A 121,896-nucleotide genomic window follows, 5' to 3' on the forward strand; every position below is an offset into this window, starting at 1 on the left:
CAGGGTCTGGGGAGGGGTCTCCTCCGTGGCCAGCGTGCCAGCGAGGGCTCGGGCCGAGCTGCAGGCCTGAGGCGCCAGCCCTGTTCTGTGTGCACGACTTAGAGTGCAGATGCCTGGGCCCTGCCGCCAACTCCCTGAACGGGGCCCGCAGGCTCACAAGCCCCGCGAGGCGGAGCAGAGCCCCGAGCCAGGGCTGCCCGGGCTGCGGGCCTCGCCGGCGATCCGGGGCAGGCGGACAAGCGGTTCTAAACAAAGGCTACCGGATCTGCAAGCCTTCCCCCCCAGGCTCTCGGGGGTGCTGGCTCCCGCCCCAGAGCCCTGCCCCCAGGAGGTTCCGGCGCTGGGTCCCGGCCCTGGGGGAGGCCCTGGGCCAGGCGGCCAGCCCGAGGCCTGGAATGCAGCCCTGCCAGGCCGCACCCTGCCCAAACCAGTTTGAACCAGCTGCGAGGATGGCGCCGTGGCGCGTCCCCGCGAGCTCCCTCTGGCGCCCAAGCACGGCTGCAGCGCCCGCCTCCGGCTCTGCGGGCCGCAGCTCGGTCCAGGCGAGGGGCCGGGGCTGGGGAAGCCGCGAGGGTAGCAGCGCCACGCCCCAGCAACCCCCACGCAGCCTGGTTTCGCCTCCAGCCACCCCAGGTTGCCTATCTGCGGCTTTTCAAAGCCAGCTCTGCCAAGCCCTCGAGACTCTAGGCCAGCCATGGCTCCCACACTTGGTTGCACGCTGGAAACTTCCAGAAGATACGCCCAGCCTCCACCCCAGTCACTGGCCTCACTGGTCAGGAGTGTGGCCTTGGCTCTGGGAGCTGTAAGACCCCCAGCCCAGCCCAGCCTTGCCCCAAGGCCTCTGCGGCCATGGCCGTGGCTGATGCACGATGCCCCCAGCCCTGTGCCAAGACCCTTCTGCGCTGTCCACTGCCTCCCCCAAAGCACATTCCAGCCGTCTCCCCTCCTCATTCTCCTGTGGCTCCCCAGTGCCCACTAAATGAGGTTCAGAAGCCACGCCCCGGACCCACCTTTCTGGCCCCACTGTCCAGCAGAAGCCACGCCCAGGGTGAGAACCCAGGGAGCGGGACGGGGGGGGGGGTGCAGCACTTGGGGCACACAGGTGGGGGCTCTGCCATCCTGGGGCAGCCTGTGCGCCTAGCAGGTGCTCAGTAAACCCACACCGGCCACGGGGCTTTCGTGCCTGCTCCTCACCAGGGAAACAATCCAGACGGAGCCCAGCTTCATCGCGTAGCGCAAGCCAGGTTTTTCAAAACCCTTTTCTGTGGCACAGTTTTCAAACCCAAGTGACAACAGGAAGCAGCCAGGACAATTCTCGATTCTCGCGGGAACTTGATGGGTTTCTCGCCACCCGCTCTGCTTTGCACAGTGAGGCCCCCGCAAGCCAGAACTCTGCAGGCAGGGGGCCGAGGGGCCGAGGGGCATCGGCTCCGCCGGGGTCAGCCTTGAGCTCCAGAGCTGCGGTCACCCGGCCCTGGAGGAGCGAGAGGGGAGCCCTGGGTGGGGGAGGCAGTGTCTCCTGCCCGCAACTGACATGTGTGTCTCTGCTTCTCTCCCCTGCTTCCCGCTGAACCTGGCCTCTCAGCACTACAGGCCCCTCCCCTTGCCAAACCCCCTGGGGCACCAGCCGTGTCCAAAATGGGAACCCTTGGGGGGTGGGGGCTGCTGGCACAACTTGGGACACAGCTCTGTGGCCCGCGGGGGCGGGGCAGCATCCTCTGGCCCCACCCCAGTTGCGCAGGGGAGCAGGTGAGAATGTACCTGTGTGAGTCAAGGCCCTGTACCCCCAGCCAGGTGAGCTCAGGAGGCTCGTGGTTCTAGGGGTGGCCGCGAAGGAGCTGTGGGCTGGTTTCCAGTTTTACCGCTGCACAGACAGCCCTGTGGCTGGCCCAGGCCCACAAACATACCTGTGAAGTGGAGATGTTGACCTTGAACCCAGAGGCCCCGTTCCATGGCACCGAGTGGGTCAGAACGTGTCAGAAAACAGTTCCACAGCCTAGGGGAGACCGCGTGCTGTAGACTGAGGCGCTGGACACCTGGTTGTCCCGGGGCGGGCCCTTGGGGGCCGGCGGCAGGGGGCCAGGGCCCTTCCTGGATGTAGGAAGTATAGCGCCACCCACTGGCGGGGTGTGGTCAGTGCGTGGTGAGGCGCCGCAGGCCGGGAGCAGCACTGTGAATGGTAGGTCTCACGTAGGCCACGCTGTCCTGTGTGAGCCCTGCAGCTCCAGCCCCAGCAAGCAGAAGGCTGGGAGGGGTCTCTGGGTGTAACCACGGCCAAAAGCAAATGCACTGGAATTTAGCAGGGCGATGACAACAAAAGTTCTTAATGCATTGTCTTCAAAATACATCTGTGTGAAAGGCAGAGAGAGGGAGAGAGAGAGCACCCATGCACTGGTTCACTCCCCAGATGGGTGCCATGGCCAGGGCCGAGCCAGGCCAAAGGCAGGATTCTGGAACTCCATCAGGTTCTCCATGGGGGTGGCAGGGGTCCAAGCACTGGGCCATCTTCCACTGCCTTCCCAGGCGCAGCAGCAGGGAGCTGGATCGGAAGCAGAGCAGCCGAGACTCAAACCGGCACTCACATGGGATGCCAGCATCACAGGGGACTTAACCCACTAGCCGGGACCCTGGCCCGAGTGCATTTTCCTTAATAAGGATATTGGGAGACCTTGCTTTCAACAGTTCACGCAAACAGGGGATTTTAATATTTACTTTATTATTATTGTTATTTGAAAGGGAGTGAGATTTTCCATCCATTGGGTCACCCCCCAAACGCCAGCAACAGCCAGTGCTGGGCCACAGCCAGGAGCTGGAGACTCCATCGAGGTCTCCTGTGTGGGTGGCAGGGACCCAAGCCCTTGAGCCCTCCGCTGTTGTCTCCCAGGGTGTGCATACCCAGGAAGCCGGCGTTGCACCCAGGCCCTCCAACACGGCGGGTCTCGGACAACGCCCGCTCCCACGCAGGCTCTTTAAAAATCGCCCTGGCGTGCAACTGAAGGTAATGAGATACACCTGCTGAGAAGCCGGAACTGCGCATTCACCTGTGGGCAGACACGTGTGACACACGTGTCCCCTGGCACGGGGTGGTCCCTTCTGGGCACGGAGGGTGGGAAGGGGGCTTTGGGAGTGGCTCCTGCACAGGGTCGGTCAGGCCCGGGCTCCACCTGCGAGCTGTGTGACCTGGGGGGAGTGACTTCACCTCCCTGTGCCTGGGGCGGATCGGAGCCTACAGGAGTCGCTCAGAGCAGGTGTGTGTGTGGCCGGCGGACAAGGCCCAGGGGCAGGCAGTGGCCAGCCGAGCAGGTGGGAAGCCCGGCCCTTGCCCCGCCCGCGCGTCCCGCGGCATTGGTGGAGACGAACGACAGCTCCGGCCGCGCCCCGCGACCCCGGCTTGAAGGGGCTGGAGCCGGTCTCCCCGGGAGAAAGCTCGGATTCTCCGAAGCCGGGTCCCGAGGACCGAGCGCAAGCGACCGCGGAAGACAAAGAGCCGCGAGCAGCCGGCGCACCCAGAGCGGCCCGGGCGGGGCCGTCCTCGCCGCGGCTGCTCCAGCGGCCTCGGGCTCGCCCCCTGCTGGACCCGTGCTGACCCGCACCCTCCCCGCGCCCGTGGGCTGACCCCTGCGGGTCTCCCGAGAGGAGGCGACTGATGATTTGAGCGCCGTCAGCAGTAGGAGAGCAGCCTGACCTATCAGAGGTCGGAGATGGAGCAAATGAGAAAAGCAAACAGCCACCGAGGGGCCGGCGCTGCGGCGCGGCGGGTTACGCCCCACTTGGGCCGCCGTCGGCCCACGAGGGCGCTAGTTCAAGCCCCGCTCTTGCGCTTCCAATCCAACTCTCTGCTAATCCACCTGCCTGGGGAGGCACAGAGGACGGCCCGAGGCCTTAGACCCCTGCACCGACGTGGGCGGGCCGGAAGGAAGGGACTCCAAGGGCACAGTACAGCGGCAGTGAGTCCTCCCCGCAGGAAGTCGTCAGGCAGCGACGGCAGATGAAGCCACCGCCTGCAGCGCCGGCATCCCATATGGACGCCGGTTCTAGTCCCGGCTGCTCCACTTCCGAACCAGCTCTCTGCTGTGGCCCGGGAAGGCAGTGGAGGATGGCCCACGTCCTTGGGTCCCTGCACCCGCGTGGGAGACCAGGAGAAGCACCTCGGAAAGTGACTTCACCTGGAAAGGAGAAAACAGTTTCTAGAGGGTTGGCCTGGGGGCCTCAGGGACCTGGGGCCGCGGGGGCCGGCTTCCTGCCTTGGATAAAAGGCTGCACTCTGGAGCCACCCTTCACAAACTCAGTGGACCCTGCGAATGGCCACTCACGGAGGATTTTGTTGAAGGGGACCGTTCTCTGCGCACGGCGGGTCTTCGAGCAACGCGAGTAGGGACCAGCAGACTCCCTGATGGTGTCGGAGAGACTTCCTTCCGAGGATACAGAACAGCGCTCAGCTCGCGGCTCAGGTGCCCCGGAATCCTGGATCCGGGTTTGTCCTGTCTTGGTGCTGTGCCCCACCACCTGGTAGTGAACAGACAGCGGACGTGTGGTGAACGAGTGACGCTTGTGAATCACCTTTCATTTTTTAAAAACGTTTGCATTGTTTTATTTTTTTCTGCCAGTGCACGCCCCTGGGGAAGAAGCAGGGAGCTCAAACTCAATCCGGGTCTCCCAGTACTTGAACCACCACTGCTGAGCTGGCGGGAAGCTGGAATCAGGAGCCGAACAGGGACTTGAACGCAGGCATCTGATCTGGGATACGGATGCCTCGCCAGGGTCTGAGCCGCATGCCAAATGCCGGCCCGTGTGGATTGTCTAACAGCCTGACTGAGATATTACTCACAAATTACAGACTTCGTTGATTAAGCGTACAGCTGAATGGTATGTTCAGTGCACTGGGCAGCCATCAGCACAATTTTTTAAAGATTTATTTATTAGAAAGGCATAGTGACAGAGAGAGAGGAAGAGAGAGAAAAAAGAGAAAGAAAAGAGAGAGAGGGAGAGAGAGAGAGAGAGAGAGAGAGAAAGGTCTTCCACTCACTGGATCACTCCCCAAGTGGCCGCAACAGCCAGGGCAGGAGTAGGCCAGAGCCAGGAGCCAGGAATCCGCCTGGGCCTCCCTCGTGGGTGCGGGGGCCCAAGTCCTTACACCACCTCCCGCTGCTTTCCCAGGTGCACGAGCAGGGAGCTGGATCAGAAAAGCAGAGCAGCTGGACCGGAACCCGTCCCCAAGATGGCGTGCCAGCAGCGCAAGAGGCAGCTGCGCCCACTGCGCCACAACCCTGGGCCACGTGGCAATCACACCTCGGGCACGGAGCCCCAGTGCCCCACGCTCTCCACGCCGCGGCAACCACTAACCCGCCTCCGTCCGGTAGATTCGCCTGTCTGGGTGCTCCCACGGAAGTGAAGCCCTGTGCCACGCAGCCCTGGTGCCGGCTTCCCCACGCAGCGTCTCTCCAGGACCCATCCACGAGCAGAGGCACCAGTGCTTCAGCCGAGTGACACGCTGTGGCATGGAGTGTGGCTCACGTGGCTTCCCCGTCCCTCAGCTCCCGGCCACCCGGGTGCCGCAGGTTGCTTCCATCCCCACCATGAGGTCACCTGATCCGTCTCTACCTGCCACTCATCACAAATTCAACCAATCAAAAGGGCTTTGAAAAGCAGCCTCCCAAAAACCAGCTCAGGACAGCTTTAAAGGCAGTGCTGTGGTGTAGCCGGTAAAGCTGCCTCCTGCAGTGCCGGCATCCCATATGGGCACCAGTTCGAGTCCCGGCCGCTTCAGTTCCAATCCAGCTCTCTGCTACGGCCTGGGAAAGCAGTGGAGGATGGCCCAAGTCCTTGTGCCCCTGCGACCCTCATGGGAGACCAGGAAGAAGCTCCTGGCTTTGGCCTGGCACAGACCCAGCCATTGCAGCCATCTGGGGAATGAACCAGTGGATGGAAGACCCCTCTCTGTGTGTCTTTCTCCCTCTTGCTATAACTCTGCCTTTCAAATCAATCAATCAATCTTTACAAAAAGAAAGAAGGAGACTTATTAATTTATTTGAGAGAGAGAAAGTCCCCAAGTGCCCATGACAGCTGGTGCTGGACCTGGCCAGCCGGGCATGGGGAATTCAATCCAGGCTCTCTCCCGTGGCTGGCCAGGACCGGTCCCCTGAACCATCACTGCTGTCTCCCAGATTAGCAGGAAGCTGGAGCCGGGCGCTCCCATGCGGGACACAGGTGCTAAAACACCAGGCCGAACACCCCCCCTCTTGGCATTTTTTAATAAAAAGTCGGCGTCTTCGGGAACCACGTAGGAACAGTGAGGATGCTGTTTACGGGATGACCCTCGCGACAGCAGCTGGAGAGCGCAGTGGCACGAAACCTCCTTAATGTCAGCACATTCCCTTGACACAGACTCAACAGGAAACGCGTGGGGCCCGAGGAGGACACCGGACACGCCAAGGAACAGGCATGAAGGCAGCCAGCGGGGAGGTCGCTGACCAGGAGCCCCCACAGCCGGGGCTCCCGCTCTCCCCCATACAACCTGCCAGTCTTCCAGCGGCCCGCGCGAGATGGGCCCTGGCTCTTCCTTCTGAAACTCAGCCAGGAGGTCCCATAGTCGGTGTGCTGGGATAAGCGTGCAGCACGCGGGTGAGCCGGAGATCCCCCCCCCTCCACACACACACCTGAACACTTTCGAGGTCGGCTGCATCCTGTTCCTGCTGCACTGAGCTGTCAAGATAGCCAGCGCAGGGTCGCACAGCGGTGCCTGGGACACTGCTAGTCACCCTTCTCTTCCCCGGCAGATCGGACAGGCAGAAGTGAGATGCAGACAATCAGAACCCTAAAGACAGCCTGAGTTCCAAAGCCACCACACAGGTGACAGTCTGTCCTCGGGGCCAGCGGGACATCACGGACACGGACCCATGGCAGCGATGAGGACATGGCACAAAGGGAAAGCCGTACAGACGACAACCTCCCATCCCCAGGAGATGAAACTACTGTGTATTTTTGTTGTTGTTGTTGTTGTTTTTGAAAGGGAGGGAGAAGGGAGAGAGGGAGAGATCTTCCATCTACTGGTTCACTCTCCAAAATGCCCACAACAGCTGAGACTGGGCCAAGCCAAAGCCAGGAGCTGGAAACTCCAGCTGGGTCTTCCCGTGTCAGGGACAGGGACCCCAGCACTTGAGCCGTCATCGCTGCCTCCCAGGGCGTGCACTAGCGGGAAGCTGGAATCGGAGGTGGAGCCAGGACCGCAGCCAGGGGCTCCCAGGATGCAGTGGGCCCCAGCAGCGCCTTCGTGACTGAGCCATACACCTGCCCTGGGAGATTCACAATGAGACTTTCTTCACCAGCTCCCGGGGCTCAGAGGAAGCGCAAGGCATGATGGGAGGATGTCTTCTAAAGGAGAATGATGGGAACACAGCGCATCTCATCCCCGGGTGAGCTCGGACGCCCTCCCACACCCTCCGTGAACAAGACCAAGAAGCAGGAAATGTCCAGGAATTCAAAAAGAACCCGTGACATAAATCAAGGGGAAATGGAGGGGGGGATTTTGAAGCATACAAATGGACAGCAGCAAGATAGAAAGTAGCCGGCGAGCAGAGCGACTGAATGAACCCAGAGGTGCCCCTTCAGCAAAGGAAGCCAACCCCGAGCAGGAAGGAGGCGTGGCCAGCACACCGCTGCGGGTGATGCGGGTGATGCGGGGGCACAGGCACCGGCAGGCACCAGGGGACTGTGCCACTTGCAGACCTGGCCACGGCGGACCACTTCCTGGGAAAACACATTGTGGAAAGAGACAGCAAATCCAAACAGATGATTCTCTGGGAAAACTAAGAAAGCTGCCCAAAGTGTGTGTTCCAAAAGCACCAGTAGAAATGGTTTCAGCGGGGAATGTGGTGAGGCCCTTAAAGAACAGATCGTTCGGTGGCGCCGCGGCTCAGTAGGCTAATCCTCCGCCTGCAGCACCGGCACACCAGGTTCTAGTCCCGGTCGGGGCGCCGGATTCTGTCCCGGTTGCCCCTCTTCCAGGCCAGCTCTCTGCTGTGGCCCGGGAGTGCAGTGGAGGATGGCCCAAGTGCTTGGGCCCTGCACCCCATGGGAGACCAGGAGAAGTACCTGGCTCCTGCCTTCGGATCAGCGCGATGCACCGGCTGCGGCGGCCATTGAAGGGTGAACCAACGGCAAAAAGGAAGACCTTTCTCTCTGTCTCTCTCTCTCACTGTCCACTCTGCCTGTCAAAAAAAAAAAAAAAATCACTCTACCACCACTTAAGCTGTGCCTGTAAAGACTTCCCAGTTAGCTTTAAAAGTCAGCATAACATCAATACCAACGCCAGACGTAAATGAGACAGGGGCAGGTGGCTGAGACCGGACCCCGGAGAGCCACATCCCAAACTGCAGCACCTGGCTCGAATCCTCGCCTTCTGCTCCAGACGCGGCTCCTGCACCCCGGGGGGCAGCAGGTGACGGCTCAAGTGCTCGGGTCGCTGTCACTCACCTGGGAGACACAGTTGGAGTTCCCGGCTCTTGGTTTCAGCCTGGCCCGAGCCGCAACTGTGGCAGGCGTTTGGAGAGTGAATCAGTGGATAGAAGATCTCTGTCAGTCTCTTTCTTGGCCTTTCAAATAAACTAATTAAAAATACATATTTTAAAAATTACAGATAACTGTTTTTGGCCCACTAATTCCTCTACTAGGAATTGATACATGTTTCCACCTGTGCAAACTGACTTATTGCTTGACACATGGCTACAACCAGAAAAGAACTGATATAAAAACTAAAGCTCCAACAATAGGGAACTGTTAAGTAAATTGGTTACACAGTATGGAGCTGTGAAAATGCATGTAGGGGAGGGGTAAGGAGGGCATTGTGGCCACGTGAGCTAAACCACTGCATTCCATGTTGGAACAGCAGCTGGAGTCCTGTCCCAGCAGCTCCACTTCCAATCCCGCTCCCTGCAAATGCACCTGGGCGGGCAGCAGAGGCTGGCCCAGTGCGTGGGCCCCTGCACTCATGTGGTGGACCTGGATGGAGCTGCTGGCTCCTGGTTTTGGAATTTAGGGAGTGAATCAGTGGGCAGAAGATCTCCGCCTCACCCATTCTCTCTGTCGCTCTGCCTTTCAAATAAGTAAATAAGCAAATAGATAAACAAATCAATCTTCAAAGGCATAAAATGAAAAGGAATGAGGACTCACTCCAGCGCGATGTCCTGCTTGCATCTTGGGGCCGAGAGGGGCGCCAGTGGGAAGCTGGTGAAATCCAAACACCATCTCAAGTTCAAGTAGTGGTGGCGCACTGTAAGGACTGAGTGTTTCCGTCCTTCCAAAATCCGGGTGTTGAAGCCCACAGCCCAGTGCGGCTGCAGGTGGAGATGGGGCCTTTGAGGACGCAAAGGTCGAAGGTCATGTCTGATCACACAGGGTTGGTACCTTTATAAGAAGGGAATCTAAAGCGTTCTCTCTCTCTCTCTCTCTCTCTCTCTCTCTCTCTCTCTCTCTCTCTCTCCTGTGCCCCCCGCCAGCGCAGGCGCAGAGGAGAGGCCAGGTGAGCAGTGATGGCCCACAGTAGAGGAAGACCTGCCCCGAGACTCACCGTGTGGCCCCTTGACCTTGGACGTCCAGGCTTTGGAACTGTGAGAAGATGGACCTCTGTAGTTCACTCGGACGGATGTACGGTGGTTATGCAAGATGCCAAGGGGAGCAGAAGCTGGGCGGAGCTGTGTTCTCTGCACAATTTGCCTGTGCACCTGAACTAATCCCGTAAAATCCCATTTTAATCCCATTCAAAATAGGAATGGGAAGCAATGAATTGGGAAGGGCTTTATATTCTGACATGGAAAGATTACCAAGACAGATTAAGTGAGGAAAGCGACAAGTAGAATAGCGCTATTCTGATATAGTAAGGGGGGGGGGGGTGGCACTGTGGCACAGCAGGTTAAAACCCCAGCCTGTGGCACCGGCATCTCATATGGGCGCTGGTTTGGTTCCCGGCTGTTCCACTTCTGATCCAGCTCTCTGCAATGGCCTGGGAAAGCAGTAGAAGATGACCCAAGTCTTTAGGCCCCTGTGCCCAGTTGGGAGACCCGGAAGAGGCTCCTGGCTTCAGATCAGCTCAGCTCTGGCCGTTATGGTCATTTGGGGAGTGAACCAGCGGAATGGAAGACCTCTCTCTCTCTCTCTGGCTCTACTTCTCTGTGTAACTCTGTCTTTCAAATAAATAAAATAAATCTTTAAAAAAAAGGGGGGGGAACACTACGTTCATATTCTCGTATTGGCACTACAAAAATCCATGACAAGACAAGCAACATGGCCACTGTTACCTGCTAGAAGTGAGTGACAGCTGGCTGAACTGGGGACAAAGCAGGAGGAAGCATTTTCAACATATACTTTTGTCTTTTTAAGATTTATTTATTTATTTGAAAATCAGAGTTACACAGAGAGAGGAGAGGCAGAGAGAGAGAGAGAGAGAGAGAGAGAGAGGTCTTCCATTCGCTGGTTCACTCCCCAAATGGCCCCAACGGCCGGAGCTAGGAGCCAGGAGCTTCTTCCGGGTCTCCCACATGGGTGCAGGGGCCAAGGACCCGGGCCACCTTCCACTGCTTTCCCAGGCCATAGCAGAGAGCTGGATCAGAAGTGGAGAAGCTGGGACTCGAACCAGTGCCCATATGGGATGCTGGCACTGCAGGTGGTGGCCTTACCCACTAGACCACAGCACCAGCCCCTCAACATATACTTTTTAGGAACCATTCTGCTGTGTGACCCATGTGAATTTATGAACCATCTGAATAGCTAATTTTATTTAAAAATTGAAGGGCCATTGTGGGAGGAACTTGGGCTGGAGCTACTAAAATGCAAAGCTCACAATGCAGACATTAGGGGATGGATCCCAAGTACATCAATGGATAAGGAGGATTTGGTCCAACAAACATGCATTTTTATTTACTTGAAAGGCAGAGTGACAGAGAAATAGAGAGAGAGCGCGCGCGCGCGCAAGAGAGAGAGAGAGAGAGAGGGAGAGAGAGATCCTTCTTCATCCATTGGCTCATTCTCCAATGTCAGCAATAGCCAAGGCTGGACCAGGCAGAAGCCAGGAGCCAGGAACTGCACCCGGGTCTCCTCCATGATGGCAGGGGCCAAGCATCCGAGCCATCGTCCACTGCTCTCCGGGGACATGCGTTCGCAGGGAGCTGGATCGGAGGCAGAGGAGCCGGAGGTCCAAACCCAGGCTCTCCAGTCTGGGATACAGGCAAACCCAACAGCGGCTTAACCTGGGGGCCACCATGCCTGCCCTGATAATTCTATAACATTGAGGGGAGAAACGTTTACGGAAAAGAATTTAAGGGCCCAGCCCTGTGGCACAGCAGGGTAAGCAGCTGCCTGCATCATGGATGCCGGTTCAAATCCCGGCAGCTCCACTTCCAATCCAGCGCTGGCCAATGCACCTGGGAAAGCAGCAGAGGATGGCCTAAGTGCTTGGGCCCCTGCACCCACGCAGGAGACCCAGAAGAAGCTCCTGGCTCCTGGCTTTGGCCTGGCCCAGTCCCAGCCTTTGTGGCCATTTGAAGAGTGAACCAGCAGATGGAAGACCTCCCTCCTTAACTGTATCTTTCAAATAAATAAAACAAATCTTTAAGAAAATACATTTTTGATGTGCATCTGTGCTGTCACCGATTGGTGGTTTTGTTACAGTAGTTTTTTCTCTGTTTTTTGTTTTGTTTTGTTTTGTTTTTTTGAGTTCCCTCCGGGAGCACGCAGGCTCCGTGGCGAGATTACTCTTTATAAGCACTTCGGGCGTCTGAATCCAGGCGGCGCCGCTGGACCGCAGCCCACGCAAACGACACCCAGGAATGAGATCAGCGAGGGGGGTGGGGGAGGAGCAACCAGCGGGAAAGTCGGTCTGCGGGGGCGCGAGCAGGGCTGGAGCGCGCACCCACACGCGAGCGAATTCCGGCTGCGGGCGTCACCGCACGGGTTTCACCGCAATCGGCGAGCGCAGGGGCACGGGAGGAAAGCAGCGCCCGCCTGCCACCCTCCCTGCGCCCCGGCGGGCAGGCACGGCCGCGGCGGAGGCCGGGGACGAGCGGCAGCAGCCGGAGTCCCGCGGCCAGGGCAGGGGCGCGTGGGGAGCCGGCAGCTGGGCAGGGGTCCTGGGAGGGCGAGCCCGGCCCGCCCGGGGGCCGCCGCCAGGTCGCCGGCGTTCCGCGTGGCTGTCCCCCGACCCACCTGGGGTTTAAAGTTCGGAGCGCAGGGCCGTGTTCAGGTGGCGCCCACAGGTGTTGGTTGCACGTGCAGGTGCGGCAGAAGCGCGCGTGCGTGCGTGGACCCGGGTGAAGACCCGCGGGCCAGCAGTGGGCGTTGTGTGTGCGGCCAGACGGTTGTAGCGGACGTCGCCCTCAGAGGGCGGACTTGAGCGCCTTTGTGGTTCCAGGAGGTGCTGGGCGCCCGGCTGTCCCCGCGCGCATTCCAAAGGCGCCCTGAGCCCTCTTCACTCGGCTCGCAGGTGTTTACCAAGTTAATGATTTAGAATCTGAATCACTGAGCATACATATTTTTGCCTGAGTGCATTCGGGTACATACCCGGGACAGCAGCTGACCGCCTCTGGGAACTCTGGAGAGCCCGAGACTGACAGCAGAGACCCGGGTGCGTGCCCTGAAGGCCCCGCGCAGAGGTCTGGGGGCCCAGCTGGTCTCCTGCAGGAGTCCTGCCTCTCAGCTGCGTGCAGCCTGCTCTAGGTCTTAGAAAGGACGACGGGAATGCTGTTTCCTCGTCTTTCAGGCATTGCTAGGAGACGGGCGGAGAGGAATGCTGCCCTGATACCATCTGTGGGCACCCTGGCAGCCGGAGTCTAGCCAGCCCCAAGTTCTCAGAGGTGCACCAGCGGTGACTGGTGTGGGCAGTTACTGGGACCCGACCCCACGCCTTCAGGAAGTGGCTTACACGGCGGGGGGGCTGCAGGGGAAGCCCACTCTTGCCGAGTGAATTAATACAAAAGCACACGCAGGAGGAGTTGGTGAAGGTGTTTCCTACATCTCCGGGAATCTGGAAAGTAATTCTAAGCCTGCCTTGTTAAAGAGTTTTGCTGGGGGTGGCTGGCGCTGTGGTGTAGCCGGTCAAGCCGCCGCATGCAGTGCCAGCATCCCATATGGGTGCTGGTTCAAGTCCCGGCTGCTCCACTTCCAATCCAGCTCTCTGCTATGGTCTGGGAAAGCAGTGGAAGATGGCCTAAGTGCTTGGGCCCCTGCACCCGCGTGGGAGACCCAGGGGAGGCTCCTGGCTTTGGATTGGCGCAGCTCTGGCTGTTGCAGCCAATTGAGGATGGAAGACTTCTCTCTCTCTCTCTCTCCCTCCCTCCCTCCCTCCCTCCCTCCCTCCACCTCTCCTAACTCTTTCAAGTAAATGAATAAATCTTTAAAAAACAGTTTTGCTGGGGATGAAGGCGAGAGGAGAGGGCTGGACTTGGGAGCCTCCCCCACTCACGTGCACAGGAACCCCAGGGCGACCACTCAGGCTGCAGCGGGGGAACTGGGCAGGCCCAAGTGTTAGTGGAGAGGAGTAGTGGGGTCCTTGTCTTTGTGAAAGAAAGAATTCAGGCGTGAGACAAAGTAGCAAGGTTTCCCGGGGTAGGGCATCCACCAGAAAGGAAGGGGCAGAACCCAGTCCAGTCGCTCAGACTGGGGAAAGCAAGGTCGCAGGGTCAAACAGAGGACACCTGCCCAGCCAGGCCGAGGGGGCCAGAGCTCGGTCTTGGTCTGGGGCTGATAAGGGAAAAGGGGTCCTGGTTTCTCCTCTCCCCCTCCTCCTCCAGGACAAAGGGTTTGCTGAGTGTAAATTAGGAAAAATTGCTCCCCAGGTTTTCCTGCTCAGTGCTGTCAGCCTGGGGAGCCCACCTGGCCCCCGGCCGCCTTGGAGGATGAGAAGGTTTTGGGCCGGCGCTGCGGCTAACTTGGCTAATCCTCTGCCTGTGGCGCCAACACCCCAGGTTCTAGTCCCGGTTGCTCCTCTTCCAGTCCAGCTCTCTGCTGTAGCCCAGGAGTGCAGTGGGGGGATGGGCCAAGTGCTTGGGCCCTGCACCCCATGGGAGACCAGGAGGAAGCACTTGGCTCCCGGCTTTGGATTGCACAGCGCTGGCCATAGTGGCCATTTGGGGGGTGAAACAATGGAAGGAAGACCTTTCTCTCTGTCTCTGTCAAAAAAAAAAAAAAAAAAAAAAAGAGAGAGAGAAGGTTTTGTTGCTCAGCGTTCTCCGGCCAGGGAGACCACGTGGTGCTGAGGAGAAAGGACTGTCCTGGGAGCTCCCCGGGGGAGGGGCTGAGACCACCTGGAAAGCCAGCCCCGCACAGCTCTCCGTAACACCCGCGTCCGGGAACTTTCTGGAGACTCCTCAGAGAATTTCCTGTTCACAGGACCTGAAGTCCAAGTGGGCAAAGGGCAACTCGGACAGCTCAGGAGGCAGCAACACAGGCACAGCGAGTGTGGGTGTCGCCTGGCAGTGACACAGGCACAGCGAGTGTGGGTGTCGCCCGGCAGTGACACAGGCACAGCGAGTGTGGGTGTCACCCGGCAGTGACACAGGCACAGCGAGTGTGTCACCCGGCAGTGACAGGCACAGCGAGTGTGGGTGTCGCCCGGCAGTGACACAGGCACAGCGAGTGTGTCACCCGGCAGTGACACAGGCACAGCGAGTGTGGGTGTCGCCCGGCAGTGACACAGGCACAGCGAGCGCGGGTGTCACCCGGCAGTGACAGGCACAGCGAGTGTGGGTGTCGCCCGGCAGTGACACAGGTAGAGTGTGGGTGTCACCCGGCAGTGACACAGGCACAGCGAGTGTGGGTGTCACCCGGCAGTGACACGGGCACAGCGAGTGTGGGTGTCACCCGGCAGTGACAGGCACAGCGAGTGTGGGTGTCGCCCGGCAGTGACACAGGTAGAGTGTGGGTGTCACCCGGCAGTGACACAGGCACAGTGAGTGTGGGTGTCACCGGGCAGTGACACAGGTAGAATGTGGGTGTCACCCGGCAGTGACACAGGCACAGCGAGCGTGGGTGTCGCCCGGCAGTGACACAGGCACAGCGAGCGTGGGTGTCACCCGGCAGTGACACAGGCACAGCGAGTGTGGGTGTCAGCAGAGGGGCAGCTCTGCTCCAGGCTGGATGTGACATCCGAGTTTAAAAGGCGAGCGAGCAGTAAGTGCTGGCTTCTCCCCTCGAGGGACAATCGACTCGTCTCTGCCAGGCAGATGTCTCAAGTGGAAAGTAAGCGCTTCACAGCTTTGCAAACGGTGCATCCTGAAATCATTTTTTTCTTTTTTAATTTGCGAGCCGGAGGGAGCGCTCCCATCTGCTGATTCACCCCCTCAAATGCCTGCGCCGGGCAGAGCTGGGCGGGGGCCAAGGCCAGGAGCCAGGAACTCAGTGCAGCGCTCCCAGGCGCGTGGCAGGGACCCAGCTATCCGGTCCTCCTCTGTTGCCTTCCAGGTTTGCCCTAGCAGACGGCTGGCGTCAGGAGACGGAGCCAAACTCTGAGCGTCTCCAAAGGCCCACCCCAGACTGAAGACGAGTCCCCCCGATAGCCAGGGATCCTCCCCAGAAGTCAGGCACAGGTCCCTGTCATCAGTATGCAATTTTGGCTTTTTAAAAAGATTTATTTAAAGTCAGTATTGACGACTTTTTCTAACAATCTCGAACAATGTTAGCAGCGTTGGTTGGGTAGGTATCACAGTCTTGCACAACCACACTGTGACCATTTTATAAAATGCCGGTCTGCATCTACTTAGCACAGTGAGACGGATCTTCCATCCGCTGGCTCAGCCCCCAACGCCTGCAACAGCCAGGACTGGGTCCGGCCGGAGCCAGGAGCAGGGAACTCCATCTGGGTCTCCCATGGGGTGGCAGGAACCCAAGGACTGGAGCCAGCATGGGCTGCGTCCCAGGAAGCAGTAGGGGGAAGCTGGACCCTAGGTGGCATAGCCAGGGCTTGAACCAGCACTGCTGTGGGCGTCCCGAGCTGTGGCTTAAACCACTGGGCCTCAGTGCCCCGACAATTAAGGCGTCGTGAGCGTCACCTTCCAGTAACGCAAACTTGCTGTGCAGCTTTTAACAATGAGAAGTGAAGGAGCCATCGTGTTACACCCGAGCGCTCTCCTGCCTGCACGGCTTATACGGTGGGTGCTTCCCGAGGTCTGCTGGGCTGGCTCGTCATAGAATTTTTTTTTTTTTTTTGACAGGCAGAGTGGACAGTGAGAGAGAGACAGAGAGAAAGGTCTTCCTTTTGCCGTTGGTTCACCCTCCAATGGCCGCCACGGCCGGCGCGCTGCGGCCGGCGCACCGCGCTGATCCGATGGCAGGAGCCAGGTGCTTCCTCCTGGTCTCCCATGGGGTGCAGGGCCCAAGCACCTGGGCCATCCTCCACTGCACTCCCTGGCCACAGCAGAGAGCTGGCCTGGAAGAGGGGCAACCGGGACAGAATCCGGCGCCCCGACCGGGACTAGAACCCGGGGTGCCAGCGCCGCAGGCGGAGGATTAGCCCAGTGAGCTGTGGCGCCGGCCAACTTTTGATATAATTTCAAACAAGAGAGTAGCCTTTATACAAGTCTATCTTTATTTGTAAAAAATAATACACAACTAAAGCTAATTTGATTTTTTAAATCAAAGTTCATTTAGTGGTAATGTACATTTTATAATAAAATTGTAGTAAAATACTGACATTTGATAGTTTAAAGTATCATTCATGTAAAAATCATGTTATAGCATGTAAAATTTAATTAGAAAATTCATAGTTCACAAAAGTACATATATTTTGTTGACGGTTTGAGAACATTATCATAAACTTAAGAAACAGAACAGAATTCACAGTTAGGCTTGACATTTAGAACTATAACTTATACACTGGACCCACTGACACTTTTGTTAATAAGGTGCATTTGAAATAATTGATTCAGACTACCGATACATTGTTGTTTTACCATTTAACCGAGGTCTACCGGCTTCACAATAAGTCTAATAATCAATTATTTCACCAACGATTAGACTGACAAAGATCTGGGTGACAAGAGCAGACACGGCCAACAGGGTCCTCACGGGAACGAGCAGGCGGGGCTGCTGTCCACTCCCGGGAGGGAGCACACGCAGGGAAATCGTGTTGTACAGATAAAATTGGTACAGAAGTCAAGCCCTGAAGTACTGTTCCCCAAAAGAAAGGCTCTGATGTTAAAACTTTGTTTAAAAAAAGAGAGAAAGAGGTAGTGTGTAAAAGGATTTTACTTAACGTGCCGAACCCCTGCACCACTTAAATTATAAATGAAATTCAGCCTCCTGCATCGAACGCGATTCACCGTTCGAGAGTCAAGTTCACGGGGCTCCTCCGACGTCCGGGCCGGAACGCCGCTGGGAGCCCCGGGACCCGCGCGCGGTGCAGGGTTCGCGAGAACACGCGCGGGCGTCGTCGAGACCTCGCTTCCTCACAGCTTCACCGAGGACAGCATCCTTCACAGCGGAGTCATTGGAACCTTCGTCTCACAGCGCACCCGTGAGAAGGGACTCGTAGCAGTCCTATCGTAAGAGCAATAAATAACCGCACAAGCCGCCAGGAGCCCACGGCCGCCAGCACACTCGGCGCCCCCGCTCGTGTGCGTGGACGCGCCGGACGGTGATGCCAGCCTGAGTCAACGCGGCAAACCCTGCCTGCCGCAGGCGAGCAACGCGACTTCCCTAAGCACCGGCAGCGTTCCCGGGAAGCTCGTGAAGAAAAACCTACATTTTGTACAAAAAGTGCACAAGTTTGTCCGGTGTGTAAGAGAGTCTCATCTGGGTGCGTTTTTTAATCCGAAACAATTCATACCACTCGAATACATTAAGAGGACAAATGCATGACAGCAACACGCACACACACACTGAGACGGGCGTGAGGACGAGAACGGGTGACAAAGCAGAGCCCCGTGCTGCTGCGGCCAAGGGCGCTGCCTTTGAGAACACAGACCCCACGTGGAGGGGCCACTGTGTAGACATGGAAGCCACGGGACAGCCCCGACCCCACAACTGCTATCTCAGCTCAGGAGCGTGGCTTCGAAGCTCCTCTGCGGGCCGACTGCTCGGACGTTTCTTTAAATCAGGAAAAACAACGCACGTGGGACACAGCGTCGCAACACGAAGGAAGAGCACGGTGCAGAGTCGGGGCACCAGCGCGGAGGCCGTCGTGTGCTGAGACGCAGTCGGACTTCACGAGGGGGGAGGATGGGACTCCACACAGCAGGTTAGACACGCAACCACGCCAGACAGACGACCCAGCCCCCAGCCCCCAGCGTACCCTCCCCAGGAGCTGACCCCTCTCCCCCAGCCCCCAGTGTGCTCTCCCCAGGAGCTGACCCCCAGCCCCCAGTGTGCTCTCCCAGGAGCTGACCCAGGCCCCCAGCTCCCAGAGAGCTCCCTCCAGGAGCTGACCCCCCCAGCTCCCAGAGAGCTCCCTCCAGGAGCTGACCCCCAGCCCCAGTGTCCTCTCCCCAGGAGCTGACCCCCAGCCCCTGTGTGCTCTCCCCAGGAGCTGACCCCCAGCCCCAGTGTGCTCTCCCAGGAGCTGACCCAGGCCCCCAGTGTGCTCTCCCAGGAGCTGACCCCCAGCCCCAGTGTGCTCTCTCTAGCTCCCGTACACAGAACAGCAAACGTGTCCCTGCCCCAGCAAAGGCCCCTCTGACTTGCATTCCCCTCTGCGGAGTCCGCCTAACAGTCAGCAGGCCGCCACTTCAGTGACGTCCCAGCTGCAGCCTCTCTTCCGGCTATGGCTAGTCTGTCCGTCCGCGCCGGTCCGGCGGTACAGCGCGCAGGTGCTCACCCCAGCGGCCGGCCGCGCAGCCCCACATGGCCCACTCGGCTTCACAACGTGATGATCGTGCCGTCCTCCTCCAGGAGTCTCTGCCCCGGGGCGCGCGGCTCCGTGCAGGTGCCGCTGGCTACGGACGCGGAGCCCACCTCGGCAGGAGGAAGGAACCCGTTCTGCGCGGAATCGAAGCTGAGCTCGATCTGCGTGAGCGACTCGAGGCTGCCGGCCGCGCGCGGGGCGGCTCTGGGGATCTGGCGCGGCACCCCGTTGTCCTCGATGACGATGTCGTCTTCGTCGCTGTCTTCGTCCTCCGGCTCGAAGCTGGGCTCGGCCTGCTGCGGGCAGCCGGCGAGGCTGTTGTCGGTGGACTGGCCCGAGCTGCCGGAAGTCCGACTGTTCCTGACCACGTTGTTCCGCTGGTTCGCCGGCCTCACGGTGATGATGAGGTTGCGGCTGTTGGCGATCATCATGTCTGTCACCTGGTCCAGACTCTTCCCCGAAACCTCTATGCCGTTGACCTCTAGGACTTCGTCGTTGACCGCCAGAAGCCCTGTGCTCTGGGCCAGCCCCCCGGGGACGAGCCGGGAGATGAAGATGCCCGGGACCTTCTCCAGGCCGTGCGGCGTCACCCTGACGCTGGAGCCGTCCCGGATGTAGAAGCCCAGGGGTTTCTCGGTGCCGTACTTGTACAGGCGCACCCGCCGGTGCGTCTCTGGCAGGATGTCCACGTCTATGATGGACGACACGGGCCTGAAGTCTTGGGGCATGCTGATGACGATGTGCGGCTTCTTCCTGTGGTTGTCAGGCCGCAACACGTTGGTGAGAACGTTCTTCTTCTTCATTAGCGTGTCTGTCCCGAAGGCACTGTAGTCTGCTTCTTCTGTTCAAAGACAAGACAGCATTACACAAAGGCTGCAAAGATACTCACCGGTCTGAGCTGATCCTGGACAGAGGGACAGCCCAAACGCACCTGACACACACCCCACCCGGCCCCATGCAGGTGCTCTCCTACTGAGATCCCGCTGTAGCCCAGAAGACTGCCATACCACCAAATGCCACAAGGTGGCGCTCTCCAGCCCACGTCCCAGCATTACCAAACATTGACTTTAAATGGGATAAAGCCCATTTATGGAAAATTAAATTGATTTTACAAACACGTTGCCGAACATCATTTTCTACCAGCCACTAAAAACGTTCTTGTTCCACAAGCCCCCAGTGTGCATGTTCGTCAGCTTCGGAACCTGCTTCCCAAGTCAGGAGACCAGAATCCCACGGGTGTGGGGCGGGGCGGGGGCGGGGCGGGGACCCGCGGGGGAGGGGGGGATTCAGCAGGGCGGGGCATGGGGACAACGAGGGGCTTCATTTTCCGCAAACAGACCCTCTCCCTCCCCTCGGTTTCCTGGGGAATGGTCCTAACCTCTGGTTTCCCACTTCTGAAAGAGGCAGAGGTGTAGGACTCGAACCGTTTTCTTCTTCACAAGCGAGGGGTGAGGGCTCTGGCGACCTGGAGCCCCAGCACCTCCCTGAGGGGGGCACGGCCGCCGCCCAGCAGGCCCCGCTCCTGGGAGAAATCTCCCCATTCCGCACCGGCAACACCACCACCAGGGCTGAATCCAGCGGGAAGCAGCCGCCGACCCCGGTGCTGCTAGATCATGAACACTTCAGCAGAGCGCGAGAAGGGAACAAGGAGGCACAACTCGCAGCGGAAGTAAATGCTGGAGCCGTATTTTCAGAAATAACTGGCCTAACGAACGGAAGTGTGGCATTTCCAAGGATAACAGGGCGGCGCTGCGGCCTGCAGCACTGGCATCGCAGACGGGCGCCTGTTCGAGTCCCAGCAGCTCCACTTCTGATCCAGCTCCCTGTTACTGGCCTAGGAAAGCAGCAGAGGGAGGCCCAGGTACAACAGGCACCCACGTGGGAGACCCGGATGAAGCGCCTGGTTCCTGGGTTCAGCCTGGCCCAGCCGTGGCCACTGCAGCCATTTGAAGAAGAATCAGTGGACAAACAAACAGCAGCAGCCAGACTTCCAGAAGAGGGGATGCAAGGTCCCCCGAAGCCCCGCCCTGAGGTCCCTGTCTCGGCCCCGCCCATGACAGCGCCAGCTCCGTTCCTGCCACGCCTGGTCAGTGGTCATCACCTCACTTCACAGAGCAGGAAGCTGAGGGGACAGAGGGAGGCACGAGAAAGGGCTGGAACCCAGCTTTCCCTACGCGGTGGGCGCCCCGACGCGCACGAACACCGAGCTCAGATAGATGCACACGGCACGGTCACCTCGGCTGCTGCCACTTCGGCTCTGGGGACGCTCTGTCCTCAGACTTGGAGTATTTACACTGCGTCCACACACAGAACACTGACCCATCATTGTCCACGGATGTCAGATTCTTCTGGGGAAATTTTCCCAAAGCCTATCAGGAATGTGTCTTTTCACAATCACATACATTTCTATTTTAAAACAATCAATAGAGCAAGCCTGTGTCGCGTTTGTAAAGGAAATCCCACACCATACAAACTGAGAACAAATGCAGCTGCCCACATACCTACTCATGGGAAACCTGACCAGAAAACCCCAAATCTGCGTAAGCTGGCACCGCGCCGCGCTCGCTCCGCAGGCTCCCGCTGAATTCCCCAGAGCTGCGCGCTCAGCACAAAGGCACCTTGTTCTCCCGTCCAGCTAATCAGCTCCCAGCCACTGGGAAAAGACACGCGCTGGCAGGGAGCCAGGGTGCAGGGTGTTAAAGTGCAAAGGTCAGCGCCCCCAGGAGCGGGAGCCGACCGCCCACCTGCGCACGGACACGGGCGGCCTGCTCCCCAGAGCCTTCCGCAGGTGCGAACTCAGGCCTGGCCCACAGCTCGCCGAGGCGGGCCCTGCCCTGTGCCCACCCTCAGCTGACCGGAGCAGACAGGGTCCACGCCGAGGGCCTGCGGCGGCCTCTCCAACACGAACACCGGCTGTGCTGTCCTCCCTCCCAGCCCCTGACTTCAGACAGTAATTCTGGAAAACACTCGTCTCCTTCCCGAGCTCACGGCGCGACACTAAGTGGCACCTTCCGAGCGGAGGCTGAGGGTGGACCTGCGGGGAACAGAACGCCGGCCTGGAAGAACGCGGAGCCCTCCAGGAACCCCGCTGGGTCCCCGCGAGGTGACACGGCGGGGAGAGCTCACGGCGCCCGGGAGGGCCAAGGTCACGCTCCCCCTGAAGCCCAGGAGGCCAGCAAAGAACGCGGTGTTTCCCGAAGCGCCCTAATCCAGGGGCTGACCACCCTCCCATCACGAGGCAGAGGCCGCACGACTGCGCGTCAGGGAATGGCCTGGGTACGCGCCAAGAAAACTCCGCTTACAGAAACAGCCAGCGAGCCCTGGGCTGCCAGCACTTGTTCTAACCCCAAACAGTTAAATGAAACAGATCTGGCAACTTTAAAAGGATTAGCGACCACTCACGGCAACACTCCGTTCTCCAATGCAGAAAATCCATCACCAGCTACTTAATAAACACCCACTGCGTGCTGGGTGCACTCGGCCTGCTTCCCCGCAGGGCACAGAGAGCGCAGCAGGGACGCCGGCGTCCCGTAGCACAGAGCTCACTCGAGGCCCAGCCACTCCACTTCCGATCCAGCTTCCTGCTAACGTCCCTGGGAAGGCAGCAAGGCCAGGAGTCCCAGGCCGCTGGTTTGGGCCTGGCCCAGCCCCGGCTATTATAGCTATCTGGGGAGTGAACCAGTGGATGGCAGGTCTGTGGCCTGTGTGTGTGACTGTGCCTTTCAAATAAATCAATCTTTAAAAATAAGGAAGAGGGCAGCTAACAATGTCAAATAATCAAATCACTGTAAAGGTGCCAAGAACTACCCAGACAGACCCCGGTGGGGGACGTGTGCGGACGGGGACCCCGCCTGGCTGGCAGGGTAAGGTGGGGCTCCTCCAGCTACGCCAGGTTCCAGGCACAGAAGAGCCAGGGTGGGGCAGATGAAGGCCGGGGCCTGCAGCTAGAGCGGAGGAGGGTGGAAGGGAGAGGCAGCCGGCGAGAACTGGACAAACAGGGCCTCCCGGGAAGTGTGAGGGTTCAAGGACTTTAGCCTAAGGGCAAAGGGAAAGAAAACCAAGGGTTTGAAGGGAGCGGGTGACGGTGACGATCATCTCACCGGGCTTTCCTGTAAAGTTCACGCTGGCTGCAGGCCGGACATGACTCGAGGGGATGGCGCAGGACCCTGGAGACGGACAAGCACGGGAAGTGGTGACAGCAGAGCTGTGAGAGGCTTCGTGACTGACGGGAAAACGGGTGTCACAGGTGACAACCGGTGTCATCTTCTGACATGTCATCCCATAGTATCTTTTTATTTAAAGATTTTATTTGCTAGAGGCAGAGTGGCAGAGGGAAAGGAGACAGAGACAGAGACAGAAAGAGAGAGGTCTTCCATCTGCTGGGTCACACATCTGGGGACAGGCCAGGCTGAAGCCAGGAGCTCCATCTGGGTCTCCCATGTGGGTGCAGGGGCCCAAGGACTTGGGCCACCTTCCACAGGTGCATGGGTGGGGAGCTGGACTGGAGGCAGAGCAGCTGGGACCTGAATTGCCACACGGATATGGGACACTGGTGTCACCTAACACTGCGACATAATAGCAGCCCCAGCTTCTTATTTTTTTTATTTCTTTTTAAGATTATTAATTTGAAAGGTAGAGCTATAGAGAAGTAGAGGCAGAAAGAGAGAGAGAGCGAGAAAGGGAGAGAGGGGTCTTCCATCTGCTGGTTCACTCCCCAAATGGCTACAACGGTTGGAGGAGAGCCAATCAGAAGCCAGGGACTTCTTCCAGATCTCCTGTGTTGGTGCAGGGGCCCAAGGACACAGGCCATCCTCTACTGCTTTCCCAGGCCACAGCAGCGAGCTGGATTGGAAGTGGAGCAGTCAGGACTCAAACCAGCGCCCACATGGGATGCTGGCACTGCAGTTGGCAGCTTTACCCACTATGCCACAGCGCCGGCCCCTTCTTATTTTTGTATTTCTGAGCAGTACCTTTTGTTAAACTGTATTTTATAACTTACCACTAAATGCATATTCCTCAGACTATTTAAAATTAAATCATGATTCCTTAAACTACATTGACAAAATAATATCGAAGGCACAGTCAAGACCAACAAGGTGACCTGACTGGCCCAGTGCAGGTGTGCGGGTCTCCTGGGGCACAGCCTCAGGGAGGCGTGGCAGAGAGCAGGCTGTTACTGAGGGCTTCCAACCAATGCCTCCAAACAGATGCAAGACGCAGACACATCTGTCCCAGGCAGGGCACGGCGACCGTGGCAAGGCCGGTGCAGGGACTCTGCCGAGAGCTGCTGGCTTCTGAGCGAGATCACCCGACTTCAAAGAATTTACATCTCCCCGCTGTGTGCAAACCCGCAGGAATGACCGGGTTTTTTTTTAAGGTACAAGCTTTAAATATTTTCTCGAACTGTGTAGTGCACAGGAATAATCCAAACAGTGAACCACCATGCTCTGCGCCTTATCCCTGTCCCAGGGGAGCCAGGGTCAATTCTAGCAACTCAGAGGCTGGGCTGCCCAGAGACCTGGGCATCCTCTTGGTGAAAATCACTTGTGAGAGATCAGGTGTTGGGGCCGGCGCTGTGGCGTAGCAGGTAAAGCTGCCGCCTGCAGTGCCAGCATCCCATATGGGCGTCGGTTCGGGTCCCGGCTGCTCCATTTCTGATCAGCTCTCTGCTATGGCCTGGGAAAGCAGTAGAGGATGGCCTGAGTCCTTGGGCCCCTGCACCCGCGTGGGGGACCCGGAAGAAGCTCCTGGCTTCGGATTAGTGCAGCTCTGACCGTTTTGGCCAACTGGGGAGTGAACCAGTGGATGGAAGACCTCTCTCTCTGTGTAACTCTGACTTTCAAATAAAAAAATAAATCTTGGCCGGCGCCGCGGCTCACTAGGCTAATCCTCCGCCTAGCGGCGCCAGCACACCGGGTTCTAGTCCCGGTCGGGGTGCCGGATTCTGTCCCGGTTGCCCCTCTTCCAGGCCAGCTCTCTGCTGTGGCCAGGGAGTGCAGTGGAGGATGGCCCAAGTGCTTGGGCCCTGCACCCCATGGGAGACCAGGATAAGTACCTGGCTCCTGCCATCGGATCAGCGCGGTGCGCCGGCCGCAGCGCGCCGGCCGCAGCGGCCATTGGAGGGTGAACCAACGGCAAAGGAAGACCTTTCTCTCTGTCTCTCTCTCTCACTGTCCACTCTGCCTGTCCAAAAAAAAAAAAAAAAAAAAAAAAAAAAACTTAAAAAGAGAGATCAGGTGTTTTTGTTTTGCTTTTGCTCCCATGACCACAGCCCAAGAAGGAAGAGTATGGAGTTTTTCTAACAATAAATTGTTATAAAACATGACTTTTCAAGGTACGCAGGGACACCATCTTGGAGCTCAGCCGTCGTAAACTGTTTACCTATTTAATCTTTTGTCTCTAGTTTAAGGAAACGTTGCTGGGCAGTATCTCAGATTTGGAAAGACTGCATAGTTTTGAAGTTTAGAATGGCTTTGAAATTTGTTTTTTAGAAAATTCCCTTGGTACCATATCAGGTTTAACTGCCGCCCTGTTGATTCCAGTTGGAAAACAGAAAATGCATTGTGACTAAGCAGCAAAATCTAACAATATCAATGTCGTGCTTCCTATTAGTTTCCTGAATTTGCTGTCCACCAAGGTTTACATAAAATCAGGGCTCAGCTTTGTTTGAAAGAACTGAAGTACCAACAGGAATGGTCCAGGCAGCCAAGTCTGCCAGAGTGAGCTGCAGGGACCCCCACACACTTCCCTGGGCGAACCCCAGGCCTTCCCGGTGGAATCTGGTAGAGGTGGGGGGGGCCCTTTAGCCAGGGAACGCAGACCCCTGTGACAAAGGGATCTGAGCTGAGAGGAGGCAGCCAAGGGTAAGTCTTAGAAAAAGCAAGTGCATGGGGCTGGTGTGGGCATCCCATATGGGCGTCGGGTCTGTCCCAACTGCTCCTCTTCCAGGCCAGCTCTCTGCTGTGGCCCGGGAGGGCAGTGGAGGCTGGCCCAGGGGCTTGGGCCCTGCACCCCATGGGAGACCAGGAGGAAGCACCTGGCTCCTGGCTTCAGATCGGTGCAGTTCCAGCCACAGTGGCCATTTGGGGAGTGAACCAACGGAAGGAAGACCTTTCTCTGTCTCTCTCTCTCACTGTCTAACTCTATTTGTCAAATTAAAAAAAAAGAAAGAAAGAAAGAAAGAAAAGAAAAAGCAAGCCAAGCGCAGAGTGCAGAAAGAGCAACAAGTCACCCAGTCTGAGGGGGGGAGGGGAGGGGTGGGGCATGGAGGAAGGCGCCGGCCGGCCGACCAGAGAGGACTCCATTCTGCCTGCAACGGGAAGTCACGAGAGCTTGCAATTTTTTCCTCTCTGTTGAAAGATTTATTTGAAAGGCAGCATCAAAGGACAGAGAAACAGGCCTTCTGCCTGCTGGTTCACCACCCAGTTGGTTACTGTAACGGCAGGGGCTGGGCCAGGCCGGGTGGGCGCAGGAACCCCGGCTCTTGGGCCATCTCTGCCTTCCCAGCCACAGTCGCAGGGAGCTGGATCGGAGTGGAGAGGCTGGGCCTCACATCGGCACCAGCACAGGCTGCTGGCCTCCTAGCCGCGGCCGAATCGACTGAGCCACAACACCAGCCCCAGCAGGACTGAGCCGGCTGACAAACCCTGTGTCCGGCCGCAGTCACATGTGTACCTGTCCTGAGACTTTATCTTCGCCACAGGGAATGAAAGCATCTGTTCTCACAGAAACATCAGAGGTCCATGGAAATGCCATTACGGAAAACCGCACAGATCTCAAAAACCTCCTGCAGCAAAATAGTTCTCTCTCATTCCATTTTTGCACAGACTTTTTCAAGGACCCTCACGAAAGCATCCAGAAGTCTAGGGCCGGTACAGGCTGCCATCTGCAGCACCGGCTTCCCATATGGGTGCTGGTTCGAGTCCCAGCTGCTCCACTTCTGATCCCGCTCCCTGCTGATGCACCTGGGAAAGCAGTGGGAGACGGCCCAGGAGCTTGGGACCCTGCATCCATGTGGGCGGCCCGGAGGAAGCTCCTGGCTTCAGCCTGGCCCCGCCCCGCCCATTGCAACCATCTGGGGAGTAAACCAGCGGATGGAAGACCTCTCTCTCTCTCTCTCTTTCTCTCTCTCTCTAATTCTGACTTACAAATACATAGATAAATCTTTTAAAAAAATTGAAAATTCAATAAAAATTATACCACACAGTAAAGAAAAACCCTAACAGGAAACAGCAGAAGATCATTACCCTTGTAAGAGGCCAGGGTTAACCCCGCGAGCACACACGTGTCACCATTCCAGTAAGAAAACACTGGTGGCCAAACCCACTCTCACCATCTCTCTAACAAAGGGAGTACCCAACAACATTGCGTCAGGTGCTTGTAGTTTGAAAAGCGAGCCACGCAGCAGCCCCACGTGGAACAGAGCTACAGCCATCACACAAAGGCAGCTGTCCCCCACGGCCACCTCAGACTCCCCTTCTGGGCCTGCCCCTCCCCAGCATTCCACACATAGCTGCCCTGCTGCCCGCTTGCCCGCTCGGAACTGCAGGAGTGCTGGTGGCCAGGTTCCCACCGAGTCCCAGGCCCCTGCACACGGGGCTCAGCGCCCCAGCCTGAGAAGATGGCTCGTCCCGGGACTGAACCTGCACTCTTCTTTCCCAATTCCCCTGCTCTCGTCCGCGCTCTGCTCCCGACGCCAACCCCGCCACGGGGCTCAGAACCACGAAGCCGGGCTCCGCTGGATGCCCGCAGGCAGCCGGCTGGTGCTCGCTCCCGCCCTCCCTCCCCTCTTCCCACCACTGCTCCCTTGACCTCTGCCCCCCCCACCCCTCCTGAACAGACAAATCAACCTTCCTACAATTATACTCTGGCTCCACCACACCCCTGTTAAATGCCAGGTATGTCCTTCCCAGGGGTCTCGGGGAAATTAATTGTGTGTGTGTGAGAGCGTGTTTTCTATAAACAGGCCAGGGACACAGAGAGCCACTCTGAGAGGTCTGCTTTGTTGGTGGGCTTGTTTCTGCAAATCCAGAAAAGCAGACACCCAGTCGGCCAGTGGCAAAGCCCTGGGCGTGGCACAAGCTTATCAAGGACGAGAAAGAAGGTCTCAGCGTCAAGGATAATCCCCACGCGATCCCCGGGTCGGTTTACAAACACTGCCAGACTGCAGTGGTCTCATCACGGGCGCAGTGCCCTCGGGCTGGCTGCCCACCCCTCACCCTTGACCCCAGTGCCAAGATTCTCCCCCGCCCGTCTGCAGGCAGCACACACAGGGCCAGGGAACACGCCTGCCGGGCCCCGCCAGGGACTAAGGTCAGCGTTTACACCCTCCGGAGCCGGGCCACCTCATTTCGGGTAGGCAGCTAATTCCGCGCCACGTCTAGGAGGAACGCCCTGGCCGAGAGAGAGGAGGAACCGCTGCAGAGCTGACGACGCGGACGTGCACGAGACGCAGCGATTGCGCGCTAGGCGCACAGAGCTCGCCCGGCGCCGGCCTCCCAACCCCGGTGCTGCCAGCCCCAGCTCTCCTCCCCCAGGCTCCCTACAGGCAACGAAGTGAAGAAGTGATAAAGCCCTAATCCCCGCGCGCGCACACACACGCATGCACACACAGACACACACGCACACACACACACACATGGGCGGAGGACACCCGGGGAAGCGTAGACACTTAGTGAACCAGCAGTGTCACAAACGCCTGGACCTGCTTGCCGGCCACCGCAGGAAATGTTCTCTCCGCCACCGGGAAGACCTCAGCAGCGCACTCACCCTTCTTCTGGATGAAAATCCTCAGCAGGGGGTTGGCCGTGGACACGGCTTTGTGGTAGTTGTCGTCGTTGTTGATGGGCAGTAAGTCCCCGTGCACGTCCGCGTAGCCCACCAGGACATCGACGTTGGGGATCTTGTGAACGTGCTGCAGCAACCCGTAAAACTCCTCAAACTTCCCGGGTTTCGATCTTTCCAGTGAAAATCGACGAAATTCGGCTCCAAACTAAAAGTGTAACACGCAAGGCATGAAGTGTTAATTCTGAGTAAACATAAGACGACAATGCACACCACAGAAAAATCAGCAGGCATAACCGTATCTCCTTCACCAGGACGGTGTCTGACACACGACAGGGAGGGGGAGGGGCGGGGAAATACCACCGGGAGATAAACCCTGCAGGGGCGCCTCCCCACTGCACTCCCCCCAGAGACCCAGCTCCACCCCTGAGCTACCCAGGCCCCCCTAGGGACGTCCTGCCCCGGGCATGACTCAGCTCAAGCAAACCCTGCGTGCAGCCCGGACTCCCCCCACTCAGGTCAGAGGGCACGAAAGGAGGGCTCAAGTCTGCCTCCCGCCCTCCAGCCACGGCCTCCAAGTCCATCAGAGGACCTAATCTCCCGGGATGGGGCAGGAATCAGCAGACGCACAGGAACAAGGCCACTGAGCGCGTGCTTGTGGACAGAGGCCCAGCAGGACGCAGCGCCCTCTCTATGACGACGCAGACAGCGCCACTGGGCCCACGGGCCCTGGAGAGGGAGGCCTCGGCCCGCTACAAAGCTTCCCAGTCCCACAACACAACACAAAACAAAAGGCCCGTGTGGATCAGTCTTGCTGCAAATACACTGTCCAACTTCGTTTAAGTTGTTGCCAAACTGACAGCAATGATGCTGCTATAGTTTCAATGATGTTGTGACTTAAAACCCGGATGCGTGAGGCTCCGCGTCTTCTCATCCACTGTGTACAGCCCTGCCGCTTCTCCTGCTGGACTGCGCTACCGTCTCTCCACTTCTTATCTGTCACACTCTCTATAGAGCTATTAGGGCTTCGACTACAGTGAAAACTAAAAATCTTATCTCAAAAAAATTTTAGGGGCTAGAGTGGCGGTGCAACAGGTTGAGACACCAGTATCCTATATGGGCACCAGTTTGAGCCCTGGCTGCTCCACTTCTGATCCAGCGCCTTGCTAATGCGCCGGGGAAGGCACTGGAGGACGGCCCAAGTGCTTGGACTCCTGCACCCACGCGGGAGACCCAGATGGAGCTCCTGGCTCCTGGCTTTGGTCTGGCCCAGCCCCAGCCATTACAGCCATTCAGAGAGTGACCCACGGATGGAGGACCTCTCTGCGGCTCCCTCGCTCTGCTCTCCCTTTCACATAGATAAGTCTTTAAAAAGGAAATGAATTAAGACCACGTTCTTGTCTACAAAGCATGATTACTGGAGGGAGGCAGCGAGGACCACACACGCCAGCTCTGGGGCTCAGCTCTGCTTCCCTCCACTCCGGCCCCGGTCCTGCAGTGGCTCCTGGTCAGCAGCCAGTAGCGGCCTCCTCACAGCCACCAGACGCAGGGTTCACAGCTCTGTGGGCCTCACAGGGCACTTCCTCAGGGGTGGGAGCCTAAGGTAGCGGAACCAGCTTCCCACACGACGGGGAGTGGAGCTGAGTGAGGGGCTCCCACAGGACGGCCACCGCTGCCGGGGCTTGCACAGGACGGCCACCACCGCCGGGGCTCCCAGGACGGCCACCGCTACTGGGGCTCACAGGACGGCCACCACCGCCGGGGCTCCCACAGGACAGCCACCGCTGCCGGGGCTCGCACAGGACGGCCACCGCTGCTCTCCGGATGCAGCCCAGCACACCTGTGACTCTACAGTCTACAAGGTTTCAACACCATAGTCACCGGCGCTGCAGCTCACTAGGCTAATCCTCCGCCTAGCGGCGCCGGCACACTGGGTTCTAGTCCCGGTCGGGGTGCCGGATTCTGTCCCGGTTGCCCCTCTTCCAGGCCAGCTCTCTGCTGTGGCCAGGGAGTGCAGTGGAGGATGGCCCAAGTGCTTGGGCCCTGCACCCCTTGGGAGACCAGGAGAAGCACCTGGCTCCTGACATCGGATCAGCGCGGTGCGCCAGCCGCAGCGCACCGGCCGCGGCGGCTATTGGAGGGTGAACCAACGGCAAAGGAAGACCTTTCTCTCTGTCTCTCTCTCTCACTGTCCACTCTGCCTGTCAAAAAAAAAAAATTAAAAAAAAAAACACCATAGTCACCTGTCAGTCTACAATCTATGTTTCAATACCACAGTCACCTGTCACTCTATAATCTACAACGTTTCAACACACTGACACCTGTCAGCTCTATAGTCTACAAGGTTTGAACACCACTGACACCTGTCACTCTACAGTGTACAAGGTTTCAACACCACTGTTACCTGTTACTCTACAGCCTACAAGGTGTCAATACCACGGTCATCTGTCACTCTACAGTCTACAAGGTTTCAACACCAGACACCTGTCACTCTAGAGTCTACAAGGTGTCAATACCACTGACACCTGTCACTCTGTCTACAAGGTGTCAACACCAGATACCTGTCACTCTACAGTCTACAAGGTGTCAACACCATGGTCAGCTATCACCCTACAGTCTATAAGGTGTCAACACCAGACACCTGTCACTCTACAGTCTACAAGGTGTCAACACCAGACACCTATCACTCTACAGTCTACAAGGTGCCAACACCATGGTCACCTGTCACTCTACAGTCTACAAGATGTCAACACCATGGTCAGCTATCACCCTACAGTCTACAAGGTGTCAACACCATGGTCACCTGTCACTCTACAGTCTACAAGGTGTCAACACCAGACACCTGTCACTCTACAGTCTACATAGGTGTCAACACCACTGTCACCTGTCACTACAGTCTACAAGGTGTCAACACCACGGTCAGGTGTTTGACCGCAGGACTCGTTTTCCTTGGAAACATCTGATATTGTTAGCAAGAAATACATAGTAGGAGCTCAACCTCAGTAGCATCAGGCAGAGAAAGCCCCAATCCTAGCCATTTTGGAAGTGCATAAACATGCTGAATCAGCTCCCCAGAGGCCTGACTGGGTATCTGGATGCACTGTCTGCTTTACAGAAAAGCCCATCAGCTCTGCTTATGCCCTACACACCACTCACCAGGTTTACGTTGAAATTAGAACTCACCCAAACCACCTCTTGCTGCTGATAAATAAAAGTTTACAAAACACATTCCTGAAATATAAACACTAATATTCATCAAGAAAATAAGGTGACTCATATCCAAAGCTCTCAAAAAGTTCGGTCACACCTTCATGTTTCAAAGCAAATAAAAACTCAGGGAACACCCTTCCTATCAGGCAGTCTATGATGTTATCAGAAGTCACAGTTTCTCCCCATTCCCTGGCTGGCATCACAGCACAGGCGGCCGCTGCGTCCTGATTCGTCTCCGGGTTATCACTCAGCCTGACTCACCACCTGGAACGACAGCTGAGAGGTTAACGTTTCGGGGGCTTCACTGCTTCGGCTCGAGTGTGTGGATGAGAATTCTTTGCTCAACAACCTTTTTCTCTTGCTTAACTCATTTGATAAAAATAGTGGGAAACCCTATGGCTTCAAAGTCAGATATGCCCTCTGTAAATGCTGGCAGGGGAAACACACTAGAGAAACTGTCACGCTTCCTGCAGCAGAACAAGAGGGTAGAGAACTTTTTACCACACGAAGAGAGCTGCCAAGAGACAGACTCAAGACTCAAGCAACCATTCCCCACTCCAGGACCCATTCACAGCTTTGTTTAACCGGCCTGGTTCCTCCCAGCCATTCACAATGTGTCAGACTCCCGCCCCCCACTATCTGCTGGCACATTTTAGAAATGACAACTTAATTTTAATGTCCTATTCGCCTGTGAGTAATTAGGAACTGTTCCGGCTCCAAGACTGTCCCAAGGTTACTAAAGGGCACCTCCATCAGTACTGAGAACTTCCCCAACTCTAGAGAAACAATTAGGGAGATAAATCAGTTACCAAAGAAAAGCCACGTGGTTTCTGGTATCACGAATTCAACCAGCTTGTTGACACTGTCCACTATGTTGATTACCTGTAACCATTCTTCCCTTCCCAGGCCAAGATAATCCGGCTGACACTACTGATGTCCAGGCAGGGGCCGAGGACCCTGAGACGGCTCCGCCTGCTCTCCAGTGCTGGCTCCAAGCCCGCAGCCACGGCTGCCCCAGGAGCCCAGAAAGCCGAAGCAGCACCAAAGCAAAATGTGCTTCAAAAATCTCCCGCAGCAGAGGTTTTTAAGAGGACAAACAGCTTATTCAACCCATTCAGAAGTAAACACATCAACAACAGACATCGAGAAGCAGGGGCACGGGTGGCCGGGGCCCTCACTGCTCTGCCCATCCTCGCGGGACCACAGTTCCCGGCGCGTGGTCTCAGGCCGCCCCGATTCCACCTCGTGGCCGGCGCAGGCCTCGGGACACCGGCAGGCCAACACCTAACACCAGGTTTGGGCCTCAGGTATGTGGGAGATTCTCAAGTCAGCTGACAGGAGGCGGCGAGAGCCTGGCACGCCAGCCCGCGCCGGGAGGAAATGTTTGCTTTCTTTCAGCAGCGCACCTACTAGCTCCACTCATTTTTTCCCTGCCACTTGCTACCAAGGTCGGCCTGGAAGCGGAATTTTGAGTGATGCAATATCACAAGTGCCTTTTCTTGACCTCAACTCCCACAAACCCGAGATGTGAATCCCTGCCCTGCTCCGCCGGGGCCCACGGAGGCCGCGCCGCGATCACAACCGCACTCCGCCGACAGGACGGTGGCCGAGACCAGCAGCCACCCCGGCCCGGCCCAAACACCATCGTCCCGCCGCGTCCCGGCTGCAGAGCCGCGGGACGGGACCGCCGGGCGCCCCCCGGCCCGTGCCCCCTTCCATCGGGACCGCCGCGCGCCCCGGCCCCTTCCGTCAGGACCGCCGGGCGCCCCCCGGCCCCGCGCCCCCGTCCCGCTTCCATCGGGACCACCGGGCGCCCCCCAGCCCCGTGCCCCCGGCCCCCTTCCATCGGGACCGCCGGGCGCCCCCCGGCCCCGTGCCCCCGGCCCCCTCCGTCCACGCGGCTTCGCGACTGTGGAAGCCGATCCGCTGTTCTCCTCTAACGCGCTCCGGCCTCGCCGGGTCTCTCCGAGCCGCCGCGGCTGGCACGGCCCAGGGCCTGGATTATTCTCGCTCAGGAGCGCCGAGCCGCGGCAGGCGCAGCCCGCGGAGCCCACCTGCTCACCTGCCGCCCGCCTCCGGGACCGGGGCCTGCGAGACTCCCGGGCCGCCAGCAGGGCCCAGCTCGGAACCCGGGCAGCGGACGGCGGCGCGGAGACCCCAGCGCACGCGCTGCGGGTGCCGGTGCCGATCCGCAGACGAAACGCGCTCCAGGGCTCCCCAGGAATCCGCCCGGCCGGGAGCAAAGCAATCCAAAGGGCGCTCGCCCCCTCGAACCCGAACGGGGGACCGGGCGCCTCCGGCCCTGCCCCGGACAGGGCGCCCCACGGCTCCCACCTCGGAAACCAGAAGCCGGCGCCCCCACCCCGCCCTCGCGGGCCCCCGAGGCTCGGCCCGCGGCCTCCCCCGGCGCCCGGCCTCCCGACCGCCGCTCCGCCCAGGCCGGCCCCGCGCACCTTGCTCTTCACCTCCATGGTGCCCAGGCAGCCGCTGCCCGCCCCGTGCCGGTGGCTGCGGTTCATGTCGAGCGCCGGGCCCCGCGGCGGCCTCGTCGGCACCGGCCGCCCCTCGGGCGCGCGGGGAGCGAGTGCGCGGCGGGGCGCGCGGGTTCGGAGGGCGGCCGCGGCCCGGGCGCTCCGCGCAGGCACCTGCAGAGGGGCGGGCTGCTCACGCGGCGGGACGGAGGGGCGCACTGGCGGCGCGGCGGGCGCGGACGCTGCTCCCTGCCTGCGGGCCCGCGGCGGCGGCGGCGGCGGCGGAGGAGGAGAGGGCGGAGCGCAGGCTCCCAGCGCCGCAGCCTCGCTCTCGGCCACCTCCCCCGCGGGCCCGCGCGCGCGCGCCCGAGCCGGGCCAGAGCCGCGGCGCGTGCGCGCGCTCACCTGCAGCCTCCGGAGCAGCCTCGGCCGCTCGCGCTCCGCCCACACCCAATAGGAAGCGCGCACCTGCGCCCGCGGCGCCAACCAATCGAAACACGACTCGCGGGGCGCATGGGCGGGCCTCCCTCGACAAAGTCCCGCCCGCCGCCGCACGATTGGTCCCGCGCGGCGGGGGAGGGGCGGGATTACCTGAAGCCCGGGGCCGCCTCTCTGGACCCCGCCAGAGAGCTGGAGAGCGCATGCGCAGGAGCTCGAGTTTCCGCCCAGAGAAGGCCGGCCGGAAGCGCAAGCGCACCTGAGGAGGGAGTCCGGCGGGTGTGCCTTCTGCGCACGCGCGGGCGCGCCCCGCGGGACTTGGTGCCGCTTGGGCTGGCGCAGCTCGGCGCGCGCTGGTCACTCGCTCGGTGCGGGGGACTGGGCGCGCGGCCGTAACGGTGGCCGAGGCACCGAGTGGCTTGCTCGGCCCCCGCCCTGCTGTGACTTTGGGTTGTGTCGCCCTTCACAACGCCCCCTTCCCCACCCTTTCGCGTTTTTAGGGTCCCGCCGCAACTCTCGTGCGCAAAATTCAGCTTTTTCGCCTCTGCGCGGTTATCTGAGGGAGCGCCTCGGCTCCGTGGGCTGGGCTCTACGGGAGGCGGCTGCAGCCCGCCCCCACCCGTCCGTCGGGTCCCCAGGGGTCGGTGGGCGCCGTGGGGGGAGCGAGGGGGCCTGAGGCGCCGGGGGGGGTCCATGCAGGGTTTCCGGATCCCGCTTAGCCTGGGCCCTGGGGGGGGGGCGCGGACGGGAGCCCCGGGCCCTGCCGCCCTGCGAAGGGGCTCCCTGCATGCCGTGGAGACCTCCTCCTGTGCGAGCAGATGCCTGGGGTGCTGCTGCTCCCTGCGTCCTCGGGACCTCCGCCCCTAGACCCCAGCCCCCTCCCGGGCCGCGCCCTGGCGGGTGCCCAGCTGACAGGGAAGTGTCTGCTGGCCAGCCGGGTCCAAAGGTGAGGAATTCCTCTCCCCGGAGCCGTGGGTCCGCCCGGGCGGAAGCGCAGGTGGAAACCACCCCACGCTGAGCAGGGCCGCCCTCTTCACCCCGCGGGAAAACACCTGTGCCGCTCCGCGCCCGCGTGGCCAGGGGCAGCTGCAGGCGAAACTCGCCCTTCGCCTTCGTTCGGGGGCTCTGCTCTCGGCTTGTTTGGTCTCAGGAGCCCCCTAGACTACTGCAGAGGGGCCCAAAGCGTGTTGTTCGTGCGTGTCAGGTCTGTCCGTGCTCACAGCATTGAGAGAGACGCGTCTGCAGCACGCGCTCCAGCTGCCATCCGTGATGTCATCACGTGCCGCGTTCCTTCTGGAAAACCCCACGGTGGGCTGGGAAGCAAGGAGCAACACCTGGGCGTCGTGAGCATGTGGCGTGGCGACCCCCCAGGACGGCCTGGGGGCGCCCAGGCGTGCACTGTGATGGCCGCTGGACCAGGCTCCGTGGCCTGGGATTCTGCGTTCTCAGCTCTGGCCCTCCCTGCCCTGGGAGCAGGGCCGCAGCGCTGAGCCACCGCGGGGTGACGGAGCTTTATTGCTAGCAGTGCTGATTTATCAGGGCTTTTGAGAAGGAAGTTCCCGGGTGCCAACGCACCTGCGTGGGCCCGCATTCCTGGAGGTGGCGTCACATCCCCCTCCCCCGGGCGTGGCCTCCCTCTTCTCTTGGACTTTCCTTTCTGGATCCCGAGAGGAGCTGGCTCTGGAGGCCTGCATCACCCATCACCCCGGCGCCTGGATTGTGCAAGGAAGGAATGAGGGAAGAGGTTCCAAAGTGATAGAGGGGCCGGCGGCTTCTCACAGCTGTGGGGCCTGAGGCTCACCAGGCCTGTGTTTCAGCCTCCGCTGAGAAGCACGAAGCCCAGAGGCGTGGCTCAGCGAGGGATTTCTGTCCCTGCTCTGCTGTTTGAAGACTGGCCCTAATCTTCTTTCTCCCCGCCCCCAAATCCTCCCGTTAAAGCTGATCCAGACCTCCCCGTGTGCAAAGGAAAGCCAGCTCCATGCCTGGGAGGGTGACCGGGGCTCCAGTAAGGCAGGTGGTGGACAGGTCCACACCATCCTTGGGCAGGACCAGGCTCCGGAGATGCTCACGCCCCAGTCAAGCTTCTTACCCTCCCGAGGTCTGAAGGAATCGGGGCTGGGCTCTGCCTTACTCTTTCCCAGAGTTCTCTAAGTTCCGCACCCCCCCCCCCCCCCGCAACATCTAGCTCGCCAGGTGGAGAAAGTTTGTCATCTTCCACCGCCAGCTTTCTCAGCTGACATCCTGCATGGCGATGCCTTGCTCTCTCTCGCGCTCTCTCTCTTTCTCTTTCTCTCTCTCCCTCCTCTCCTTCCTCCAAACATCAGGAGAGCGGCAAGACGTCCCAGACGATGCTCAGAGACATTTTTCCAAGGAATCACTCTCGCCAGCTCTTTTTCTCCTTGAACGCCCAAGCTCCAGTTTTGAGGGAGCTGGTTAATAATTCTTCGAGAAAGCGCCGAAGTGGATATTTATGAATCTCGGGCTATTCACCCAAGCATTTTAAGCCCTTTAGCAGAGGTGGAATGAAGTCACATGACCTGCTTTCTGGTTAATAGCTTATCATACTTGATTGCTTTGTGGCGGGGCCGGAGCCGTGGCGCCCACACCAGGGAAACATGGGGAGGATTTCCTGCAGCCTTTCAGTCAAAGGCTGCCCTCCTGGGGGGCTGCATGTGCCAGGCACTGTGCCTAACCTTGCCCTTGGCTTGGTCCGGCCATGAGTTTGCTGTCTGACCTTTTTCCTCTCTGGGACTCGATTCCGCATCTAAAAATGCAGGCAGGGATGAGATCATCGCCGCGGTTCCTTCCAGCTGTGAGTGGTCTACGGTTCCCCAGGGGAAGTGCAGATCGATCGTTAGCCCAGCGTTCCCGGCCGCGGGCTGCGGTGGAGAGAGTGGTCTTCCGGTCGGAGTCTGCAGCCCGGGAGGCACTGGTGGAGTCAGTGATGGACACGCAGGCCTCGCAGGTGCCAGGAACGGTGCTCGGTGCTTTTCCATGGACTAACTTACTTGATGTTTTTAGAAACTTTTTTTTAAAACTTTTTTTTTTTAAAGGCTGAGTTTCAGTAAGAAAGGGAGAGATAGAGATTGGAATCTTCCATCCACTGGTTCATCCCTCAAATGGCCACAATGGCCAGGCCTGGGCCGGGGTAAAACCAAGAAACCAGACTCCATCTGAAGCTCCCACATGGGTGGCAGGGGCCCTAGTGCTGGACCTTCCCAGGCACATCAGCAGGGAGCTGGCTCGGAAGTGGAGCAGCTGGACACGAACCAGCGCTCCTATGGGCCAACAGCTGCTCAATCTGCTGTACCACAGTGCCGGCCCCTAAACGCTTTTTTTTTTTTTTTTCATTTTTTGGATTTATTTGTTTATTTACTTGAAAGGCAGAATAACAGATCTTCCGTCTGCTGGTTCACTCCACAAATGCCCACAAGCCAGGGCTGGATCAGGCCAAAGCCACGAGCCAGAAATTCCATCCGGGTCTTGCACGTGGGTGGCAGAAACTCCAAGTACCTGGGCCAGCATCTGCTGCCTCCCACACACTTTAGCAGGAAGGTGGATTGGAAGCTGGAGTCACAGGAACTAGCCGCTCGGATATGGGATGTGGACCTGCTGTGCCACAACGCCTACCCTTAGCTCATTAAATTTTCAGTTGCATGAAGGAGCTTTGAGCTTTATTTCTGGAGGCACTATTTTTTTTACTTTTTTTTTTAAATGCAAAGTAATAGAAAGAGAAGGAGAGATATAGAGATTTTTCCATCTGTTGGTTCACTCCCCAAATGGCTGTGACAGCCAGGGGTGGGCCAGGCTAAAGCCAGGAGCCAGAAACTCCACCTGGTTTCCATTGTGGGTGTCAGGGGCCCAAGCCTGGACCACCTTCTGCCTTCCTGGGCACATTAGCAGGGAGCTGGATCAGAAACCAACAGCTGGGACTACAACTGGCACTCATATAGGATGCCAGTTTTGCCACAATGCTGGCTGGCCCCCAGATTTTTTTTTTCTTTTGATGATTGTTCTTTTTTTTTTTTTTTCATGTTTATTTTAATTGCATTTGAAAGGCAGAGAGTCCCAGAGAGAGACAAAGAAAACAGAGATCATCCATCCACTGGTTAGCTCCCCAAATGGCTGCAACAGCCAGGGGTGGGCCAGGCTGAAGCCAGGAGCCCCAGAACTCAATCTAGGTCTCCCACGTGGGCGGCAGGGACCCGGGTGCTCCTGGGCCGTCACCTGCTGCCTCCCAGGACGTGTGTTAGCAGGAAGTCGGATAGGAAGTAGAGCAGCTGGGACTTGCAGCGGGCGCTCTGACTGGGACGCAGGTGACCCAAGCAGTGACCTACCCTCCGTGCCAGAGCACCCGCTCCGGGTCGTGCCTTGTCAGCTGATGGATGTTCGTGTGGGTCCTTGCTCTGCTCCTTGATGGCTGAGTGGCCTCGAGCCTGTTCCCTGACTACTCAGAGCCTTGGAGTTCTCTCCGTAAAAGCAGACAGACTGCCGTGTCTGGCTCAGGTTGAACCCATGGGCTCAGCCCACAGAATGCCAGGGACCTCTCAGTACTTACTCCTTACAAACACGGTGGTCTACCAAGGCTTGGGAAGGAATTCCTTGACATAAAATGCAAACATGCAATGAGCCATTCTTCCTGTTTTCACACACCTCTCAGAGGAGCCGGGAGGCAGCCTAGAGTGGTCGTTAGGGGCAGACTCAGGCCACATACCCACAGCCAAGTCCTGCCTCTGCTGCTTCCTGGCCGTGTGACCTCAGGCAAGCTCTTGGCTCCTCTGTTTCGTCTGTAAAATAAAGATAATTAATTGTCTTAATTCACATACAGAGTGCTTAGGGTGGGGCCCAGCCCAGAGTAAGGACTCCATAAATGTCCCATTATTGCTGTCTAATGATTTTTATCACTTATTGCCATAGTAGAATTCTTGAATGTGCCGGGTATTTATTAAGTGCCAACTGTATGTGGTTGGCGTGAGTTAGAGGACAGGATAGTAACCAAAGAGTGAGGCTGTGGGCGCTGCCAGCCGGTCCCTCGGAGTCCACAGATGGAAGGGGTCAGCCGGCCCTCAGCACCTGGTGGACGAACGTGGACACAGCAGAGTTCTTGCCGCCAGTCCGGCTGAGCAGTCAGGCCCCCGGGACAGAGCTGCAGCTGTCCCAGAGGGGGCGCTGCAGCTGGCATCTGGTCCCAGCGGCCTGTGGATCTCGGGCTGCAGACCGCATGGTGCCTGCCTGGGGTGGGAATTGAGGAGAGCAATCCTGTCCACTGCCTGTGACTTGACTGTGCTCACTGAGGGCCTGTTATGTGCCAGGCAGTGAAGGAAACACTGATTTAAAAAGACAAAAGCCAGGGCCCGCGTTTGGCCGGGTGGTTAAAACATGAGTTGGGACTCTCGCATCCCATATTGGAATACCTGGGTTCAAATCCCAGCTTTGCTCCCCATTCAAGCTTCTGGCGAATTACCATCCCTGGGAGGCAGCGGGCAAGTACACGGGCTCCTGCCACTCACGTGGGTGCCCCGGTTGGAGTTCTTGGCTCCTGGCCTCAGCCTGGCCCAGCCCGGGCTGTTGCAAACATTTGAGATCAAGCTAATAGGCAGCTCTGACTGCCTCTTTGCCTCTCAAATACATAAAATATTTTTAAACATACAAAGTCTGGGGCCAGCGTTGTAGCACAGCGGCTTAAACGGCCACCTGCGACACTGGCATCCCACGCGGCTTCCAGTTTGAGCCCCAGCTGCCACACTGCGGGTTCAGCTCTCTGCTGATGAGCAGAGGACGGCTCAAGTGCTGGGCCTGCACCCGCGTGGGAGACCCGGAAGAAGCTCCTGGCTTCAGGCAGGCCCAGCTCGGGCCATTGCGGCCACTTGGGAAGTGAGCCAGCAGATGAAGACATCTCTCTCCTCTCTCTCTCTCTCTCTCTTTCTCTCTCTCTCTCTGGCTTTCAAATAAAGAAATAAATCTTTAGGAAAAAAATACAAAGTCCTTGCCCTCTTGGAGCTGCGATTCCACGAAGGAGGGACAATTGCCTTAATTCATTACAATAAATGGTTTGTGAGTGAGAACAGCCACCGGCCTGGGGGCAGGTGGAGGTGAGAGAGCAGCCGCCCTGGCCCGCGTTGGTGGGCGGAGGGCTGAACCCAGGGCGCCCCGGCGCCTGGCGCGGTGCAGGGCGCGGGGGCATGACGCTGTTTTCAGCTCTTACTCAGGGCTCTGCGGCTGGGGGCGGAGCGGGAACGCTGAGGCCTCGGGGGAGGCCCGCAAGCTTCGGTGCTGAGGAATGAGGGGGAGTGTGCGGGCAGGGGCATTCCAGACCGCGGAGCAGGGCAGGCGCGGGGCGGGGGCGCAGCGAGTGCTGGTGAGGCGAGGGGCGAGGGGCGAGGCCTCCGGAGGCCGGGCTACACCGGGGAGGAGACGTGCTCCAGGGGCCACGGAGCCGGGAGCCAGGGTAGGGAAGTTGGGGGGTGGGCCCGCAGGGGACATGGCCGGGGACGCGCCCCTCAGGCTGTGAGTGTGGGCAGGAATTCTGGTGCTGTGGGAGAGGCTGGAGGTTTTCACACCGAATGGCGTCGGCAGCTGATGGAAGAGGGTGCATGGCTGAAATGAAGGGGGCGGGGGTGTTCTGCCCTGCGTGGGAAGGGGCTGCCGCGGTGAAATTTAAGTACAGCAAGGTGTGTGTATGTGGACCGGGCCTTTCCAAGCATGAGGGGGGGGGGGGGGGACGCGCCAAAGATCACTGCAAGTACAGAAAGAAGTGTAGCTGGAGATTAAACGCCACCAGAACCCTGCATTCCATGCCGGGGGAGGCGGCCCAAGGTTGCCGCCTACCTACCCCTGGATGAAGGTCCTGGGTCCTGGTGTCAGCCTGGCCCAGCCCTGGCCTGTGCCACCATCTGTGGGAGTGAGCCAGTGGTTGTGTCTCTGTAACACTTTCAAATAAATAAATTTTTAAAGATTTATTTATTTATTTGAAAGTCCGAGTTACACAGAGAGAGGGGGAGAGAGGGAGAGAGGTCTTCCATCCTCTGGTTCACTCCCCAGTTGGCTGCAATGGCCGGGGCTGCGCCAATCCAAAGCCAAGTGCTTCTTCCGGGTCTCCCACGCAGGTGCAGGGACCCAAGCACTTGGGCCATCTTCTACTGTTTTCCCAGGCCATAGCAGAGAGCTGGATCGGAAGCGGAGCAGCTGGGACCAGCACCCACATGGGATGCCGGCACTGCAGGCAGCAGCTTTACCCACTACGCCACAGCTCCGGTCCCCAGTAAAACTGTTTTTTAAAAGAAAGAAACCCTGGGGAGCAGGCAGTGGCCCAGCAGTTAAGACGCCTGCATCGTTTATCCGGGCACCTGGCTTTGAAGCTGGCTCTGGTGCGTGATACCAGCTTCCTGGGAGGCAGTGGTGATGTTTCAGGAAGGCTGGGGGAAATGAAGAGGTGTTGTGGTAAGAACAAAGGCTTGCACAGAGGAAGGTCAAGTTCAAGGTCAGGCAGGGATTCTAAGGTGTTAGAAAACCTTGGGGACGACATGGGAGCAGAGGCTGTGCCATATTAGGGAGGTCACTGCAGAGATCTTTGGTCTCTTCTGGATTTTCTGTTAGGAGCCATAGCAGAGAGCTGGATCAGAAGTGGAGCAGCCAGGACTCGAACCAGTGCCCATATGGGATGCCGGCACTGCAGGTGGCAGCTTTACCTGCTACGCCACAGCGCCGACCCCGTGGGTGCTTATTAACCATGCAGATTCCAGGCCCCTTCTGTGGTCCCACTCCTGGGGATTGGGTGGGGTCCCAGGGCTGTAATTTTTTTTTTTTTTTTTGACAGGCAGAGTGGACAGTGAGAGAGAGACAGAGAGAAAGGTCTTCCTTTGCCGTTGGTTCACCCTCCAATGGCCGCCGCGGCCAGCGCGCTGCAGCCGGCGCACCGCGATGATCCGATGGCAGGAGCCAGGAGCCAGGTGCTTTTCCTGGTCTGCCATGGGGTGCAGGGCCCAAGCACCTGGGCCAGCCTCCACTGCACTCCCTGGCCACAGCAGAGAGCTGGCCTGGAAGAGGGGCAACCAGGACAGAATCCGGCGCCCCGACCGGGACTAGAACCTGGTGTGCCGGCGCCACTAGGCGGAGGATTAGCCTAGTGAGCCGCGGCACCGGCCCCAGGGCTGTAATTTTAACTCTCGCCCAGGTACTTCTGGGCGGCTGATGCGGGAGTCAGAAACTGGTGTTCCGGGGTCAGCTCGAGGACGGAGGGCTGGCAGGCAGGCCTGCCTGGAGGAGGCCCTTGTGGGGCCATCGGAGATGCTTGTGACACCGAAGTCCCAGAGGAGTCCTGGCTGCTCTGCTTCCAGTGTGGCCACCTGCTCATGCACCTGGGGCAGCAGCGGAAGGTGGCCCAGGGATCTGAGGAGACCGGGATGGAATTCCTACTTCCTGCTTCAGCCTGGTCTAGACTTGGCTGTTGTGGCCATTTGGGGAGTGAGCCAGCTAAAACAAGATCTCTCTCTCTCTCTCTGTCCTATTCTCTGTCACTCTGCTTTTCAAATAAAGAAAACAATTTTTTAAAAAAGATAAAAAGAGGCCCTTGCACCCACGTGGACCCGAGGCCTGGGACGTCCGGGCTTAGGTTGTATCAGGGACTGTGTTAGTCTGATGGGACTGCCACCGCCTTCACCGGTCCTGTATCCCAGAAGCCTACTTGTAGCTGAAAATCCCAAGTCAAAAATGCATTGCATCTGCCTAACCTGGCAGGCATCACAGCTCAGCAACACAAGGCGCTGTAGCCTAGAGCTTTGGTTGTTCCCCTGGGGGCCACGAGGGTCAGGGGGAGGCTCCAGTGCACGCCCGTAGCCTGGGGACAGACCCACGTTCGAAATGGAAGAGCGGTTTCTATTTGGTGCTGGTCACGGGCCAGCTGTGCCACCAGCTGGGGGCTTAGACGACAGAAGTGCATCCTCTCATGGCGCTGGAGGCTGAGGTCGGAAATCAAGGTGTTGGTGGTCCTACGGGGTGGGGGGCTGGGGGACAGACTGGCCTGGGCCTGTCTCCTGCCGTGGGTGGTGTTCCTTGGCTGGCCGCTGAATCACTCCAGTCTCTGCCGCTATCATCACTCGGTGTTTTCCCTGTGTGTCTGTATCTTTGTCTCTGTATCTGTTTGTATAAGGGCACCAGTGGTTGGATTAGGGCCCACCCAGATGCGTCCATCTTACGTGATTAGATCTGCGAAATCCCGGCCTCCAACTAAGGTTGAAGTCACAGGCAGAGGGGGTTAAGACTCTAGTGTGTGTTTCCTGTGTATCCATCTGTAAATGGGACATCCTAGTGGCAGAGAAATTCTTTTTTTTTTTTTTTTTTTTTTTTTTTTTTTTTTTTTTTTGACAGGCAGAGTGGACAGAGAGAGAGAGACAGAGAGAAAGGTCTTCCTTTCGCCGTTGGTTCACCCTCCAATGGCTGCCGCGGCCGGCACACTGCACTGATCTGAAGCCAGGAGCCAGGTGCTTCTCCTGGTCTCCCATGGGGTGCAGGGCCCAAGCACTTGGGCCATCCTCCACTGCACTCCCGGGCCACAGCAGAGAGAAATTCTACTAATCGTGTGATAACAATGCCGGGAGCTGTTACCACGGGGCTGTGTGTTTCACAGACATTCCATTCAGTAGCGACTTGATGTGAAATACAATGTTCCTGTTCTTGGAGGAGCAGCCCAGGGTTGGAAGAGGCGGGGAGGCATGGAGGTGAGGCCCAAAGCCACGTGGCTGGTCTCAGGGCAGGGCCGTGGTGAGGAAGCTTACGTGGGGCAGAGGGAGAGGGAGCAGAGAATGGTAGCCAGGTGCTCAGAGCAGGGCCTTGGGGGTCACCTTGGTTGGGTTCCAGGCCTGGTTCTGCCGCGAGAGGAAGTGAGCTAGCTTCTGACTCAGTGTTCTGATCTACAAAATGGGAATAATTAACAGTGCCCGCTCCTAGGGTTTGTTGTGAGGGTGCAGTGAGAGTTTTGTAAGGAGTGTGACAGAGGCGTAGTGCGTACTCATCTCTCGGAAAATCGTCGCTGTTGGCTGGGCATCGGGGTGCAGTGCGTTAAGCTGCTGCTTGGGGTCACGTTCCACTTGTGATCCAGGTGCTACTCCTGGGCACCCTGGGAGGCAGCAGATGAGGGCTCAGGTACTTGGGTCGCTGCCGCCTGGGTGGAGGCCCTGGCTCCCGGCGTCACCGGCAGCTGCAGCTCTGTTGTGTGCCTTTCAAACCAATAACAATAAGTAAACTCACAAAAATTCACTATAATTCTTATTTTTCAGCCATTAAGAGACACAGGGGGAGTGGTTAAAATAGCAAGAAATTGGCCTGCGGTCAACCCAGGGCCCGAGGGGCTGTTATCATCCCCATTTCAACCTTTGACCTACGTGTTGCCTGGCTGTCGAGGAAGAGGGGTGAGGGCTACGGGGTTTGCTGGAAGGCTCCTTGCCTGGCGCCCGTCTCTTCTCTTAGTGCGCATCCCATGCTTGGCCGGAAGCATCCGTCGGCAGGGACTTCAGTGACGTAGCAGCAACGAAAGTGCACTGAGACCCCCACGGAGTGGGCGTTGAGGGAAGGAACGCGTGGCAGCCCCCAGCAAGACGCGAGCGGCGCTGGAGCAGCTGCAGACAGGACGAGCCGAGGCCATGGCATCCACGAGTGCAGGGGCTGGCCCTAGAAGTTACACAGGTGCCCTTCCTTCACCTTAAAGGGGTCAGCTGGTCCAGGGCACCTGCAGCTTCCCCAGGGCTAGCCTTGACCGTCCCGGGAAACCCCTCCGGCCCTGGTAAGCCCTGTTTCATCTTCGTGAAGCCTGGTGGACTTGGGTGTAGGTGGCTTGCCCAGCCTCACGCCGGTCAGCGGCAGGGCTGCTCTGCAGACCTAAGGAGCTGGATCCCGGATCCCTGTCCCGGCTCTGTTTCCCAGGGTGAGGAGGATGTCACCGAGCGGTGTCCAGTGCTCCGTTCCTCTGTTCCTCTTTGGGTGGAGCAGGGCTCGGCAGTGTCCGTGCCCTTCCTTGGGACAGAGGTGGGCGAGGGTGAGGTTGCAAGGCTGGAAACAGGGTACCCTCCGGGAGACCTGCCCCACTGTCCCAGCGCCTGATCAGAATTCCTTACGGGATTTTTTATTTTTAAGGAGGAGGGAGAGCAGTTAACGATGGAGAAGAGTTTCCAAAATGCAAATAAACCAACAACCCCACTTTGTTCAGGGAGATCCAGTGCCTTGGCCCGATTCAGGAAGGGAGAGTAGAACCATTTGGAGAAATCCTTTTCTCCCTCAGGAGATGTTCAAGAAGTGAACGTACTTTTAAAAATTGAAAGCAATGCCAAGTTTATGCAAGACGACACCAATGATGACAGAGGCCTGGGGACAACAGCAGAGCCAGCCAAGGTTGATGCCCACGGCGCTGTGCTCTTGGGAAACATGGACGAGAACAAGAATGAGGAAATCGTGGGCGTGAAAGCGCGGTGTGCAGAGCCCAGCCGGGGCGCCTGCGCCTGCCTGGCTGCCCGGGGCTCACCCCCTGCCTCAGCCTCCACCTGGGACGCTGGGAGAACGCCACCAGCCCTGTTGCTGGCCTGTGCTGCACCAAGGCCACCTGTGATTGGCTACAACCCCTTTTGGTTTCCACTAGGATTTGAAAGAACTGTGCCCTCCCCGACGGGGGTCAAGAGGTCCCTTATGAGGTTGGAAGCCCTCCACCCAGCTGCATCCCACAGGGGGTGCGGGGGGGGGGGAACGGTGGCCCGGTGGTCCGTCCCCACAGCCACAAACCCTGCAGTCTGAAAGACAGACCGGGCTCGGGTCTTTCCCGAGATGCTCACCTGGCCAGCCGGGCGTTTCTCCTCCTTACCCTTGGCTAACCATGCTTACTGCTGGAAAGAGAGCCAGCCCCGGGCGAGGGCTGGGAATGTGGTGCTGTGGGCCAGATGCCGCCTGGGAAACCTGCGTCCCGCACTGGAGTGAATGCTGCAGTCCCGGCTCTCTGGCTTCCTGCGATCGGTATCCGGGGAAGGAAGTAGGGGTGATGGCACAAGTTCTCGGTCCCTGGCTCTGCCCCAGCCCTGGCTGCTGTGGGCATTTTGGGGAGTGACCCAGTGGATGGAAGATCGGTCTCTCTCCGTGTCTTCTCTCTAACTGTTTTAAATAGATAAACAAATCTTAAACACACCATAGCATACAAGTTTGCGGAGAGACACACAGAGGAAGCAGAGCAGCCGGATCCGCCCTGACTCTGCCCTCTGCTGCAGAGCCTTGCAGGGGCATTGAGGGGAAGCCGCGTGTCTTTAAGGATAAAGATGTTTCTGGAAAGTGCCTTGGGAATTGTCAAAACGGAGCAGGGTGTGTCTGCAACCTTCTGCACTGGGGAGGTTTGCTCAGGTGTCTGTGCCTCGGCCGAGTGCTGGCCTCCCCTTGGTTCCTGCTGGAGCCAGCCTCTGCTTACCCAGCAGTCCCTGGGGCATGTCCGGGGGATGTCGCGGTGGGCTGTGTCCCCTGTGTGCTCAGGGTGGGAAGGGGGCTTTATCTTGGCCTACTCGCCTGAGAGTTTTGATCAGGAGCAATACATATTGCTTTTTATTTGCATGTGGTCCCTGTCCATACCATTTTTTCTTTTCTCTTTAAAAAGATTTATTTATTTATTTGAAAGGCAGAGTTACAGAGAAAGAGAGAGAGAGAGAGAGAGGTCTTCTGTCCGCTGGTTCACCTGCCAAGTGGCTGCAATGACTGGTTCTGGGCCAGGCCAAAGCCAGGCCTGAAGCTCCTGCAGCGTCTTGCACATGGGTGCAGGGGCCGGAGCACGTGGGCCACCTCCCGCTGCTTTCCCGGGTGCATTAGCAGGAAGTGGATCGGAAGTGGAGCAGCCGGGACTTGAACTGGTGCTCATCTGGGATGCTGGCGACTCAGGCAGCAGCTTTACTCACTATGCCACAGCGCCAGCCCCAATACCCTGTTCATATTTTATGAATAACTACAGGGGAGGAGCTCAAAGCTCCAAAAGCAGGGTAATGACCATGAGGAGGATTGTATGTACCGAACCTAATTCACTGATCCGTCTCACAGCACCTCACAGATTTGTGCAGTTTTCAGTGTTAATTAAAAATCAGAAAGATGGTTAAGGAGATGGAAATTCTAACTCACCTGATTTGATCATCACTCACTGAATACATGAACCGTAGCTATGTACGATTAAAACAAGAAAGACAGAGACGGGCGCTGTGGCGTAGCGGGTAAAGCCGCCGCCTGCAGCGTCTGCATCCCATATGGGCACTGGGTCAAGCCTCAGCTGCTCCACTTCTGATCCAGCTCTCTGCTATGGCCTGGGAAAGCAGAGGAAGATGGACCAAGTCCTTGGGCCCCTGCACCCGCGCGGGAGACCGGAAGAAGTTCCTGGCTCCGGCTGTTGCGGCCATCTGGGGAATGAACCAGCGGATGGAAGATACCTCTCTCTCTTTCTCTCTCTGCCTCTCCTCTCTCTGTGTACCTCTCCCTTCCAAATAAATAAATAAATAAATAAATATTTTTAAAAAATATTTATTTAGTTATTTGAAAGGCAGAGTTAGAGGGAGAGAGAGAGAGAGAGAGAGGTCTTCCATCTGCTGGTTCACTCCCCAATTGACCGCAACAGCCGGAGCTGTGCCAATCCGAAGCCAGGAGCCAGGAGCTTCTTCTGGGTCTCCCATGCGGGTGCAGGGGCCCAAGGACTTGGGCCATCTTCTACTGCTTTCCCAGGCCATAGCAGAGAGCTGGATCAGAAGTGGAGCAGCTGGGGCTTGAACCGGCGCCCATATAGGATGCCAGCACTGCAGGCGGCGGCTTTACCTGCTATACCACAGTGCCAGCCCCAGCTATGTACTTTCTTTAAATGTTTATCTTTTGTCATCTACTTGAAAGAGCAACAGAGAGAGAGGTAGAGAGAGAAAAAGAGAGATCTTCATCTATTGTTTACCCCCCCAAATGTCCAAGATAGCCAGGACTGGGCCAGGCGCTGCAGGCAGAGGCTTAGCCCACTATCCGTGGCGCCAGCCCCATGCATAATTTCTTGGTCAATCTTGCTCGTCACCCTCAGCGCTGTGTCATGTGATGCCTACACTGCCCCACCCACATGCCTTCCTCCTCCTCCTTCCTGGCTGCATAGCTTTCCAAAGTCTGGGTGTGTCGTGTAGGCGCTCTTGTGATGGTCAGCTTTGGGTCACTGTTGCACACAGTGTCACAGGGAACACCCTGTGCGTGTGTCCTGTGCGCATTTCTCTAGGCCAAGCTCCAAGCAGCCAGTGGGCGTGAACATTCCAAATTTCGCATGTATTGCCAGGATCATCCTGAAAGGTAGCACCGATCACAACCAGATTTCACTTGTTTATTTTTTAAGATTAATTTTACTTATTTGAAAGGCAGAGTGACAGGAGGAGGGGAGAGAGGGAAGGGGAGAGAGAGAGAGAGAGAGAGAGGAATCTTCCATCTGCTGGTTCCCTCTCCAAATGCCTGCCATAACCAGGGCTGGGCCAGGCCCAAGCAGGAACCCAGAATCCCCCTGGTTTCTCATGTGCGTGGCAGGGGCCCAGGTGCTTGACTCGCTGCTACCTGCTGCCTTCAGGGCGCACCTCGGCGGGGAGCTGGATCGGCAGTTGCACAGCAGGACTCAAACCTGGCACTCGGCACGCAGCGTGGGATGAGCCTCGGGCCTACCCCTGCACCTCCATCCTTAGAACTGTGTCTTCCGGGGCCAGCACTTTGGCATGGCCAGCGTCCCAGATGGGAAAACTGGTTCAAACCCCGGCTGCTCGGCTGGCAATCGCGCTCCCTGCAAGGGTGCCTGAAAAGGCAGCAGACGGTGGCTGAGTGCTTGGGCCCCTACTGCCCATGCGGGAGACCCAGACGGAATTCTGGACTCCTGGTTTGGCCTGGCCCAGTCCTGGCTATTGTGGACATTTGGGGAGTGAAACAGCAGATGGAGGTCTCTCTCCCCTCTCCCGGTCACTCTGTCTTTCAGATGAATGAGTGAATGAATGAATGAATGAATCTCTAAAAAATGGTGCCTTATGTGCCTTGCCAGTCACCTTGCTGTCCGCGGTGCAGCTGGCTACGGTGAGTGAGGCACAAGTTCAGGAGGAGCCGACTCGAATTTCTGTCTTTGCCCTGTCGCTGGGACCTGGGCTGTGAGTCTCAGCTTCTGCGGCTCAGCTGGCCTCTCCTGAAAAACACAGAGTTACCACCTCACAGAGCAGTGGGAGGATGAGAGGACACTAATGGGAGGAGCTTCCAGAAGCTCCTGGAAAATGCAACTTACAGATACATTTATTTTCGTGCCAGAGTTTGAAATCCATGCAAAGGAAAAGTCTTTAAAATTGCACGGAAAATGTGTATTTTAAAAAAAAATGCACAGATCTCAGAAAATGCACCAAAATCAAGTTGCTGTTGGATTGCGTGTCCTGCAAACTTCTGGAAGTGGGTGTCTGGGGAAGGCGGGAAGCCTGTCTCCCTCCCTGTCGTCCCGGGCTGCAGGAGAGGAGCCCGACAGAGGGCAGTGTCTGAGCTGGCCAGCGCTAGGAGGAGCTTCGATGGGGCGAGCGTGCTCCGTGCCCTCGGACCTCACCGAGGTCAGCCTTGCTTTTAATTTTCAGGGCTGCAGTCGGTGAGACAAGTGATGGAGAACGAGAGTGGCTCCCACGTTCAGAGGTTATTTGAGGACAAGAAGTGGCCACAAACCAACATTCCACAGACACTCCCCACCCTCCACTCCCTCCTGAAGATCTCCCTTTGTCTTCTTTCTTTATCTCCCACGTAATCCACTTCTGTCGCTGGCGTCACCGCTCTCTGCTCACCCGGGACCAGCAGTCTCTCTGGAACCCCCTCCTTCTCGCTCGGTTTCCACGGAGCTGCCTGACTTAAAACATCTGACGACGGGCCCTCCTGTCACCGTATGGCACAGCTCCCACAGCGACCAAATACATTTACTAGGCAAATAAGAAAAATGAATCTTTTTAAAAAGATTTAGTTATCTACTTGAAAGGCAGAGTGAGAGAGAGGAGAGACAGAGACAGAGACAGAGACAGAGGGAGAGAGAGAGAGAGAGAGGTTTTCCATCCCCAGGCTTACTCCCCAAATGGCCGCAGTGGCCAGAGTCAAAGCCAAGAGCTGGGAGCTTCCTCCAGGTCTCCCACGTGAGTGGCAGGGGCCCACGTCCTTGGGCCGTCCTCCACTGCTTTCCCAGGTGCGTTAGCAGGGAGCTGGATGGGAAGTGGAGCAGCCGGGACTTGAACAGGCGCCCGTATGGGATGCCGGTGCTGCTGTGCCGCAGCGCAGGCCCCTAATTATGGATATTTAGGGGGTATTGTCTATGACTGGATATGCTTACACAATGTGTAATGATCAAATCAGGGTGATGAGCATTTCCCAGACTGGAAGCCTCTATCATTTCCTTCTGTTGGGAACTTTTGAACTCTTTGGTGAGGTTCTTTATCAGACAGATAATGAATTGTAAAGGCCACCACTCACTCTCCCACGTGTCGCTCCCCCTCTTCATGGAGGAACGACACTAAACCCTGCCTAGGCTTCATATCCGAGTCACGGCACCATTATGTCGCTCCCCGTCTTCGTGGAGGAACGACACAGGACCCTGCGTTGTTCTTTTGTCTGCTCGGCCCTCCCCGGGTTTGCTGCTGGTTCTTCCCGGGTTGGCTACCGTCCCTTCCACCTCCGTGGAAGGGCGGTTCCCCCTGCCACTTTCCCCACTTCCGCGGGGGAGCGGCACACCGCCGGCCGGCTCTCTCGGGGGCTGCACAGGCGTTCCTTCAGATAGATGTTCCCTTTAGATGTTCCTGGTGCATGGTCTCTCTCTCCTCCTTTATAGTCCTCCTCCGCCAATCCCAACTTGGCTGCCCACACGCCGAGTACGCTGCCCTCCTCCAATCAGGAGCAGGATCAGCTCCTGGAGGTCATCACTCAAGTTGGCAAGAGGCAGCTGCGTAGAAGCTGTTTTCTCCTCTCCCAGCGCCATATTGTGGGAGAGCAGATGCATAGAATAAGTCTTAATTCCAGTAACTTAGTCTAGTCCAAGTTGCTCCCCACACCCGCGTTCCCACCGCTCCTGTCTGCTTTGCTACTCTCTCTACCCCTCCCCCACCAAGCCAGCCGCTAGTGATCACTTTTTTTTTTTAAGACTTATTTATTTATTTGAAAGGCAGAGTTACAGAGAGGCAGAGAGAGAGAGAGAGAGAGAGAGAGAGAGAGGTCTTCCATCTGCTGGTTCACTCCCCAGATGGCTGCAACTGCTGGAGCTGGGCCGATCCGAAGCCAGGAACGAGGAGTTCCTCCAGTGTCTCCCAGCGGGTGCAGGGGCCCAAGCACTTGAGCCATCTTCCACTGCTTTCTCAGGCCACAGCAGAGAGCTGGATCAGAAGTGGAGCAGCTGGGATTCGAACCGGAGCCCATGTGGGATGCCGGCACTGCAGGAGGTGGTCTCACCCGCTCAGCCACAGCGCCGACCCCTCCACCACCTTCGTAACTTTACGTGTGCACGAGATCAGGATGTGTTTGTCCTTGTGTGCCTGGCTCATTCCTCCGATCATGCTGTCCTTCGGTTCCATCCATGTTTCTGCAAACGACAGGGTTGTGTGGTTTTTCGAGGCTGGGTAATATTCTCTGTGATCCATATACCAGTGGTGTGGCTTTGCGGACTTGGTCCCTCCAGGGGGAACAGAACGGCAGCCAGAGGCTCCTGCTGCTGTGGCTTCTGGCCTCTCTCTGGCCTGGTCTCATCTGACCCATACGCTCTTTCTGTGCCACGGCTGGAGGAAGTGGCGTCCCCACTTCCCAGTCACAGGCGGGGGAAGGACCCTCGTGTCGGCCATGGCGTATACCAGGAGGCCTCACAGGGTTACACCTGGTGACACAGTGTTGCAACGCATTCCTCACGTGTCTGTGCTGACGCTGCTGTAAACAAACCGCCTGCCCTGCCAGTCCCACATGGGCAGGGCTCGGGCCGGGCTGTGGCGCGGCAGGTTAAGCCGCTGCTTGCGACACCGGCATCCCACAAGTCAAGTCCCGGCTGTTCTGCTGCTCATCCAGCTTCCTGCTAACTAACGTGCCTGGGAGGTCAGCAGAAGATGCCCAGGTGCTTGGGCCTGCACCCATAGACCCTCAGACTCCTGGCTTTGCTCAGAGCAGGGGCGCTCCCGGCTCCCGGCTCCCGGCTCCCGGCTCCCGGCTCCTGGCTCCTGGCTCCCGGCTTCTGGCTTCGGCCTGGCCTAGCTCCGGCTATTGTGGCCATTTGGGAGGGAACTAGCAGGCAGGAGCGCGCGCTCTCTCTCTGTGTTTCTCTTTGTGTTTCCCACTCTCTGTTGCTATGCCTTTAAAGTAAGTAAGTAAAGAAAGTAAATCTTGTTTATAAAAATCCAAATACAGCTGTACAGTTGGGTTCTGTGGTTAACACTGGATAAGGATAATAAACCAACTATATTTCTATACACGTATATTTCTATACTATCCTTTTCATTGCCACTTTACACTCTATTCCTTCTACTTAGTAAAAAAAATACAAACAATTATTTATTTTCATTTTATTTGTAAGGCAGAGAAACAGAGGTCTTCCATCCGCTGGTTCACTCTCCAAATGTCTGCAACAGCCAGGCTGGGCCAGGCTGGAACCAGGAGCCGGGAGCTCCATCCGGGTATCCCACGTGGGGAGCAGGGGCCCAAGCACTCGCGCCATCCTTTGGCGCCTTCCCGGGCTCCTAGGCCGGGGCTGGCCCTCTGGTTTGGGATGCCACCGCAGTGCCAACAGCGGCCTCCCCGCTGTGCCACAATGATTCTCTGGGCGTGCAGTGGTCCCCCCTCCAGCTAGCTGGGAAAGGCAGCGCCGCCGCGGAGAGGGGTGGGGAGACCGAGGGCCTGCCTGCGCACAGCGATTCTGTGTTCTTAGGGCTGTCACCCCCGTCCACCAACAGCCTCCCGAGCCGTTGGGTCACTCCTGGGGACAAACTGGTGGCTCCAGGCCGTTCCCTGCACTTTCTGGAGCCTGGCTGTCCCCGATAGGTTCGTTTGCAATGGATCTTAAGGTTTGGTGACTCCACCCTGTATCCCCTCCTGCGCTATCCATGTCCTTTCAAAATTTCTCTGTCTACTCTAAGACTTTTTCCACGGCTGCTAAAACCATAAGGTAAAGGTTCAAGTACATTTGAAAAAAAAAATGCATCACATAAGAGAAACGATTCTATCTCGACAATGGAATCCAAACAGAGCCAAAGAAGAACTCAACAAACAGCCGTTGTTTGTGGCGTGCCCACTGCTCTGAGCAAAGCCGAGAGTCTGAGTGGCAGGAAGAAGCCCTGTTTTGTGTCTGATGTCTGGCAGCTGTCGTCACCCTGAGTGATGGGCGTCCACTCTGCCTCCCTCCGCAGAAGGGTCAGGAATCCGTCATGTCCTAAACTGCGGTAGATAACATTTCCCAAGCAACACACGCCATTTCTCCCCCAGGACACTCATTATCCAGATTCCAGGGGTAGGAGCTGGTAACGCAGAACAGCGGGAGATGAGGGGACACTTTCTGGCTCATGAAGAGTAGGTCTCTAACTCAGGAAGCCAGGGGCCGGCGCTGTGCCGGGGCCGGCTGGTTCCATCGGCTGCTTCACTCCCCAAGTCCCAGCTCCTTGCCAATGCCCCTGGGAAAGCAGTGCAGGATGGCCCAGGTGCTCGGGCCCCTCCCACCCACGTGGGACCCAGATGGAGTTCCGGGCTCCTGGCATTTGCCTGGCCCAGCCCCACCGCTGTTGTGGCCATCTGGGAAGTGAACCAGGAGATGGAAGCTCTGTCTGTCTCTAACTCTGCCTTTCACAGAAATCGGTGAATCTTTAAAGAAAAGTGTAGCTGTGAGTTGGCCCCGTGGGCCCCTTTAGTTCACACAGACCTGGGATTAACATCCAGCCGTGTGACGTCAGAGTCGGCCACCTGGACATCTGGGAAGCTCCGCCCCTGATGGCCGGGGCTGCCCCGGGGCTTTGCTGGCCAGGGTCAGGAGCGGCATCGCTCTTTCCCTTCTTGCCCGGCTGTGCGCGCCCCCAGCCACCTGGGCACACGCTGGCCGGTGCTGAGGGTGGCTGTCCTTTCCGAGAGAGTGAGATCCACACTGATGGAGCGAAAGAGAGCAGAGCCCGGGGGCAGCCAGCCCCTCAGAAGTGAACCAAGGACGCAGCCGTGTGGAGCTGGAGTGGAGCTGGGCCACAGGGGACTTCTCTCCCAGCTGTGCTCTCAGTAGAGGACCTCGGCCGCAGGACGGCCCCCAGTGCACTGAGCTCCCACACAAGGCCATGTTCTAGAACCTTCACTGATGGAGAGTGCTCTGGGGCCCCGAGTCTCCCCTCTGCACTCAGCGTCCTGTCTGGGCCTGGTGGGGGAAGCGGAGAAGGCAGAGAGCAGGCGGGATCTGTTCTCCAGATTCTGTTTGGTTTAATTGGAGGAGAGGGGGCCGTGCCTGCGCTGGTGACCCATGAGGTCATTGTCTGCGTGCCACGAGCCTCGCTTCTCTTCCAACTGGACCGCAGTAAAACGTCGAGGTAGTGGCGCATGCCAGCTGATTCTGCTGTAGCGCTTGCTAGAAAAGTACCCTGGGGCTGAGAGCATCGATTCGAGAGCCAGACTTTCGGAGCAAGACTCCTAGCTCCGACGAGCCAGGGGATTCTGGGAAAGTGGCCTGTCTCCCAGAGCCTTGGTTTCCTCTCACAAAACCAGGGACCTCCGTGCCCAGGAGGGTGTGGGGATGGAGGGAGGTGGCTCCTGCCAGTCGTGCTGAGCAGCGCCCGGCACCTGCCGTGCCCCATGAGTATGGGGTCTGTGTTCCAAGCAGGCACAGCCACGAGACAGCTAAGGAAAGAGCCGGTTTGGAGTGTTTGCCCGGAGGCCAGGTGGGCAAGGTACCGCTCCTGCCTCAGCTGTTTCTCTGGGGAGGAGAGAAGGCGTCGTCACCAAGGCTCGGCTTCGCTCTTCCAGCACACGCACCAAAGCAAGATCTGCACGGCCGGCGGTGCCCTGCCCCTTGGAGCCTTATTACCAGGCATTAGCGCTTTGGATGTCGATTGCAAATCTAAACACATGCAGAGTTTGTCTTGCCCCCCGCCCCGAGCAGATTCCAGCCAGGCCGAAAGCGGCCAACCCAAATAAAATGTGCCCTTGAGTCTGTTGTTGCCAGCAACACTGCTGAGCTGCTTTGAAGACGGGGCCCAGGCGCGCCCCCAGCATCAGGGTCCGATGGAGGCCGTGCATATTTGAAGAGTTTATTGGGCATCTGCGGCAAAGAGAGGTGCGCTCGGGGACTGGGCCGAGTGCTCTCATCAATCAAGTTGTACGGGGTGCGTCAGGGGCCCGGGTCCCAAAAGCACAAAAAGAGAGCGGGCGGCCTGAACTCCAGGGGAGCTGTGGAATCCCTCAGTCATTCTGGGAATGCGAAGCTCGCTCCCCTCCGCTGCGTAGGGAGGAAGTGACGGTCCCCAGGCTCCGCATTGGGTTCCTGCAAACCTCGTGACGGTCCCCAGGCTCCGCATTGGGTTCCTGCAAACCTCTGAGCCTGGGGCGGCCTGAGGCGGTGAGCCGGGTGCCTGGGGCTCCCCCCTGGGCCTTGGCTTTTCCTGATCCCCCAGCTGATAAGGCTGCAGATGGAAGGACACAGGTTTATGGTCCCCACGGTGGCCTGGCTGCTATCTGATGGCTCGGCCGTTTGTCATGGGGGCTCAGGAGCGCCTGGAATGAGGCTCAAGATGAGAGCCGAGGAGGCGCCTGGGAACAATGCCTGGGGGTCTTATCTCTGGGAAGATTCCAGCAACCTGACCCTGCTGGAGGGGGACGGGGTCCATACCGGGGCCCCTGGGTTTGGAGAAAGGCGGATGGCACACAGCAGCATGGGCTGGGAGATAGCTCCCCCGTGGGGCGCCCTGTCCCGGCTCCCACCTGGCACGAGAGACCCCTTTGCCACCCCAGACTTTGTCCCTGGTGTCTGCAGGGTGCTGGGCCATCGCAGAGTGACGAGCCCAGGAGTGTTCAGTGCGAGGGAGGCCACCTGGGTTCCAGGCGGGCTTTTCCCTGTGAATTAGCCAGAGGGCCGCTTGTCCTTGTCAGGCTGCTGCTCTGCTCCGGCCCGAGGATCCACACGCGGGGGGCAGGGGCGGGAAAGCAGGCGGTGCTGCGGGATGGCCGCCCCGACTCGCCACGTGGGTCTCAGGGCTTCAGATCAGTTAGGGAGCTTGATAAAATGGAGTCTGGCTCTGAGGGCGCCGCCCTCACAGGCTCCCAGAAGGCACCCCACCTGTGGGTCTACAGTCTGCCCACGGAGTAGCAGGTCGTCACTTCCCCCACCGCTCACCCGGTGCAAGGAGGCACTAGTTTTATACCCATTTTACAGATGAGGAAATGGCGGCCCACAGAGGTCAAGTTACTTGCTCAAGGTCACCCCAGTTTGGAAGCAGAGAAGCCAGGGTAGGACTCCAGGGCCTGTGTGCTTAGCTAGTGCTGTCATGGTGAGAGAGAGGGGCACCCTGCCCAGAGGGAGGCTTGGAGAAAGCTCTGGACGCTTGAGATGTCTTTGTTGGGTTCCAGCAGGTTAAGGGTTAAGGCGTTCATAGAGGTGAGCAGGGAGGAAGGAGAACTCCAAGCCTGCATGGGGCGCAGGGCTGCAGCGTGGCCTCCCAGGGCCAGGCCAGACCTGCACCTGCTGCAATCAGACTTGCAACGCAGAAAGCCCCGGGGACTTGGGGCAGGCGTTCGCAGCAGCAGTTAAGACCATGCTGCTTGGACGCGGTGCTGCTGGGAGCGCCAGCTCAGCGGCTGATGGCAGCTTCCTGCTAACGCACAGCCTGGGAGTGGCAGGTGCGGGCTCAGGCTTTTGGGCTCCGGCCACCCACATGGGAGACCCACATGGAGTTCCTGGCTCCTGACTCCAGCTTGGCCCAGCCCCGGCTGTTGTGGGCATTTGGGGAGGGAGCCAGTGGGAGGCAGATCTCTCTCTCTCTCTCAGTAAAATAAAAAATTAATAAAAAGTTAAAAGAGGAAAGAAAGCCCCAGTGGTGGTTCCGTATTCTCAGCACCCTCAGCCTTCCAGGCCCCGAAGGCCCTGCTCCCAGCCGACTGCCGGCTGCCCCACCCCCGCTCGCAGCTCTTGGCCTTGGAGGCTGTGTTTATGGTCTGTCTCCCACGTTTCCTCCTCGTCCTGGCATCGGGGATGCAGTCCCTGCCCACTGACATCACAGGGATGCTGGAGGGGACAGGGACGGAGATGTGGCAATTGCATGACGATGTGAGAGGCGCTGCGGCGTGTGGAGGGGGTGCACTCCCTCTCCTGAGCCCCTCTGGCCCGTGGCCATCGGGGTAGCCAGCAGGTGCTTTCTGCCCCACGTGATGCCGCTCCCCTGGGGGACACCGGGCATGGGTGTGGGGGCTCAGGGACTTGGACGGTCATTTGGAGGGGGCATCAGCTGTGACTGCCCTCGTGTCCCCAAATGCCAGCAACTCGGGCCCTCCTGGACAACCTTCATTTGCCTCCTGGGCTTTTGTGTACACAAGATTCCTGTTTAAGTTGATTCGCTTCCCCTCTCCAGACTTTATTTTAACAAGTTTCAAACCTGTGGGAAAGTTGAAAGAACTGTGAAAAAAGCAAAACAAAGCAGAGTCCAGATTCCTGCTCACCCAGGCTTCCCGGATGTTAGCATTGCTGCCGCGTTTGCTCCTCTCTCTACTTCTCTCCACGCGGATATTATCCAGGAGCTCCCTGCTAATGCACCTCGGGGGGCAGGTGACGGCCCAAGTCCTGGGGTCCCTGCCACCCACGTGGGAGACCTGGCCTTGGCCTGGCCCAGCCCTGGCTGTTGCAGACATTTTGGGAGTGAACTAGAGTATGGAAGATCTCTCTCTCTCTCTCTCTCTCTCTCTCTCTCTCTCCCCCCGTTTCTGTCTCTGTCTCTCTGTCACTCAGCACTTTGAATAAATAAATATATTTTTAAAAGATTTATTTATATATTTGAAAGGCAGAGTTACAGAGAGGCAGGGCAGGGAGAGAGAGAGAGAGAGAGAGAGAGAGAGAGAGGTCTTCCATCCGCTGGTTCACTCCCTAAATGTCCACAATGGCCAGAACTGCGCCAATCCAAAGCCAGGAGCCAGAAGCTTCTTCCAGGTCTCCCACGCAGTGCAGGGGCCCAAGCACTTGGGTCATCTTCTACTGCTTTCCCAGGCCACAGCAGAGAGCTGGATCGGAAGTGGAGCAGCCGGGACTCTAACTGGCACCCATATGGGATGCCGGCACTGCAGGTGGTGGCTTTACCCACTCTGCCACAGCGCCAGCCCCAATAACTATTTTAATGGACTTTCTTTTTGGCCCATTAAAGACATTTAAATAAGTTTTTAATTTGAGAATTATTTTAGACATACAGAAAAGTTGCAAAAAGAGCAGAAAGTCCCTGTGTGCCCTGCACTGATGTCCCATGGGTGTCTTCGCTTGCATTTGTCCCAACTAAGGACTTTGTTCGTTAAACTCCGTGCTTTCTTAGGACTTCTCTTAGTCCTAAGACCACTGCAGCCGGTGGTCTCCCTCTGAAACTTTTCAAAAGTGGGCCTGGGAAAGCGTCCCTGGAAAGCCACGCTCACTGGCCCAGCGCAGTGCCAGACAGATGCTGCTGGCAGCGAGCGGCCGTGGGGCTGGCGCTGCCTCTGTGACACAGGCAGATTGGCCCGAGCTGGAGAGGCGTGGAAGACAGCCCGGCACCAGCTGAGGCTTCTTTTCTGCCTAATGGGACCGAGAGAGCTGGCGCGGGAGCCAAGTGATTCTCCGGCAGGGGAGTGGCACTGAGTGCCCAGCCGGCTGGTGTGGGCAGCACCCCGCGGGAGCCGCACCTGGCACCCCGCACCGCCCAGAGGCCCGGTGTTCCCCGAGGGCCGGGCCCCGGGGCCCCACGTGCCGGGCTGCCAAGCCACTGTGGACGAGTCTTTGGTCTTCTCTGCACAGCCTCCCCCAGCCTCCTTCCCAAAGTCGCAGGCGTCACGCAGAAGAACTGCGCCTCGCCAGGGACCCAGCGCCGCCCAGGGGCGGGAAGGCGGAAACCGGTACCCGGGCTGACTCCACGGGTTCCTTGAAAACGCTTCCCGGTAGCTGTCACGTGTCCTAGGCTGGGGCAGGTGACAGCGCTGCCGGAAACAAGCCGTCGCTTTGCAGTCCTCTCCTGGGGGACTCGCACCTGTGGTCCTCATTTCCACGAGACCTCGCCCCACCCATGGCAGCTGGGCCACTCCGTGACCGGTCAGCGCTGGCTCAGGGGCTCAGCCGCATGCGGGAGGCGATGGCAGAATTTCTGAGTTCACCCCTATTGCAGACCTGACGCTTGCACAGTCCTGTGGCTGCGTGCAAAGGGGCAAACGTTCCCACGCACTTTTCTCCCTGTGCAGGTGTTTATGTCCCTAACACCGGGAGCTGGCGGGGACACAGGTCGTGGACGGCTTCATTGCAGGTGAGGGCACCGCCCCAGCCCGTTCTCCGGAGGTGCCGTCACAGATCGGGTGGCATCCAGATCAGGACGTTCCCACGGCAACCGTCCGCCTTCGGGATGCGTCCAGAGGCATCGATTTGACCTCTTCAGACTCAGTGACGTGGCCTGGAAGTCCTGCCTGTTGTCATAGTTACAGCTCCTTCTAAGATTTTCTTAAAACTGGTTTATTATGCATTTGAAAGGCAGAGCGCCAGAGAGAAAGAGCAGTAAGAGGGAGTCGCCCAGTGACATCTTCTGGTGCTGGTTCATCTCCCAGATGCCCGCAACAGCTGGGGCTGGGCCAACGCCAGGAGCCCAGAACTCAGTCTGGGTCTCCCACATGGGTGGCAGGGACTCGGGGCCATCGCCTGCTGCCTCCCAAGGTGTGCATTAGCAGGAAGCAGAGGGGGGCCTCGAACCCGGGCACTTCGGTGACGGGCTGTGGGGTCCCAAGTGGCGTCCGGCCATTGCACCAACAGCCCCCGCAGACAAAACTCCTACGCTGCCGCCGGGGGCCAAGCCCGGCACGGGGGCCAAGCCCGGCTCTCAGGGTGTACTCGGCGCCCCCCCCCCCCCCCCCCCCCCCCCCGCCTCCCAGGCCACGTGCGAGGTGCGCCCTGGCCGGCTGGAGATGGCCAGGTCCGGTTCTCTATGGTTTTGTCAACGTGCCCTTCACGTGTGCCTCAGGGGCGACAGCTGCCAGTGTCTGCTCTTGGGGGGCTGCTTCCTCCTGGCTCCTTCACTGCTCTGGGCGCAGGTGGACATGGCCGAGGCGTGGGAAAGAGACATCCTCTCCAGGTCCCAGCTCTGGGTGCCCTGCCCGCCGGCCCTCCTCCCGTGCTCTGTCCCTGAGCCAGGTCAGAAAGCGGAGTTGACCAAAGGAGCCCTGCGCCACCAAGGCGGGGGTCCCCCCCGTGTTAAGGCTGTACGAACTGTCCACACGCGGGACAGGGCAGAGGCCAACCCAAGCCCAGAGATCACGAGCTCATAAAAAGGGAGCCGGGCCCCTCCCTCCATGATGTAAAGTGGGGGTGCAGGGATGGGGCCGGGGGAAACCCGCCAGTAGAGGCAGGGGTGGGGGGGGGAGGGGGCAAGGTAAGGAGAGGAGGCGAGGCTGGGGGCGGGGGCGGGGGCGGGGGCGGGGGCGGGGGCGCCCAGGCGGGAGGGGGAGGCTGCCCCTGCCTGTCTGTGATTAGCACGTAAACAGAAACCTCCAGGCGTCCCCTCCGCCCCCTCCGCCCCCTCCGCCCCCTCGAGGCAGAGCAGGAATCAGATGCTCTGTGATTAATTGCGGAGGATTCAGGACACGACCACAAACGCGGCGCGGACTAGAAATTAGCTGCCTTTTCCCAGTCCCCTTGCCAAGATGGGAGTGGGGGGTGGGCCACGAAGGGGCGGGGGCCCCGCCTGCTGGGGGCCAGCATGGAATTCTCCCTGGCAGAGCTGGGAGTGACACTGACGGGGCCGCTGGCCGCGTCCAGAGCAGCGGGCGGCATCGGGGGGAGCAGGGCCGGCTTCCTGGAACCCCGGCTCACGGCCGCCTGCACCCTGACACGGGGCAGATAAGAGCCCAGGCTGCGCTATCAGAGGCGGACAGAGCGCTGCCCCCTGCGCCCGCAGGAAGCCGGGGGGATCTTCTCGGGGTGGGCTTCTCCCAGCGCCAGCTGCAGTCCGGAGGACGGGAGCTGAGGCTGCCTTGCTGGGTCAGAGACGGCAAGGCAGTGGTGGCGCGGACGACAGCGCGCCTCGCCCCGATGTCCAGACCCGCCCCATGGTGAGTGCAGAGCGGCTGCTCCGGGCGGTTCCAGGCAGGGAGGGGAACTGGGGTGCGGTGAGGTGGGATTGGTCACTGTAGCTTGCTGTGTGGCCTTGGGCAGGTTCTTTCCCTCTCTGGACCTCCCTGTGTCTGCCTCTGGAACGGAGCAGTTGAATGAGGTGATCTTTAGCAGATGCCGAGTGACGGCCGGGCACAGTGCTGGGCACAGTACTGGACACGGAGCCCCGGCTGTCCCCCCACGGGGCACTTGTAATCCTCGCTGCTCGCCAAGAGGAGGGAGGTTCTGAGGACCACGCAGCCCCTCGGCGGCAGACGTGAGACCCGGACCTGGGTCCTCCTGACTCCTCTTGGGCTAAACCCACTGCGAGCCGTGGTCGTCCACGCTCTGTGTTCTCCGTGTCTGGGACGAGCCCGGGTGGGGGCGAGAAGTGTCGCTGGAGGGAGGCGGCGAGGCTGGGCTGAACCCGGACACGCTGCCTGCAGCTCCGTGGATGCTACCCCAGCCCGGGCGGGGGGATCTGTGTCCTGGGGCAGGACAGGAGCTCCGGGCTGTGAAGCAAGAGGGTTAACGTGGGGGTGGAGAGAGGGGGCGGGGAGAGTGGCACGTGCCTCTCCTAGGTTTTGTTCCAATTTTATTCTGCCTTCTCAAAAATCTGTTTCAAATCATTCTTGGGCCTGCGTAGCCCCTTTGGACGAAACAGAATTGTGAAACAGACAGAGCTTTCCACGTGCCTCCCCTGCGGGACTCACATATTAATCCTGTCCCGGGCTATTTGCATATACACCCCTGCAGCTGGGCTGGCAGCAGCCAAGAGATACGAGGCAGATAAAGTCCAAGATGTCTCCCTGGCACCGACCCGGAGGAGCCAGCTTCCATCCAGGGGCCTGGAAGTCCACAGGCCGGGCTGCGGCAGGTGGGAAAGCCCTGGGGTGCCAGGCACTGGGCCAGGGTGAAAGGCCCCAACACCCAGATGTGGCCTCCTTTCGCTTCCCTTGGAAAATTCCATCCTGCAGCAGCTCCGGGCTGGCGCGGGCCTCCTTGAAGGGGGCTGCTGCAGACCCCCATCCTGCCTTAGGGATGAGTCGAGACCCAGCTCTGCAGTGGCAAGTATCCCCGAAGCACCCCCAGCCCGCGGTAGACGGGGCACCGGTCACCACGCCCAGTGCTGCCCTTCTGTCCGTGTGGGGCATAAAGCAAAGGCATGGTTCTCGTCTGTCTCTCGGGTCTCGTGGCAACGCGAAGGCCCTGGTTGGAGGGCCCGTAGGTTCCACACCAGGTGGGGGTCAGACGGGAGCCGGGTGAAGGGGCAACGCTCCCTGGCGTGGTCAGAGAAGGAGCCGCACGAGGCTGCAGCGGCTTCGTCACCCCAGGGCCGGTGACAACCTGGGGCCCTTCGGCTTCTGAGAAGCCCTGGTGAGGTGTGGAAGCACAGCTTGGTCTGGCGCAGCGGGATCTGAGCCAGGTGTCTTCCGGCCCCACCCATGTCTGGCCGAACCTCGGCGGACCCCAGCTCTCTCCAGGGAGCTCCAAGCGGCCATCTCACGTGTGCCGGACTCACCTCCGCTCCTGCTGGCTCTCTGCATGTCCTCCGAGGCCATCAGGGAGACTCCTGCCTGCCTCGGGGTGCCAGTGGCCACGCTGCTGTCTCCTGGCTGGGGTCCGGGCAGATGTGGAGATGGCACTGGTCTCTCAGGTTGGCGACATCCTGGCCAGTGTGGCCACGGTGGTGCGCTGGAGCCGGCCTGTACCGATGGGAAGTGGTGGCTTATTACAAATTGAATGACATAGACTTACAAGGAAATTAGCCGTGCTTAAAGCAAGGTGGCAAGTGTTCCAAGCTCATCACTTCCTGTCCCTTTATTTGTTTATTTTTTTATTCTTATAAAGACAGAGTTACAGAGGGAGAGAGAAGGAGAAATAGAGGCAGAGAGAGATTTTTCCATCCGCTGGTTCCCTCCCCAAATGGCCGCAATGGCCGAGGATGGGCCGGACTGAAGCCAGGAGCTTCTTCAGGGTCTCCCACGTGGATGCAGGGACCCAAGCACTTGGGCCATCCTCTGCTGCTTTCCCAGGCCATTAGCAGGGAGCTGGATCGGAAGTGGAGCAGCTGGGACTTGAACCGGCGTCCACGGGGGATGCCGGTGTTGCAGGTGGCAGCTCACCCCCTTGCGCCACAACACCAGCCTCGCCTCCTGTCTGTGAGACCACATTAGCTCTTCTTTCCACTGCCAAGTTGGTTTGTGTCTGTCGGTCGCCACCGTGGCCGATGCAGGTTTCTCTTAGGTCCGTGACCAGTGACTCCAACTCGAAAGCTTGAAATTGGCCACGTTGGGAGAATTTGTCGATGGAAACTGGCAAACGGCACAGTTCGGGACTTGATTTATTGCTTTGTTGATGGTCTCAGTTTGAGAGAGAGGAAGCAAGTTAACACAGCTGATGAAAGAGAGAGGAAGCAAGTTAACGCAGCCGATGGAGCCACCGGGTGCTGGCTCCGTGGCTGTCAGGCTGTGATCGCCCCGAAGGCCGAGGCCGCCGCTTGTGTCAGCACCGACGTGCGCAGTTCCCGTGTGCTCTCTGTTGTCTGACTTCTGTCAAATTTTGAGGCATGTCAACCGATTTTCCCGGAGAAGCAAGCTCCTTCCTCAGTTGTAACCTCAGGGCAGCTACAGGTACAGAGTCGCAGGGGATGGGGTGGGGTGGGGGTGATCCAGAAGAACGTTCTGTGCCTGTGAGTTGCTTCTATGAAATTTACAAGAAAAAAAACTGGGACTGGCGCTGGTGTCACATATGGTCGCCGGTTCAAGTCCCAGCTACTCCATTTTCGATCCAGTTCCCTGCTAACGTGCCAGGGAAAGCAGTAGAAGATGGCCTGAGTCCTTGGGCCCTTGCACCCACCTGGGAGACCTGGAAGAAGCTCCTGGCTCCTGGCTTCGGATCGGCTCAGCTCCGGCTGTTGTGGCCATTTGGGGAGTGACCCAGCAGATGGAAGACCTCTCTCTCGTCTCCTCCTCTGTTTGTAACTCTACCTCTCAAATACACAAATAGATCTTTTAAAATTTCACAAAAAAAGAGAGTTGTAAGTTTTCTCTTTAGCTGTAAATGTGCACTAGGCGTCCTTTACCTCCGTGCGATGTCTAAGAAGTCTGAGTGCGGTGGTGCCTTGGCGGCCGAGGGGGATGAGCGGCAGGGCGTCCTGGGGATAATACAATGCACAGTCGCTCAGGGGCCTTGGCTGAGACGGGTGGTGCTGCAAAGACCCTGTGCGACCCTCCCAGATGCCTGAAGCCGCCTCTGGATGCCTCCTCACACCCCACATCCCAGGGTGCAGATGCTGCGTAGCCAGTTGTTACCACGGTGCCATTTAGGCGTAATGGCAAGGAAAAAAAGCCCTGCGTGTTGAGTACAAATGCAGGGGGTTTTTTTTGGAATATTTTCCATCCACGGTTGATTGAATGTGTGGATTCAGACCCCAGAGGTAGGGAGGGCTGGCTTCTGATCGTGCGTGCCTGTGAACACACACACACACACACACACACACACCTACCCCCTGGCCAGCAAATACACGTGGCACTGGGCCCTCCCCCACTCAGGGGGTCAGGCCCTAGGATGGAGCCCGGGACACAAATCTATCAACTTCCTCCTCTTGGTGAGAAGGCACCAGCAAGCAGCCCCGTGCCTCTGTCCTGCCCCCAGCGCGCGAATGGATGCAGAGATGGGGCGCAGCGTCCTGGCCCAGCCCTGCTGGCTGCAGGGAGGGGGACACACTCCTCACGGCCCCCACCGTCTGCGCTCTCCGGGCACTGCTGGCTCCCGTGGGCGACGGCTTCCATTCCGCCGCAGGGCTTGCTCCCGCCACCCTGGCTTCTGCTGTGCTGTGAAGGATGCTCTCATAGTAACGGCATCTTGGAACGCATGGAGGCAGCAGGCCGGCCAAGGCTGGGGGGAGCTCAGGCAACTTTCTAGTTTTAGAAACAAGAGCAGCCAGGTGGGCCCTTTCCAGTTCTCCCCGGCCAGCCAGCACGAGAGGAAAATATTTCTCCTGCTTGAGTTCACCTCGCTCCTGGTCCAGGCCAAAGAGAGGCCCGGGTCGGGGCGTCAGCCGGGAGAGGCGCCACCGTGATGCAGCATGGGGCTGTGCCCGCGGCGCCGACCCAAAGAAAGACAGACTTGCCGGCTCCGTTGCTTTGCGCATTGCCGGGGGCGCTGCTGGGTTTAAATGTCATTGGCTCCTGTGCTTGCCCTGGGGAACCCCGCTTAAAAGTCAAATGCCAGGGCCGGCGCTGTGGCGCAGCAGGTAAAGCTGCCGCCTGCAGTGCCGGCATCCCATGTGGGCAGTGGTTCAAGTCCCGGCTGCTCCACTTCAGATCCAGCTCTCTGCTGTGGCCTGGGAAGGCAGCAGAGGATGGCCCAAGTGCTTGGGCCCCTGAACCCATGTGGGAGACCTGGAAGAAGCTCCTGGCTCCTGGCTTTGGATTGGTGCAGCTCCGATCGTGGTGGCCAATTGGGGAGTGAACCAGCGGATGGAAGACCTCTTTGCTTTGCTTTGCTTTGCTTTGCTTTGCTTTGCTTTGCTTTGCTTTTCTTTTCTTTTCTTTTCTTTCTCTCTCTCTCTCTCTCTCTCTCTCTCTCTCTCTCTTTCTTTCTTTCTCTTTCTTTCTTTCTTTCTTTCTTTCTTTCTTTCTTTCTTTCTTTCTTTCTTTCTTTCTTTCTTTCTTTCTTTCTTTCTTTCTTTCTTTCTTTCTTTCTTTCTTCTTTCTCTCTCTCTCTCTCTCCCTGCCTCTCCTCTCTCTGTAACTCTGACTTTCAAATAAATAAATATACCTTTAAAAAAAAAAAGGTCAAGTGCCTAAGAGTGCTGTTGTTAGACGCTGCTTGGGACACGTGCGCCCTGTGTCGGAGGGCCTGGTTTTTGTCCCTCTCTCCACTTCTGACCTGGCGTCCTGCTGATGGGCACCTTGGGCGACAGCTGGCTCAAGCACTTGGGTCCCTGTCACCCACGTGCGAGACCTGGATGGAGCTCCAGGCTGCCAGCTTCAGCTTGGCCCAGCCTTGGCTGTGGTGGGCCCTTGTGGGTATGAACCAGCAGGGGGAAGGTCTCTCCTCATGGCTCTCTGTGTGTCTCTGCCTTTCAAATAAAATTAACTAAAAAGAAATCAAGTGTCTCTTAATTCACACCGTTCATTCACTCCTGGTCGTGTGTGTGTGTGTGTGTGTTTAAAATGTTATATATAAACATTTACTCATTTGAGAGGCAGAGAGACAGAGCCCGTCCATCTACTGGTTCACTTCCCGGACGCCTGCAACAGAGCTGGGCCCGGCTGGAGCCAGGAGCCAGGGGATCTATCTGGGTCTCTCATGGGGGTGGCAGGGACCCAGGGACTTGAGCGTCATCATTGCTTTCCCGGGTGGGTCAGCAGGGGGCTGGATCGGAAGTGTAGCTGCCAGGACTTGAAGCAGCCCTGTGACATGGGACGCCGGCGTCACAAGTGGTGGCTTTAACAGGGCCACGGTGCGGGCCCCGAGTGAGGTCATCGCGTTGATTTCCCCCACCTTTCCTGCACTGACAGCGTGTCCTGTGCCTGTGTGTGCTAGCCCGTGAGGACGTTCCCTTCACCGCCCGCAAGGCACAGGCCCTAGAAGGCTGCTGGGGGTGGGGGGAGCAGCTGGAAGGCCACGTCTCTGCCTTCTAAGCCATTCTAACAGCCCTGGCCCCCAGGGCACTCGAGGAGAACCCAGCTGCTCTCACTTTCCTGCCCTGAGGAAATCCTATCAGGCCTCATTGTCCAGAACCTGAGCCCCTCCGGCCACCCGCACCACCCCGGCTGGTGGGAGTGGCCATTGCCTCTCTGGCCTGCTCGTCGTCCTGCCCCTCCTCTCCCCTGCCCGCTGGTTAGCTAGCCCCGTGCAGCCAGCAGGTGCTGGGAGAAGGGAAAACCTGACCCCGGAGCCTCTCTGTTCAGGACAGCCTGGTTCCCCAGCTCTGGCTCCCACCGTGACCAGAGTACAAAGCAAAAATCTCGCCCCGGCCCACAAGGCCCTGCAGGAACTGGGCCTCTGCCACCTCATCAGCTGTGCCAGGCACGGCCCTGCCTCAGGACCCTTGCACTTGCTGGGCCTCTGCCGGGGCACTCACTCTGCTGATACATGCGTGGATCACCCATGCCCTCAGGTCTTTACAGAAATGCCACCTGCCCAGAGGAACTTCCAGACTGCCCCCTTAAAGCTTAGCCCCACCCCATACACTCCACCCCCACCCCACCCCAGTCGGTTTCTGGTTACTTTTTCTCCTTGTCACTTACCACAAATGTTACCATAAATGTTAGCAGACACCTGCTACAATGTGGATTTCCCAAGGTGGGCAGTTGCTTTATTTATTTATTTTTAAAGATTTTTTACTTGAGAGTCAGAGTTACACAGAGAGAGGAGAGGCAGAGAGAGAGGTCTTCCATCCGATGGTTCACTCCCCAATTGGCCACAATGGCCGGAACTTGCCGATCCAAAGCCAGGAGCCAGGAGCCTCCTCTGGGTCTTCCACGCGGGTGCAGGGGCCCAAGGACTTGAGCCATCTTCTACTGCTTTCCCAGGCCACAGCAGAGAGCTGGATCAGAAGAGGAGCAGCCGGGCCTCGAACCGGCGCCCACATGGGATGCCGGTGCTTCAGGCCAGGGCGTTAACCCGCTGCGCCACAGCGCCGGCCCCCAGTTGCTTTATTTTCTCCAGTTTTGTTCAGTGCTGTATCCCAGTAGGCCCTTAATAGATGCTTGTTGGTGCACAGTAGGAACTCAGTAAAGACATTGAAAAACTTGCCTTGCCGTGTTGCTGGGCGCAACAGGGCAGCTGAAATTCCAGGGAGAGCCCTGGCTCAGTGCCCTGGTGGCACGCGGTGGCATTTCACACGCGTTGCCACATTTCTGCACCTGCGCCAGCTCGCTGCCTGCGGCCGGCGCTTCGCCAGCTCCCAGACCCAGGGAGGGGCCGGCCTGCCTGCCAAGCCAGGGACTCCCCTGTGCTCACTTTCCTTGCAACCCCCTTCTTTTCTTTCTTAAGATTTAATTGTGTTTCAGTGACAGGCAGAGTTAGAGAGAGAGAGAGAGAATCTTCTATCTCCAGTTTACTCCCCAAATCCCAAATGGCTGCAGCAGCCAGGGCTGGGCCAGACCAAAGCCGGGGACCTGGAACTTCCTCCGGCCTCCCACATGTGTGGCAGGGACCCAAGCACTTGGGCCGGCATGCGCTGCCTCCCAGGCACATTGGCAGGAAGCTGGATTGGAAGCAGAGGTGGGACTGACCCCGGGCACTGCGGTGTGGGTTGCAGGTGCCCCGAGCCACGTGTTGGCCTGCGGAGCAGCCACACCCACCCCTGGAATCACTTGTAGACTCCCGCCCCAAGGCAGCAGTGAGAAATCAGCAGGAGTCAGGAGCAACACCTGAGCTCACGCCCCCTTCAGGGTGTCAGAGCCTTGACCGTCCAGGTGAACCCGGAAGTCAAGCAGATGGAGGGCTCGGGTTCCGCGATGGCCGGGTGGTTGCTGCCAGGTTGCACCCCCCACACACACACACAACAGGACAGCCCCGGGCTGCTGCCCACAGCGGCCCACGGCGTCCCACGGCTCCACGGGCTGCTGCTCCTGGCGGGCTCAGCCAGATAGCTGGGGCTGTGCAGGGAGGAGACTCAGGCCCTGAGGCCATCGCGCCTCCCTCCCTCCCCGCCACCTGCGTTGGCTCAGCCTGCTTCTCACCACGTGTGGCGCGTGCTCACTCCGTGGCAGGTGCAGTTCCCCAGCCCACACGTGTTGCCGACTTATTTGCCAGCGAGAGCCCTCAGGGGGAGGCACTCGGATCGGCCGGCACGGGTCCGGAGCCGGAAACGGAAGCACAGAGTGGTGAGCGAGCTGCCCGAAGGCCGGCAGCAGCAGCACCGGGTTCGCCCCCGGCTCGTGTGGTTTCCTCGCCCGGCAAGGCCTTGCACACGGCTCAGTCCTGCAGATGTGGGTTCGAGTCTGGGCCCAGCCCAAGTAACGTCGCCTCTCTGTTTGTCCCTCAATTTCTCTGGGATGGCAAGCGCGCTCTTCTCCGGAAGCCTCGTTGACTATTTGTTCTTGGGCCCCGTTGTTTGTGGCTGGGCTTGTGCGGAAAAGCCCTAGACGTGCACCGTGGCCTAACCCGGCAGGGCCAAGGCCTAGAAGCCAGGGGTGGGCAGTTCCACGGCAGATCCGGGCCTGGGGCTCCCCAGGAACGCAAATGTCCACTCCGGGTCATTGGCCTTTGTCACCGACCGTGTTCTTGGCTGAGTTGTCCCCAGGCTGCTTTTTGGCCACACACAGCCGCTGCGCACAGCGAGTCTGCAATACCCATTACGAGGGGCAGTTCTCTGGATAAAGTGTGTTTATGGGTTTTGGGGGGAAAAATTCCATTTCTGTTGCCAATTAGTTCTGCTTGAGAGCCGTGCTCTCAGCACGAGTTCTGTGAGCGGCCCCGAGTCGGGGAGAAGTGATTTCTTTTCCTCCTCGCCGCCATCACTGGTGGCCACCGCCTGCTCGGGGTGCAGGGGGTCCCGGGGGGGGCAGCGCTTCATCCCCCTGGTCGTGGCTCCAGCGCAGGCTATAGCAGCCCCTCCCCCCGCCCCCCCGCCCTGGGTCTTTGCTGGCTGTCATGGCCGGGGGGAGAAGCTGGCCCCGGCGGCCAAGTGGACCGGGGTCTCAGCTGAGCCTGCTCTGGTTGCACCTGCTGCCGGCAGCCGGGGCTGGGCGGGCCGTGCCGTGTCATGTCGTGCCGTGTCGTGCCGTGCCGTGCCCTGCCGTGCCTGAGCCTTCCCCTTGTGTCCTGGGTTCCAGGGAGTCCGGCTGGAGGGACCCTGGGAGAACTGGAGAGGCTGGAAGAGCAGTTCTGAGCGTGGTCTCGGCTGCCTGCGGGAGACCCAGCTCCACGCTGCCGCGGACGAGGGATTCGCCCCCTCATGGACTCTGCCCCCCGCTAAGGGTGATGAGGGGTTACAGGGGCAGCCCTGACACGGTGCCAGGCCCCTTCTGCCGTCAGCTCTCGTCACTTAGTCACCACCCAGGTTTGGGCCACAGTGTCTGACCCAGTGCCCCGTTGGTGGACGAGAGCATCTGTTCTCCGTGAGTGGCCTGTGGCATTGTGTGCAAACCCCTCCACCCTGTGCCCCAGGTCTAGGAGCCCCGTGGTGACCTGACGTTGCTTCCTGGGGCCTGCAGAATGAAGCGAGGTCTGTGGGCACGTGACCGGCCCTGGCCCAGCACGTGGACAGGCCTCTGGGTGGGGCAGCCAGGCCAGACGCCCCCTGAGTCCCGGAGGGGAGCAGGTCGGGTCATGCAGTCCCCAGGTTTCTGGCCGATGCCCTCGGTGGTCAGGACAGAGGAAATCCGTGCCACAAAGCTTCTCCATTGTGATCCGCTTCCTCCAGGAAGTCCCCCGGGGTCTCGGCTCCAGTCGCCCTCCCTGTACCTATCGTTGGCTTACACTACGGTACCTGCTCCCTTTGAAGGCAAAGCACAGGAGTTTGTGACCCTGGGTACAGAGCCAGGAAGGCCGTCTTTGGTCCTTGGTGCGTCTCAGAGCCGGCAGGTATGTGGGGTGCGGATCCTGTGTCGTGAGAGAAATCCAAGCCCGGGGTGGACAGTGCCCCACGGACGGGAGCGTCTGGGCCGCAGGAAGCTGCAGGCGGCAGCACCGGGCATGGAGGACTGAGACCCGCCGTGGGGCCTTGGCAAGCCGTGCGCCCACGGAACTGAGTTTTCCCTGAGGAACTCGGAGACTCGCAGAATGAGCTCTGGGAGACGATGGACCGCGGGTCATCGCCCCCATCCTGCAGATAAGAACGCCAAGGCCCCGAGCTGGAGCCAGACCCGTGTCCCCCACTCAGTGGGGGTCTTCACCCTGACCCTCGGGCCAGGCAGGAAGCAGGCGGGGGAGGGGTGGGACGCAGTGCGGGACGCAGTGTCCCTCTGTGGCCACAACCGTGCACATTTCTGACATTTTTGCTCTGGGACAAAGGGTGAAGAAACTCGGATGAACTGTTCTGTTTCCTGGTGGAAAAACCCTCGTGAGCTGAGGGTGGGGGATGGGGCTTGGCTGTGGCGCGGCTTTGCCCCTCCCTGCTTCCCCCACTGCCCTGAAGGCCAGGCGGCACCGGGGATGACGACAGGGACTCTGGGGGTTTCTGATGGGCCGGGGGCTGCCCCTACCGCTGACGCTGGCCCCCTGCGGGCCCCTCACGGCGTCCACACTGAGAACCCGGCCCAGCAGGGGGTGGTGACAGCACTGATGTTGGCTTTGGGGTCCCAGGGACCTGGCTCTGTTGGCCCCGAGCAGTGTGGCTCAGGCCCCCCTGAACCTGCCTCGCCGTCCGGATGCTGCGGCGAAGGTAGTGCTGGGCGGTGAGGGTGGAGCCGGCCCTTGGAGGTGGGCTTCGCACAGGGGAAACCAGATGCAAGCCCAGTCCTGGCCCCTTACCCTCTGCAAGCCCCTCTGTGATATGGGGTAATGGCGACGGTGGTACTCACTGCGTCCAGCACTGGTCCAAGTGAACTCGTGCATCGGAGCGGGGTTTAGGGGTGCGTGGTGCCCACAGACCCCCCACTCCTCTCCTAGGCCACTGCAGCAAACCCTGCAAACTGGGCGGCTAAAGATGACAACAACTACTCCTTTACGATGTCAGGTGGCTGGAGGTCGGAGGTCAGGGGTCAGAGGGTCATGTTCACTCTCAGGACTCCGGGGCAGAATCCCTGCTGGCCTCTTAGTTCCAGGTGTGGCCAGGAGTCCTGGTCCTTCCTGGGTCTGTACCGCTCCCAGCTCTGCCTCCGCCTCCATCTGGCTGCCCCTGCTCTGAGGACACCTGCCGTGGCGCCCAGAGCCTGCCTGGTGCCAGTGTGGTCCCAGCTGTGTGACCACTGCAAAGACCCTGTCTCCAAACAAGGGCGCAGTCTGTGTCCCTGGGTGGACGTGGACGTGGGGGGGACAGTGTCCCATGCAGGGCACCCCCTAACCAGTGTGGCTGCCGTTAGCACGCCTCTTGCCGCAGGGTCTACTGGACGCGTACTACGTGCCAGGCACGTTCTGACTTCCCTGCCCTGTGTGTTCCTGAGCAGTGGGGACCGTGATTCTCTGTTCGGGGCCTCGCCCAGGGTCACAGGGCTGGCAAAGGCAAGTTCGCGCTTGGGGCTTCTCTTTCGCACTCAGGCTGCCCGGGTTCTGAGACCCTCCAGCCCCGTCCCCTCGGCCCTGTCTCTGCCCCGGACCCCGGGCATGTCCGAGATGCCCTTCCCCAGCCCACACCTCCTCGCACACACAACCTCCCCCACCCAGGCTATAATAAAGGGGGAAAAGACATCTCGATTTTATAGCGACCCACACGGAGCCGTGTCTCGCCTGGGGACCCCGCCCACAGAAACCCCGAGAAAATCACGTGTCCTTTTAAGCTGCTAAGCTTTGTGGCCATTGGTCACTCGACAATAGATGTGGACGCAGCCTCTTGTCTCGGGCCAGTTTCTTACCTGCGTTCCCATCTAAAGGCTTTAAGATGCCACTCGGGATACCTGCACCCCTTACCAGAGCGCCTGGTGCCAGCCCTGGCTCTGCTTCCAATCCAGCTCCCTGCAGATGCACACTCTGGGGTGATGGCTCAGGTCCCCTGGTCCCTGACCCCCACAGGGGAGACCTGGAGAAGCTCCTGGCTCCTGGCTCAAGCCTGGCCCAGCCCTGGCTGTTGCAGGCATTTGGGGAGTGAACCAGAGGATAGGTCAATCAATCTCTGTCCTTTGAACAAAATAAAAATAAATTAAAAATAAAAATGGGCAGAATAGCAGCCCTTCCAACTTACAGGTTCGTTGTGAGGACCAAGAAAATGAACGAATGAATGACTGAATGAATGAGAAAGGCGAGGAATGAAACTGGGAGGAGTGGTGGTGGGGTGCAAAGGCTCATGGGAGCGGCCCCCAGCCCAAGCTGGGCTGTGCCCCTCACAGGCCCCTCCCCAGTGGTAAGTTGAGGCCTCAGCTCTGTCCCCACTCGAGAGCTGCCCCTGGGGCAGGAGGGCCACGAGCCCCTGCTGAACTCGCTCCTGAGGGAGGGCGGGCCAGGGCTAGCCTCGGCCACGACTGGCAGAGGGGCAGAGCGAGCAGTCTCACCGCTGACTGACACGGCTCCACCCTGGGGGTGGGGGCGGGAGACTGGGGTGCGGAGGGTCCCTGGCTCTGTCCCTGTCACAAAGGCTCAGGTTTGTGCCTGGGCCTGTTGGCCCCCGCCCACCCTGTGACCCCGCCCGGGTTCCTGGAGTGGGCACGAGCGGCCATCTGCAGAGCCCAGGGCTGTAGGTTAGGCATCTCCGTCCGCGCCCTTCCCTGGCTGCGCGGGAGCCTGGACTGGAAGCGGAGCTGCAAGAGCGGAGAGGCAGGAACTCAAGTGTTGAATGTCAAGGTCAAGGCCGGGAAATCCCTTCTGGGGACATGGTTGGAGCTTCCAGTCCATTCGATGCAGGAGACCAGCGGGGGCGGGGGACATCACTGGTGCAGCCGATGGCGAATCTTCCCTCGTGGGGTCTTCATGATTCAGGCCCTGGTTTGCACACAAGATCCGACCAAGCCGGCTCAGGGTCCCCAGAAGCCTGCATGGAAACAATGGGGTGCACAGGATGCTGGGCTCTACCCACCTGCAGCCAGGGTGGTCTTATTCATGACAGCATACGATGGCCGTGGTGGGGGTCTCCCTCCCGAGAGGTTTTCCCCTCCCCTGGAGGAGACACGCGTCTTCTCTCTGCAGTCCAGGCCTCCTGTCTGGGCTGGAGTGCGGACGCTTTCCCAGGCACGGCCACAGGGAGCCGGATCAAAACGGGGGCAGCTGGGACATGAAACAGTGCCCATGCGGGACGTCTGCGGGGCAGGCAGTGACCAACCCAGGGGCCACCACACCGTCCTCCCCCCACCCGCCCCGTGTCTACTATCGTATCCGCCAAACCTGCCCTGGTCGCACTCCGGGGCCTGACTAGCGAAAAGCAAAGCCTAGAATCTGTGCATTAGGACCTTGGGCCCTGTAAGGGACCAAACACAGATTCATAATCCACACTGGCAAAAAAAAAAAAAAAAAAATACGCCATACTGGCTCACAACATGTAGAAGCTTAGGGTTAGATTGGCGTCAGGAACGGCTGGATCCAGCTGGGTGTGTGTGGTTAGCGGAGTCTGAGGACTGGCGTTTCCCAGACCTGGCTGGGGGAGCTTTCCTTTGCTGAAGTGGTCACGGTGGCTGTAGGGACGGCGCTCAGATTGGGCCACGTTCTCTGCCTCGCTGTGTGCCACAGGAAGTGCGTGGGGCTGTTAGGAGAAAGGTCAGGTCAGCGGTCAGCGGAGGTCTTCGCTCCTCCGACCCCCGTGACGTCGCTAACTGAACCCGGAGCTGTTGCCCCACAAGCCCAGATGCCTCTGAATCCCCCTTAACACTGCACCCAAGCAACAGGAGCCCCTGTCCGTGCTGGCCCGCGAGCTGACACCCAGGTGCCGTCCCGGCTCTGAGAGCTGAGCGACCGTCCTGGAGCCACATGGGAGCCCCCAGACTCCTGGGGTCCCGGGGGAGGGTCCGTGCCACAGCGTGGATTCACACCCTCGACAGCTGCCACGCACAGCAGAGAAATCGACTGCAGGTGCCAGGGCGTCAGGTGGCGCTGGGGGAGGGGGCGTGGCGCTGGGGGAGGGGGCGTCAGGCGGCGCTGGGGGAGGGGGCGTGGCGCTGGGGGAGGGGGCGTGGCGCTGGGTGCCACGTGGGAGTCCTCGCTGTCCAGCCACGTGCCCGCGTGGGGATGTCAGACCCTGTCACGTGCTCCCCCCCACGGCATCCTCGGCTGGTGCCGACGTTGCTCCCTGTGGGGCGGGCTCAGGGCCATCTCGGAACGGGACAGACGCCAGGCAGCCAGTCAGGGGAGCTCCCAGCACAGTCTGTGTTTTCCTGCTCAGCCTCCTCCAATCGGAGGGAGGGAGAGGTGGGTGCCCGGTGCCCTGCTGAAGTGTCCGCAGGCAGGCGCTGGAAGGGTGCGAGGAGCGCCGAGCCCATGGTGACGTCTGTGACGTGAACGCAGTCGTTTCTAGGGGAAGACGGCGGGCTGTCTGCGTGCCCCTCACAAGGCCAGGAGCCCCGCACGCACGACCCTGCCTACGACGCAGAGTGACCCTGCAAAGCAGGCGGAGCTGGTCCCCATGAGTGGGACACAGGTGCACAGAGGTGGAGCGGCGCCGCTGGCCCTGGCTCCTGGCCACTGTGCCGTGACCCGCGGGCTGGCACCCATGGCGAGGGGGAATCGGGTGGGAGACGAGCACCGCTGGGGACCGCTGAGCACCGTGTGCCTGGCAGCAGCTCACAAGCTCCCATCAGAGAAGTGATCGGGTTGTCCCGGGAGGCGCGGGGGTGGGGCATGACTCAGCCCGAGCCTGGTGACATCAGTGCCTGCCCGGTCAGCTGAGCCCGCGGCTCCCACGCAGGTGGAGTCAGCAGTGTGAAGCTTCCTGGCTGGCACACGTACCCATTGTACAGATGAGAAAGCTGAGGCTCAGAAAGGAGAACTGTTTCCCCCTGAGGCACACACAGACCCAGTAGGACACAGCGGGAGGTGGTGTGGGTGGGTAGGTGGGGGACACCCAGGTCGTGGGGGCAGAGGAACAACCGGGGGTGCCCTGCCTCGCTGCCTGGGCTCAGCCCATGGGCTGCCGTGTGTGTGGTTCCCCGTCCAAGTCCAGCCTGTGTTCAAATCCAGCCCTGCTGCTCGTCACTGGTGACCGTGGGCGCGGCCTGACGCCTCCCAGAGCCTCGGCACCGCCGAACACCTGAGGTGGACTCGCAAGGCCCAGTGGTGGCACCCTCGCGCCCGCTCCCCTCCACGTGGCCGGTTACGGCTGCTGATGGCTTCCGTGTGGAGACCCGCTTTCACTCTCCTGCACTCCCTCCTCTTTCCCTGCGAGCGCCTGCCTCAGGGCACCGGGCCCCTGGCGACCAAAGCAGAGGCTCCCTGGTCCGCTGGGACGTGCCCACGCCTCCCTGTGTGGCTCTTCCTCCTCCGGCAGCGGCTCCTGGGGACGGAAGCGGCCAGAAGGGAAATGAGGGGGCAGACGCAGCCCCCAGGGAGGGTCTGCGGCTGGGGACCCCACAGACCCAGGCTCAGATCTTGCAGCCGCCACTCATCCTCCAGTAGCGGCCAGAGCACCGGTGCCACTCGTCCCCCTTGTCGGCTGGCGCCACCAGCTGTCCCGCAGGAGCGCGAGGGACGGGGGAGACGTCCCCAGCCCTGCAGCCCCCGGCGAGTCCCTGGCTCCCCCTTTGTCCAAGGCCTCGGAAGACCACAGCCAGGCCCGGAGGAGAGCGAGTTCCTGCGGCCGGGTCCTAACTCAGGGGAGAGGAGCTTGTCACTCAGGAAGGGGGGGGGGGGGGCGGGCACTACCTTGAACCTAAACTCTCCCAGGGCTTGCCGCCTGGGTCCTTTGGATCAGAAACCTTCTCTGACGGCTTCAGGTGAAAAGGGGTGCGTTGCACTGTTACTGAGATGTTCCCTGTGGTTATAAATTTGTTTTTCAAACTCGGGAAACCCAGTGAAATGAACTTGAAAGAATACTTGCTGGCTCCTGTCTCTGAGAGGTCTGGCAGCTGCGTGGGTGTCAGGTGAAGTGTGATCCAGCCACCTGACGTCCTCAAGGGTCCCAGGGTCCACAGCACCTTCCCCCTCCCCCCCAGGTCTGCGTGCTGCGCCTGCAGATGGCCACCTAACCCCAGCACACCGTTCAGCCCAGCATCTGCACCAGCTGGAATGTTCTCTGTCTCCTGATTTCCGCCCTCCGGGGAAGGGAGTCTGGTATCTGGGACCGTCCTGTGCTGAGACCCGAGGGCATGCAGGTGTGGCCGGCTGTGGGCTGTGGATGGTCCTGCTGGCTCCAGCGTCTAGAACTAGCCCAGGGCCAGGCACCTGCGCCGGCTCAGTGGAGGCGGGATGTCTGAGAAGCGGCTGTGGGCAGATCGGAGACCCCAGAACCTTCCTTGCAAAGTTGGGACTCGGCCACTAAGTCCTCCCTGGCCTAGAGACCCCCGACAAGGCCGTTTTTTGTTCTTAATTTGTCATTTTAGGAAAACGTGGAGATCAGTTCTGGTCAGAATTCTTATGCCTGGATATTTCTTGTTCGCTCAGGAGGAGAAATTCAGACGTGGGCTCAGGAAGTGGCTGTGAGCCCTGCCCGAGAAAGCAGAGGACAAGCTGGGGGGGTTGGGGGCGGGGGGGGGCTTCCAGGCGGTGGCCGGCAGCGGGAGTGCTCTCCCAGCGGGCTCAGCCTTCTCCTCTTCAACACAATGCACCCGTGCCACCCGTGGGGCTGGAAGAACTTGTTTGGCCAAATTTAGAACCCACGGGGCGGTCAGAGGATAAATATAGAGCTGAACTCCCAGCCTCCAGGGCCGACGGTTCCGCTTGGCACCGTGCACTTGCTAATTATGCCTCCACCTTGACGTTGGCTGAATTTGCACCCGGGTCTGCCAGAACCCCAGCCTGGAAGAGTCAGACCCGGAGCCGAAACCTGTGCTCACCACCCAGTAAACCGCACAGCCCAGGAATGCGTGCGGCCTCTGAGCCAGGCGTCGTCATCTTTTCAAGAAGTGGGGGTTGGGGGGGTGGAGCCAGTCTTGTGGTGCAGCAGGTTAAGCCGCCTCATGACGCCAGTGTCCCATGTCCGTTCTGGTGGCAGGCCCGGCTGCTCCACTTCCCATCCGGCTCCCTGCTGAGGCACCTGGGAGGGTGGTAGGAGGGGCCCAAACGCGTGGGCCCTGCACCCACGTGGGAGACCTGGATGGAATTTTGGGCCCCCGTCGGGGAGGCTGGGTTGCTTCCCTCTTTGCGCTGCCGTGGACACAGCCGTGCGGACGTCTGGCGTCGCTGCCTTCCCTCCTGTCGGGGGAGCCCCTCAGTGTGGTGGTGTGGGGTCTTATGGGAAGCACTTAGTCCACGCTTGGCGTGCTTGGCGCTCACGCGGGATGCCAGCATTGCACGGAGGCTTAATCCTCTGCCCTGCAGCGCCAGCCCCGCAGCTTCTACCCCCGGGGGCGCTTCGAACACTGCAGGGAATGTTTTCAGGTCATTAAAAGTGCTTCTGATAACAGCAACGTGGGAACATGTATACGCTATACTGTGTTCCAGGAAAAAGAAGGTATAAAGATTACACATGCACACATTCACACACACGCACTCACACAACACTCACACACACATACACACTCAAACACACATGCACACACATACATGCACACACATACGCACACACATACATGCACATACATACACACGCGCACACACCACACACACATAGCACACACTCACACATGCACACATATGCGCACACACACATGTGCATACACACACACATGCACACACGCGCACACACATGCACACACACATACATACACAGACACATGTGCGCACACACACGCACATGCACTCACATACACACATGCACACAATCACATGCATACATGCACACTCAGACACACTCACATGCACACACATACACACACATACATATACACACACACGCACACTCACACACACGCACACACACATGCTGTAAAACTCGGACTGTGTGGGGCCGGCGCTGTGGCACAGCAGGTTCAGCTGCTGCCTGGGACGCTGGCATCCCGTCTGAGCACCAGTCTGAGTCCTGGCTGCTCGTCTTCCAACCCAGCTCCGCCAAGGTCCCCGAGAAGGCCGTGAACGATGCCCTAAGTGTCTGGATCCCTGTCACCGGCATGGGAGACCTGGGTGGAGTTCCGGCTCCTGGCTTCCGCCTGGCCGGACCTGGGTGTTGCAGACACTGGGGGAGTGCACCAGCGGATGGCGGGTCGCTGTCTCCCCCTCTCTTGTAAAACATCCCATTTGTTGAGAATGTTGACTGTGCTGAACCTCTTCCCAGCTCTGCAAATCCTTTCTTGTTTATTCTTTGTTAAGAAGAGGTGGGCAGCGCTGTGGAACCATTGTACAGATGGGAAAACAGATCCCGGGTGGTGATGCGACTCGGGGTCACGTGGGCAGCAAGTGGCAGAGCTGGGATCAAACCCAGACCCCTGGCTACAGGGGGCGTGGAGGGATGGGAGGACCCCTGGAGCACTGGGGGCTCGCGTGGACCCTTGGCAGAGCAGGCGTGATACGCATTTCCTCCTCCTGCTCGTCTGCGTTGTTTCCACAGCAGCACACACTGGGAGACGGGAAGGGACGCGGCAGCCTCGAGAGCTGGCGTCTTCCAAGATCCACATCTTGTGTCTCTTGCCACGAACACAGTTCTCATCATTGTTTTTTTTTTTTTTTTTTTTTTCTGGCTGAAGATGAGCAGTGTCCTGGCGCTGTCTTTTGGCAGATTTCTTCATAATGGGAGCGTGTGCTGTGCACACACGCACGCACACACACACACGCCCCACGCCTGCAGAGACAGGAGGGAGGCAGAACCCAGCAGTAGCCAAGGCTCTGCTAGATCCATGCAGACGGCCACGGGCGCAGCTTTCCAGAACACAGAGCTCATTGAAAGAAATATTTGTCCTGGGAGGAGAGGCTCGGGCTGATGATCTTAACGAGCCCCAATTCCTTCCAGACCCACTCGGAAGGCCTGGCGTCAGCACGCCCGGCTGGGTGAGCTCGGAGCGGCTCGGGGACTGCCGTGTGCCGGGGCCTCTGGCCACCCTCGCCCTCGGCGCTGTGCCAGGGCCGCTGAGCCGGAGCGCAGGAAGGAGCCTGTCCCTGGACGAGCCTCCTGCGTTGCCTCCGGGCTGCCCGGGACTTCTTGGGGTCTCTGCCTCTCTCTCCCTGCGCTGCAGCCCCGAGAATTCGACCTCTTGGCAAAAGGCACAGCCCTGCTCGTCCTGGAGACGCTGTGCCGGAGGAGCTGAGTGTGCGGGACTCGGCACATGCATGTGTGAAGTCTGGGCTCCCTCAGCCCAGGATGCCTCACAGTCCAGGAAAAAACCCCACGGATTGATGAGCGCACGCGCACCCGGCCACGAGCACTGCAGCTGTCTGTGAAGGGTGAGGTTGGGTTCAGAGCTGGTAACAGATGGCGCAAACGCGGCCAGCGGCGACACAGCAGGCAGATGCGACCACCTCCGGCGTGTCAGCCGGAGAGCACTGGGCAGACGGTGCAGGGAGGTGACGTGGGAGTCACAACCTGGGCCCCCGAGGAGGTGACGTGGGAGTCACTGACGACAGCTCATTAATGACAGCCACGCGGGGATGGCGCTGGCACCTGCATGATTATCGTCCAGCCCTGACCACACCGTGGACAAACCTCGAGGCTGCACGGGGACTGGTTCGTGTCTCCTGGCCGGGCACGTGGGCGCCAAGCGTGCTGGTCAGCCTCCCCAGCTGGGATGCAGGTTTGTGGATGGTCGGCGCGGGGTTTATCCGTTCATCAGTTAATGACCGTTTGGTTGTTTTTGCGTCTTGGCTTCTATGAATAATGCTAGGTTTGTGTGGATGTCTGTTTGTGGTTCTCTTAAGTGCATCCCTGGGGGTGGAATTGCTGGGTGCAGTGTAGCTCCGTGTTTAACCCTCCGAGGGACTGCCAGGCTGTCCCTACGGAAGCTGCACCATGTCATGTCACTGCTCCGTAGCCGCTCCCACGCTGGTTACTGTCTGTTCTGTTCTGAGCCCCAGAGGCAGACAGGCCCCCTCTCCTCCGCTGGGTCACTCCTCCGATGCCTACAGCGGCCAGGGCTGGGCCAGACCAAGGTCAGGAGCTGGGACCTCACTCTGGGTCCCTCATGCGGATGGCAGGGAACCCAACTCCTTGAACCGTCGCCCTCTGCCTCCCACTGTGTGCCTTCGTGGGAAGTTGGAGGCAGGGGCTGGAGCGGGCACTTGGAGCCAGGTTCTCTGCTGTGGGTTGCGGGCGTCTCAACTGCTAGGCCCGTGCCGCCTCCTGCTGTCTGTCTGAGTGCGGCTGTCCCCGGGCCGGGGTTGTGATTTGCATGCTTGGGGACTTGCCTTGAGGTTGTGCGCATGGGTGTCTCCTCCATGGCTGGGGGGTGGGGGTGGGGGACAGGAAGGGCCATCAGCGGAACTCTGGGTGTGGAGCCTGGGAGATCTGGGGTGGGCACTTGGCAGGGACAGAACTGGGAGACCAGACCCTCCTCTGTCTGTGCCGCCCCAGAATCCCAGGGTTGAGATCCCACTGGGCCTTGGAGAGGTAATCAGGTCTGGAGGGCGGCGCACTTGGGAGCAGGGGTAGCGCCTTACGGGAGCCACCCCGGAGAGGGTCTCTCCTCCACGTGAGGGCACAATGAGACCACGTTCTGCAGCCCAGGAGACCTCCCTGTGCCCCTGCTGGCCCCCCGACCTTGGGTGAGGGGTACCTGTGTGCTGGTTACAAACCTGCCCGCGATCGGCACGAATGTGGCTCGAGCTGCCGGGACAGAGACAGAGCAGGTGGGGAGACGGTGCCCTTCCCGCCCCAGGGCTGTGAGGCAGGTTCACTGGCCGGACTCAGCTCCTTGCCCAGGGTCTTGGTGCCACAGCACCCCCTGCCTCCCATTAGAGGGTTGTGGGAAGGTGCAGGTGCCTGCTTCCAGCCGGCCGGTTCTCCGCAGAGCTCAGTGAGACTGGCTTTGAGAGGGAGCCTGGCCTCCTTACACAGGGCAGGGCCGGGGTGGGGCAGCCCAGGAGAGGGCTCTGTCTTTCAGAGAGCAGTATCCACAGCAGAGTCCCCTGGGCCCGCCCCCTTGAGATGGCCGAGACCCCAGTGGGAAGCACAAGACCCCGCCTCCCTTGCTTCTCTTCTAGGGACTGATTGGTTCGTGTGTTCAAACCTGCTTTCTCCCCTCTCTCTCAGAGAGGCCAGCCCAGCAGGGAAGCCAGGCTGAGGGGTTTCGACTCCTGTTAGGAGGGGCCCCTGGACGAGTGCTGGGTGCTCACTGAATTGCAGGGAGGCAGGCCCGGAAATGGGCTCGGGCTAGGGTCTGCGCAGACCCAGAAGAATGGAAGCCAGCACCTTCCACCTCCCTGGCCTGCTCGGGCTTCCTGTTCCAGGGAGCGCCATCCCATCAGCCCCACTCGGGCCTCGCCTTGGTGAGGGGGCGGTGGGGCTCGGGGCCAGTGCCCCCATGCCAACAGCAGGGCAAGAGCTCAATCATTAGGGACAGCAGGGAAGGGGGGCACGACGTGGGCGTAGTGGGAACCCGGGGATCATCCTGGGCGCAGAGATCTGGAACCCTGCCCTGGACTCCTGTTGTCCCCGCCCCTCTGGCTGCCAGTCATCCCCGTGGGCACTCTGTGCCCCTCTGTAGGAAACCGTCTCTTCTCCCGCTCTGCCGGCGCATGGGTGCCTCCCAGAAACCTCATTAAATGGCTTCGCGTGGCCCTCACTCATGGACCTGCCGCCTGGCCAGGGGCCTTCTGTCCACTCAGGGTTGAATCATCCGGATTCCTCCCAAAAGATTCACGGACGCCCCAACCTCTGGGGTCTTTGTGGGTGGTGTTAAGATGGGGTCATTGGGTGGGGCCTCAGAAGCCAGGGTGACCTTGGGAAGACAGAGGCGGGAGAGCTGGGGGGGGGGGGCAACAGGAGCAGAGGGCGGAGCCCTGCAGCTCCCAGCCGCAGGCGCTGGAGCGCCCAGGGCCACAACCTGGCTGGAAGAGGTGAGCAGGTTCTTTCCGGCGCCTCTAGGAGGGGCGTGGCCCTGTGACACCTTGGCTTTGCTCTCCTGAGCTCTGCAGCCGTGAGTCCGCATTTCCAGAGGGGTAACCCCACCCCCACCCCCCACGCACTAGCGCTGGTCTTTGTTTGTACATAAAGATTTTATTCATTCGGAAGGCAGCGCTACAGAAAGGGAGAGGCAAAGGCACAGACGGCTCTTCCATCGGCTGGGTCACTCTTCCAGTGGCATCAGTGGCCACGGCTGGGCCAACCCGAAGCCAGGAGATGCTTCTGGGTCTGCCATGTGGGCGCAGGGGCCCAAGCACTCGGGCCATCCTCTGCTGCTTTCCCGGGCACATTAGCAGGAGCTGGGTCAGAAATGGAGCAGCCAGGACTTGAACTGGAGCCCGTGTGGGATGGGGGCGCTGCAGGCCGTGGCTTTAACCTGCCGTGCCACAGCCCGCCCCAGCCGGGTCTTTAACCTCTGCAGCTCACCTGCTGCTCTGGGAAGTTGTAACTGATACATTGTATTTCCTTTTAATGAGGAGAGAAAAGCAGGACTCAGAGCTGCCAGGCCAGAGACCGCAGTGAGAACCTGGGGCTGGGGGAGGAGGAGCCACTCATCCAGGTTAACCAAGGCCTGATGGGGTGACCCTGGACTTGAGCTGTGGTCTTCTGACCTCGGGGCCCACACTCACCCTGCGTGAGATCCCGTGTGTGCACCTCACAAGTTGCTGTTTGCGAAGACTGCCTGCATCTCACAGGTTACTGTCTGCAGACTCCCCAAACCTCAGTCCCTGCCTATCACCCATATATGCTCAGAATTTAGTTCTTTCCCCGTTCTTGTGGGAGCTGCCTGCTGCAGCCACATTTCCTGTACCAAGTCTGTGGAGCAAGTCTGGTGATCCTCCTTGCAAAACCGGAGATGTGTTCCCACCACAAGCAGCTCCCAGTAGACCCACGGAAGAACGCTTGGCAAGGGAGTGATTAATTGATAAACAGCTTGTAGTACACAGACTCCAGACTCTTCCTAGAATGTTTTGCAACAGTTTCGGAAACTCCAGGATGACCATGCCAGCGCAAGCTGTGGGTCTCAGCCTGCGAAGCCACATGCCCGGCTCCCGTGCCTGAGGGTGCTCCAGACCCTGCACTCGGTGAGCAGCCTCCCGGCCTGGCCCTCCCTGGGGTGGGGGTGGGGCGCTTGGAGTGGCTGCAGTACCTGGGAGACCAGTAGGGGGCATCTTCCAACAGATGGATTGGAGGTATTTATTTGAAAGGTAAAGTTACAGAGAGAGGTAGAGAGGGAGAGAGAGGTCTTCCAACTGCTGGTTCACTCCCCAAATGTCTGCTATGACCAGGGCTGGACAGATCCAAAGCCAGGAGCCTCTTCTGGGCCTCCTACGTGGGTGCAGGGGCCCAAGGACTTGGGCCATCCTCTGCTGCTTTCCCAGGCCGTAGCAGAGAGCTGGGTCCGTAGCAGAGAGCTGGGTCATAAGTGAAGAAGCTGGGACTTGAACCGGTGCCCATATGGGATGCTGGTGCTGCAGGCCAGGGCTTTAACCCACTGCGTCACAGCGTAGGCCCCTGTTGAAGTCTTGAAAATCGAGGCACTTGGTTAAGTCCGTGCCTTAGGGAGGAACACACGGGCCTTATGCTGGGTGGTTCATCCACATCTGAAAGCTGCTCAGGCCCAAGCGTGGATGCAAAGATGGAGAAACCGGACTCTTCTGCATCTGTGCGGACACCGCCCACGCCAGGGAGGCCCTCGAGCCGGCCCGGTGCCTGCACAGCCACCAGGAGGAAGAGGAAGCGACCCCTCCCCCCATGGAAGGGAAAACCAGAGCTGTGGCCTGGCTCCGGTTGTCTCGTGTTTACCTCGGGAGACCAGATGGCTTCTCTCTCGGCGAACCCTGGACCACTTCCCGTGCTCACAGCCTGCGCCGCCCACGTGCCTGTGAGAGTCCCGAGGGTGCGGGGGAAGGGGAGAAGCCCTGGGCAAGCCAGGGGCCTGGCGCAGCCCCTCAGGGCTCCGGCATCTCCAGGAAACGCGGGGTAGGCAGGGCCCCTGTGCGACAGGAGGGCAGGGATGGAGAGCGACAGCCTGGGTGGGCGGGGACCTCCCGGGTGGGTGGGGGAGACCCCGAGAGGATGGCACCCCGAAGCTGGAGCTGGGGGGGAGGCGAGTGCCTGTGTTCCCCAGACGCACAGGGCACAGGAACAGTGTGGCCACGTAAGTGTGTAAAGCTCTGGCAACACACACATCCATGCATGCATAGGTGTGCACGGGTGCAGGAGGAGCCGGTGTTGCGTGGGGGCAGCCGGGGCTTCGTCGGGGGAGCCGCCCGGCCTCCTGACGACCTCCACGGGCACCCAGCACTTTGGCCTTCATGAGACTCTTCCTCCATGAAAAATATTAACTAACGTGCGAACGTGCGAGAGGACTTCAGAAAGTTTGTGCGAAAAAGGGGGTGTGGCTGGGGTGCAGCGGTTGAGAGGCCACCTGGGATGCCCACGTCCAAGGGGCAGGGTTCAAGTCCCGGCTCCACTTCTGACCCAGCTTCCTGCAACTGCCCGCTTGGGGGGCAGCAGGTGGTGGCCCGAGTGCTTGGGTCTCTGCCGCCCACGTGAGAGGCCAGGTCTGAGTTCTGGGCTCGTGGCTTTGGCCTGGCCCAGCCCCAACTGCTGTGAGAACTTGGGGAGTGAACTAGAAGATGAAGATCTGTCTCTTTCAAGCAGATGGAAAAAAAAAGTTAAACTTCAAAAAAAAAAAAAAGCGACTTGTGGAAATGGAATTAAAAGATAAATTTATTTTAGTGTCAAAAATTTTTGAAATCATGCAGATGTGTTTTCCAAAATGATCATGAAAAAAGCAATTATGAAAAGTATGCATGGATTTCAAACTTTTTGCACCCAAATGAACTTTTTTTTTTTTCCTAAAAGATTTATTGATTTGTTTAAAAGGCAGGGTTACAGACAGAGGGGGAAACAGAAAGGGAGGGGTGGGAGAGAGAGAGGAGAGAGAATTTCCAGTCACTGGTTCAGTACCCACATGGCTGTGATGGACAGGGCAGGGCCAGACCGGAAGCCAGGGAGCTGGAGTCCATCCAGGGCTCCCACGTGGGTGCAGGGGCCCAAGCACTTGGACCATCTGCTGCTGCCTTCCCAGGCCGTAGCAGGGAGCTGGACGGGAAGTGGGCACCGCAAGCCGCAGGCTAACCCACCGCACCACAGCGGCCCCTACTTACCCTTGAATTCTACTTTTCCGTGACCTGGTGCTTCTGTATGTTACAGCCTCTGTGCGTGACGCCTGTGTTATGCACATATTGCTAGGAGATGACAACACACTATCTTTGAGCTGAAAGCTGGTTTTTTGGCTTCTGGTTTTAAAAGTGAGTCCACCATCTCCACGAGGTCTGTGTGCCACGTCTCATGGAGAGGTCACCCCGGGACAGGGCCCTGTGGGAGGGGAGGGTCTGTGTCCTCAGGTGGCAGAGTCGGGGGCGAGCCCCTGCCGTGAGGAGTGGATGGATTTGAATCCGAAGTCTGCCTGTGCGGTGCTGACCCGGAGCAGGGTGTGGCCAGCCATGGTCAAGTTCATTTGGATGAGCGGGGTGGGTGGGAAGCGCTTGGGCTGGCCGGGGCTCGTGCAGGGCTTTGCTGTTCCAGAACAGCCTGAGAGGCTGCAGGATCCCAGCTGTCCCCCACGGTCAAGTGTCAAGGCCGCGAGCTCCTGTCTGCGTCCCAGGCCAGCAGGTGACTGTTGTCAGTGTGTGTGAGAGAGACAGACAGAGGGACACCCAGGGCCCTCCAGGAGGGATCAGCGCTGGCCGTTGCGCCCTGTTCGGGAGCGAGGACCCCGCACAGTGTCAGAGCCATGTGGTCGTGTCCCTAACACGGCCGTGGTAAGTTAGAGTGACCCCTCCGGCCCAGGCTCAGAGAGCTGCCTGCATTGCAGTGCCCTGGGGACGCAGGGCATTCTGGGACATTCTTTGCCCCGTCTCAAAGAATGATCCGGCCCAAACGGTCAGGGTGCTGAGGTTGCGAGATGCCCCCCCGCCGCCCCGTAACCAGCTCCAGGGGGCGGCTTCTGCTCAGGGAGGCTGGGGGTCCTGCCCCTTCCAGTGCCTGCGACGTAGAAAGGCGATGCGGTTCCTGAGCACACACTTGCTGGGTGCCAGGAGCTGAAGGGTTAACTCCGAGGCCAGCGCTGGGTGCACAGTCAGCGCTATCGATGTATTGGTCAGTATCTGCATTATATTGTTCTCGGGGTTTAAACGTTATTGGGACCACACTCTGGAGTAATGGATTAAGCTGCCACCTGCGGCACTGACATCCCATATGAGCACTGGTTCAAGTCCTGGCTGCTCCACTTCTGATCCAGCTCTCTGCTCTGGCCTGGGAGAGCAGTAGAAGATGGCCCAGGTCCTTGGGCCCCTGCACCCACATGGGAGACCCAGAAGAAGCTCCTGGCTTCAGCCGATCATTGTGGCCATTTGGGGAGTGAATTGGTGGACTGGAGACCTCCCTCTCTCTCTCCCTCTCCCCCCTCCCTCCCTCTCTCCCTCCCCCCCTCTCCCTCCCCCCTCTCTCCCTCTCTCTCCCCCTCTCTCCCCCTCTCTCCCCCCTCCCTCCCTCTCTCCCTCCCCCCCTCTCCCTCCCCCCTCTCTCCCTCTCTCTCCCCCTCTCTCCCCCTCCCCCCTCCCTCCCTCTCTCCCTCCCCCCTCCCTCCCCCCTCTCTCCCTCTCTCTCCCTCCCTCCCTCTCCCTCCCCCCTCTCTCCCTCTCTCTCCCTCCCTCTCCCTCCCTCTCCCTCCCTCTCCCTCCCTCTCCCTCCCTCTCCCTCTCTCTCTCTGTTGCCTTTCAAATAAATCTTTTTTTTTTTTTTTAAAGAAAGTAGAAGAAGTTTAGGGCCGGCATAATCTATGCAACTTCAGTATCACGCAGCAGTTGTTTTAAATGCTTATTTGAGAGAGAGGCTGCAGTCATGGGTTTGGTCCCCAGGGGTCCACAGCAGCCCCTGGCCAGGCTGAAGCTGGGAGCCACAAAGACAATCCACGGCTCCCACGCGGGCGGCAGGGATGCTGGCACGCGAGCCGTGACCTCCACTGGCCGAGATCTGCGTGGCAGGGAGCTGGAGTCGCGAGCCAGGGCTGGGACTTGGACCCGGCACTCTGACCGGGGTGTGGATGTCCCGAGTCGGGGAGTAACCACTGCGCCAGGTGCTGGCCCTTTGCTCCACCCCGTCCCCGTCTTAACCACTGGCTTTGCAGTTGGCGGCCAGGGTGGGGCTCGGAAGCCCTCTCCCCTGCCCCAGACCCTGCCCTACCTCTTCCCTACCAGGGCGAGACCCCGGCTGCCTCCCCCCAGCCCCAGCTCCCAGAGGCGCGGCCCCTCCTCGCCAAGCCTCGCCTGTCTTCCAGGTGACCCCTGGCCGACCCGAGCGGGCTGGTGGGAGGGGATCGGTGGTGACCGGGGCAGGGATGGGGCCGTCTCATTAAAGTGTCCGGACGGACGTTGCACAGAAAACGTGACTCACGCTCGCTCGTGGAGCCTCGGGGGGGGGGGGGGGCTGGGTCTCCTGCGCCTTTCAAACCCAGGTTTTTACAAGGCCGCGTTCTCCCCCCGAGCCAGGCTCTCCCTGAAGAGCGAGGGTCTGTCTCGGCCCTTGCGGCCTGGGCTCAGTTCCTGTGTGACTGGGGGCAGCTGAATCAGCCTCGCTGCTCTCTTCTCTTAACTTTGTTTCTTATTTTATTTTTTATTTTTTGACAGAGTGGACAGTGAGAGACAGAGACAGAGAGAAAGGTCTTCCTTTGCTGTTGGTTCACCCTCCAATGGCCACCGCGGCCAGCGCGCTGTGGCTGGCGCACCGTGCTGATCCGAAGGCAGGAGCCAGGTGCTTCTCCTGGTCTCCCATGGGGTGCACTGTGAAGGGCGCACACGTAGGCTCTGGACTCGCCAGCCTGTGGTTTCACCCAGCTGCTCCTCGGTCCACGTGAGCTTGAGCACACGGGCCGCTGTCATGACTCTTCCTCCTGCCGTATTCTCTGCACAGCGGAGCCGTGGGTTCTTCAACCTTTCTCTTGCACGCGGCCATGCCTCAGTGTTCCCTTCTGTGAAATGGGCACGGCTGTGCAGTGCTGTTGAGAATGAAAGGCCGGGCTTGGGTCTAAGCAGGCACGGATGGCTCCCAGGCTGCTGCCCTGGGCTGGAAGGAGGCAGGGACGGCGGGCCCTCTGGGTCCCTGACCTGGTGCTGAGCCATCTGGCTGCCAGGGAGTGTCCGTCTGTCCTGCAGTCCTGAGAGGTGGACCCCGGGGGAGGGTTGGGGCTAACTGCTGCTTCTAGTAAACCGGAAATCAGGGCCCCAGGCTCTCTGGCCACCAGCTGTCTGCAGGTCAGGGCCCCTCCCAGCTTCCGGGCTTAACTCCAGGTGGTTCCGGGTGGCAGAGCCAGGGCTGCGGCTGGCACGAGGGCACGTTGCCACTGCTCCGCCCAGGCCGGAGCCCTCTCTGCCCACCATCCCCGCCGAGTGTGTGCTGGCCCAGGCTGAGGCTGCCTTGAAATTCCAGCGCGTGAAGTGAGCTGATTCAGGTCTGCTCTCCTGGACTCTGCCTGCGCCTGTGGCCAGCTCCGTGCTCAGCTGCACCGGGCGAGGGGTCGTGCAGGGAGCAGGGGCAGCAAGGAGCCGGAAGCAAGGGAGAGCTCACCCGGGTGTGCTCCTCACGTGGCCTGAGCGTGGGGGAAGCCTGAGTGCTCGCCCAAGCCTCCCATTGTACAGATGGGAAAACAGAGGCTCGGAGGATCGGGAACTTGTCCAGGCTCACGGGTCTGGAACGACACCTGGTGATTTCCTGGGCAGTCCTTCCCAGCCAGAATCAAACCTGGTTCCAGAGGCGTTGAACACCCCTTCCACCGGCTGGTTTGCTCCCCAAATGCCCCCCGTAGGCAGGGCTGGGCATGGCTGAAGCCAGGAGCCCAGGACTTCACACGGGTCGCGTGCGTGGGCGGCAGGAACCCGAGTATTAGAGCCCCCACCTGCTGCCTCCCAGAGGGCGCATTCGCAGGAAGCTGGGGTCGGGAGCGGAGCTGGGACTCGAACCCGGGCCCTCTGAAGTGAGATGTGGGGGTCCCAAGGCACAGGTCAACCCCTGCACCACGCCCCTCCCTGCATCTCCCTGCAGACGGCGACGAGCAGCCCCCTCGGGGGTCTGCGCAGCCCCTCGCTCCCCCGGGGTCCCTGGCTGCTCCCCAGGGCAGTCGCTCCTCACCTTGCATCCTGATCTGCCTGGCTCACATTTGTCACAACTGTATACCGGGGCCTGTATCCAGTGGGCACTTACTGTACGTGTGCCGAGTGGACAGTCGAGCGCAGAACTCCAGCCACCGCTCGGGAGAGGCAGCCTTCAGTCAGCCGTGTGTCCTGCCGGTCACATGTCAGTCACGGCAGCACACAGCCGTGAACCCGCGGGGAAGCCCCACCCTGGAGCTGAGGGTCTTGAACAGGGTGAGGGGCGAGGCTGCTTTAGCCAGGGCTTCAGGGAGGGCCTCTAGGAGGAGGTGACCTTGGAGCAGGGGCCTGAAGGCTGGGAGGGAGCAGCACGGGAAGGTGCCGGCGGCAGGCACGCCTGTGCAAAGGCCCTGGGGTGGCTGCAGCAGGGAGTGAGGAGGGGAGTTGCGTTGGCGGGAAGGCGAGGTTAGGATGTCTCCCGCGCTTCTATTTGCCTGAGTCCGGTGACGCCCCTGGCCATGCCCTGAGAAGGCGAGAGCCTTGGGCTCGGGGCTGCCCCGGGCCCCTGCTGGAGCAGCCCGCTGGCTTCAGGCAGCCGCCGCGGGACACCCATGCCAGCCCTGTGCAGACGCACGTTCTGCGTCCTGGGCTATTTTGCTGTTTCCTTTCACGCTGACCCGAGGGAGCTATTTTGGAAACTCGCGGAAGCAAACCAAGCCCTAGCTGGCATTAGAGAGGGCAGCAGAGCCCCAAGTAAGGGACGCGGGCACAGGAGCCACCCAGCCCCCAGGTCCCGCGGCGTTAAATTTAGAAGCCTCACCTCCAAATGAGGTGAAATTGCAGGTTCCTCCCGCGGGCGGGCGGAGGCGCAGGGCGGCGCTGGCCAGCAGTGAGCAGGACAGATTTAGTGGGAGTGGGCTCCGCACCCTGCAGCTGCGCCCGGAGCAGCCGCCCGTGCGGGAAGCCCCCTTGCCAGCCCGGGGGTCTGACTGGCATCGTTCGAGTGTGCACTGCCCAGGGTGCCATCCAGAGCGAGGCAGCGGGGGACGCGGGAGTGGAAGAGGCCGTCCCGTCTGCCACCAAAGGTTTGGGACCTGCGCGCTGCTGGGTGCCGGCTGCCTGCGGCTTCCCCTGTGTCCCGGGCAGCCCAGCCCCCCATCCAGCGGCTGAAGGAGGGGGGTGGCAGGAGGGCAGGGGTCTTCAAGGCCGGGCCAGGGCTCAGGCGGTGGGGACATCGCCCTCTGCGGCAGGAGATCAGTGTTGGTCAACCCTTGTCTGCGACTGCCTGGCCCAGCAGGGAGGGACTGCAGCCGGCGGCCACAGGGGGCCTGCCCCACCAGACCCGGCCAGGAGGGGGCGCTGCTGGCCTTGCCTCACCGCCGAGCTGCCTGCAGACCCCGAGGGGCCGCAGGGACCCGGGCCTCCCAGTGCTGGCGCCTGCAGGGGTTGGGCTGGGTTTTCCTGGGCCACCCTCTGGCACCCTTCCCCGTCTAGCCTGGCACGTCCCCTTCAGCTGCTTCCACTCTGGGTCGCTGCCCTCTGCCGCCGCTGGGGCCTGGCCCCCGGGAAGGGTGGATGTGTCCTCGGCGTCGCCGGGGGAGCAGGAGCAGCCCCGCCCTACGTGGCCGGGCGCAGGGGCCAGCTCTGGTGGCTCTTGGGGGAGTCATTCCTTTCCCCTCCCTCTGAGCCTCAGTTTCTTTATCTGCGAAATGGGCTAACAGTGCCTGCCCCTGGGTGCTGGGAGAGCAGAGAGCAGGCAGAGCGCTGGTTCCCCAGGGCTCAGGCCGGGGCCGGCCCATCCCCCCTCAGCAGCCGCTGCTGTTGGAAATAAGTGTCTGGGGGCCGCAGCCCTCCCCACGTGCTCCTGTGTTGCCCACGGCTGTCTGTGCTCCGGAGAGGCCAGGGGAGTCGTGGTGACCACAGCTCTCTGGCTGTGTGACCGGCGCCGGGCTGCCCAGCGCCCCAGCCCTTGCCCTCTGGCTCCTCGGAGATGCCCCGGAGGAGAGCGCCCTGGGCCCTGCTGGCACTCCAGGGCACGGGTCAGGGGCGAGGAGGGGCAGGCGGCCGGCGTGGCGGTTAAGCCCGGCCCGGGACGCCAACCCCATCTCGGAGCACCGAGTCTGTGTCTCGGCTCCGCCTCCTGTCCAGCTCCCTGCTGGCAGCGCCCTGGGAGGCAGCAGGTGACGGCTCAGGTCGCCGAGCCCCCGAGCCCCATGTCGGGGACCTGCAAAGAATTCTGGGCTCTCAGCTTCAGTGTGGCCTGGTCCTGGCCGTTGTGGGCATCTGGGCAGTAAACCAGCGGCCAGGTGGTTCGCTCTCTCCCTCTCCTCCCCTCCTCCCTCCCCCTCTTCCTCTCCCCTCTCCTCTCTTCCCCATCTTCTTCTCCCTCTCCCCTCTCCTCTCTCTCCCCTCTCCCCTCCCCCTCCCCCTCCCTCTCCCATCTCCTCTCTCCCCTCCCCCCCCCCCCAATAAACAAGCACATTTATTTGAAAGGGCAGGGAGGTGTCCAGGAAGGCTCTCTGGGGGAGGTGACATCCAGGCTGGAAGACAAGGGTGGTTCACCAGGAGCCAACACACTCGGGGCAGCTGGTGGGGGGGGGCAGACTTCAGCGTGAAAATGTGGGTCCCTGAGCCGCCGCCTCACCCGCAGAGCCGCGCTTTCCTCTTCCGAGAAACGGGGGCACCGCAGCACTGCCGGGCTGCCGTGTGCAGTGGCCCCGGGGTCCCGGCCTGGCGCAGGGCGCTGTGTCCCATCCGCCGCCTTCCCGTCTCGCACCGAGCGGGGGGACGCCGGGCTTGGTTTTCAGGGTTTGCTGTGGAGGGAGCCGCTGCCTCCCGGTTCGCCTGCCCTGCCCGGCACGGCTGTGGCCAGGGTGGCCGTGACCGCCTCAACCACAGGGCCGGGGGCTCCGTCAGCCTGCGCTGACCCCAAGCTCTGCCGTGTGCGTCCCGCGTGCCAGGGGCTCTGGGGACCTCGTTCCCTCTCCCGTTGTGACCACTGAAGCCCAGAGCCAGGGAGCAGAGCTCCGAGCCAGGGCTGGGCTCTCTGCTGTGCACGGTGCCTGGGGGTGGAGGAGGGGAAGGCTTGGGAGGGGCCGAGGGGGAACCAGGGCTGACTCGCAGTGAGGGGCGAGACGGAATCCCTCGCGGGGTTCCAGGCAGATGCCCAGAGGTGCACAGGAGTGTGGGCGACAGGGGGGCCGGAGATGAGGGTCTCGGAGGTGGTGACCTGGTAGGTTTGGGCCCTGGAACCCTCGGGTCCACGCCACCCTGGCTGTGGACACAGCAGCAGAGATTTAGGCTAGATATAAAGGAGAACTTTCCAACTGCTCCTGCTGGACATGCCGGCCTTCAATTCCCAAGGGAGGCGGTGGCAGGTTTCCAATCCTGAGACGGAAAAAAGAGAAGGCAGCCCGGGCTCTGGGCTGGCCTCCCTGGAGCCTGGGTCAGAGACTGGGGGACAGACTGAGGGTGGCGGCAGCCCCCGGGGACAGCAGTCTGGCCTCATGTCAATCACGCTTTGTCACCCTCTGCTCAAAAGCCCCCCATGTCTCCCAGCTCCCCTGGCCTGAGTGCGAGGCCAAAGCTCTCCCGAGGGTCACCAAGGCCCCTGGGGCCCCACCCTCTGCCGGCCCCTCCAGCCTCACCTGGGGCCGTGGTCCAGCCCACCGAGCTCTGTGTATTACATGGCCTTCGCTGTGCTGTTCCCGCTGCCTCTCACACCCTTCCCGCCCCACCCCTCCCCTCTACCCCTGCCCCGGGCACCTCCTCCATAGCTGGGTCACACCCCAGTCCAGGATCCCGTCACTTCTCGGCAGACCCCACACTGTGGGGCCCCCGTGGTGCTCTGGTCTCCTCACAGACCCAGACCTGGGCCCCGAGGGCCGGCCGCTGCCTGCCTGCACGGTGCGTGTCCCCAGCACGCTGTTTCGCACCCAGGAGGTGTGGGTGGGGGTTTGTGGGGGCCTCTGGAGAGGAGCCCTGCAGGGAGGTGAGGGAGGTGCAGTTCCCCCACTCCTCCACAAGGTGGCGCTGCTCGGCATCAAGCGCCAGGCTGGAGACCTGGGTTCGAGACTTGCTCTGGTCCCTCTCCCCAAGCAGGGCCGCTAACCCCCAGAGCCCCAGTCTGCCCATCTGGGAGCCGGGGATGACTCTTCTGCCCTGTCCCTGCAGGTGACGGCCATGTCGGTGAGGGTGCGGTTCCTGTCCCCCGGGGACGCGGCGGCCGTGGGGGCCGTGGGCCGCAGCGCCTCCTTCGCGGGCCTCAGCAGTGCGCAGCGCCGGCGGATCGCGTAAGTCCTGGGGCGGGCAGGGCGCCGCCTCCTGCTCTGGGTGACCCTGAGGGTTGTCCTGGAGCCTGGCGGCGGTGCGGGACAGAGTGGGCATGCGTGGAGAGACCTCTGCTTTCCTTGAGACGCGGGCAGTGATTCTCACAAAGGCTCTGCAAGTTGATCTGAAAACAGAAGCTCAGAGAGCTTGAGCCACTCACCCAAGGTCACACAGCAGAACCGGTCCAGGGTTGGGACATTGCCTCCCAGGGCCGGGCTGGGAAGGAATGTGCCTTCTGTTTGGTGCACCGGGCAACGGGGCCGCCTACCCTGGCTCTGTGGCCTGGGGTGGGTGACTGCGTCTCTCCAAGCCTTGGTTTCCTCATCCGAAAAACGGGACCCAGGAGGGCGCCCCCCTCACAGGGAGGTTCAACGGGACACCATGCAAAAGGCAAGCGTCGTGACGGTGCAGCGTGGTGGCCGCTGGCCGGCAGCTGCACACGGCTGGGCTGTGGGGAGCTCTCGCCGGGGATGCACGCCGGTGCAGGGCGGGCCTGGCTGTCAGCGCCAACCCTCTGGCCGTGACTTCACTGGGGACGGCCAGGGCTGGGCCATGCGTGCCGTGGCCCTGGCAAGTCCCTGGCAGGTGCAGTTCTGCTCCTGGGACCCCAGCCCGAGGAGCCCCACCTGCCTGCCCCCGGCTCCGGGGCCTCAAGTCTGGTTTCAGGCACCGTGCAAGCCCCCAGGGTCCCCCCCCCCGCCCCGGCAGGGCAGGCCTGGAGGGCGGGGCAGCTTTTCAAGCATCTGACAGCCCCCAGCCCCTGCTTGTTTCAGCAAGTAGGCGGGCGCGTGGGGGTCCCCAGCCAGGGCAAGCTTGGTCAGTGAGTCGGTCAATAATCAAATCTCCCCGCCCACTCGCCTCTCTCTGGCCGGCTCCCTCCCGAGGTGAGCACCCCAGAGTTGAAATCCGGGGGCGTCTCAGCAGGACGCGCCCCTGAATCCCTGCTGACTCAGCAAGTATTCATAGGGCGCCTCCTTGGGCCAGGCCCGGCCTGGGCTCTGGGAACAAATCCAAGCCCCACCCTCCTGGCCCTGCTGTCCTCAGTGGGCAACAGAGACTAAGCCAACAGTACTCAAGACAGAGGCGCAGGTGACAAGTGTGGTGGAGACACCGGGGGGGGGGGGCAGCCAGGCTCTCCAGGGGCCCGTTTCAGTGAGGAGGAGGGGGAAGTGCAGAGGGGGTGTGGGTGGGGCAGCCTGGGTAGCCGTGGACACCCGGGCACCCTCCTGGGCGCCCCCATGGAGCCTGGGCTCATTCTGTGTCCCAGAGCTGCTGTCACCTGGCCTCAGCTCCTCTGCACCCTGGGGAGACAGGAAGGAGCATGCTGGTCCTCACTTCCTGTCTCTGCCCACTCCCCCGGGGGTCTGGACAGGGCTGTTTGAAAAACTCATTATTTGCTTAAGACAGAGCAGAGACAGAGACAGGGCTCTTCCGTCTACTGGTTCACTTCCCAGACGCCCACCGCGGCCGAACCCAAACCAGGGGCTGGGAACTCAGCCCGGGGTTCCCACGGAGGTGACGGGGGCCGGGCGCCGGGGGCCTGAGCCGCTGCCTGCTGCCTTGAGGGGTGCACCCCAGCAGGAAGCTGGAGTCTGAGAGGAGCTGGGGCTGAAACCCAGGCCCTGTGACACGGGCGGGGGCGTGCGCGGCGGTGTCAGCTCGCCCCTAGAGAGCGCCTCTCAGTCCTCTGTCGGTGAGGTGGGGCATTTTATACTAAGGTGTCAGTGACTGCTATAATAAGTCATGTCCATTTGGGGGCGCTGGAGCACAGAAGGAATGAGGGAGACTGAGGGCTGAGCCCTGACCCTGTGCTGACCCCTCCCCAGCCAGGCAGGTACCCCCGGGGCCAGGAGCCACTGCCGTGGGGCTGAGTGGGGATGGCTGGGAAGCGTGGATCTGAAAACTGAGTGGTGTTGCCTGGCTTCCAGGGAGGAGGCGGCTCACACCCGGCGTGGAGCAGCTCGGGGCACAGCCTTGGGCCGGCGGGACCCAGGAGGCCAGGCTCGGGCTTTAAAGCCCCAGGGGCAGAACCTGAACAGTGCGGCGCTGTGTGCGGCGCTGTGTGTGTACCTGTCGCTGTCACCCAGTGCCACCTGACGCCGCGCTGAGGCTGTCAGTCGGTCCTGCCCCTGCCTTCCTGGCCCAGCCCCCTCCGCCTCTCATGCTTGCACCTGTAGCAGCCACACCCGCCGGCCAGCTCACGTGGGGGCCTGGGGCCGCGGGTCGCACGTGCCCGTCCGCATTTCCGAATGGCAGGCCGGGGGCTGTTTAATATTTACTGAGTGCTCCCTCCTCCCAGAGCTGGTGAGATATCCACCCCCGGCAGCTGCTCCCGGCCCCTGCGTGTGTGACACCCAGGCCAGACACGCAGCCTGGTTTCACCATCCGCAGGCCACATGGGAGTGGCCAACGCGCTGGTCCTGACGCACCCTGGACAAGGAGCGTGGGGCTCAGGGCTCCCGTGGGAGCTGGTGCCTCCTGGTGCGGCGGCGGCAGCGAGGAGGAGGGAGGTTTCCAGGCGCATGGGAGGGGGCCCAGGCGGGGGCCAGTGCACCCCGGGAGCTGACAGTGCGTGGGCTCCCCAGTGCCGTCTCTGAGCTGCCTGTGCGCCTGGTGCGCGCTGAGCCTGTGCCCCGGCCACAGCCCTGCCCTCTGCCTGTTTGCCGGCCTGGACATGGCAGCCTTGTGGAGGACCTGTTCCAAGAGGTGGGTGATGTGATGGGGGGGCCCAGACCCGGGGGGCTCAGCCCCTCGGGCTTCAAGGAGGGCACTGGACCTGTGAACTGGGTGAAGAGCAGCCACGGCCGACACGGCCCGAGCACCAAGGCTGCGACGGCTTTGCCGGGGCTCCGAGCCCGTGACGCCACTGCCGCCTGACTGTGGACCCTCCTCTGCACCTGCCTCCGCTATATTGTTGCTCCCTCCTGCTCCGCGCTCGGGCCTTGCACAGGGTGCCGGCTGATGGATAACTTTCAAAGCCCAGGGCAGGTTCACCGAGCCACACGGCGCCCCCCCCCCCCCGCCAGGTGTCGCGGGGAGCCCTCTGCCTAAGCCTCCCGGCAGCTTTGCCCTGCTCTGGGTGCCGCAGATGAGAAAGCAGAGGCACAGAGAGGTTCGGCGACTTCCCTGAGGTCGCACAGCTCCGTAGGGGGCAGGGCTGGCTGCAGACCTCAGTGTGTGGCTCTTGTTCTAACCGCTTGCTGCCTGCCAGCTCCCGGGTGGGTGCCTGGAACAGTGTGCCCAGCAGGTGCTTGGTGTGTGTCTGCTGACAGCCGTTGCTAAGGAGAATGGGGCTGCGGGCGGGGTTAAGTGCCAGGGGCCGCTGGGGCTGGATGTGTGGCCCGGCCACCAGGCCAACAGGATCCCCAGCTTGGGGAGTCCCCTGGGGTCCCGGGCAGGCTGCCAGCCAGTCGGGCATGCTGGCGTACAACCGGGCCGAGGCTAGGGGACGCTCGGGCGTGGGGCTCGGTCCTCTGGGCCGGGTACACAGTGGTGTCTCATGTGTGTGTGGCACGTGCAGCATCTTGCCCTGCTGGAAAAGCAGCCTGCCACAGCTGAGCGTGCCGGGGCCAGGCGGGGCAGCAGCCTCTCGGAGCTGGCCAGGGCGCTGGACTGGCCCTGCGTGTCCCCTGCCTGTTTCCCCGGGGCCTGCCCCTCCCCCCAGCCCCAGGACCCTGGGGGAGGAGCCAGGCCCCGCTCCCCTGTGCACACCCCTGTGAGGGGATCCTATGCCCTGGATCTTCAACCTTGGACGTCAGCAGACTTGGAAGAGCTCTGGGAAGACTCGGAGCTGCGTCTCCTTAGCTTAAGGAGATCTCCCGGGTGGAGCAGAAATGGGGGCTCCCGAAGGCCGAGGCTGAGGCCACCGGGACAGGTTAGAAATGCAGATTCCCGGGCCCCACCCCTGGCCTGCTGAATTCCACGCCCTGGGCCCACACTGCCTCCTCCCTCCTGGTGTTTCCTGGCCCCGCCCCCAGGTGGGGGCCGGAGATCCCAGGCTGAAGGATTGGATCCCTCTGGGTCCGGGTGTCTGCTCTGCTGCCTGGGAGCTGCACAGTCCCGGGCGCCTCAGTTTCCCCGCTCTGCAATGGGTTAAGATTAGCACCTGCCTCACAGGGCGAGGGTGGAAGGAAACGGTTCCGAGGAGCCCTGGGCAAGCATCTGCCGCAGCAGTGCCGTGTGGCTGAGTGACGCGCTCAGGACCCGGGGCTCAGGGTGTGGCCGGCCTGCGTCCAGGTCGTCTGCTCTGGGGACTCCTGGTTGTCACTGCCAAGTGCCGGGAACTGGACCTCCTCTGGAGCTCACCTCCCCCGTCCCCTGCCCGGCCTGGTCCCCTCCTTCCTCTCCGGCCCCCACAGGCCACGCCCCTTTCTCCCTCTGCCTCATTCACTCTGTCCCCGACCAGGAACACCCCATGGGCTGTGCCCACGGCCCATTTCTCCTCTCGAGGTCCAGCTGCGAGTTGTGAGTCTGGGTCTCTGTTCTCCGGTGCAGAGCTGGGTGGTCACTGAGCACCTGCTGTTTTCCAGGCTGTGGGAGTGGGGGGGAGACAGACAGGATGCGATGACCACGCCGCTGGCTGACCTGCAGAAAGCACCAGCATTGCGCCAGCGGGGCGCCTGGGGTCCAGTGGAACCCCCAGGGCGATCTCTGATGGAGCGTCTGTTACCCCATTTTACAGCTGGGAAACCGAGGCTTGGGGCGGGAGCTGGGTGGGAAAAGGAGCCCCAGCTTGCAGGCGCTGGAGTGGAGCAGGTGCCGGGTCTGCTCCCCGAGGCTGCTCAGCCCTCAGAGGGGCCTGGGCTGGAGCTGCTTCCGGGGCACCCGGGGCAAGGGAGTCGGAGAGAGGGCTGGCTGCTCCACTTTAAGGATTGGCATGGAAGTTATCTTTTTCCTTTAAACTTTATTTATTTGAGGTGGGTGGGAGGGAGAGAGGAAGAGGTGTCTTCCATCTGCTGGTTCACTCCCCAGATGGTCCCAATAGCAGCCAGAGCTGGGCCAGGCCAAAGCCGGGAGCCACCTGGGTCTCCCACACGGGCGGGTGCCGCAGCCCAAGCACTCGCGCCGTGTTGCACTGCTCTCCCAGGTGCGTTAGCAGGGAGCCGGCTCAGAACCTGTGCTCACAGGCGGGGGCTAACCCACGGCAGCACAGCGCCGGCCCTGGGTGGCGGCCGTTCTGAGTCATTTCCGCCCACAGCCCTTCTGTGATACGTGGGCATCTGGGAGATGTCTGCAGGATGTGGAGTGGACTCCAACACAGCTGGTGCTGAGCGCAGGCTGCGCCAACCGGCCTGGCCCCCGCCAACCAGCCTCGTCCCCCACCAACCAGCCTGGCCCCCGCCAACCAGCCTGGCCCCACCAACCAGCCTCGTCCCCCCGCCAACCAGCCTCGTCCCCCGGCCAACCAGCCTCGTCCCCCCTGTCAACCAGCCTCGTCCCCTTGCCAACCAGTCTGGCCCCCGCCAACCAGCTGGTCCCCCACCTGTTGGGTGAGCCCCAGGAGCTTAGAGAGGGCCCCACACCAGGGCAGCCAGCTCTGCGCTGGGTTGAGGTGCCCTGACCCTGCACGACTTAGTCCCCAGATCCTGCTTTGTCTCTGAAGGGCAGGGAGACCCAGCTAGGAGGCCTGCATTCCTAGGGCTCACCCACTCCTAGGTGAAAAGGAGCCAGCAGGCTCATGTTGCAAGGCCATGGGCAGCTGCAGGCAAAGCTGGATCCAGGAACACTGTCGTGGATTTGGTCTGATCTCTGTTGGCTCCAGTGGCAGAGGGAGGCTGGGAATCCCAGCGTGTGTTTGCCGGCTTAGCCATGCCGGTGGGAAAAGCCTGCTGCGTCTGAGTTCTCACTGAACTCTTCGCTGGTTCCTGACCAGACTAGCGACCCGTGCTGCTTCCTGGGCCAGGGGAGTGGGGTTTGTTGACTGACCCAGGCCCGGGGTGTGGTTGGCCTCAGGGTCCCCGTGTGTACAAGTGTGCTGGCTTGGTGAGAGGTCAGGCTATCATACCCCCAGAACCACTCATGTCAAAAGCAGAGCTGGGGCGATGCCCCAGAGGGAGATCGGATGCGAGGAGTGGAGGCTGCTGGCAGGCCAGGCCCACAGGTGCCAGGCAAACCGCAGGGCTACGGCTCGGCCTCCCTCCCAGCTTTGCCTGCACACACAGCGGGCTGATGCGAGAGCTTGGCGTCTGGTTGTCCTGTGTCTAAGCGCCTTCCTGGTACCAGGCTTCTGTTCTTTAAATCCATAAATCCAGGTCCCTTATTTAAATATGGGGAAACTGAGGCCCAGAGAGTCCCAACTTTCTTGAGAACCGCCCCACCCCCCCCAGCTTGGAGGGCTGGGGCTGGGACCCAGCAGGGTCTCCCGACCCCCTGGGCCTTCCCTGGGGGAGCCCCGTCCCTTGCCCTGCCCTGACCCCCCCGCTCTCCTCCCCTCCTCGCAGGAAGGGCAGCAGCAGGAGCTCCATGAGGTCACGGACGCCCGTCCGCGCGTCCAGGGCGTACGGCACGCTGCGCAAGGGCTCTGTCTGCCTGGACCCCAAGCCTCAGCAGGTGAAGCGGATCTTCGAGGCGCTGAAGAGAGGCCTCAAGTAAGGACGCCGGTGCCTTGGGGAGCGGGGGACCGAGGCTGGGCCGTGTCTGGGAGCGGCCCCTGGGTTTTAGCTCAGGCTCGGGGCTTGCGAGGCGCTGGGTGCAAGGGGGACAACGTGGAGAAGTCCTTGACCTCGTGGCACCTGGTGGGGGAGCGGGGCCACGTGGAACGCATAGTGTACCTGACGGCGGAGGTTTGGGGAGATAGGGGTCAGAGCGAGAGGTGCAGGGGTCGTGCAGGTGCAGGTGCTGCCTGGGGGCTCCGGGTTCCACAGTCGTAGAAGCCTGAGTGGGTGACAGAGTGAGCCGTGCAGAAGTGGGAGAATGCCGCTGGCCCAAGGAGCTGTGAGTGCAAAGGCCCTGGGGCACGGCTAGAGTGGGAGGTCAGAGGGCAGGGCCAGGTGCTTGGGGCCCTGTAGGCTGTGGTGAGGCCCCCGGTGCTGGGTCTGGGTGAGCCACCGAAGGCAGGCAAGGACCCACACTCTGTCTCCTGGTGCCAGGGAAGAGGGGTTTCTGGGGTGATTTCTCCCCCACCCCCAGTGCTGGGGACTCCACTGCTCCACGTGCCCCCGTGTTGCGTGCCCACAGACCGTGGAGTGGCTCCCGGATTCCAGGTTGTGGCCCCTGCCTCCATAGTGCCACCCCTGCCCCTGCCCCCGTCTCCGCCATGGCTCCCTGCTGCCCTGGGAGGGTGCTCAGGGTCCGTCCAGCCCTCTGCTCCCCGGACCTCCTCTCATTGCTCCCCCCTGCTCCTCTCGCCAGCCACACGCTCGGCACCTGTCACTCACTCTCAGCAGCAGCCCTGCTCTGCCCTGCGTCCCTGAGCCCTTCCGAGAGCCGTGCGGGACCCCTGCACCTGCCTTCCAGGGGAGGGAAGTGTGGCTGGTGGGGGAAGTGGCCGTCTGCCACCCCAGACCGGGAAGCAGGAAGTGCTAGAAGCTGCCAGAACCATTTCTCAGCCTGCCCCTCCCCCACGCACCTGCTGGGCCTGCCCCCCGAGCCCAACCCTCACCTTCTCCTGCCACCCACACTGCCCCTCGGTGCTGCCACAGCTGGTGGGGGTCTCCCCCCTACACGGGGGCTCCCCTCCCAGGGTGGCTTGCAGGGTCCCCTTCCAAGGGCTGGTTTGAGATCCAGCGTGCAGCAGCTGCCCCTTCTTCCTGGGGGGCCTCCCCTGGGGGAGGTGTAAGCGGCCCTCTGGGGCGACCCAGCCGCTTCCTGGTGGAGCCACCATGGCTGCCTCGGTGCTGTCACAGGGCCTGGCTCAGCGGCACGGGCTCCCTGGGGCTCGCGGTACGCAGAGGGGGGCACTGGCTGCTCTCAGGCCTGGCCCAGCCCCCTCCTCGCGTGTGGCCCAGTTTGCAATAACAATGCAGGGGGTGGGGGCAGGGAGGAGAACATGCTGGCCTCCGGCCTCCACTGGGGTTGATGTCTCTGTCCCGGGGCCGCCGTCCCTCTCTCTCTGTCCTGGGGCCACTGTCTCTCTCTCTCTGTCCCAGGGCTGCTGTCCCTCTCTCTCTCTGTCCCGGGGCCGGGGCCGCCGTCTCTCTCTCTCTCTCTCTGTCCCGGGGCCGCCGTTCCTCTCGTCCCTCTCTCTCTGTCCCGGGGCCGGGGCCGCCGTCTCTCTCTCTCTCTGTCCCGGGGCTGCCATCCCTCTCTCTCTCTGTCCCGGGGCTGCCGTCCCTCTCTCTCTCTGTCCTGGGGCCGCCGTCCCTCTCTCTCTGTCCCGGGGCCGCCGTCCCTCTCTCTGTCCCCGGCTGTTTCTCCACCTTCGGCTCCTCCTGCTCTCCCGCAGGGAGCACCTGTGCCTGCAGCAGGCCGAGCTGGATTACCTGTGTGGCCGTCACACAGACACGCGGAGGAACTCCAGGCTGGTGAGAACCACCCCCCCACCTTCTCCTGGCTGCCAAGATGGACCCCCCCTACCCCCGGCCTCAGTCAGGGGTCTGGGGACTCAGAGACACGGGGAGCAGACTCCTGAGATGCGTGATCCTCACCTTGACCCCGACGGGTCTGACCCTGCACTTAGACACAGGTCAACCAGATGCCAAGCTCTCACTTCCCCCCTCTGGCCTAGAGGTGCCTGGGAGGGGGCAGGGGCCTGGAGTCCTGGCCGGGGCACCCTGGAACAGGCTGGCCTGTGTGGTGCCTGGTGGGGAGTCTTGGCTGCATCCCAGTGGCCCTGCTGCTGTGCTGGACCGAGCCTGGTGCCCCGTGGCAGGCTGCCGGCAGCTAAGCGCCACCGTGGGGCAGTATCTTTGAGACTGGCCTTGGCCGTGTGTAGCCAGAGGCTTACCGGTCTGGAGCTTTTGCCTCCGCCATGAGCAAAGCCAAATCCAAAGCCAAGACTGAAAAACTGAGGCGTCCTGTTGACTTGAGTTTCAGCAAAACCAATGTTTAAGTACAAGCAGATCCTGTGTGATCTTGGGGACACACAGCGAATTGTTCCTGCTTACGGGGGACGTGAACTTGGACTGGGTGTCCTGTGCCTTCCTGGGCGGCACCGCCAGGCCTCCCCCACCCAGGGTTGCTCCTCCCTCCTCCCCTGCGCTGCTCTGTGGCCTTGCGAAACCCCACCCGCCCCTAATAGATTCCTCCTTGGAAGCCTGAGCTGTGGGCCTGGTGCCTGTGGGGTTCTCCCCCCGAGGTGCCCAGTGTAGAGCGGCCACCGGGCACGGGAGCACGGGGCGGGGGAGACGACACGCAGAGCCTGCTTGAGGGCTGGAGAGGGGTGCGGGGGGGCCTGAAGCTTTCTCTCCTTGTAGCCCCAGCCCCATCTGGATCTAGGCAGGGTGGGGGAAGGGAGGGCCCCCAGCCCATGTGTGGGAGGCGAGCTCTGGCACACTCTGCCTCGCCAGGCCCCGGGGCGGGGCAGCTGGCCTATGGCCAGTGCATATGGGGGGAGGAGGTCCTTCCGAGACCCCAGCTCCACCCCACGTCCCAGCAGTCACCCTGCCCGGGCTCCCCCACCCCCGGGACCGCAATTCCCACACCGGAGCCCCTCCCCTCCCCCTCTGGTTCTGTTCTAAGGGAGGCAGGTTCGTTTGTGTTAAGGCCCCATTTCACAGACGGGCACACTGAGGGCAGGGCTCTGCTTCCCTGCACCGACCGCACCCTCGCCCCTGAACGAGGGCCGGAGCACCCCGCCATCCCCACAGCCACGACCTCTGCCCTCCAGCCACCCACCTACGCGTCCTGGCCTTGGCCGAAGCCGCCCCTTACCGCAGGGCAGGGGGGGGGAGTCTTGTCTCTGCCGAGGGCCCTGTGGGTCTTTTTGACATCTGTCCCAGGCCACACAAAATGATCAACGTTAACCTGCTAGAGATTTATTGAATTTATTTTTTTTTTAAGATTTATTTATTTATCTGAAAGGCAGAGTTAACAGAAAGAGGAGAGAGACAGAGAGAAGTGTTCTATCTGCTGGTTACTCCCCAAATGGGCACAATGGCTTCTTCCAGGTCTCCCACACAGGTATAGGGGCCCAAGCACTTGGGTCATCTTCCACTACCTTGCCCAGGTCATTAGCAGGGAGCTGGATCAGAAGTGGAATAGGGGCCAGCACTGTGGCATAGCAGGTAAAGCCACCACCTGCAGTACCGGCATCCCATATGGGCACCGGTTCGAGTCCCAGCTGTTCCACTTCCAATCCAGCTCTCTGTTGCAGCCTGGGAAAGCAGTGGAAGATGACCCAAGTCCTTTGGCCCCTGCACCTACGTGGGAGTTCTAGAGGAAGCTCCTGGCTTCAGATTGACCCACCTCTGACCATGGCAGCCATCTGGGGAGTGAACCAGCAGATGGAAGACCTCTCTCTCTCTCTCTCTCTCTCTGCCTCTGCCTCTCCGTAACGCTGCCTTTCAAATAAATAAATCTTAAAAAAAAAAAAAAAAAAAAAAAGTGGGGCAGCCGGGACTCGAACCTGCATCCCAGTGGCCCTACCTGCTCTGCCACAGCGCTGGCCCTGATTAGTTGAATTTCGAGTCCCACCTGCAGCTGCCCTGGCAGGGCCGGACCCGGAGATTCCGCGGTGTTCCACGGCCAGGCGGGCAGACCCTTCCCACCCTGCCTCACACCGTCGGTCACAAGGGTGCCACCTGGCTGGGTGCTGCCCAGGCCCTGTTCTACACCCGAGGCCCAGAGAGGTTGAGTAACTTGCCTGGGACACGCAGCTGGGGACAGATGGAGTGGGACCCAGGGCTGCCGCCCCCAGCACGCGCGTGTCTGCTCGCTCCCAGTGGCCTGGGAGGGGCAGGGCGGGCGGGGACCTGGGCTCCGCCTCCGCAGACCCTGGGCTCCCAGGCCTCGGAGAAGCGCGGGGCCCCAACGCCGCTCCCTTCCCGTTCGCCCTCACAGGCCTTCTACTACGACCTGGACAAGGTGAGCGAGACCCCGAGGGGGCGGGGCCTGGGCACTCAGTCCTCTGGGCTGCCCCGCGGGGGGCCCCCTGCGCCTCCTCTCCAGCTTTCAAGTGGGCTCAGCTGTCTGGGGGTGGCGAGGGCTGCCTGGCACCGAGCCCGGAGGGGGCAGGGCGCCGCGGCTTCCTCTAAATGCACTTTCCTCGCTGTGCGTGGGGAAGCACACGCGCTCCGTGGAGAGGCACATTCGGAAGGTGGAGTTTCACATCAGCAAGGTCAGGCGCGGGGGCGGGGCCGCTGGGGCGGGGCCGTCGGGCGCTGGGGGTGGGGCTGCTGGGGGCGGGGCCTCCGGGCGCTGGGGGCGGGGCGGGAGGCCGCTCCCGACTGCAAGCGACCCCCAGCCTCGGGCCAGGCGGGACTGAGAGTTGGTCCAGAGAGACCTCATGCTTAATTCTAGAAGGCTGGAGAGGCTGAGTCCACCCACCCCATTATACAGACAGGAAAGTAGAGGCCGAATAAGGATTTTCCAGGGCCACATGCCAAGTCCCTTTAGCCTGGTGGTGCACAAAGCCTTGCACCCCCTTGCTTTACCCCAGTCCCCTTAGGCGGCCCCGTTGGCACAGCCCCACCCCCTGCCTTACGGTTGAAAAGCCAGGCTGAGAGGGAAGGAGCCCGCCCCGCCCGTTTGCTTAGTGCCCGCTGTGCACCTGCTGCGGGCGGGCTGCCGGGTGCTGGGGGACAGAGCGGCCCTGCCCCCATGCCACGCGGGCGCAGCCAGGGCTGGGCCGGGGCGGCTGCGCGGGCGGTGGTGCCCACGGGCTGCGTGCGGCGCAGGTGGACGAGCTCTACGAGGGCTACTGCATCCAGTGCCGCCTGCGCGAGGGCGCCTCCGCCATGCAGCGGGCCTTCTCCCGGTGCCCACCGAGCCGCGCCTCCCGCGAGAGCCTGCAGGAGCTGGGCCGCAGCCTGCACCAGTGCACCGAGGTGGGCGGGGGCCGGGCCTGGCCCGGGGGCTCCTGGGACCCGAGGAGGCTGATGTGGGGGGGGGGCTCCTGGGACCCTAGGAGGCAGACGCGGGGATGGTGCACCCCCAGCGCATAGCCCCTCCCCCCACTGCACGCAAGGACGTGTGACCCCCAGTGTGCGCCCCTCCCCCAGCGTATGCATGACCGCCCTCCTCCAGTGTGTGCCCCCCAGTCTGTGCGGGGTGCGTGCACCCCCAGCGCGTGCCCTACCCCTGCGCGCCGGCCTGGCTGATCCGCCTGCTGGGGCTTCGCAGGACATGTGGGTCATCGAGGGCGCCCTGGAGCTCCACCTGGGCGACTTCCACGTCAGGATGAAGGGTAAGGCCCTGGCGAGCGTGCGTGGGGCTGGGGGCTCTGAGCCTGCTGCGGGGGTAGGGAGAGCTGGCCGGGACCCCAGAGTCCAGGGCAGCCCTGGCCTTCACGCTGGGTGGCCTGTGGCCTCCAGGAAGCCGCGGTCTCTGAGCCGGAAGCCGAGTGAGCCTCGCTTTGGGGCACCCGTGGGGACCTGTGACCCCCACACAGGGGCAGAGCGGCTGTGTTTGTGTTCCAGGCTTGGTGGGCTACGCACGCCTCTGTCCCGGAGACCAGTACGAGGTAGGGCCGCCCTCGGTGGGGAGGAGGGGTCTGACCTCAGGGTCAGGGGCCGACCTGGCAGGTGGGGGGTGGCTGATGCAGCCCCTGGCCCGCAGGTGCTCATGCGCCTGGGCCGCCAGCGCTGGAAGCTGAAGGGCCGGATCGAGTCGGACGACAGCCAGACCTGGGACGAGGAGGAGAAGACGTTTGTGCCCACCCTGCACGAGAACTTGGAGATCAAGGTCAGGGGTGGGGCCTGGGCGGAGCCAGAGCCCCCCCCCCGGGGGTGCTTGCCTCAGGGTCACCTCTGACCTCTGACCCCCACCGCCCAGGTGACCGAGCTGCGGGGCCTGAGCTCGCTGACGGTGGGCGCTGTGACGTGTGACATCGTTGACTTCTTCTGCACGCGGCCGCAGCTCGTGGTGGTGGACGTCACAGAGCTGGGCACCATCAAGCTGCAGCTGGAGGTGCAGTGGAGGTGAGGGCGGCGCCGGCCACGCTGGGGCCCTGGTCGCCTGCCACTGCCGCTGCCACCTGGCTTTGTGGCTCTGCGTCCGTGCCCACCTTGGAGCCCCCCCCACCATGCCAGCTGCCCAGGGGGAGGGTGGAGGGCCTGACCACACCCTGGGCCTGGCCCGAAGTGGGGACCTGGGGTCCCTGCCATCAGCCATCTTGGGCTCTCCTCAGCTCCCAGCCCACACGCCCACGCCCTCCGAGTTGTGATTTTTTTTTTTTTGGACAGGCAGAGTTAGACAGAGAGAGAGAGAGACAGAAAGGTCTTCCTTCCGTTGGTTCACCCTCCTCTGGGCCCGCCAGTCGCAGTCCCTCCCTCCCTTGGGGTCTCCGGAGCAGCCGCTGTCTCCCCCGTGAGCTGGGTGGGTTTGGGCGCCAGAGCCGGAAGCTGCGGGGCCGAGCCAGCCTCTTGCCCGAGGTCGTCTATTGACTTGGGAGCCCCATGCGTGTGCAGGGCCGTGGGCCACGCAGCAGCCTCCGCCCCGGGGTCAGGCCACTCCAAGGACCCGTGCTCCTGCTGGCCTGCAGAGCGCCCCCTCCCCCCCCCCCCCCGCAGGCAGGACGGTGTCCGGAGGAGGTGCCCCGGAGTGCTGCTCCTCGGGCCCTTGTGGTCAGGCTGGACCAGGTCACTTCGCGCCAGGCCTCCGTGCAGATGTGTGCCCGCACTGGGGGAGGCCCTGAGGGCGCCCTGGGACCGTGGTGGCCCCGTCCCCGCCTGTGCCCTCGGGGTCAGTGGGGTCAGTGGCATTTGCAGAGTGGGCTGGGGGCTGACAGTGACGTAGGGCTGAGTGCCTGCTGTCCCCACTGGGGGACCCCGCGGTGGCTTGAGCCAGCTGCTCGGTGCTGGGCACCTTCCCGTCCTCCCGGGAGCCACCCCTGCCAAAGCGCTTACCCTCAGGGCACCTGTGGGCACCCGGTCAGGTGGAGGCACACGCTCCCCGCCCATAGGTGCCCCCGTGCCCACGGTCCCCAACACCACTGCCTGCTCTCCCCTCCAGCCCACTGGACTCCGAGAGCCTCCTGGTGTCGCCCAGCCTCCCGGCCAAGGCTTCTGTGGGCAGCAGGAAGGGTTCCTTGTACACCTGGACCCCCCCGAGCACCCCCAGCTTCCGGGAGAGGTACTGCCTGGTGAGTGAGCGGGCGGGGACGCGATGGGGGTCTGGGGTGGCTGAGCCGCCAGCCGGGCGCTCATGCTGGGCGTGTGCCGGGCGCTTTTCTGTATGCTTTCCCTCCTGTGCTGCTTCCTCCTGGGGGCCTCCAGGATTACCATTGGCTGTTCCTCTGAGCGCCTGGAACCGTGCTCCTCGATGACCACACCCCCACGGCCGGCCATGGCCTTGGCCTCTTTCCCTGTTCCAGATTCACTGTGTCCCCAGTGGCGCTTGCCATGGTGTGCACGACACACCTCTTTCCAAGGTCCCCTCAGAGCCGCGAACGCTCCGTGCCAGCTGCGGGCCCACGCGTGTCCCCTCCGTCCTCCATGCCACGGTGGCCTTTTGCGCCCGGCCGCATGTTTGCAGGGGGAGGGGCCTTGGGCTCCTGCTCCCGCCCATGGTGGCCCGCGTGCGGCCGCGCCAGGCTGTGTTCACTGTGTGAGCGAGAAAGCTGCCTGCCCGCGTGCTCACAGCAGGTGCCCCAGCGGGGTCCTGGCACTCCGGGGAGCTCGGGGAGCGGCGGCGCTCGGATCCCAAACCCAGGGTGCTCGCGGAGCCCCACCCGGAAAAAGCTGCAGTCGGGCCTCCACACCCCGCCCACTCCCCACCCCCAGGCATTCTGGGTTCAGAGTGGCAGGGGCGCGGGCAGCAGGTGGCTGTGACCGGGGCCTACGCCGGGTTGACAATCACATGAAACGTGTGACATCAGCACCTCCCGGCGCCGCCTCACCTGAGAACCCAGCCTGTCCACGTGGGTGGCGCGGGCCCTGCTGGGGCTGGGAGCCCTGGGCGCCGCGTCCCCAGCCTGCGGGGCCTTCCCGCCCTCACCCTCGGCTGCGCGCTGCCAAAGGGGCTGGGATTCTTTCCCCTCCGCTGACGTTTCCACTACGCTCGGCCCCTCTGAGCTGGGACTGGGAATCGGCACGTGGAGGCGCCCGTGTGGGTGGGGAGGAGCCCCAGGAGCAGGGACGAAACCAAGGTCCTCCCGTGCAGTCCGGGAGCGGGGTGACACGGCTCCTGTCACCTGGGGGGAGGGTGGCTTCCGTGAGCTGGCGCCTTGGAGGGAGAGGACGTCTGTGCGATAATCCACTCTTGCTGCCCTGCATCATTCATTCACTTCACTCATTCAAACTGCAAGCCAGGCTCTGCTCTGTGCGCAGTGAGGGCTGTGCAAATCAGACCCACACAGCCGGCCTGCGGGGCGCAAGGAAGGAGAGTGGGAGGCGAGGGGCTTGGGGAAGGACCCAAGGAGGGGAAGGCACAGGCCACTGAGGCACACGGGACTCGGGGTTGTCGGCAGAGAGCAGCCAGTGCAAAGGTCCTGAGGCAGGAATGTGTGAGCGAGCCCCGAGGGAGTGGGAAGGGGCACGCAGCCACTGAGGCCGGGCAGGGGTGAGCTGGGCTGACGGGGTCCTCTCGGCACCCCTGGGGTGCTGGTTGCCTGAGCAGAGCTGAGAAGGTGGGCGTCTGGGAGAGCAGCCCTCCTGGGTCTCGCCGTGGTCCCTGGGGCGGCTGGCGAGGCCCTCGCGCTCCCTCTCTCCAGTCTGTGCTACAGCCCTCGCTGTCGGCCCGGCCGAGGCCGCCATCCATCCTCAGCTTCCCGTCCGACAGCGACCTGCGGGGCCCCGGCTCGTGGGGCCGGAGCCAGGAGCTGCCCGAGATGGACTCTTTCAGCTCCGAGGACCCCCGGGACACCGAGACCAGCACATCGGCGTCCACCTCGGACGTGGGCTTCCTGCCCTTGGCCATCGGCACCCCCGCCTCGGTGCAGGAGGAGGGCCCCCCGCCCCCGGGTCTCCACCTGGAGCAGCTGGACTGGAGGAACTTGGGCGGGGACAGCCCTGACCTGCCCTGGGGCTCCCCGGACCACCCTGGCACAGCCCCGTGTCGCCAGGAAGGCCGGGCCGAAGGGGAAGCCGGGGTCGGAGACGAGGGGCCCGGCCTGGCCCTGGCCGAGCCGCTGCAGGAGGTCCTGGCCTTGCTGAGCGCCGTGGGCCCCGCCCAGCCGCAGCTCCGGGAGCTGGAGCGCCAGGTCCTTGGCTTCCAGGACCGGCTGAAGGTACGAGCAGCCCCGCTGCGCCCAGCTGATGGAGGGGGGCTGGGGCTGGCGTCCGCGCCTCAGCCCTGTGTCTCCTTACCTGTCCAGTGGGGGTGACACGGGGCTCATCGGGCTGGGAGGAGGAGGGGCCGAGGCAGCCTGGGCTCGCGGTGACAACTCGCTCCGCCTCCAGCCCCAGCCCGGCTCCATCTCACTCACAGCGCCGGCCCCAGGGAAGGGGTGGCGGCAGCGCTCAGATCCCTAACCCAGGGTGCTCGCGGAGCCCCACCCGGAAAAAGCTGCAGTCGGGCCTCCACACCCCGCCCACTCCCCACCCCCAGGCATTCTGGGTCCACAGAGTAGCAGGGGCGTGGGCAGCAGGTGGCTGTGACCGGGGCCTACGCCGGGTTGACGATCACATGAAACGTGTGACATCGGCACCTCCCGGCGCCGCCTCACCTGAGAACCCAGCCTGGTCCCCGTGGGTGGCGCGGGCCCTGCTGGGGCTGGGAGCCCTGGGCGCCGCGTCCCCAGCCTGCGGGGCCTTCCCGCCCTCACCCTCGGCTGCGCGCTGCCAAGGGGGCTGGGATTCTCTTTCCCCTCCGCTAACTTTTCCACTACGCTCGGTCCCATTATTGCTGTGGTCTTTATGCCTGAAAGTTGCAAGGAAAATTTTTAAGTACTGACATCAGGGCTGGCTGGTGTCGCGGTGCAGCGGGTAAAGCTGCCACCTGGGAGCCGGCATTCCATACAGGTGCCGGTTCGAGTCCTGGCTGCTCCACTTCTGATCCAGCTCTCTGCTATGGCCTGGGAAAACAGAGGAAAATGACCCAAGTGCTTGGGCCCCTGCACCCATGTGGGAGACCCTGGGGTGCTGGTTGCCTGAGCAGAGCTGAGAAGGTGGGTGTCTGGGAGAGCAGCCCTCCTGCAGGAGAGCAGAGCTCCTGGCTCTGCCTGGCCCAGCCCTGCTGTTGCGACCATCTGGGGAGTGAACCAGCAGATGGAGGTCTCTCTGTCTCTGTCTTTCAAATGAATAAATAAATCTTAAATATTATCTTGTTGGGGTATTTTGAAAAGATTTATTTGAAAAGCAGGGAATTTATGTATTTGAAAGAGAGGGAAAGAGAGGTCTTCGTCCTCTGGTTCACTCCCCGAGTGGCTGCGATGGTCAGGGCTGGGTGGGGCCGAAGCCGGGAGCCAGGAGCTTCCTCTGGGTCTCCCACGTGGGTGCAGCGGCCCAGGCACTCGGGCCATCTTTCCGATAAATAAAATCAATAAAAATGGTTCTAAGTCATGCTTTCCAGTTTGACGTTCTAAGGAGAAATCACGCAGACATTTGCATGTCAGTGTACACAAACGTGTGAGCGTACGGGAGTCTGCACGCACGTGTGAGGTACAGGCGTGCGCGTGGACGGGAGTCTGCACGCACGTGTGAGGTACGGGCGTGCGCGTGGGCGGGAGTCCGCACGCACGTGTGAGGTACGGGCGTGCGCGTGGACGGGAGTCTGCACGCACGTGTGAGGTACGGGCGTGCGCGTGGGCGGGAGTCTGCACGCACGTGTGAGGTACGGGTGTGAGAGCATGTGAGTGCGCGTGTGCACATGTCTGTACAGGTGTGAGTGTACAGGTGTGCGAGTGTACAGGTGTGCGTGGGAGTACAGGCGAGTGAGTGCACAGGAGTCTGTGCACACACACACGCACACACACGCACACACACGCAGCGATCCTCTTCACTCGGGAGGGCTCTGTGTTTTCCAAGGCGCTGTCCTGCCGCAGTCCCTCCTTAGCCCCAAACCAAGGCTGCAGGCTGGTTCACGGTCACTTCCGGGGCCATGCAGCGCGGCACAGAGCGCGATGGCCTAATGGGGGCGGGTCCTCTCGGGCCTGGTCCCTCATCGGGCTGTGCTGTCCGAGTCGCTGCGTAGGCGGCCCCAGTGCAGAGCCTCCGCGTGGGCTGGGGTTCCAAGAGCCAGGGCTGTGCTGTTCCTTAGGAAATGTGGGCGTGGCTGGCGGTGCCTGGGCTGTCAGCGTGGAGCCACAATGTCCATCAAGCGTGCTGTCTTCACACACACAGGCTCTGCGCTGATTGGCTGAAGTGACCCCTGGTTCCAGACTTTTCCAGGCACCTAGCCCAGTATTTCCCCCGGGAGCCACTATTTGCTAACTCAGGGTTTGGCTGGGACGTGTAGAACGTAGCTCCCTTGCCTTTCTTTTTTAAAGATTTATTTACTTGAAAGAGTTACAGAGAAAGAGAGAGATAGGAAAGAGAGGTCTTCCATCCACTGGTTTACTCCCCAGATGGCCGCAATGGCCAGAGCTGCATCCATCCAAAGCCAGGAGCTTCATCCGGGTCTCCCACATGGATTCAGGGACCCAAGCACTGGGGCCACCCTCCACTGCTTTCCTAGGCGCATTAGCAGAGAGCGGGACTGGCAGAGGAACAGCCGGGACTCGAACCGGTGCCCACATGGGATGCCGGCACTGAAGGTGGTGACTACCCGCTGTGCCCCAGCGCTGGCCCCAGCTCCCTGGCCTTTCAAGGATCAGCTGTGTGCACACGTATGCGTGTGTACATGTGTGCACACGCATGTTCACGTGCACGTTCGCTCTAGCGGGGAATGAGCCCTCTGCTCCTTGCCCCTCAAGCTTTCCTGTTTGGCTCAGTTTGTGTGGGGCAGGGCCTGGCCGTGCCAGGGTGGAGGCAGCAGGACAGACGCCGGGGAGGGCCCAGACGGCTGCCCAGCACCACCCCTGCTGGCCGGGCGGCTCGGCTCGGCTCAGCTCTGCTCGCCCCTCTCCCGGGGAGAACGGAGCCCTGGAATCCTCAGGCTCCTGGGAGCTTTGGAGCCTCCTGGAAGGTGTTCGGCCTGGCCGGGGCCGCATTGAAAACTAATCTGGAATTGGTCGTCGATGGTTCAAAGCTGGGGGGTTAAAGACAGGATGACGCCGCAGCCCGGGCCACGCCCAGAGGCAGCTGCAGGCTGGGGTGGAGCCGCAGCCCCTCCCCAGCCCTGCCCGGTCTGCTCACCTGTTCCCATTGCTCCTCCTGTCCCGGGGCAGGGGAGTCATCTGTGACCCTGGGGAGGCCTTCAGATCTGTCTCCCTCATGAGGTGTTCTTAAAAAAAGATTGATGGCCGGCGCCGCGGCTCACTAGGCTAATCCTCCGCCTGCGGCACTGGCACGCCGGGTTCTGTCCCAGTTGCTCCTCTTCCTGTCCAGCTCTCTGCTGTGTCCCGGGAAGGCAGTGGAGGATGGCCCAAGTCCTTGGGCCCTGCACCCCATGGGAGACCAGGAGAAGCACCTGGCTCCTGCCTTCGGATCAGCGCGGTGTGCCGGCCGCAGCGGCCATTGGGGGGGTGAACCAATGGCAAAAGGAAGACCTTTCTCTCTGTCTCTCTCTGTCCACTCTGCCTGTCAAAAAAATAAAGATTGAAAGGCAGAGAGCAAAGCTTCCATCTGCTGGCTTACTTTCCAAATGGCCACAATGGCCAGGGTTAAGCCAGGCCAGAGCCAGGAGCCAGGAGCTCCATTCTAGTCTCCCACGCGGGTGCAGGGGCCTGGGCACTTGGGCTGTCCTCCGCTGCTTTCCCAGGTGCATCAGCAGGGAGCTGGATCAGAAGTGGAGCAGCTGGGACTCGAACCGGCACGCATAGGGGATGCCGGCACTGCCAGTGGCCCCGCTCCTTCGTGGTTTTGTTCCACGCCTTGTCACAGGCCACTCGCTGCCCTGACAGTGGGCCCTGGGGCCAGCAGCTGGGGCTATGCTGAGGGGCAGTGGCGGAAGTGGGAGGGGAAGACCCTAGCGGGGGTCCTAGCTGGGGGTGGGGGCGCCCAGTGCCGCGCTCAGGCCCGGCCGCCCCGTCCACAGCCCCGCGGAGGCCGGCGGGAGGAGCACGCCTCGGACGAGAGCCTGACCAAGTACATCCTGGACAGCTTCGCCTTCCTCAACTCCCACTTCGCCTCGGAGCAGCTGTCCCTGGCCGCAGGCTCCCGGGGTCCCCGGTGAGTGCACCCCAGCTGGGACCCTCTGGGGGGGCCCTTTGTCCCTGCTTCCTTCCGGTCTGTCTCTCCCACTGCCCTTGGCCTGATTCCTTTGTGCGCACTCCACCCCAGTCTGCCCCAGCCCGCCCACTGCTGGCCCCAGAGCAGGTGGCAGTAACCACGGAGTGAGCGAGGGTGTCCCTGTGGCCCTGAGCCTTCCGCTGGAAGGATGGCTCCCAGATGAGGGCGGGGCCCACAGACGACCCGCGCCCACCTCCGCCGCTAGCCACAGTGTGGCCCACACTGACGGCACCGCCTCCCTCCCCAGCTGTGCAGCTGCCCCGGCCCCCAGCACGGCGGCCAGGGCCTTCTCCCGCACCCAGAGCTCAGCACAATGTCAAGTCCAAACCATGCCCGTGAGGGCTGAGGACGAGCTGGGCCCGGGCACCCTCACCCACGGTGTCCCGCTGACCTCTCAAGGCCCCACTTCACAGATGGGTCAGTTGAGGCTCTGGGACACATCTGAACCTGGCTTCCCGCTCTGAATCGGGCGCCCTGGAAAACTGCCGCCCACGTGGCCCCAGCCCCCGCGTGTCTTCTCCCGGCTCTAACGCCACCTCCTGGGAGCTGGAGGGACCCCCTGAGCTACCCCCAGAGGGAGCTGAGCTGCTGACCAGAGCGGTCACCCTGTTCTCCCCAATCCAACCCACCAGGGACCGGACCTCACCGCCGCCGTCGCCACCACTGTCCCAGGAGCTGACGGCCGGGGCCCCAGAGCTGGACGAGCTGCTGGCTGTGCACCTGCGCGTGTGCAGAGCTGTGCTGCAGGTGGCTGAGGCCTGGTGGGGGGCGGGGGTGGGTCCGTGTGCCTGGCTGAGGGCCCATCCTGAAGCTGGAGGGGAGCCTGGGACGGGGTGAGGCCTGTGCCCCCAGAGCTGCTGGGAGTGGGGTCCCTCCGCGGAGGGTGAGGGCTGGGCCAGGGTGAGCAGCTCTCACTTGAAAGATGCCAGAGCCCCAGTCCACACTGGCTCAGCACAGGGCACTGAACAGCTCAGAGGCGGGCTTCAGGCCCGGCTGGCTCCAGGGCTTCGGCTGCTGGGGGTGGGGCTGGGGTGTCTCTTCCTCTCTCGCCTCTGCTTTGCAGTTGGGTCGGCTTTGCTTTCAGGCCGGCCCCTTCTGGGGGGGGCAAGGGGCCCCTGGGGGTGCAGGGTGAAGCTGGGGAGCTGCCGCAGGGAGCGAGGGGCCGGGCAGGAGCCCCCGTCTCAACGGCTGCCCTCGGAGGGGCCAGTGCTCCACCCTAACCTGGCGCTCTGGGGCTGCTTCCAGAAACTGGCGGCCCCACATGTGCCGAGGCTGGTCCAGGAGCGCCTCCTGGAGGAGGCGGCGCAGCAGAAGCGGGTTCTGGAGACGCTGTCTGTGCTGGACTTCGAGAAGGCCGGCAGGGCGGCGTCCATCGAGGAGAGTAAGCACCCGTCCCTCCCTCCCTCCCTCCCTCCCCGGGTCAGCGGAGCGAGGGTGGTGGCAGTGGGGCCCAGGGAGCCTCGTCGTGTGCCAGGGTGAGGCAGAGGCTGGGCTGGGACCAGACACACCCACTGTGGGGAGTTGGGGGGACAGCCCTGGAGTTCACGGCACCTGTGCTCCGAGCCTCGGCTTCCCTATCTGTATGATGGGCAGCTACTGGTAGGGTTCAAGGAGGTGACCCCTAGGCCACACTCACGGTACCCAGTGTGCACCGCTGCCCACCCTTGGCCCCAGGACTCACAGGTTCCTGCTTCCTGGAAGGCAGTGGTGGCCCCCGGGGGGCGTGAGGGCCACAGGAGGTGACCAGGGCACGGTGCCTGGAGCCCGGGCTGCTCACCTGTATCCCGCGGGAGCCTAGGGAGGGAGAGCCCGCAGCTGCCGAGTCTCCTCTCGCTTCCCCGGGGGAGGGACATCCTGGGCCTCCTGTCCCCCCCACCCCGGCCACTCTGGTTGCTGACCCTGGGTCTCAGTCATCCCGCAGGCCGCGTGCAGGAAGGGGAGCCTGGAGCTGTGGAGGGGGTGCACGGGGCCCGGCGCGGTGCTGTCCTGCCCCGCCACGGTGCTGCTGAGCCAGCTCAAGAGGACGTTCCTGCACCGCGTCCGGGGGAAGCACCCGGGACAGCTGGAGATAGGTACTGCCCCCCCCGGCCCCGCCCCGCCCCGCCCCCACCGCCTCCGGGACTCGGACTCCAGGGCACGGAGAGGTGCCCAAGGCTGCGGAGTCGGGCCGGCCTGGGGCACTCGGAGGCCACGGGCAGCAGCCTTTCCCACCCTGGCCTTGGCCCCGCTGAGCCACTGGCACGGCCCAGGCCGACCTCCTCGTCTCACTGCCTCCCCCGTGTGGCCAGTGTGCCGCAGGCTCCTGGAGCAGGTGCTCAGCTGCAGCGGGCTGCTCCCGGGGGCCGGGCTCCCCGAAGAACAGACGGTCACTTGGTTCCAGTTCCTCAGCTACCTGCAGAGGCACAGCGTCTCCGACCTGGAGGGCCACTTGGCCCAGCTCACCAAGGAAGGTAGGGGCCGGCGGCCCAGTCCCCGGGGCGGAGGCTGAGCTTTTGTGCATTGCAGCGCTTGCTAGCGGCTCTCCTAGACCGGCCCTGGCGCTCCCTCGGCTTGTGCCGGGGTGTGCTCCGTGGCTGGGGCCGCCGCGCTGCCTGGCCCCGATCCGGGGAGACCCGGGCCCACTCTCCCCCGTCTCCTAGTCACACTCATCGAGGAGCTGCACGGTGGCGCACAGCTCAAGGCCGTCAGGAAGCTGCAGGGGAGGCGGCTGAGCCGGCTCCAGCCCCTGCCCCAGACCCTGGGAGCCTGGGCGCTGCTCCAGCTGGACGGGCCCCCGCGGGTGTGCAGGGCGGCCAGTGCGCGCCTGGCCGGTGCAGCCTGCAACTCCAGCTTCCGGGAGAAGGTAGGGCAGGGAAATGGGGGCCTGGGGTGGCACGGGGGAGGTGGGGAGGGCCCCCGTGTGACTGCATCCCAGTGTCCCTAGAGCCACACATCTGCTGGGTCCCAGGGCAGTCACTTGCACACTTTTAGAGGTGGGATGGTCACCCGCGTGTCTTCTCATCTAGTGCTTATGTCTGGCTCGTTAGGGACGCTGTGTTGGGTGCACCTGCTCTACCTTAGACGCTAGACTCGGGGAGGGGGGCTTTTCTGAAACATCAGACAAGAGCGTCTTTTGTCTTATCATCCGATGCCCGGCGCCTGGTGGTTAGGGATGACCTAGGCACCGACGTCCTTCCCGTGACTGTGGCCGCCTGGTCGAAGGCTTCCGGGCCGGATCCTGAGTTGCATTTGGGAAAAGGGAGGAAGAGCGCGGCTTGCGGTCGGCTCTGGGCGACAGGTGACCCCGGGGGCCGTGGATTCTGCTGCTCCCGCACAGCTCCGCCTCCCGCCTACCCCGCAGGCTCTGTTCTTCTACAGCCTCGCCCTGGCCGAGGGTGACGCGAAGCTGCAGCAGGCTGCGTGCCTGGCGCTCAAGCAGCTCAGGGTGAGTGCGCGAGCCCTCAGGCCACGACGCAGGGCCGGGCGACCCCACTGGGACCAAAGACCTGGGGCGCAGCAGGGTTAGGCAAGGAGCAACTTGGGAGACCCCCATCAGCGCTGGCCCAGGTCCCAGCTGCTCCACTTCCCATCCAGCTCCCTGCCCATGAACCTGGGAAAGCAGCGCAAGGTGGCTCAGGTGCCTGGTCCCTGCACCCACGTGGGAGACCCGGATGGAGTTCCAGGCTCCGGGCTCCAGCCAGGCCCAGCCCCGGCTGTGGCGGCCTTTGGGGAGAAAACCAGCGATCTATCACTTCGCTTTTTAAATAAGCAAATATTAAAAAGCACCTCCCCCAGCACCTAGCAGGTGGTTTTAGAGGTGCAGTTGGGCTGCCCTGGAGGAACCCCCGACCGCGCCCCGAGCGGCCTCAGGGACTCGCTCCTGAGCCACAAGGAGCCTTCGAAAAGTTGGCGAAGACGTGCGTTTTGAAAAAGCTACACATGGGCTTTAACCTTTTCTCTATTTTTAAACAAAAACCACAGTTTAAAAAGTTTACTTGAAAAGCAGAGCCAGAGAGCTTCCAACTGCTGGTTCATTCCCCACACACCTGCAGCAGCCCGGGGGTTGGGGGGTGGGGGGGCAGGACTTCGGCGTAGGAGGGGGCCGGGCCCGCACACCGAAGCCATCGCCTGTGGCTCTCAGGGCGGGCGGCAGCTGGGGCTGGGGCCGAGTGCAGGCACAGATCGGTTCCGGCAGCCCACTGCTGCCCCAAGCGCGTGGCCCGGCTCTCTGTTGCTTGCGCGTTTGTGAGGGTTAAAGACAGCGGATCACAGTCGGCGTGGTCTGACGATGACGTAAGGGTTTCCTTCAGTTCCCTACGAAGGTCCATCCGGTGTAAACCCTGTCCCCTTGCTCACCTGTTCTCACGCCGCAGGAAGGGCGGGGTGTGCACCTATTTAAGGCATCGTGACGTCACTGTGCACAGAGCCCTTTGGAGCACATCTGCGGCCGGAGTTATTTCGCGGTGGGACCTCAGGGAGGGGGAACCGGAGCGTTTCTGAGACTCGATGCCCCCAGCCCCACTGCGTGCCCACCGCCGTGGAGGGACTTCGCCCCTGTACCTCGCGCTCACGCACGCTGGGAATCCTCACCTTAACCCTCCACTGCCCGCCGGCCAGACCAGAGCATTCGGTCCGGGTCACACTCACTTGGCGCGTCCGCTCATCCTTGGATGGACCGAGAGCACATTCTAGAACGCGTGGCTCGGCCCCGCCGAGGGCGCGGCTGTTTGGAGCGCAGGCTCAGGACGCAGGGCCCGAGGGATCGGGGCAGGGAGGCCCAGAAGGCAGCAGTCCCCTCCCGCCACGGGCCTGCGGATGGCACCAGTTGGTCCTGCTGGCGGCCTGGGTCATGGCAGGCATCTGATGGACGGACTGGGAGGCTACAGGAGAGAAAGGGGCACGCGTAGCTGCCCACCACCCCCAGCCTGGGCTGGGCCCGACGCCCCCTGCTGCTTACGGGGTTCCTCCCGCCCCAACAGGGCATTGAAAGCATCGATGAGCTCGCCCGCCTGTGCCAGTCGGAGCTGGAGGCCGTGCGCACGGCAGCCCGGGAAGCCACGCTGTCGTTCGGTAATGCGGGGTGGCAGAGGTCAGCCTGCGAGGCGGTGGGGCACTCGGGGCCCCGGCCTGGCAGGGAGCTGGCCCCCGCGTCTTCCAGCGCGCTGGCCTCTGTGGGAGCTTTCACTGTGGCCTTACAGTTTGCTGGGGTGGGGGGCTCAGTCCCTGCTCCCTCACGGGGACCCCGGGGGGAGCACCCGACACACGGCTTTCCCGTCTCAGGTGAGAGAGGCCGCCTGGCTTTTGAGAAGATGGACAAACTCCGCACGGAACAAGGGGCGGTCTCCTGCCAGGAGGTGGACGTTGAAATCACAGTATTTTAAAGCCGCGCACGGACATCCCAGCTGGAACTGAGGGGTGGGTGTGCGGCGGCCCCAGGCCCCACGAGCGGCTTCTGCACAGGAAGAAGGGGGGGCAGCACAGCGCCCAGGGGGCCGTGTGGCCGCTCTCGGGGCTCCGCTTCTGGCTCGAGAATGATCTTCAGCCTGATGCGGGGCTGGGCCAGGGCCAGGGCCAGGCACGTGAAGGCCTTGGATCACAGGTTCCGGGGCGCACGGAAGGAACCTGAGGCTGCCCCCTGCGTGCTGGGACCGGGGGTGGGGGGACAGCCAGCTGGCTGGGCATGGGGCGGCCCCAGTCACTTCAACAGCGGTCACCCCGGCAAGCTGGGGAAGAGGGGGGCTCCACAGCCACTTCCACAAGCTGCGCCCGGACGCTGGCGGCCGTGGCCATGTTTACAGCACAAGGACACCAGCCGAGGCGGCCGGGCCGCTGTGGGCCAGAGCCCCTTCGCCTTGGCCACACCAGTCAAGGTGGAATTCAACTTTTGAAACACGCCACCTTGGGGCCGGCTCCGTCTGCTGCGCCAGTGGCACTGGCGGACTCCAGGGAGGGCTTCGCTGCAGGGCACGTGGCTTTGGAGACAGGAAAGCCCCTGTCCGAGCTGCGTGTGGCAGGGGGCGAGACCACGGGCCCGGATGTTGCTGTCAACACCAGCACCAGAGGGCGCTGTGTAACTCCAGCCGCCTCCTGTCAACTGCCTGTCCGCCCTGGGCTTTTTGTTTAATTTAGTATTTGCCTTGTTTGTGTGATCCAATTACAACTATTTTAACGGCTACTTCACTTGACCCTGAGAGTAGACACTGTTTGCTTCATCAAGTCACCAGCTGGGGGCGTCCGCCCAGCTCTCCCGACCCCGCGGATGTGCAAGGACTCCCAGGGCCGTCACCCCCGCCCCATCGACTCTGCCCCAAAGCCACACACTGAGCTACTGTTGTTCACACTGGCATTCGAACTCCCCCTGGACACTTAGGTGCCATTTTTTATGCCCAGAACACGGAGGGAGATGGGCGCAGT

The 121,896-nt window shown here is 61.1% G+C and overlaps 2 protein-coding genes and 2 long non-coding RNA genes across 15 annotated transcripts; 1 reads left to right on the top strand and 3 right to left on the bottom strand.

The window, feature by feature from the left end:
- Positions 1-2,701: 2,701 nt before the first annotated feature.
- On the bottom strand, positions 2,702-12,592 carry LOC103345624 (uncharacterized). Of its 3 annotated transcripts, XR_016215769.1 has the most exons (5): positions 12,196-12,541; positions 9,169-9,351; positions 8,473-8,603; positions 4,314-4,506; positions 2,702-4,166 (listed from the first exon to the last, which is right to left on the bottom strand). It is a non-coding gene; the product is annotated as an uncharacterized LOC103345624 (long non-coding RNA). The 3 variants fall into 3 exon arrangements; XR_016215767.1 differs by lacking the exon at positions 2,702-4,166 and having other exon boundaries at positions 4,183-4,506; positions 12,196-12,592; XR_016215768.1 differs by lacking the exons at positions 2,702-4,166; positions 12,196-12,541 and adding an exon at positions 9,566-9,991 and having other exon boundaries at positions 4,183-4,506.
- A 3,959-nt stretch (positions 12,593-16,551) lies between these two features.
- Positions 16,552-35,896, bottom strand: PARD6B (par-6 family cell polarity regulator beta). 2 transcript variants are annotated; one of them, XM_089307040.1, is made up of 3 exons: positions 35,778-35,896; positions 28,592-28,814; positions 16,552-19,664 (listed from the first exon to the last, which is right to left on the bottom strand). In XM_089307040.1, exon 3 carries the CDS (start codon positions 19,624-19,626, stop codon positions 18,838-18,840), a length of 789 nt encoding a protein of 262 aa, XP_089163166.1. In that variant the 5' UTR covers positions 19,627-19,664; positions 28,592-28,814; positions 35,778-35,896; the 3' UTR covers positions 16,552-18,837. The 2 variants fall into 2 exon arrangements, with proteins under 2 accessions (XP_089163166.1, XP_002722738.2); XM_002722692.6 differs by lacking the exon at positions 35,778-35,896 and adding an exon at positions 34,270-34,685.
- A 25,959-nt stretch (positions 35,897-61,855) lies between these two features.
- On the top strand, positions 61,856-121,667 carry RIPOR3 (RIPOR family member 3). Of its 9 annotated transcripts, none has more exons than XM_051832621.3 (22): positions 61,856-61,986; positions 95,042-95,160; positions 101,638-101,784; positions 103,581-103,659; positions 106,136-106,159; positions 106,359-106,412; positions 106,972-107,121; positions 107,417-107,480; positions 107,713-107,756; positions 107,852-107,977; positions 108,068-108,213; positions 109,247-109,376; positions 110,946-111,461; positions 115,310-115,443; positions 116,136-116,250; positions 116,749-116,884; positions 117,414-117,575; positions 117,792-117,953; positions 118,143-118,345; positions 118,844-118,927; positions 120,462-120,552; positions 120,763-121,667. In XM_051832621.3, exons 1-22 carry the CDS (start codon positions 61,984-61,986, stop codon positions 120,861-120,863), a joined length of 2,790 nt encoding a protein of 929 aa, XP_051688581.3. In that variant the 5' UTR covers positions 61,856-61,983; the 3' UTR covers positions 120,864-121,667. The 9 variants fall into 9 exon arrangements, 8 of the variants coding, with proteins under 8 accessions (XP_051688581.3, XP_051688579.3, XP_089163178.1 ...); XR_016215784.1 differs by lacking the exon at positions 61,856-61,986 and adding an exon at positions 80,775-81,384 and having other exon boundaries at positions 117,425-117,575; XM_051832619.3 differs by lacking the exon at positions 61,856-61,986 and adding an exon at positions 80,775-81,384.
- Positions 89,372-91,494, bottom strand: LOC149123320 (uncharacterized). The gene is made up of 2 exons (XR_016215785.1): positions 90,981-91,494; positions 89,372-89,778 (listed from the first exon to the last, which is right to left on the bottom strand). It is a non-coding gene; the product is annotated as an uncharacterized LOC149123320 (long non-coding RNA).
- Positions 121,668-121,896: the final 229 nt, after the last annotated feature.

This window comes from Oryctolagus cuniculus, chromosome 11 (genome assembly GCF_051225735.1).
Source record: "Oryctolagus cuniculus isolate XC-2025 breed Fujian yellow rabbit chromosome 11, ASM5122573v1, whole genome shotgun sequence".
Classification (NCBI taxonomy): Eukaryota; Metazoa; Chordata; class Mammalia; order Lagomorpha; family Leporidae; genus Oryctolagus; species Oryctolagus cuniculus.

Bases quoted from the DNA above. Each gene is read 5' to 3' on its own strand.
- PARD6B (XM_002722692.6), bottom strand. From the start codon at position 34,335: ATGAACCGCAGCCACCGGCACGGGGCGGGCAGCGGCTGCCTGGGCACC. The intron at 28,815-34,269 runs GTGCGCGGGGCC...TTACACTTTTAG, and splicing joins CCATGGAGGTGAAGAGCAAG to TTTGGAGCCGAATTTCGTCG. The intron at 19,665-28,591 runs GTGAGTGCGCTG...GTCTTTGAACAG, and splicing joins GATTTTCATCCAGAAGAAGG to AAGAAGCAGACTACAGTGCC.
- RIPOR3 (XM_051832619.3), top strand. The intron at 117,954-118,142 runs GTAGGGGCCGGC...CCCGTCTCCTAG, and splicing joins GGCCCAGCTCACCAAGGAAG to TCACACTCATCGAGGAGCTG. The intron at 118,346-118,843 runs GTAGGGCAGGGA...CCTACCCCGCAG, and splicing joins ACTCCAGCTTCCGGGAGAAG to GCTCTGTTCTTCTACAGCCT.